This window comes from Canis lupus, chromosome X (assembly GCF_048164855.1).
Source record: "Canis lupus baileyi chromosome X, mCanLup2.hap1, whole genome shotgun sequence".
NCBI classification, from domain to species: Eukaryota; Metazoa; Chordata; class Mammalia; order Carnivora; family Canidae; genus Canis; species Canis lupus.
In genome coordinates this window covers 123,255,862-123,400,040 of record NC_132876.1, presented here as the reverse complement: position 1 = coordinate 123,400,040, position 144,179 = coordinate 123,255,862, and the positions used below count along the sequence as shown (strand labels likewise).

Genomic DNA, 144,179 nt, shown 5'->3' with positions numbered 1-144,179 from the left:
GCATTATCTACGACAGCCAAGATACGGAAGCAGCCCAAGTAGCCATCAACTGATGAATGGATAAAGTTATGTGGTGTAGATACGTAAAAATGGAATATTATTCACACATAAGAAAGGAATGCAATCTTGCCTTTTGCAACAATGTGGATGGAGCTAGAAGGTATGATGCTAAGTGAAATAAGTCCATCAGAGAAAGACAGATGCCATATGATTTCAGTCCTATGAGGAATTTATGAAACAAAACAAATGAACAAAGAAAAAAATAAGAGCCAAATGAAAAACAGACTCTTAACTCTAGAGACCACAGTACAGTGATGGTCACCAGAGGGGACGTAGGTGGGGGGGTGGGGACATAGGTGATGGGGATGAAGGTGTGCACCTGCTGTGATGAGCATCAGGGTGATGTTTGGAAGGGGTGAATTACTCTACAGTACACCTGAAACTAATATTGCATCTCTATGCTAAGTAGCTGGAATTTAAAAATAAATAAATGAAGAGGAAATAAAGTAGGGGCAAAAGAAAGAAAGAAGGTGAAGGTGTATAACTACAAAGCGACATCACTGAACCATGAGAAGGAAAGACGTCCTTCCATTTGCCCCAACATGGATGGACCTTGAGAGCATTATGCTTAGTGAGAGATCTCAGAGAAACACAAACACTGTATGATCTCGCTTTTATGTGGACTCTAAGCAAAACTCAACTTGTAAAAACACAGTAACTACCATGGGCTGAGGATAGATGTTGGCTGAAGGGTACAAATTTGCAACTAGTAGATAAGTCAGTCTTGGAGATCCTGGAGATCTGATGCATAGGATCATGATTACGGACAATTTTAGAGTCTCAGAAGCACACCTGCTAAGACACTACATCCTAATTCTTCCCTCCATAAGCAACAAATGAGCATTCTGCGACGTGATAGAGGTCCTGGCTCAGGCGAGGAGGCCGAGCATACATGATATACACGTATCATCGAATCAACACGTTTCACACTTGAACAATGTTGTCTGTCATTGACATTGCAATTTATTTTTTTGAAGCAGGAGTTGGCAATGAGAGCTTTGTCACCCCAGCCAGGTGGCCCGCCTGGAATTTTAGGAAGCTGAGGTGTGGTGCATGCTGGGCAGCAGGTTCCTTCTTAGAGAAATGTCATTGTAAAGTATGACGGTTCATGGCAGGTCCCTCCAAGCCAGGCAGGTCCCCAACACGTTCCAGAAGAGACTTGGAACTTCTTACCAAGACCCCTTCTGTCTGTCTCATCGGGAACAGCTTGGGGTCTGTCATTGGTTCCAACTCATGGGACTGTCCAGCAATGTCTCTCCACTTTGCACTGCCTTTGACTGACCTCAGGTCCTTATCTCATCATACCTGACCTCAGGTTGGTATCTCATCATACCCAACCTTAGGTTGGTTCTCCAAATCCTAGACCAAATCCTAGAAATGGTCCATTTTAGTGACTTACCAAAAACATGTTCATAGGGGCCCTCAGGGAAGCCAGAGCTGTGGGCTGGGCTGCGTGCTGACTCACCTGCTCGTCCGCCTTTCCATCCATCCATCCATCCATCCATCCATCCATCCATCCATCCATCCATCAATCCATCCATCCTATCTACCTAACTATCCATCCATCCATGCATGTACCATCCATCCATCAATCCATCCATCCTATCTACCTAACTATCCATCCATCCATGCAAGGATAGAATGCATCTATCCATCCTATCATCTATCTATCTATCTATCTATCTATCTATCTATCTATCATCTATCCATCCATCCTATCTATCCATACATCCATCCACCCATCTATTCTTATCTATTCATCCATCTATTCTCTATCTATCCATCTACTCTTTATCTATCATGTATCCATCCATTCACTCAACCATCTATCTATGCATCCATCCACCTATTCTTTTATCTGTGTATCTGTCTATCCATCCATCCTATCAATCTATCTCTTATCTATGTATCTATGTACTCATTCTATCAATCTATCATCTATCTATATATCTCTGTCCATCATCCTGTCAATCTGTGTATCTCTTATCTATCATCTATCTATCCATTCATTCATGCATGTATTATCTATGTATCTATGTATTATCTATGTATTATCTATGTATCTATCATCTAGCTAACTGATATATATCACCTACCTATGTATCTATATCTGTGTATCTAGCAACTACTTATTCTAACTAATCTCATTCATATTTTGTATTACGATCTATCTATTCTTATCTGCTTATTATTATATATTAATAGATACATAGATGATAGATAAGTAGATAGATATTTGCAAATACAGAGTATTTAAGGTGAAACACTTTTGGGGGATAAAGTGGGTACCTTGGTAAATACAGAAATTGCTGTTTCAGGAATTAGCATTCTGTGATGGGCCTGATTCCTTTCGTATTGGCTCTTCACATCGAAGCGCACGTAGGGGTCATCTGTGGGGACAGCCTGCCTTGCACCCTCCACCCGCCTCTTTCTCCAACAGCCCAGAGCCCCTATCTGAGCCTTGGCCAGCTCCTGAGGTTCATTACGTCCACTGTGAATTCTGGTCAGTTGTCTATCCCATGCACACACATGCACAACCATGGGCACCCAGAGGTTCTCCTCACCCTGTTTCTCCCTATCCCTGACCCATGCTGAAACCAGGACCAAGTGATACACATAACTCAGTAACTGAATGGATGACTCAGTTTCCCTTACGGCTGCCATGGATGGATTTTTAACTTCGGAGACCCAATAGACAATAGGAGGAGAGTTTGTTTCCAGCTCCAGAAGGCAGCTGAAAGGACATGGTGAAAGGTGACCTACTCCTGAAATCCCCTTTTGCATATTGTGCAATAAAACTGACATCCTGGAGAGTAACTGTGGCCAGACTTTCTCCCATTGTGGTTCCAATGCATCTGGTTCTATTTCAGGGCAAAGGAAGTTAAATGGACTTCAATCTGATGCTGCGTGGCACACATCTGCGGACACCCAGGCGCCCCTGGAGAGTTTTTCCGGTATTTGCAGGTGGTGGGGGGACATGCTGTGTCTCCCATCCAGCAGCTCCCCACGCTGACGCATGTAGAAAGAACTGCAGGTAAACTCTCCTGTGTTCTCCTTAATGTGTTCACTTCTGACCTTCTTACTGAAAGCAACGTGACTAAATGTTCCTGAAAAATCATCACCATGTTTAAATTGTATACATCTTGCAAGTACCTCCCTACACCAAGATGCAGAAGGTCAACATTATCGATGGACTATTTAGCTGTTTTTGAAATGTTTTAATGAGGTTAAATATGATAATAGGATTGGTAGGAAAATCAATGTATCACGTAAAATTGAATCTTACATACATTGACCAAAAAAAAAAAGAAAAAAAAATGCGGGGGGCATTTTCTGCAATGCCAGAGAGTTGAAATCTGATTTTCTCCTAAAAAGAAAGAGGGTTGAGAAATTTTTTTTCCAAGTTTAGAAACCATTCAAACTTCATGAATTTGCTGTTTTGATCATAATTTAAATCTTTTCCAGATTTCCACCCTTAGGGGAAAAAAATATGGCTTCATGTTTTTAGCACAGAAAGATCAAAATAGTATATTAAATACTCTCAGAAGACTTATTGTACATATAAAAAATATTCACTGAGTTAATATAAAATAAATCAGAAACAGATAGGCTGATTCTCCTTTAGATTACACAAGTATTGAAGCATTAAGAAGATGAGGGATAAAAACTAAATCATTGAATAAAATACCAATTACCCAAACAGAAACATTTAAAGATCTCAATTACAGTTCAGAGTTGCTACTAATACTCCCAACTCGACTCAAAATGTTCTGTGCAAATAAATGACATCATGTCTGCACACAAGGTGGAGCCTTGACCCTGTAGGTTTTCAGGGCTTTGTTGGAAATTCCAGCAAAGGGGTAATGGTTGAATGGAATGGGTTATGGATGAGGCAGTAAAGACACTTACTGCCTCCAAGTCAACTGACCGGCAAACAAAATCCTGTCTGAAACAAGTAAATTGTTCCACTGTGTCCAACTTTGCCTATTCTGGGGGAATTTCCCTCAGAAGCCCAAGCTGACCGTGGCCCATGACCACAATGTAAGCCATGTAGGAAGAATATACTCCTCCAGGAGAGCACTGCAGCTAAAACCAGCGACCACCTGGTTTTACAGACTCCCCATTACAGCATGTCCCTTCTAGCCCCGCAGACAACCACGAACTTCTCCACCATGTTACAATTCATTATAAAATATACGTGAAAGCTTCTACATCTCCATGAAATAAGCTGTTTGCTCTTTAAGGACCCATGTCACTTATCTATTGCTGCATAACAAACAACCCCAATACTTGGTAGCTAGGAACGATCGCCATCTTGTCTGCTCACATTTCTGTGGGTCAGCGATTTAGCCTGGGCCCCACTGGGTGGTCCTTTTGCTGTCTAGTCTAGAGTTTGTCATGTGGCAGCAAGCAGTCACCTGGCAGCTTAACCAAAAGGATGGATGGATGAGCTCAGCTGGGGCCCACTCACATGTATGGCTAGTGGTGCTGCTGTCTCATGGTTGCTCATCTCAAAAGCTATGTTGGCTTCTTCACGTGGGGGTCTCAGCATTCTAGGTTAATGGCCGGGACCACCCGGTAGCCGTGGGAGTAAACTGGCTTCAGACCATCCAGTGTCATGCAAACCAACCCGACGATGGCAGCTGCGTGTGTAACCCCACACAAGACCAATGGAAGGACTTTCCAATGGATCCCGGCCCAAGTAGCTGATTCATAGAATTATTAGCAGGGACACTTGAGTGGCTCAGTTGGTTAAGCATCTGGCCCCTGATTTCAGCTCAGGTCCTGGAATCGAGCCCCGTGCTGGGCTCGGCACTCAGGGTGGAGTCTCTCCCTTGTCCCCCTGGCCCTTGCTTAGTAGTGCATTCTCTCTCTAAAATATACAAATATTTTTTTAAAAAAAATCATGAGCAAATACTATGTTTGTCATAGTGAAGCATCAAACGTAAAGTTGACTTGACATGTGGCAGAAAGTTACTGGCCCAGAGAGTGTTGCTGGGGGAGGCCGTTCCTATAACAAGAGCTAAAAACATCCTGTATTGGCTTGGAAAGTGAGTGGCGAACAGAGTTTGGAAAAATCATGCTGAAATGGCTCCTGGAAGCCAGACAAAGAGATGATCGCCTATGGTACGTGGTGAAGAAAGAGCACCAACAGCAGCTGGCAGTAACTTCGGAGATATAGATGTGCCTCAAAAATCTTAGATTTGGAGAAGGTCGGGCTTTTCAACCTGAGCACTCTTGACATCTGGGGTCAGAAAATTCTCTGTGTCCAGGGGCTGTTACGTGCACTAGAGGATTTTTACCTGCATTCCTGGCTTCTGCCCAAGAGACTCAATCCGGTGGCCATGAGTATAGAACGTGGCGCCTCTATGTGAGTGAGCTGGTGCTGTGTGGATTTAAGTAACTGACCCACCATCACCCATACAGTAAGCTGTAGGGCTGCTGTAGCCAATGACTCTCAATTGCAGAGGTTAGGAGTCCGGGAAAGATCTCCCTGTACTAACATCCAGGTGTGTGCAGGACTGCGTACGTCCTGAAGGCTCCACTATAGAATCCATTCCCAATCCAATCCTTGGCTCACGGCCCTCCTTCCATCGTCAAAGCTAGCAATGGTGGATTAAGTCTTTCTCAGACAGAGTTAGTATGATCTGCCCTTGATGTTGAAAGATCCCTGTGTTCATGTGGACCCACCTGGATAACCTAGGCTCCTCTCCCGATGTGAAAGGTCAGCACATTAACAACCTTCATTCCATCTGCAACTTTAATCCCTTCCCCCCTGCCCCGACCCTGTAAGCAAAAATATTCACAGGTCCTGGAAATTGGGATGTGGGCACCTTTGTTGGGGAAACCATCGTTCTACCTACGATAAAAGCGAAGGGGTGGAATAAATACCAGGGACACAAGAACAGGAGAGCAACAGAGTGCTGTCTTATCAGAAAGGTGGAAGTTTCTTAAAAACAAAAAACAAGGGAGACTCTTAGCCCTGCCTGGGAAGCTCTGTGGGGAGTCACACTGAAGTCACAGTGGAACCTTTGGTTTTTCCATTAAAATTTGGGCAGCTCTAATCATGCCAACCTTATTAATTTGGGTGGTTCAGTGGTTGAGCATCTGCCTTCGGCTCAGGGTGTGATCCCAGGGTCCTGGGATTGTGTCCCACGTCGGGCTCCCTGCAGGGAGCCTGCTTCTCCCTCTACCTGTGTCTCTGCCTCTCTCTCTGTGTCTCTCATGAATAAATAAATAAAATCTTTAAAAAAAAACATAGATTTATAATTGTCATAAATATAAAGGCACGTGGTTCACCATGAGGAGTTAGGTTTTCTCCAGACACTCATTCTAGTCTAGATTTTAGTGTATCTTCTGTAGATCTTCTTCTTGACTCTCATGTGCATCATGCCACAAACAGGGAGAAAGATCTCATCATGAAATCTAACAAAACAAACAAACAAACCAAAAAAAAACACCTCCCACATGGCCCTTGAAAGAGAAAAGAGAAGGAATATCTTGTATTTTGTTGACAGAAACAGGGATTTCTCTCCCAGAGGCTAGAGGTGAGGCTGCCCCACAAAGAGCCTCCATGCAGTAGGGTAGGATCCAGTGGCTGCCACACGCAATATTCCCTGTCTGGGCTCATGTGTTGGGGGTGGTGTGCATATGTTTAATGAGTTAGGTCATCTCTGTCTATAGTTGGACCCATTTTGTGGGCTATAAACAGGCTCCCCATAAGCTTCCACCATGTGAAAGTTCATTTCTGCAGTGGAAGCAAATTTTAAAAATGGAAGTGCAAGGAATGGATGCATCTGGGCACCACGTGTCTAGAAGAATGTTCTTCGATACGGGTTATGTTGTACATGGCTCCAGTCAGTGTCGCTTGTAGGGCTGTCTGTACTGTTACCCCCGTGCACATAGTGCTTTGGAGTCTATGGAGAAAGAGGCAGAAGGGACTGCTCCAAGTGGTAGGTGATATGTAGGACACAGCATGGCAGCTAAAGAGAGGGTTTCCTGGGAAGAGAACCCAAGAAATGCTTATGGAGGAGCATCCAACAATGCCTGGCGTTGAAAATTGGGTTTAATTTGTCCACAAGGACAAAAGGAGAAGCAACAGTATGCATGATGGATTCACGGTGTGAACCAAGCAAGGCATGAGGCAGGTGCACAGAAAAACATTTAATTTGGGTGCTGCAGAGGGTAGGTTACTAGAACAATAATTCGGTAATGATAATTATAATTCCTGTAGGAAGGGACCCATTTGCAAGGCCTTTGTCCACTAAGGCTAAGAGGCATGTGCCCAATTTTGTTGAAAAATGATGGCCACTGAAGCGTTATCAGCTGAACCCGTGATGTGACCACGTGAACTTCCAAAAAATTAACCCCTTTCCAATGTTTCTGGCACCCTTGTTTTTACATATTAATTCTACACTGGATGTTTACGTGTAGTAGGTGGGTTTTTGCTTTGTCTTGTGTTTTGACCTCTGCTGGATCTCTTCTGGATGCATGAGACACCGTGTGAAGGAGGCATGCGGTGGCCACACATCCGGGTCTATGCGGACAGTGTTGTGGGTAAGCGTCATCCTTATGACACTGTGAAGTTCCCCCAAGCATTTTACGACCGATGCCTATATTCCTAGACAGAATTAGGGGAAAGTTTCACCTTTTGCTGAGCTTTTTCTTGGTTCTATTTGTGGCTCTCGAAAGTTATGCAAATGTACTCAATTCTATCATTTTAGGGCAAACCAGACTGCAAAGCCACAACTGGAGCCCACGTGATGTCAACTGCAAGTGGCTAGTCCAGCCCCTGCAGGAGGTCTGCCCATATGATCGCACAACTGCTTTCCAGATTGGTGTGTTCGTGAGTCAATGCATGCATAGCTAGAAATGGGGGCCACTTGTCCTGTGTGAGATGCATGTTGCACACCCCAGGATGTGGAGAATCAGCAGCGCGTGTTCTCTGTGAGCTGAGGGGATGTGTCCCCGCACAGCTGTGCTGCGGTTCTGATCGCCATGTCATGAGTCTCGTGGGCCAGCACCTCAAGCAGTGGAGCAGGAGGGTTTAGCACACATCCTCCAGCACAACTGGGCTCTCATGGAAATGCTAATGGAAGGCAACACTACTTGCAACAAATCTCCCCTTTCCAACAATATAAGGCCCTGTTTGGGTCAACCGTCCCTTTGGAAATCCTTGCCCCCCTTCTGTGTGGGTAGACCAGATAGACCAGCCCCAAAGGCATGCTCTACAGATCACAGGTGTAAAAACTCCATAAGTATCGGCTTTTTAAAAAATACATTTTTAATACTTAAAATCTTTAACGATTAAAAGTTTTCCCCCAAATAAATAAATAAATAAATAATAAATAAATATCTTCCCCCAAATGTTGCCTTCTCAAAAGAATGCAGACATGCACTGCTATTGCAAAGTCACTGAGGTCTTCCTTCTCTGAAGCAAGGATTATCGATACCGAGTTTGTAGGACCCCAACTACACACGGACACTAGGACCATTTTAGGGATCCTTACTCCATGTCCACAAGGTATCTAGCCATCTGCACTGCTCCCTGCAGAGGAGAGCCCACAGGTCCTGGGGCGCTGGATGCATTGTCAGGTCCTGTGGCATCGTGGGGAGACTCCAGCGGGCTGGAGGCCCTCATGGTGTGGCCGGTGGGGGAACAGATGTTGTGACTCAAGCCACCCCCGGGACACAAACCACACAGAGAAAAGTGGGGGAAAGACTTGAAATTAGCGTCAGATACTGGGTCTACTTCCATATGGCCTTCGTCCTTCCCCGAGACGCGTTTACAATGAAGTCAGCATGATGGCTTTTCCTGGACGAACCACACCTAAGATTGCACAGTGATGACCATCGTCCAGCGACTTGCAAGACACAGCTGTTTGCGGTTAGGGAGGCACCACATTGACACACCCGGAATCCTCTTCCAAGCGCTCCATTCTTGCAGTGGATTTTCCCAGGGTTAGGGGCCAGTCTTTATTTTAACACCCCAGCCCATAAAGGTCACTGAATTTGACATCCAAACTTACATTTATATTGGAGCAATTTGGAGAAGGAAGAAAAGGAAAGAAAAAAAAAAAAAAAGAACATTCTTCCAAAACAAAACAAAAAAAAATTGTTTTTGGTTTTCTTCTTTCCTTAGCAAACTGTCGTTGCCGAAGTGATTTTACTTCTTGTTTTCGTTAGCGTCAGCAACTTTTACCCAGAAGGATCTCATCAAAAACATGCCGTATTTCTCTCTTGAGTAAGAGGGGAATCCTCTCTCGAGGATAAAGGGGAATATTCTGTTTCTTTTCTCTGTTGTTTACGATTATTGAGGAAAGTTGTGTTTTCTAAGTTGCATATGCAGAGGAAAATCATCTTTGCCTCTCATCACACCTTGAACACAGGGTGGGATTAATGCAAGGACAGAAAGCAACGTCGTGTATGATATACACACGAGGGGACATTTGTAAAGAAATACGAATCAAGTTCTCGTTAAATTGGACATGTGAGATGGGGTCAAGTGCACAGATGCTCCAAGAATTGCACTGAGCAGAATGCAAGAACTTTACCAAAATGCTGAGGAATCTATAGCATGGGGAGCTTTGCAGAGAAAGCTCACATGAAGGGGTCACCACAAAGGTGGACACAAGGACTGAGCACGGTCCCGTGAGCACTCACAAAGCTGCAGGCTGCCAGTGTGGGGCCCACTTTCTACACAAAGGCAACTCCGGCCCATGAAGCTTCCTTTCCAACCACATCTGCAAACAAGGGACAAAGTGCCTGTCCACAGAGGGACTTCTGAGGGAGGAGAAGAGATGGCTCTTTCTGAAGCGCGTCTACTGCAAAAACATGACAAATACTCTGAAATCGGGACCGTGTGCACAGACACAAACAGCCAGGCCGATGAAGGGATTGGTTCTCAGGACACAGCCAAGCTCCTATCACAACCTGCAAAACATCAACTCCGAGAAGCAGAAGGCAAGCTCGGCGGGGTCAAATTTCAGAGGAAACGGCGAGGGTCCAAGAAAATGGTGTGTGGTGGTGGTTTTGTTCTCATAGATAGAACAGACCCGGCTGAGCTGTAGAAGAAGATTCATGGCATCCAAGAAGACAAGCCTATCCAACCAAAAGAAATCCCAGAAGGAAAAGTCGGGGAACAACTTTGGGAGTTGACACCAAAGACCTGAGTCAACGGTTCAAAGAGGCCCACTGAATTTAAAGAAATCGCAGGTATTCCAGTAATCCCGAACCTTAATTCAAACGACTAACGTAACCACAACGAAAAAGCCATAGACAAAACATACATAGAACTATAAAATAATTAAAACAAATAAAATTTTAAAATAGTAAGCGATCCCTCAGGTGTGAGCGTGTCTCACTAAACCTTGGGGTATGAATGTTAAGACCTGGAGTTGTGTGCTAAGTCACATAGGATAGGTTCCGAAAGAGAGTTTGCGGGCTCCAATGCTGGCTGGAGGCTGCCATTTTATAATCTATATTGCATATTATATTATGACTTTTAATATACTAATAATGGAATATAAAATAATAATATAGCATTGTAATGCATAATTGCAATTTTTAAAAATATTTTCTTTATTTATCCATGAGAGACACCCAGAGAGGCAGAGACACAGGCACAGGGAGAAGCAGGTTCCCTGTGGGGAGCCCAATGTGGGACTCAATCCCAAGACCCCAGGATCACACCCTGAGCCAAAGGTGGATGCTCAACCACTGAGCCACCCAGATGTCCTAACTAAATTTCTATAATCCAAAATTTGTTGGTAAACTCGAAGCTAAATGCTCTGGAGGCCACATATACACCCTGGAAAGTCCTCTGTCGCACGTAATGACTGGATCGTAATCTCCAGTCCAACCATCTGCGTCCTCAAATTTGGCAGATGCTCAGCCCCTTCCCCCAAGCGCATCCCTCACCTTGCCTTCGTTCTTCTGTTTCCTCCATGCCCTGGGTTTTCTCTCCCCCCTTGGCTTCTTCCATCAGGATCTCCCTCTACCTCCTGAGCTGGTAAGCCCAGGGCCAGCAGAGCGAGCAGCAAGGGGAACAAAGATAAATGTAGGATTTGTACCCCAGTGTCTACGTCAGAAAACACACAAGGAAGGTGCTAACACGTCCTGTAGAATCAAACCTAAGGGTTTGTACCATGAGTCCGATGTCCGGTGTTGGCTGTCTCCTCATCTTCCCGTGCTCTCCTCAAAGCATGACAGCCAGAGCGCACACAGATCTCATGCAGGAGGCATGATGAGGAACAACAGGAGTGATGATATGCGGGCTCTGCCCACTGGTAATATGAAGCAGAAATGGCGGTGGGGTAGCGTCCCAAGGGAAAGGAATCTGGACAAGACACAACTCAGAGCATGTAACCACCATTGTCGCCAACCTGCACCTCCAGAAATTCTCAGAAACACAGAGAAGAGCACCAAGAACCAAGGTCTTTCTATTTTGGTTTCCAATGGAAGGACGACGTCTGATGTGTGGGGAGCTCAGAGCACCTGCATGAGGCTTCCCAAGACCCCATCTGATGGGCTCCCTTCCTGGGCTCTGCAGAGGACTTCCAGGTGACACCACGTGTCGTATAAGCCACTCACGGACCCTACTCTCCTCTTCAACCACCTCCTCTCACACATCAGAAGCCATCCTCAACAAGAGTGACTGTGGCCCCCTCTTCCAGAGGACGGGGTGTGTGTGTGGGGGGCAACACCTACAGATGTTTTTTTGAATGGCACAACGGGGAATCCTACTGGCATCTGTTGAGTGGACACCAGGCACGCTGACCAACACCCCACAGTGCTCAGAACGCCGTCCCATAAAGAGGGGTCCAGTCCCCAACAGTTGTGCCAAAATGGGGAAATCCTAAATGAAATCCATCATGGCGTCTCAACTTCCAACATCTCTTTGGTTCTTCCATGTTTCCCCATTCCTGTGGGTTTTCCTGCCCAAATTCCAGTTATTCATATATATTTGTTGCTGATATTCTTTCTTAGACCTGTGTACCAAGAGGTGACTTGATTGTGGGTTTTACAGCCACCACCTCACGTGGCAAGATCTCCCTTGTTAACATCTATCTTCATTTTCACCCACATCCTCACTCTCGGCACAGCAACCCACATCCCCCGACCCCACCCTGTGCAATCTGTCTCACAGCTGCCCTTAACTATCCCTGTGGCTTGTAAAGTACGCCGCATTGCATTGCCCTGCAAGTATGTGTTTTTCATTTGTATAAATAGCACTGTGCTATAAATCGCATGCTGTTTCTGAAACACTCAACAAAATTTTTTAAGACCTAATCATGTTGCCGAATTTCCGACTATTCTGCTGTACATCTCCAGGCGGCATGCGTTTACCATATTTTATGAACTTTGCGTGCTGATGGCTACTTTAAGCCACCCTTGATTTCTTAAAGGCAAGAGTAATACGCTAGATGTGTCACTTAGGTCCTTCTGTAGGAATTTCTCCGGGATATACACCTAATAACGGATATTGCTGGGTCATGAGATATCTGCTTCCTTAGCAAAAATCCAAAGTCTGGAACGCTCTTCACAATGGCAATCCCAATCCTGATCACCATCAGGGCAGGAAAGCTCCCATTTTCTCACACTCTGGAGACAACCAGGTGTGTTCTTGTTTTACGTAGTTTACAATCCCAAAGCATACAAAAATGCCTCTTGCTGTTGCTTTAATTTGCAATTCCCTGATCATGGATAGTCATTTGTTAACAGGGTTTACTTTTTTGTTTTGCATTCCCTATTCTTGTACGGTACTCATTTCCAGATGTTTTTGTGATTCATTTGCAAGAGTCCTGCAGAGGAGAATTCCTTTTTTTTTTTTAATTTCAATTTCATAAATAATTTTTTCCATCCTTTCAATGATTCATTAAACTTGTCCATGATGCCCTTGACACAAAGCCTTTGTTTCAATGGAGTAAAATTCCTATTATGATTTTTGCTTTCAGGATGAAAGACATCTTTGTCCACTCCAAGGCCAAAAGGACATTCTCCTTTATTTCATTTTACTTTACTTGACCATCAATATGTAAGAATTTAATCTACGTAGAGGTCATTTTGATGCACTGAGAAGGCATCAGTTTTGCCTAGTTTTGCCTTCCTTCATATAATGAACCAGTTTCTCAAACACTGTCTTTCTAGCAATTTTCCCTTTTCCCTATTAATGCACAAAGTCCTACTTCTCAAGCATTAAAGGGACATAATGAGAAGGTGCTAATTTGGGGGAATTCCCCTGTGTCCCATTTTTCTTGGGCCACCCCAATACCAGTGCCTACATGTTCTTGCTGCTTTGGCATAGAGGGACACCATACTTGTGGGACAAATCCCCACTCTGTGTTTTCCCCACGATGGACTTGGCTTGTCTCAGGTGTGTTTTTCCATGTCCTTAAACTAGTTTAACCATGGCTCAAATGTCGGTATCTTCCTTGGTAGCATATTTGGATTATATGTTGATTTGGGAAAGAATGTTCTTTATGGCAGGTTGGGGGTGCCCCAGAAGGACAGCATGAGAAATAAGCCATGTGTGGGTACATTGTTATGGTGAGTGGTCCCAGGGAGATGAAGAACAGAAGGAGAAAAGGAAAGGAGGAAACACCAGCATCAGGATACATTACAGGTTTGCCCATCACCATGATGGGGGCCCTTTGGGGTGGGACATCCTGCAGAATGTAATGGTTTCCACCATGGATTGTACACTTTCTGCCAAATCCAGGTATTTCCTCCTTTTAAACCCTTCCTTTAGTCTCACCCTATCCCACCCTGGTCCCTTTCTTAGATAATGGTCTGGATGTAGCACACACCACTGAATAGATGAATAGAGAGTTCGGGTAGTTTTAGTTCCCTTTCCCTACAAATCTCCCCTACATCACCAAGTACTGCACGCAACCACATTAAACATGACTTTTTAGCTTTTTAATTTTTATTTATTTTTAAAAAGATTTTATTCATTTATTCATGAGAGATACAGAGAGAGAGAGAAGCAGACACACAGGCAGAGGGAGAAGCATGCAGGGAGCCTGACGTGGGACTCGATCCCGAGTCTCCAGGATCACACCCTGAACCAAAGGCAGGTGCTAAACCGCTGAGCCATCCTGGGGTCCCCTTTTTAGCTTTTTAAATCACTCTGAAATCCTACATCTCCCTCAATACATGAACTTAGGGCATGTTATCTCCCCTACACTATTCCAAAAACAGCACAAAGATGTAATCTTACTACTACCGTCCCCCTCCAACTAAAGAGGTTCTGAGTAGCTTGTTTTATAAGCATGGCCTTGGCCACAATGGCATCAGCTAAGACCCGAAAAGGAACAGACAGAAAAAGAAAAGCCAGAGCAGAAGGTGACATCCACTGAATTAGGGTGGGTAACCCCTCCCACGTCTACACTCACATGTCTTCCTCAGTAGGATTCACTGATTCCACCTCTTCTCTCTTATGTATACACCTGTTGCCAACACACAGCTGTGTCTCTAGCACCCGAAACCATCTGGGCACCTTTTAATGTTCCTGTCATCTCCCTCTTTCCTTCCTTCCTCTCGTCTTTCCTTCCTCCATGACCCCACATTGATGAGCCTTCTGATACCTCAGTTGTTTTACAGCTCAAGGCCCCACCTGCCAGTAAAATATTGTACATGAATACTCCAAAACTCAGTGTCCTCTGGCCCAGAAATAGCATAAATCTAAGGTAACCCAAAGAAGGATTTGTACCATCATCACTGGTCCAAACGTGTTTCTTGTTAATGAAAACCATGTCTGTGTGTTGGAGCCATGCAAACCAGAGGTCTCCGTGGTGATCGTAAGAAGGGACACAGTGTGGCTTGTCTTTTCTCTTTCCTAGAATCTCAATAAAAACTCAGTTGTCCTCAATACTCTGCAGATGCACACGTTGTTATTTGTCGCGACCACTTCATCTGCAACGCACGTTTCGCACACACTTCCTGCCTCGTGTGCTATTTCTGCCAGCGCCGGTGCATGCCCACGGAGTCTGCAGAAACTATGCTGGGTGTTTGTCTCAAGCAAAAACAACTTCACTGAAAGCAGGTACGCCTTTCTCACCTGGGCTACGCTCGGGTTAAATCTAGACTTCTGCCTTCCAGGTCATTGTTTTACCAAAACAAAATGTCACAGCCACTGGAAAGCCATTGAATTTATTAATTCAAAATGCTTTCCTTTGCTCAGAGAAATAAAGCCCCACCTGTATAAATAGGAGATGGCCAGGAAAGAACTGTTTACATATTGTCGTAAAGCCTTAAAAATGGTAGGAAGTGACTGTCGTGTTCATTTTTTCAACACAAATTCATATTTAAATCCACAGCAGTGGCAGGATGAGTGCGAGCACTTAAACTGATAGGGGTATAATGAAACATTTACTAAATTGCACAGAATATAGTGTCTGGTAGTTACTCTACTCAGTGCCAGAATCATTAAGGGTCCCAAGTGGGCAAGCACGATATGCTTGCAGGGAATGACCAGCTCTTGCAGAAATATAAGTCCAATATATCTTTTTACTCCAACATTAAGAGCTTTGCCAAATCTGGGATAAAAGCCAACCCAAAGAGTTTCGCATTGTTAGCAAAAGAACTATTAGGAAAAAAAAAAAAAAAAGAACTATTAGGGCATCCTGGGTAGCTTGACGTATGGTGTCATTTTTCGGGCGTTTTTATAGTGCAGCTTGTTTTCCTGCCAATCCCTTTTCTTTAATGAATGACTCTTAAGTCTCGTATTTGTTAAGATTTGTTTTCTTTAAGTCAATCTTATTTAGGCTTCTTTCTGAGTAAAAGCATATGGGGATCACAGGATAACTGTCCATCTGTCGCAAACAATTTGCAACAATGTCCTTTGTGGATGGCTGCTGGTTTAGCGCACAAGAATACGGGGAGCCCACGAGTACCAGTATGTCCCAAATTTTTTTTTTTTAATTTATTTATGATAGTCATACAGAGAGAGAGAGAGAGAGAGGCAGAGACACAGGCAGAGGGAGAAGCAGGCTCCATGCACCGGGAGCCTGACGTGGGATTCGATCCCGGGTCTCCAGGATCACGCCCTGGGCCAAAGGCAGGCGCCAAACCGCTGCGCCACCCAGGGATCCCTGTCCCAAATTTTATATGAGACATACTTACCCTTTCCACTAATACATTAACCAGTTAATTTAGAATTTGGGGAGAATGATGAATGATTTTTATGTATAAGTAAAAGTTTGGGGGAAAAAAGTAATTTTTACAATATAAGTATGTTCCATGTAAATTTGGGATATACTTCTACTTAAAAATCATCCACTATTTTCAAGTAAAAGTAAATAAATTTTTAAGAACGAGTAACTTTTAAAGTAGAAGTATGTCCCACGTTTCCATTCAAATGTGGGACAACTACTTTAATATTATTCACGATTTACCCAAATTTAAATTTAAGTTGGGACACACTGGTACTTAAGAAGTTAATCATTATTTAACCAAAATTCAAATAGAACAGTATGTCTAGAAAAGTATGTCTCAAAATTCAAATAGAACAGAGCCCCCTATATTTCATCTGGCAAAGTTACATTTATGAAAGCTGAAAGTACTGCTTTTTTGTTGTTGTTGTTTAAGAAGCAGATGATACTATAGAAATACCAGTGTGGTGTTGGGAGACGTATGTATACTTGAACATTGTTCTTCTGAAGCTACATTTGGAATTCAGACATTACGTTGTCTTAACTCTACGTCACTCCCCATCAGGGACATTCTGCTCCAGAGGGAGGATTAGAAGTCCATGCCAGTCACCAAAAGTGTGACCATCTCATTGTGCAATATGACATTCAGCCACTGAAATTCTCTAGGATAAAGCTCACGAAGAGAAAGAGGATAAAAAAAAAATCCCCTAAGGTGGCAAACGGCTGATCTCATGTGTTTGCACTTAGGTCAAGCCCTACACTCCTGATACCTCCTTTCCTAACCCCTCCCTGCTTTGTATTGCCCTGGAAACTTCTTCCCAAGCCTGTCTCAGGCAAGAGCGGGCTCAGGGCACCATTGTGTTCCATCACTAAAAGATAAAACTAATTGAAAACTCACAGACTAGACCTTAAAAACAAACCCGGTCCTATCCCCACCTATTTAAATTGTGGAAAGTGGCTATTGGTTCTCTACAATTGGATAAGGGGGCTCATCTGGTTCCCAGCACCATCATGGAGCTCGAGACATTTTCGGAGAGGGTGATTCTGTAAGAGTTGCACACACGCATTTTTTGAAAAAACAGGAAGCAGGGTACAGAAGCTTCGTGTCTCCTATATTATTCAACAATCTGTTGTTTTTCATTGAATAAAGTTCTAGAAAGTTTGGCCTCCCGATGAGCGTCCAAAGCTCATGTGTTCTGCAGAGGCAATGAGCCCTGTTGGACTCTGGGCATTGTGGAGGCTCTGGACGCTGGGAGAAATTCTGGATTCTCGCTTGTTTGGCAGACCTGAGCTAGAAACAAATTCAGTCTGGAAAACATGCCCAACAATACCCCTACCTGAGTGGTTCCCATGGGATGATATAAGAGAGAAGGATGTGGAGGCCAACTGGTTCCCAGTGAGCCTGGTCGGCACCACTGCCCATTCAGAGCAGATATATGTGAGGAACCAACGTGGCCAGAGGTCAGCTTGACACAAGCCAGGCACAAATAAGAGTTATATCCATTGTTTCCCAATGTCCTTGGATCCAAACAGACATTAAATTACTTTTCAGCAGATTTCTATGGTGGGTCAAGGAAATGGAATAAGATACGTCTACTCGGTTCTCAACAGAAATGGTGGAAATTGCTTTTGGCATTAGAAGGGCCAGCTTTTTGGAACTCTAACCAATGATAAATAGCAGATTCTTGAATAATGTAGGCAACACAAGGCTTATTAACTCTATGTGTGTATGTGTGACTTGCTAAGAATATAATCGTTAATGGGAAAAAAATGTGGTTTCTGCCTTTATGGGCCTCCAAAGCATTGGAAAGCTACCACTAAAGAGGCATTCTAGGCGACTATAGGATCTACCGTTGATGTTGAGACTATTTATTTACATCCTGTTGTGCTAGCACAGTTCAGGTCTCTGTGCGTCACCTTCCATCTTTACTGTTTCCCATCCATTTGTGACCGCTGAACAGAGAAGAGGACTGCACGGACGGGCACGTTTGACCTCATCAAAGATGACACATCAAAGACGCTGTCGGGGACTGTCCAGAACGAGGCTCAGCCCATTCTGTGAGTGGCTCAATACTACCCGGTTGAAGTTGTGCAAATGGTCTCCGAGCTGTGAAGCGGCTCAGCAGTACTTGGCTCACAAATAAAGCTGAAAATACGGACCCATTTTCTAACGCTAGATGGAACACTGATATTTGTGCAAATCAGGGAATATTAACTCAGAGTTGAATGTGGTTTTTTACCCTTGAACACAGCTGTTGGCCTTCGTTGAAGGAGGTATACAACAGAGAATAGCCTGAAGCCCCAACACGTGTGGATTTTTATCTCCAATCCCTGTTGCATGGCCCAAATACTACAAAAATAAGAACACATTGTTTAAGCAATGTGTGAAGACTTGCCATGGGACTGAAATAGATTTTTAATTTTTTTTCTATTTTTAAAAAAATTTTAAGTAGGCTCCATGTCCAACATGGGGCTTGACTTCACAACCCTGAGACCCTGAGATCAAGACTCGTATGTTCTACTGACTGAGCCAGCAGGGGCATCCTGACCTAAAACATATTTTAGAAACAAATAATGCTTTCAACTTCTGGCACCTTTCTGCAATAAATTAAAACACATGAGTTTGTCAGATGCCATAGGCACCACCCTATAACCCCAAAATAGATTCTGAAATAATCTGGCTGGAGGCGTTTATGAAATAATGAGCAGACTTTAGATCTGATAGCCATCTTTAAAAAAAAAAAAAAAGAAAAGAAACCATGAAAACATATGCAAATAACGACTATTCTTCCTCTAATGAGCCAAAATTAAAAAGTACATGGCTCCCGATAACCTGTAATTACCTGGTGGGTAGAAAGAAAAAATGTTGCCAAACAGACACTCAGAATGCATAATTATGTGGATGGAATGTTGGCATAACTGTAATTTTCCAATTATTCGAACTTAAGGGGACTCCTCTACCTGCTTCTGAGAAGTGTAATGAATTGTTTCCCGGCGGTTTCCTTTGGCGTGTCATCGCAATGCCTTACACACGGCTGCACGTGCCCCGTGGGGGACACCACGGCTGTTGGGACTGGGTGTTCGATTTAAGTCTTCAATCATGGGGCTCGTGAACAGCACATGAACTGCTACATTTATAGAGGGAGCCCACATGACCACAGCGAGGGATGTGTAGAGCGCAAGATGTCACCTCCGGAAACGCCCCAGACGCACGGGTCTGCCCAGGTGGCCACTCACACCACAGACGGTGGCCGTATTGAACTTGGCTTTGTTGTCAAAGTCCAAACAATGAAGCGTTAACAGAGAATTCCCTCCACTGCCACCTGGTCTGAATGTAGACTTCCCAACCCTTTCTATGGCTCTGAGTCCCACAGATGCATGCTGAAAAATGCAGGTGTGTCCTTTTTAAAACACCCCACAAGCAGAGACACTGTATCCAGAATTTGGCAAGTCGCTTTTTCACATGTCCACGTCATAGAAATCTTCCACTGACCCAAAAGAGTGGTCTTTCCATGTTGTGTCTTCTTTTTTATTTTAACCACGACAGCTTATTCTGCATATTGGACGCACTGTGGTTTAGTTTCAAACACTGCCCTAATTTGGTGGTTATTTCTGAAGCCACCGTATCCTTGTTTTCATTAGTTTCTTAGTACTTGCCATAGAGAACAGTAAAACAAACCAAAGGATCTGATAATCCCGCCACAGAGAAATTTCTGTTGCCCTTTTGTTTCAAGAAGTGTTGTGTGCCCACGGCAAGAAAACTCAAGCGTTTGGATGTAACCTCTTCATCATACTTGTTTTGCAAATAGAAGTTGGTAAGAAAAGATAACCAATAGGAGTAGCAGACAACATAAATAAAGATTTCACACACTTAAAAGCAACATGTAAAAGTAACATATAAGAGATGGTCATCTTGGTTCATTTAAAAATGCCACAAATTAAAAAAAAAAGCCACAAATTAAGGTGAAATAATTTCTGCCTCCAAAATTGGCCCCCCAAACCCCCAATTTTTTTAAGTATGCTATTCTATCAATGATCTGCGGAAAACCCTTAAAAAAAAAAAAAAGATCAGTTGAGTGGAAAGAAAAGGAATATTTTCTGAATATTTTCTGAGGAAGAGCAGAGGCCTTGTCAATGCTTCCCTGTCCCTCCAGGGGACACTAAACCCATCCAGGACCCCTGCTCCTTCTAGCACTTTTACATCCAGTGGTGGCTTGTTCCTACTCTTGAAAACGAGACTGTGCAGTCTTGCAGGATTGTTGGAGCCAAACTGTTGCCAACCTGCAATCAATCATGGCAGAGATGAGTATTTACACTACAGAAATGGGTAAAAGCTGCAAATCTGGGCATTATTTCCCCCCCTAGGGAAACTGGCTGACCAGCACATGGCTACCATAGACCTTCTACACTGATCTAGCCCTGCAAAGGAGTTTCAAGCGGACGTTGAGAATGTTGTGTCTGCAAGGCACAAAGTGGTTTTCACAGTGCGATCAGGATGCTGGTGGTGGTGTGTGGACATGCCCAAAAATCAATGTGGAGTGGAAATCTGGAATACCTCTAGGGAAATAAATTCTTTTTTTTTAAAGATTTTATTTATTCATTCATGAGAGACACAGACAGAGAGAGGCAGAGACATAGGCAGAGGGAGAAGCAGCTCCCTGCGGGGAGCCTGATCCCAGGATTCCAAGGTCACAACCTGAGCCGAAGGCAGATGCTCAACCCCTGAGCCACCCAGGCGTCCTGAGAAAAAAATTCTCAGCTACCAGGAGGTTCTGAAAGTAAGCTAGGAGACCCAATAGCATAAACATAAATTGAGGAGACACATGCCTTCCACCATCAGCTTCTGCTTAGACAGAACGCCGAGGGGTAAATCTGGAAATAGGAACATTTGCAATGCGGAAACTCTGCCCACTGCAACCGCCCTGTTGTTCAGAACAATTGCCAAGGACAATAACATTCTCCACAAAATGTGCTAATTTACTTTCTGTCTTTTTTTTTTTTTTAAGATTTCATTTATTTATTTCAGAGAGAAAAAGTGCACACACCGAGGGAAAGGGAGAAGCAGACTCCCTGCTGAGCAGGGACCTCGACTCCATGCTCCATCTCAGGACTCTGAGATCATGACCTGAGCCGAAGGCAGACATTTAACAGCTCAGGCACCACCCAGGCGCCCCTCTACTAATTTACTTTCAAATACTATAGTAACATGGGCAAAGGCACCTCCCAATGCTACACACAGACTGCACTCAAGATATAAAGCGGCTGGCAATAAAAAATGAAATTAATAAAAGTTTTATTTGGCATTCTTAACCAAAAATAACAAGCAAGCCCCCTGGTAGGGGATCATTGGCCAAGTTCAGAAGTGGAAGGAATGGTGAAGAGTGATTTATAATGACTTCTTTATAACATTGGCTCCACAACGGGACTCCACTTGAGAGCGTGTATTTCAAGAAACGAGAAGCTAACTACAGGGTTGACAGACTCACAGAAGCAAATGGAGTCTGGAGTCAGACTTGGGTACAGTGGGAAGCTGGAATGTGGAAAACAGCGAGTCTTCTATAAACAGGGAAAAAAACAGACTCAGGAAAAAGCAGGGAAAAGAAAAAAAAGAGAGAGAGCCAAAGCAAAGGTCCTGTGGCAGGAGTTGCTGTAGGATGTTCTAAATGAGTAAAGAGGCTGGGGAATTTGGATCTGAGTGACCAGAGAAGACAAACAGGGAGTCTGACTTGCTGGAGAGCAGATCACGGACAGCTTTCCACATGTTGTGAGGATATTGTCTTTTGCTTGGAGTGCAATGGGGAGCCATTCCAGGGTCTTGAGCAGAAAGACATGCACGGAAAGTTGCCATCACTAATGAGTAAATGGGAGTGCAGGGCAGCTAACTCACCTGCCCCCTTGGCTCCAAGGACATTCAAACCTGGACTCAAACCCACGTCTCTGACTAATAAGTCTCAGGTTCATCCAACCACCCAGCCTGACTCCTGCTTCTGATTCCCCACACTGGTCTCGTAAATATTTTCAGTTTTGCAAGAGATCTAACGTTGGTGATATTTAGCAGGAAGTCCAAGGTGGAATCAGAGGTAGGAAATAGCATCCACCGAAAACCACCTTTTGCGTGCCCACTGCGAAATGGAGATTCCACGTGAGGATCTTCCACACGGCTTTTCGTCCTACTTAGTTCCTTGCCCGGGGCACTTTCTATCTCATTGCACAAACGTGTTTGCAATTTTTCTACCTGGTGTCTCTAGTTCCATCCAACTGGAAGGCTGCACGGGTCAAGCTCACACGCTCGGACTGGTGCGTCAACACGACACGTCCTAGCTTTCAAAGTGTGAGGATTCAGACTCTTGCTCTGGCATCAAGATCAATCTTGTTGTAAACGTGGAAGGGAAGCAACTTTCTCTCTGCTTTGCTTTGTTAGCAACCCTCAAATGCTCCCCAATATCAAATATTCTCAAGATTGTGGTTTTCCAAAAACTCCAGTCAAGAAATGGGCAGAAGACACGAACAGACATTTATCTAAAGGAAGACCTACATGTGGCCGACAGATACACGAAAAAATGCTCCACATCACTTATCATCAGGAAAACACAAATCAAAACCACAATGAGATTATGATGCGTTGTTTGCAAAGAAGTCATTTTTATTTTCTTTGCAATACTTCCTCTTTAATAGTCACCTTGGTTGCAAAAATGTGCGCATTTCCTCGTGTTGGAAGCAAGTAAAGCAGAAGCAGAGCAGGGTTCTTGATGTAACTGAGCCCCAAAACGAAACCCAAGAGCCAACTGTGTGTAGCGAGGGGTTGACCTTAACAACGGACTTATTGGAAGCTCTGGAGGTAAAACCAGTGAAAGGTGAGAGTAAAATCAGGAAACTTTAGGGTTTCTTTAGGGAAATCCCAGGGTTTCTCTGTGAGATCCACAGCCTCTGTCATTAGCCAAGAGTATTTTTTAATAGGAAGTCTGAGCAAAAACAATAGAAAAGTCTTACCTATGGTTCCATATAGTTTAAGACAATTGTAGAGTCTACCTGGCAATGATCAAAATAGATATTGATAAAGTCTTGTGAATTTATACGTGGCTAAGTAGGTTTTATTTCTGTGCTATGCTTAAGATGGAGGTGCGCGGTCTAGAACTATACTATTATTCCTTAATAGTACATTATTTACAATATTAATTAAATATTATGCTACATATATAATACTGAAAACTGTTTTTAAATAATTATTTTTTTAAGATTTTATTTATTTATTCATAGACACAGAGAGAGAGGCAGAGACACAGGCAGAGAGAAGCAGGCTCCATGCAAGGAGCCCAATGTGGGACACAATCCCGGGTCTCCAGGATCACACCCCAGGCTAAAGGCAGTGCTAAACTGCTGAGCCACCTGGGCTGCCCTAAAGAGTTTTTTTAAAAGATTTATGTATTCATTTTAGAGAAGGAGGGAGGAGCAGAGGGAGAGAAAGAATCTCAAACAGACTCCGTGCTGAGTCTGAAGCCTGACACGAGACTCAATCTCATGACCCTGAGACCATGCCCTGAGCTGAAATCAAGACTGGGACACTCAACCCACTGAACCCCCCAGGAGCCCCTTAAAGAATGTTCTTAAGGTCAAGTTTCAGTGAAGACCAATGGATAGAAAAGAAGAATCACCAAATGAGATCAAAGAAGGAAAATAAAAGTACGGGCTTCAGATACAGTTGGATGGATAGTATTTTAGGGTCTTCACCACTGACCAGGATGGGCTGGATTCTTAAGCCACAAAATCCAAACCTCTGCTTTGAAATAGTTAAGAGAAACACATGGAAAGCTGTCAGTACCTCTTTCTCCTTGGAAAAAAGAACACACCAGGGTATCAAGAACTCTAAGCCCCTTTGCAGATCCTCAACAAGGATTAGGGTAGGTTTGTGCAGGGGCTTGCTGCCCCCATCTACAGCCGCCAAAAGCTGACAAAGATATTCCACCGTTAGGAAGGGAAATCTGTCCAACTGGATTCCCAAAGCAGACTGTAAAACGTAATGGCAATATCCAACGACCATGGCAATTTTGACCCAAAGTTGTAAAAAAAAAAAAAAAAAAAGGAGAGAAAGAGAAAAATTTAAAAAGCTGGACCAACTTTCTGTCAAAGTCCAAATTTACAGAGATTAGGAATAAGAGTTTCAGAAAAGAAAATATTACATAATAACGGATCATTAATAACTGCCCTGTAAGATGCTCATATATTGGCCAGAAGGCTGGAGTGTGCCATATGGGATAATGGGAATGAAAAATAAAATGGATTCCAGTTTTTGATTCAGAGATGTCATGGGAAAGGTTTCTTCTCCGCCCCGGTTGGCTTTCAATCCCTCCTTAATCACCAATACTAAACTCCAATTTAACATGGAAAAGTAGAGATTCAGAGCAGGAAACTATGGTTCGCGTAGGAAACTATTTTTCTAACTCTAAGCAAGATGCAAGAGTGGGTCATACATTCAATTTCGTGGGTTCCCAGTAGTCCTAAAATAATGATTTTAGATAAAACGATTCTCTATTTAGACATGAATAAAGACGTATTTGAGAACACTATTTCTACAGGATTAGTATCAGAAGTTAGAAGTGTCTTGCTTGCTCACCTTTGGCTTCAGGTGTGTTTGTGTGTGTGTGGGTTCTGGATAGTTCTGCCCAATACACCACAGTGAGGGTTTGAAAATCATGGCTCAGAGGATCTCGTGATAAGCCCCAATGATGTTTAAGATTGTATTCTGTGGCTACGAGTTAAAAACAAAAAGATTAAAAAAAAACTGAAAAGATAAGAAACAAGTGTTGGCAAGGACGTGGAGAAAAAGGAGCCCTCGTGCACTGTTGGTGGGAATGCAAAGTGGTATAGCCGCTCCAGCATGGAGGTTCCTCAAAAAGTTAAAAATACAATTACCATATAATTCAGTGATTCCACTACTGGCTATTTACCCCAAGAAAACAAAGCACAAATGCAAAAAAATATATATATACCTGTATGTTTATGGCAGCATTTACGTACAAGAGTCAGGATACAGAAACAACCCGAGCGTCCATCCATAGATGAATGGATAAAGAAGAGGTGGTGTCTGTATACAACGGAGCATTACTCAGCCATCAGGAAGGAGGAGATCTTGCCATCTGAGAGAACGTGGACGGACCTAGAAGTCCATTTCACGTATGTTAAGGGAAATAAGTCCGACACAGAAAAATACTGCGACTGCACTCATATGTGGAATTTAAACAGGTAAATAATGAAACAACCCCAAAAATGCAGAAAGAGGCCCATGAAAGCAGAGAACTCACTGGTGGTTGCCAGAGAGGAAGGTAGGAGATGGATAAAATGGGAGAAAGGGAGTGGAAGAAACAGGTGTGCAGCTACGGAGTAGGTCACGGGGATAAAAGGTACAGCCCGGGGAATATAGTCAAAGGTATTGCAATAGCGTTGCACGGGGAACGGATGGTACTTACACATGTGGCGAGCACCATAGCGTTAATGTACAGGCAAGTCGAAGCGCTACTTTGTACACCAGAACGTAATATAACATCGTGTGTCAACTATCCTCAAATACATTAAAAAAAAAAAAAAAAGATTAGATCCTGAAAGCAGCACAGATTTCCCAAATTCGATCTGCAGAGGCGGCTCCCCTTTGGAACGGGGATGGTGTACAGTTGGGTTGGAGAGACAAAGGAACCCAAAAGAAAAGAAAACGCATCTAACCATCTGTCGACGGTGACATGGGTATTTCCAGGGCATTATGACGCATCCCTCGTCGTGCCAAATTTGCCGCCCATCCTGGCCTTTCAGACATCTGGGCCATTATTCATCCTCAGCAGAAGTCGACACAGTGCAGAATAACCCCAAGAACTCCGTTTTCTGCAGGGCAGGTGACCTTTGTCCACTTCGCACTTACTGGAGTGACCTCGCGTCTTCATCTTGGCCTTTTGCGGCGCACCCCCCCAACCCCTTTTCCCAGGCCCTGATTTTAAGCAGCCTGCACACAGATTCTGATTCATTATGAAGAATTGTTTTCCAGCCAGTGGCTTTCTGAGACATTGCTCCCCAGGGTGCCGTAAGGGCTGACTTTGCACCGGGCTCGGAGCCAGATGCTTATAACGAGATACGAAAGCCCGAGTCTTTTCTCCATTATGTCCTTGAGAACTAAGATCGTTTCGGGTGAAATTCAAGACCCGGGCGGGCAGGTCCCCGTGTTGGCCAATTTTTGGCTGGAGGACACACAGAGAGATGGGGAGTTGTTGCTCGTTGGGCATGAAGTCCGGGTTCTGCGAGATGATTATGTTTCAGAGATGTGCCGTCCCCAACCGGGCCTGTAGTTAGCTACCCCGGAAAGTGCGCTGAACATTCTGTTGACAGCAGATTTCCTATCATGTGTTCTTTACCATAATAATAATAATAATAAAAATAATAATAAAAGTTCATCTCAGCTTATAACCTCAGAGGGTTTATAAGACAGTTTCTTGCATGCACTTCTGGAAGGCGATTTGCCTGTTAAAACAGACGCTCAGATCGGCGGACCCAGTAGGGCTTAAGTAGATCATAGTTTTCTGCCTAAAGCAAAAGCAAAGCGTCAAACTTCAAATTCTCCCAAGAATAGTCACTGTAGGTCTACAGTGTTCAACTTTTGTGCAACGTTTTCATCAGAAGGAACACAGAGAATCTGGTTCTTTGGTTTCTTCAATGAGGGTCTTATTCACTTTTTATGGAAACGTCACATGGTTCCTCGGAGTGAGCAGGAACCAGATGGAGCTTAAAGCTGGGCCGGGCGATGGATTCACAGGGAGGCCTCCAAGGAAGAACTGAGTCTTTCGCGGGCTCACTTCTACGATCTCTAAAGTGGACAGACACCAGCCTTTGCAGGGTTTGTAAGTGCTGGAGGGACGGCTGGATCATGTGACAGCCCCATCTTTAGTTCTTTGAGGAGCCTCCATACTGTTTTTCCAGAGCGGCTGCGCCAGAGTGCATTCCCGCCAACCGTGCCCGAGGGTTCCGATTTCTTCCCATCCGCGCCAACACCTGCTGTCCTCTCTCGTCTCTTTGATGGCAGCCATTCTATCAAGGGTGACGGGACGTCTCACTGTGGTTTCAGTTTGCATTTCAACGAGACACCTGACCTCCTGTTCACAACAGCCACGATATGCCAAAAATGAGCGGATAAAGATTGGTTACATACATACAAATGTCTACCTTAACATTTTGGGGACAAGGTTGAGATTTTTTTAAACAAAAATGCAAAAGGATGGTGGCTTCCAAGGAAGTAAGAGACCTGCATGAACAGAATATGTGCTTTGAAAAAAAAAAAAAAAAGGAAAAACCCTATGAGAGCATCTAAAAAGGGCAAGGACTTACTCCCCAGATAATTTCTCTCCGTCCTTCAAGAACCCTCTGGTTTTCCCCCCAAAATACATGCACGTACACACTACACCGTCTCCCAAACCACAATGTCACCACAAAAGCACCTAGTCTAGAAATTCTGGAGCATTCCTTGCTCACAAGGTTTGGAATCAGACCCCATAGTTGTTCCTGAAAGATTCCCTCTTCCAAGGGATTTCCATGAGGAGGGGAGGACAAGCTCCATCAGCAGGTGAACAGGCTCCTGTGTGACCATCTGTTTGTTGAGATGTTCTGCTACGTGGCTGCAGCAAGTGCAGTCACCATTACCACTGATTCCGGGTTGACCTGAGTGACGAAGGCAGGACGTTTTTGGCAAGCAGCAGGTGGTTTGCAGAGCCAGGTGTCAAGCTAGGTGAGTAAAAAGAACGTGCAAACACCTTATTTATTGATAATGATAATGGCAGCACATTTTTAACTTGCTGCAAAGGCGATATGCCAGGTCACCCTTGGGCACTAGATGAGAATCTGGCCAAGGATGGCCTGAGCAACAAATTCAGCTCCTGAACTGTGTTTTTTTTTTTTTTTTAAGATTTATTTATTTATTTATTTATTTATTTATTTATTTATTTATTTATGATAGACATAGAGAGAGAGAGAGGCAGAGACACAGGAGGAGGGAGAAGCAGGCTCCATGCCGGGAGCCCGACATGGGACTCGATCCCAGGATTCCAGGATCAAGCCCTGGACCAAAGGCAGGGGCCAAACCGCTGAGCCACCCAGAGATCCCTGTTTTTGTTTTAATAAAACTTTATTGGAACACAGCACGTTCATTTACAGATTGTCTAGGGAAGCTTTTGTGCTGAGACCTGGTGTGTCCTGCAACATTGAAAAAAATGACACAATAATAACACATTGTGTATCATATACTTGAAACTTGCTTAGAAGAAAGAATTTGAAAGTTCTCAGCACAGGGCACCTGGGCGGCTCTGTGGTTGAACATCTGCCTTGGCTCAGGTCCCGGGACCGAGTCTCACGTCAGGTTCCCCGCAGGGAGCCTGCTTCTCCCTCTGCTTATGTCTTTCATGAATAAATAAAAAACATCCTAAAAATAAAAAAAAACAAATTCTCATCAGAAGCAAAAATATGTTTACGACTCTATGTGGTGATAGATTCTGACTACGTTTATGGTGGTGATCGTTTTGCAATATACAGAGATATCCAATCATTATTGTACGTCCAAAACTAATATATCATGTCAATTATACCAATAGTAAACTAGAAGTTAAATTTAAAAAGAGACACTGCTGACTCTTGAACTAGATGAACCCAGAAAAGCTTGCCTTATAACCAAAGAAGCAGACCAGAGTCAAGTGTCTTAAAAGATACAAAGTTTTTATTAAACAAACCTGGAATGAATAGTATTATTACATAAATTAGGCAGCAGTAAAATTTTCCTAGGGTATATATATATACAAATCACAGTGATTTTCATTGTGCAAGAATTGAAAGAATTAGCAAGACTTTTTTTTTTTTTTTTTTTTTTTTCCACATGAGAAGCTGGGATGACCCCACAGGGCTCCCAGTGCTGGCTCGCCGGGGCGCACCGCACCTGCAAAGGCACTCCATCTCGCATCTGCGGCATCCCACGGCCACCCGGGGGCCCCCGACACGTGCACGGGTGACCCGGCCAGGCTGCCCGTAGCACAGCGCAAGGAAGAAGGAAGCTACGACCGCTCTGCAGAGCTGAAAAACCATCTCAGAGGACGAGACGCCCTGAGTGTCAGAAGGCTTGAAATCCCATCTGCTAACACACACACACACACACACACGCATAATGACTTTTCCTTTAAGTTAACAGTCGTGTCCACCAGGGAAGAGCCAACGAAAGCGTCACAGAATGCGTTACAACAGGACAATTGACAGGAAACCATTACAGCACGTTTGCCTTTGACTGTGTAGGACCTTCCCTTGGATGCAAGCCCATGGGGTCTGCAAAGCAAACTTGACAGGGAAACGTGATGCTTGGTGATATCACCCCTCCTGCACTCCACCCCCATCAAGACACACGTGCACACACGCACACACACATCAAACTACCCAAATACATTATTGACACAACCGTTCATGTGCTTGTCTTCTCGGTTTTGGTAAGTGGACATCGTCCACTGACGGTGAAGCAAAGACAAGGCCTTCTCATCTCCGTAAGAAACGGGGACACGCGGCACAATACCCAGGACCCGCCCAACGCCGATAAAACCCATACTCTCGGTGGATGGACCTCCGGGAAAAAGAACTCAGGCATCATCACGTTCTAAATCTGCACCGCGGGAGCCGTCAGGGGCTTCTGAGAATGCACATCATTTGAGGATGTCAAATCAATTGGTTAGGGGAACAACAACAAAAAATCCAACCAAGTATTTTTCCTGCACTACAGTAACCAAGAAATGTCAGAACAAGAATGTCGATGTTGTCGTGGGATGGGACACAGACTGAAGCACTCCCCGGGGCGGGCAACCCTCAGTGCTTAGCGAGTGGGGGCTCTGGGGCCTTCAGTTTATGGCGTGGAGCCATAGTTTCACAGTTAAATTGGTCCAAGATCTAGAGGCAGCGTAGGTCATACACAGAAATGGCAAACGCATCCCACACATCCCATGTTCCCGCGACGGCCCAGCGGTACCAGCGATCCTGTCGTTGGTGACCAGGGAATGAGGCCTTGAGTGTAGAGCACAGAATGAAACAGAACGCTGTACCAGGTGCTCACGGACAGATGGGTGAGGGGGTGGTGGGAAGAGGATGTGAGCCGGGCACATCCATCGATCTCATTGCCGGGCTTTCTTGCGACGCATCGACAGGTCAACAGCAGAAATCGCGATGCGCGCATTGGCCCAGCAGATACGTTTCTGCCCGGCAGGACCCTCACGTGTGTTCTGCAAGAGCTGGAAGTCGCCCAACGCAAATGGAGGATATGCTGTACGGCCGGTGGTGATTTAATTTCCTTCTTAGCTCTGCAGACCGTGTGTCCAACCGGGTTAGTGACAATCCCCTTGGAAAAACAACACCCGCCCCAACACGCTTCTTCGCAAGACATGCGTTTCCTGAGGAATTTCTTTTTAATGGTACGTGTATTTGAGAAAAATATTGCCAACTCATAAAATTGCATAGAACAAAAGGAGTCTGTAGCTTTTCCCCGATGCGAATTTTGCCAATGTTTCCATGACGTTTCTTCTCGTGACTTCTGCGCACGGATGTTTGACCAGATACCTGAAAATTGAAGTGTCCCCACCCGAATAAAGTATTTCTCAATTATATATGGTGAGGGTCCCATGTGTTTGGGACTCATTTTGATTGAATCAGTCTTTGCATTACATCACTCTGTGTAATTTAACAGTCCGGCCACGGGCAGTTAACACACGGCATGTGCCACTTTGAATATTGAAATGGCAAAGACTGAGTTTAACACCATCTGGTATTCTTGGAATCCCCTTTAATTTTTAATTTGTTTTGCATGGCGGATGGCTGATGACAATGTTTTTAAAGAACTGTGTGATCTGTGCATTCCAATGTTGGCGTTTTGTGTGTCTGTGTGTGTGCGTATCTGTCCAAAATTAAGGCAATGTATTTCATGCTTCCTTGAGGCTATTTTCATATCCTATATTAAATCCGGGACGGTGAGAATTAAACCTGAAAATATGCGTATGGGTCAATGTGTATCTATGTACAACGTTTTACCGTGTTCAAAAAGGTGTTTCATTTATTTTAATTTTTTGAAGCACGGGGCTCCAAGATAATAATAATTTACTTTTACAAGTCAGAGGACACGAGATCTTTGCTTTCCCTCATGGGTTTGTATCTCAGTGCATAGGTCACTTTGCTGACTTAGCCTTGAAAGAGCCAATGATCAGTTAAGAAACTTCATGGTGAACGTATAGCCGGTTCTGGCACCCGACTTAATGCAAACAGCATGGGCATTGCTCAGTACAGGCTAAAAAACACTGTTCTGTTGGAACATCCAGACAGCACGCCTTGTGAAAATAATTTTTCTTTGAATTATACATTATAAAGAGTTTATTTTACTAAATCTTGTCGTCACTCTGATCTTATTGGATTTGGATTTGAAGAGCAGCTCACGCATGAGAAAGGAGGAGATACCGAGTGGCTTCGATTTCAGGGTCTTGTAAAGCTTGGATGACTGCGTGTGTTCATCACCTCATCTTCCGGCACACAGAGCCCCGGCCTTCCAACTTGAGAGCAGTATCTGCTCAAAGCTGCTAAACGACTGGATGGCCATCGACATTTTGCTGCTTAAACCCACGTGTGACTCTCCCCCACGGCGGCTCTCTGCTTCCGTAGATGTGCTTGCAGAAGAGAGGTAGGAAAGCTCACACGGAAAGAAAAGGCCTTCCCAGGCCCAGCATTGGAAAACAACGTGTATGATGGTGAAGAATCCACGAGGTGACTCAAGAACGTGGGAGCTGGAGACACCTTGAGAGGGTCCACAGTCTTTCGTCTTCCTGCATCCAAGTGCACCAACATATCTCCCAGGGCATGCACATGCTGACTTTTCTGGACCCAGCATGGGAGAAGAAAGGGTATGCAAGGGGTCTTGGAGGTCTGTGTGGGTGTCCCTCTGCAGTTGTTGAAGGGCCTGGTGCCTACTAGAAAGTCATCGTTGACACCTACTACCAGGCACGTCACAGGTGTGAGCAGCTCTGTTTGTCCAGCTGAGTCACGGTGAGCAGAGGATGGGCAACCGCTTGAGATTCACACAGCAAAGTTCAGAATGAGGAAGAGAAGCACAAGACAGAAGCCAATGGATCATGGAAAGCACGGACCTCTAGTCCACGTGCCGTTTTCTGGGAAGACGCACATCTAGCAACACGCTCCCTGGAGCCCAGTCCACAACTACCTTTCATTAAGTCAATCCCAAGGGGAAAACACAGTGCAGGGTGCTCGTCGTGGTGTCTTCACGATCAGGTCCAGAGAGGAAAACATAGAATCCCAGCCCTGAGAAGTCTCTACAGGGCCGCCCTACCTATGATAAGACCAGAGTGTGCAAACTAGTCAAACGCTCTCAAACTGAACATTTATGGGGACAGGAACAAGAGAGGCTAATTTTAACGACGCTGAGAGCTTACATCCTATAGCTCATTGGTGTCTTACTTTTTCCCACAGTGAAAGTTAGAAGAAAACCTTGGCATGAAGGTCATCCATGCCACTGAGGCAACATGGAAAGTCCTTTGTTAGCTTCTGCATTTTGTTTAAGCTAGAACTCAACTGGATTTTAAGAGGAAGCCACCCGTCCCCTACCCTCACAACGGAATATGAAATTTCTGGATATAATGCAGGAAATTTCTGAACCGCGTTCAATTCCTTGAAGAACGTTAATGGCTATTGGCTATTCTAAGACTCAAATTCGAATTGATAGGTCCTCCTCTTCCCCTTTTGGCTTCAAGACCTAAAGTCACTAGACATGAAGTACGAAAGACATGGGATGTGGACCACCCCACGATGTTTTCTCCACAAACTACAAAACGCACAGAAGATGATAAAAAATACAACACGTCCTATCTGTTGCAGCTATTGTCGCCAAGAAACACAGATCTGGAAAGGGCAATTTGGAAAATAATCACAGGCTCTGCTGAGTATGAAGATTTACATCACGGCACAATTCCTGTGCACCAGTCATATGGTCTTTTTACACCCGCACACACACACGCACACGCACGCACACGCCACCTGTGGTTATAACTGAACGCGCTCCATTTAAACTTATAAAGTTAAGTCTATGAGGAAAACCAAGATATCACAGTAGGTTCATCACACTAAGAGATAAGATAAAATCTACAACGAAACAATTTTCCAAAATGTCCTACTGTGCAGTAGATTTCCAGTTGCTTAAAGATGCTTAATTTCCAGTTGCTTAAATAATGCCAGGTCCATGACTTTGTACGGATCTCCAGTCTCTTTATATACATCCTGACGTACAGAATTCGGAAATGTCTTTATCCCACGGACATGACCCTTCTTCAGGACTCGTGTGCAGCTCTTTGTCCCCGGCAGGCTTCAAGCCATCCTGTGTGCCACATGAAATAAGAGAAAGGACTTTGTTAGTTTTCAGAATGACAGGGTACGTTTTGTCATAATCATACTCATAACTCAAAAACGACTCAATAAAACACACACACAAGAAGAAACTTTCCATTGAAATTCTTGCAAAGACCCACAAGCAGGAATTCCAAGGGAAGGGAGATGCTTAATAAAATAATTAAGCTGTGGGGCGCCTGGGTGGTGCACCGGGTTTAGCATCCGACTCTTGATTTCAGATCTCGGGATCGTTAGATTGAGCCCTACCTACATCGGGCTCCACGGTCAGTGAGGGGTGTCCTTGAGAGTCTTTCTCCTTCTCCCTCTGCCCTTCTCTCTCTAAATAAGTAAATAAATCTCTAATAAAAAAATTAAGCAGTATTTTAACGGTGGGTCTCAAATGTGATATGATGGCATCATGCATACGACTATCCCATGCTCATCTATGCTAAGAGAAGACATTAGATGGATTGCACAAGCAAAACCAGGTTCTGCTCGATGTGCTTTGCTGCAGACCCTTCCAGCTCGACAGAAAACATTCCATTATGAAGCCAAATAAAAGCCAAAGTGTGAGGTCTTTCCATGCCAGGTGTGCTAACAGCGTGCTCCAAGGGCTGAAGAGATGTGAGAATTCACTTTCCAAAGACAAGTGTCTTTCCCTCCTCGGCTCTGGAGGGCAGTGATGAAGCTGCACTTGTGTCTCATCACTGGGAGACATTTTTTGCTTCATGAAGGAATACCTTCCTGCACGGGCGGTTGCGCCTGGGCACTTGGTGCTGAAAACTCAGGGCTCTGTGTGTCGTCCCTCGACCCCACCACCGTGTACAAAACGCTGAGAACACATGAAAATGTTAACATGTCCAGCTGCTCGAGGATGAGACTGGGATCCAATGTTGTGGAATAAACAGATCAGGGAAATGATTTCTTGATTTCCCAAGGTTCGCCAAGGAGGTCATCGCAGTGTCCCCACTACTGGCCCAAGTACGTCCACAATGATTCCAGGTGCAAAAAAGAAAATGCCGTTTGTGCATCCGTTCCCAAGGACATGCCCCACCTGGAGAAGTTATTCCTATGTGCAGAAATGAGCTTTATGAAAGGTAGCTGGACCAGCTGGGGGCATGATTCTCAACCGTGAATAGAAAACTATCCACTGAATACATGACAAAACCCATCGGACAGCAGCTCTGTGTTTCCCTAAGTCAACTAAACAGTGTGTCGTTTACAAAAAGGCCCCAGCCTCTGGCTATCAATGATGAGTCTTCCACCAGAAAGCAATCCACGTCTTCCAATCATTGGAAGATGCCTGAATAAAAGTAATTCATAAAATATTATGGGCAAATCACTCAAAATTGAAGCAAGCGAACAGAACACACACACACAAAAAAACAAAACCAAACTTAGAAACATCTTTTGTCTTTAAAACTCATGAACTGGACTTCACTAGCTTTGCAGAAATTGGAAAAGCTAAAAAGAGTCTTCATTTTAAGAGCACCTCAGGAGAACGATGATTATGTGTTGAAAAGACTAAAACCCATCGAGCAGATGTGTTCCTTTCTCATCCACACAGCCATCTCTTTCTCTTATTAATTTTTTTCTACTATGTTTTAACTTTTAGGCAGATTTCCTCTCAGTATTGGCGTGGCAATACCAGCCCAGAGCGGGGTTCTGGTGGCACCATGCCTGCCTCCCCGCCAGGGTTCTATAGTGCTATCGTCTGCACACGGTATTGACCAATTATTCCTCCCACTCCTCATAAGTGCTGTTGGGGAGATAAACACAGGAAAAAGCAAGAAAAGTCACGGGTAGACATATCATCGGCAATATGCTCACGAGAAGGAAAACCTGATTTAGGTGGTATATGTAACCAAGCTCCTCATGGAATGGGAGTAACTGAAAGATCTTTACTACCCACATTGAAAAATCCTTCAAAGCCATAGGTAGATGCCAGACACATAGAGTCATAGACTTTCAAAGGTTCAAAGAAATGAGAGACTCAAAAATCCATTGTTTTCAATGTCAAATCGAGCTTAGAAAATTCCATAGAATTTAATAATTAAATTAATTAAATTAATAATTAAATAATAAATTAAATAATTAAAATAATAATTAAATTAATTAATTTAATAATTAAATTAATTTAATTAATTCCATAGAATTAGAACGTGTTCCTGGGCAGCATGAGGCCGGAGGCAATGCTGTCTTGGCCGCACTGCCCACCGTGAGTAACACACTCCGGAGGGTTGAGGCTGCCGCCAAGAAGGCCTCCATCTTGCTCTGCCCCACTGCTCCTGTCCCAGTGGATGAGGAATGCACCACTCGGCCAACGCAACATCCCCTTGACATGGGGACACTCAACCTCCCTGATGCGTAATTATTTTTTTTAAATATTTTATTTATTTATGACAGATACAGAGAGAGAGAGAGAGAGGCAGAGACACAGGTAGAGGGAGAAGCAGGCTCCATGCACCGGGAGCCCAATGTGGGATTCGATCCCGGGTCTCCAGGATCACGCCCTGGGCCAAAGGCAGGCGCCAAACTGCTGCGCCACCCAGGGATCCCGATGTGTAATTATTGAAACAAAAGATATACCTTCCAGATGTGGGTCCTGCCCTCAGAAATTCTTGAAGACTTCCAAGTCTTTTGGAGACACTGGAGGGGCCGTGTTCCAGTCATTCTCGGGGTATGCTTCAAAGTTGGAGGTATCACCCTCGCCGCACAGCTTGGGCACGATGGGGGGCTGCGGGACCAGGGCAAGACACAAAGGCACAGTTAGGAAGCAATGTCGCTTCCAACGTTGCACACCTGGGTGGGACGTGCATCCCTTCATGTCTATGCCTTTACATAAAAGTGGAAATGATGGGGCGGGGGGCACAAAAAAACAAAGCTGAATTCCCTTGGTTTATGAACGCGGAAAGCTTCGAATCAGAGACACTGCAAATAAAGTGTCCGTCAACGGTGCAGGATGAGGAATGAAGGAACGAAGGATGGTGGCCAACACTTGCTTTTTTTTTTAGACTTGAGACCCACCCAGATGACCTGTGAATGCAGATTCCCAGGCCTTCCCAGGTCTGAGTGATTCTGATGTAGCTAGTCCAGCGGCCAGGGTTTGGAAAATCCCAGAAACATGTCAAGAACAACGGGTGCCAGTTTTAGTATCACTGACACCAAGCCTCAATCCTGTATCAGTAATACTAGGTCACCGGCATTGACAAAGAGGTTGGCCAAAGTTTTCCAAAGAGGGCCAGTCAGGAAATATTTTTGATTTTGCAGGCTGTCGAATTTCTGTGGAGACTACTCAGCTCTGCCTCGGTGGGGGGGGAAGCAGCCTCAGACGACATGTAAATGAATGGAGGTGGCCACGTGCTAATAAAACTTTATTTATAAAAATTAGCAAGAGGCTTTGGGAGGAAATAGAACAAGTGAGTAATTCTTGGTAATGCAGACCTCCTGATATAGATTTGGTTTTTAAACAATGAAAATGTATTATTTATTCAATTAAAAAAATAAATCATTTAATACAAAAAAAATATTTAAAAGTTAAAAGCAGCTTATTGAGACATTAGTGGTCCAGGCTGAACCCAAGATTCTGGGCTAGGGGCCCAGAAAGGCATTAGCATTTCTCAAGTCTTCCCACTGACTCTAAAAAGTGCAAGGTTGAGAATGTCACTATTGACGACTCCTGTCAAAAATAAATTTCAGTTCCGGGTCGCCTGGGTGACTTGGTCAAGCGGCCGACTCCTGATTTGGGCTCAGGTCACTATCTCAGGGTCATGAGTTCGAGGTTCAAAGCACGTCCCTTGATTGGCTCCACATTCACTGAGGAGTCGGCTCGGGATTCTCCCTCTGTCTGCCTCTCACCCCACTCATGCGCACATACTCTTCCTCTAAAATAAATAAATAAACACATCTTTTAAAATATATTTATATTTACATAGTCCGTTCAAAGAACGGTGATCTAGAAAGCATTCTCCATCTAATCCACCACCATCACTGCACGATATCCGTAACTGCTGGGTGAACACCTAATCTTTGTTATGCCATCTATCATTCCCCATTAGAAGTTGGTGGGATGGGACTTTTCCCGGTCATACTTCCAGCGAGGGACAGAGCCAAGACTAAAAAAGAAAAATCTGATGGAAAAATCTTAACTGGTTACCTCTAGATGTTTCTGTAGCACTAAGATTTCCTCTAAAAAGGGATCTTGGCTTATTGACGATTTGAGATGATCAGTTGTATTCCCCAAATTAATTATGTACCAGCCATAAATAAATGAGTCACAGAGTCAGGCTCTGCCCCTCGCTGAAGACAGGTAAAGGATGCTGAGTCACCCGTCGCCCGCGAACGTATGTTGTACCTTCAGTTTCCTTTGTGGGACCGCCTCCCAATCCACAGTTCGGAACCACCGGTGTCGCTTCACGTCATCTGCTCCATTCTTCAAAAGAAACAGGCATCATCAGGAGACAGAATTTTCACGGGACAGCAAAGAAAATATTCCAGGTAATCTCTACCTTGCTTAGTATAGCACCAAAAAAAAAAAAGAAGAAGAAGAAAAAGAAAAAAGAAAAAAGGGCTATGTTTTGATTAATTAATTATCCCTAGGCCGTGAGCTAGGGGGAGATGTATAAGTGAAGGAAATGAAGCTGTTTGTGTTCAGTTTGCTTTCATTCATAGTAGAAACAAATCTGGTCATTACTACCGTGAACTGCACATAAGGGTAAGACTACGGCTCAGGCTCTTGAGATAAAACGGGACAGACACATGGTCATTTCTGCATCTGCCAACTATCTTCATGTGGACCGTTTTCTTTGATATTTAGAGTTCTCATCATATAGACACGGAAACCGAGGTTCACTAAATGATATAATTGGCTCAGGGCTGCGAAGCTAGTCAGTCACATGAGTAGGACTCAAATCCACGATGTGCAACTTTAGAGATCGTAACAGCTACCCAGCAGTACCTTCCAGTTACTTTATCAGTGTATTCGCGTCACAGTGACGATGTGTTAGGGTCTGTCTGCTTCATTCTCAAGTGTGACGCCAACCGCCAACTTGCAGGGGGCATCATGGTCTCTGAAAACCCTTCCCAAGTGTTCAGCCTCCGACTCTACCCTTCTTCCCCGTTTTTATGGCCCTTGCAGTGACTTTTTTAATCGATTAAATGTTGGGAGTTTTTAAGATAGAAACACATGAATTCTGTGACACAGGAAGAAGCCAATGGATCTGAATGTAACATTAAGTTTGCGAAATATCTCCTGGAACCTGTGAAGAACTTATTTGGAAATAGGGTGTTTGCAAATGTAAGTGAAGGGTCTGCGATGAGCTTGTCCTGGACGAGGGCGGCCCTACATCCAACGACAGGGGTCCTTGTAAGACGCAGAAGAGGAGCCGCAGACATGGAGGAGTCACATGAGGATGGAGGCAGAGATGGGAAGGATGTGGCCACCAGCCCAGGGACGCCTGGGGCCCCAGACGCTGGAAGAGGCAGGCGGGACCCGCCCTGGAGCCCCTGCCCTGGACCTCAGGGGTCCTGCCCAACTTGGATCTCAGACTCTGGTCCTTTGTTATAGCAGCTACAAAACACGCATATGAGCTATCACACCGTTTATGCAACCATCCTTAAATATATTCCCGTCCACATGAGAAGTCTGTGAAAATCATACATGACGTACACATTCTCAAATGATTCATTCACACACAAACGTGCACACCCATGTTTACGGCACTATTCACAACAACCCAAGTGTCCATCAACAGATGGATGGGTAAGCACGACGGGCACCACCCATGGAGTAGGACACTGCCATGAAAAGGAACGAAGCTCTGACACCTGCTACCACGTGGACGGACCCTGAAAACGTGATGCTCAGTATGAGGAGCCACACATAAAACGTTTCCTTAAAAAAAATAAATAAATAAATAAAAAAGTTGCCTTATGGTGTAATTCATTTACGTGAAAGCCCAGAAGAGGAATTCCACAGAGACAGAAAGTAGATTAGCGGTTGCTCAGGGCAGGAGGGACGGAAGGATCGGGTAACAATACCTAAGGCTATGGGATTTCTTTTTGACATGAAGGAAATGTTGTTTAACATGGACTGTGGGGATGCTTGCACAACTCTGCAAACGTATTAAAGCCGTTGGACTGCACCCTTTCAATGGGGAGGGTTGTACGGTATGTGGTTTATTTGTAGGTCAATAATGTGATTTGAAAAATCGAAATAAATAAGCAAAATACTGACGTCTTTCAGATCATCGGTGAGTTGTGTAATCGTTTGGAGAGAAGAGGGGATGACCAGTTGGATAGACCCAGTTGGATTTCGCCTACCCAGACCCCCAGATTGGAAATTTGGCCCATAATTAAACTCGATCACCGTGACTTTGTTTCTATAAATAGGAATGTATGGTGCCAGGTAATGAGTGTGTCTAGCGGGCGATACACATGGAAACTAACACTGACCTTCATGTTTCCGAGGCGCCTGGTTCTGTCAACAACAAGCAATTTCCTAATGAGGTCTCTGTTTGGAGGAAGGAGACAAGAAGAAGACGCGTCTTGATAAGGACCCAAGCAAACACAGCATGTCAACAGCAATAAAATCCGCCCAGCACGTTATGCATTTGGAGAGAGGATCGATTTTTCACTTTGCCTCAGCATTTTCCAGCAATGGTTTCTTCACCAATACTGGTGTCTAAATAATTTACACAAAGCTGGGCTGGCTACACAGAGGGACAGAGCGAAGGGGGAAAGGTGCATTAAATCTTTGGGCAGAAAATGAGCCTTTCAATAGAACACGCGGGAAAATGATGTGCCCGCCCCGAGCATGGCGACATTTCACTTAAAATATACCTATGAGGCTGTCCCCAAAGGGAAGACATCTGCTTTTTTTTTTTTTTTTTTAATTTTTATTTATTTATGATAGTCACACAGAGAGAGAGAGGCACAGAGACACAGGCAGAGGGAGAAGCAGGCTCCATGCACCGGGAGCCCGACGTGGGATTCGATCCCGGGTCTCCAGGATCGCGCCCTGGGCCAAAGGCAGGCGCCAAACCGCTGCGCCACCCAGGGATCCCTTTTCTTTTTTTTTTAATTATTTATTTATGATAGTCACAGAGAGAGAGAGAGAGAGAGAGGCAGAGACATAGGCAGAGGGAGAAGCAGGCTCCATGCAGGGAGCCCGATGTGGGATTCGATCCCGGGTCTCCAGGATCGCGCCCTGGGCCAAAGGCAGGCGCCAAACCGCTGCGCCACCCAGGGATCCCAGACATCTGCTTTTAACAAAGTAAATGGCCATGCTTTGCCCTAAAGGTCTACTTATTTATGGGATCCTGGCTGTTCGCTACTTGCTCTCCCACAGCATACAAACTTCTGTGAGTCCCCTGAACTCTGCGGTTCCACTCAATTCTTCCTCCTAAATAGCAGGCCGTGTCGGAATACAGGCCAATTAGGATCAGGCCAGGCCTATTAGGATTTGACGTTTAAGATGAGCGTCAAGACTTTCAGAAGACAGGCTACTTGTAAGAATAAAAGGTAAGGAAATAAAAAGTGTGTGTGTGTGTGTGTGTGTGTGTGTTTGTGCATTTGCACATAATCTACTGGATACATTATGTATCATAATATCTAGACACTTCAAATAGAAACTGAAATCCCTCAGACCAATTGAAAGACCCATGGCCCAGCCTCAAAAAGACCCATGACACGACTTCTCATAATTCAGATATACCATGTGCCCCGGGGTCAGGTGCACATGCCCAGACTCACCCCACGGCACAGGCATGGGCTGTGAAGGCAGGAAGGCTGAGATCCCAAGGCCCGTGGTGATAGATGCGAAGGTCCAGGGTCCCAAGACCCTTGGGTGCCTCATGTCTAGACTGTGAATCACCAAGCAGCACTCTCCTCAAACAATCCCAAATTAATGCATTTTTTTCCTCCTTCTCTTTCCCTACTATTTGCACTCCTGCTGGCCATGTCAGGGCATACACTTAAAGCTGTCCATACTGGGGTTGTAAATAAATGAAGTTTTACTTAAAATATAAAATCACAGTCTTACAAGACGTTATGGTTCTGAAAACAAAGGTAATGGGACGAAAGGGGCCGTCCCATATGGCAAAGCCACGTAGGAACTCTGGAAGTGTGTGAACTCTGGGCGTGCCTGGAATCCTGGGATGGGCTCCGTGTCCGCTGGCGATCCCCCGGTTCGCGGAGCCTGAAATTCTACATCGTGTTCACCGCCCTGCCTGGCTTGTCTCCGGCCGCTCCGAGACACGGAGAAACACTGGTTAGGTATTTGTTCTACCGCGATGGCAACAAGCCCTAAAGCTTTTCTGTCCTTTCAACTGTTTAGTGTTGAATAATTTTGTGTTATAAATAATCTCAGAGTCAATGGAAAGAGACATGTGCCTGGGCAGGAAGGTGACACAGTCAGACGCCAAGCTCGTGTGAGCCAACAACAGGGGCCGGTGAGAAACGGAGTCACAGTTCTACCGTCGTGGCGCCCAACGGCAACGGTCTGGATATGCGAGACTCATCAGGGTCCTGCTTCTCAGCCAACTCATGGAGACCTCCCGATTGTGTGAAGCAGTCAAGTTTTCTCAACCGCCATCTGTAGTCAGCAATGCACCCAAGGATCCCAGCTCACGTTACCCGGAGCAAGCGCAGCAACAGCAACATCTAAGCCACACGTGTGTACTGTGGCCTGGATCCCACCAGGGTGCGTCCATACCAAGGGAGCAGAGGTCTACGCCCCCCTACCTGCCCCAAGATTAATCCAGAATTTCAGGGCTCAATGGTAACCGCCAGCTGGCAGATCCGCCAATGGAAATAGGTAGATTTTAATCCAAGCAAACCACTGGGAAATTGTTGGCATATACACGAGTAAATGTTTAAAAAGTCCACATGACATCATGTCACTCAACTCTAATTGGATTTGGACCCCAGGGGGAGAAATGCTCTATAATATTTTTCACTTCTTTCTAGAGAAAATAAGCTTTGGACTGCTTCATGTCCCTTTGCACCTCGCCGTCTTGCCATTCACCGGACAAGTGCCCTCCCTTCCGGATGCTTCTTTTTTTTTTTTTTTTTTTTTTTTCGGATGCTTCTTTTTAAATGGAATCTCCTTCCCTTGCTTGTCTTCTAAAACTTGCCTAGTGTGTCAAACAACACAATTTTGGCCCAAGCAACCCCGAGAGACACTGCCTTCTCCTTGGACGGTGAGCCTCTGGGTGGAGCAAAACGGCCTCTGCCACAAGGAAAAGCAACCAGATGCAGCCAGTGGTCCCAGCAGCTGACCCAGTGTCATGAAATAAGTTTTCTCTGGACTCGCCTCCTACAGGTGGCTTTAAAACATAGCAAAGGGGGCACCTGGGTGGCTCAGTGGTTGAGCATCTGCGTTTGGCTCAGATCGTGATCCTGAGGTCTTGGGATCGAGTCCCGCATCAGGCTCCCCACAGGGATCCTGCTTCTCCCTCTGCCTGTGTCTCTGCCTCTCTGTGTCTCTCTTGAATAAGCTATTTAAAAAAAAAAATAAGTAAATAAAAATAAAAAATAGCAAAAAGAGAGAAAAGTTTCGTTGTTGAGTGAACAAAATGACCCCACTTGGGATCAGCAGGGCTTGATACACCCAGCACGTCACCTGGGAAATGCACTGAAAGAACGAGAAACCATGGAGCAAAAAAAAAAAAAAAATGTCTACCAGGTGACCAGATGGACGAAGATAACTAGACCGCCAAAAGCATTCTTAAATTTTGAAAACTTTAGGTTTTCTCCCCACTGTTACCACAAATGTAATGAACTGCATACCCTACGCTAACATTGAAACCATCGAGAAGTTCTCATAGCAGGTGTTCATCAGTCCCCATGTCAGCATGAAAAAGGAATTTAAGAATGAAAATAATTTAAGACGGAGGAAAAAGATAGACCTGCTAAAGCCATCAACCCTCCTGCCAAATGCAAAACTAGCGAGAGGGGGCGGGGAGGAGGGGATGTAGAGCGGGACGGACCCTTTTCATCAAATAGCCAAACGGCTCTCTTACTAAATATGATTAACAGATGCCTCGATTGGCTAATTGTAAATGTCATTTCTCTCAAAAGGCATAAAATCTGGCCAAGAGTCACGAAAACGTTAAGTCTCATTACCGTAGAATAACGACAACCTCTTCCCTTTCTGTGGAAAGATGATGGCCCAAAAGACGAGAGGCACAGCGCGGTCAGAAGGTGATCTACCGTCCCGCTCGGCGGACGCCTGCCCTGTGATGTCTGGTCTGTGATTTTAAAAATAAACACCCCCCCCCCTCCGCCCCGGGTGAGGAGGGAAATGGTTTACTTACTTCACACTGAAATCCAAATGTCTGGGGAAATCTATTTTGCCTGCAAGAATTTTTTGGTAAATGCCAAATGGGTTGTCATCAAAAAACGGAGGAAACCTGTAAGAAAAATAAATATCTATTTTTAGTGGAGAGTAAGCATGGAAAAATCTCTGCCTCGCAGCGAGTACTATTTCCGCTCCAAGCGGGCAAGGCATTCAAAACCTCACCCCCTTCAGACCACGAATAAAGTTCTTTATATTCTTTTTTTTTTTTTTTTTTTACATTCTTTATATTCTTCATCCGTACGGCAGAATGGAGTACCTAGCAGGTGCTTAGGAAATGTGAGCAGATCAAACGGAAGAGGACGGGTAACACTGTGCCCTATTTTTCGTTTATTTTTTGGTTCAAGTAGACTACACCTCTATAGCCGCCAGCCTCTGAATCTCCATTCACATAGGTCGCATTAGGGAGCTGGGTGAGGGCAAGGCTGCTTCCTAAATTCTACCTTTTAGGCCACAAAGATCCAGCAAACTGCAGCTGGCACCCTGGTTTCGTAAATAAAGCTTTATTGGCAACGCGGCTGTGCTCATTCACTTACGTATCGTCGTCTACGGCAGAGTTATCATAAATAAAGATCGCAGTCCTGGCACAGAAACCAACAGACGTACCTTCTCTACTATCTTGAAACACAAGAAAAAAAATCTGAAATACACTGAATAAGAAATATACTCAAAACTGCAAAGAGCAAAAAAAAAAAAAAAAAAGAAAAAGAAAAGAAAAGAAAGAAGAAGAAGAAGAAGAAGAAAATATAGAAGTAAATCAATAAATATATGCCAGGGACCTACCTATGTGCCCTGAGGCACACATTGTACTTTTGATATTTGCTTGGAGTGATGAGGGCAAAGAATCGCAACTCAAAAGGAATGCTTTGGAAGTAGAACTGAAATAAGCCCTGGAAATAGGTTATAAAATGGAGTTTTCGTGGGGCACCTGGGTGGCTTAGTCGGTTAAGTGTCCGACTCTCGGTATTAGCTCAGGTCACGATCTCAGGGTCGTGAGATCTCGCCCCAAGTCGGGCTCCACGCTCAGCACAGTCTGCTCGATATTCTCTCTCTCTTCTTGTGCTCTAATCATATAAAATCTTTAAAAAAACCCCAAAACATAGAGTTTTCATATGACATCTTGATGGAAGATGGCAACTTTCAATAGGCAAAAAAAAAAAAAAAAAAAAAATTCCGGTTGATTTCAAATCAATTTCCAAATAAATAAATAAATAAACAAATAACGAGAATATGGGGAGTGCAATGGTGGTCTTCAAAAAGATATATCTATGTTCTCACCCTGACAGTCTATGAACATCAGCCTCTTTGGAGAAAGAGTCTTTGCAGACGTAACTAAGTGAAAGATCCTGGGATGAGCTCATCCTGGAATAGGACGGCCCTACAGCCAACGATAGGGGTGCTTGTAAGAGACCAAAGAGGAGATGCAGACGCAGAGGAGGAGCCACATGAGGACGGAGGCGGAGACGGAGGGATGCGGCCACCAGCCCTGGGGACGCCTGGGGCCCTAGACGCTGGAAGAGGAGCTCAGATGTCTGGTCTCCAGAGCTGGGACAGGATGGATTCCTATTGTGAGCCACCGTGTTTTTAGCCATTTGTCCTGCCAGCTACTGGTATATGCAGTCTACACACACCGTACAAAGAAGTAAATGTGAAGTACGCCATGTGTGATAAAGGCGCGCCACAACCTTCTTCTCGCGTGACATTTCAGCTCCTCAGGGACACACTTGGGTGTGAGCACAGGCTCGGTGCTGAGAAGGCCGCAGCCGGATCTCTGAGCCACTGCATATTCGGGTTCCGTAACTACAACTTACTTTGGCCACTGGTGCTTGTAGAGCTACGAGCTACCGCGTCCTGAGAACCTGCCCAGGCCAGGCTGGAGAGGGAAGGTCTCTATGGACACAGAGACTCATCCGGTCCTCGCTGACCAGCTACACCTTCACGTTCATAGCTCCCGAGTCAACCGTCCCTGGTGGACCAGACGCCCTTTCCAACAATGGCTGGGGGAGTCGGGACTCCTTTCTCGGGTAGCGGCTCCGTCTGAGGACGCCCGGCTGTGTGATCTCACTGGGGAAATGGGCACGTTCACAAACGGCACGTTAAACACCAGGAGGGAGTGTGTCATCCATCCCTACCAACATTTACGGACAATTATTAAACAAAGTGTTCTCAGGAAGCAGGCGTTACAGGACTGTATCATGGGGAAGGTATGTGAGCGGTAGTTTAACGAGCGGAAAAAAATGTAATAAATGAGCAGTACCAAACCTTGCCCGAAGGAAGGAACGGAGGGAACGGGGATCTGAGAACGAGCCCTGCCGCAGGCCTGTGGAAAGCACCCTGAGAAATCCTCCAATCTGTCTGGGGTCCAACACGATACTTCCAGTTCTTAATTAAGCTCTGAGTGCGTGTTACGTAAGGAACCTAAAGTTGTCTATGTGCCAGCGGCGCTCCGAAGGGCCATCTTCTCACTAGCATGAAGGAAGGTCAAGAGTTTCCTCTTCCAGCTTCATGCCAGTTTTGCTGCTTTTCCCATCATCTCCCCGTGATGGCTTTCACATATCCGCTCTACCCACCTACACCTTCCAGTAGAACGGAATGGTCCAGAAAGAGGCGCCGCGGTCGCGGTAACGTCATGCTCCTGAGCACTGTCCTGGACAACCACAGAAAGGACTGGCCCTGGAAGGCGGGCACTTTGGACGCGGGTTTGAGGAAAAGAAGAAAGAGTTCTTGGACAGAAAACAGAACGGAGAGGTGGCACCAGTTCTGGGTACTTGACTTCTTCCTCAGAGAACCCCTTCCCTGGTACGTGCGCACAAAACGTGCAATGTGTCCTTCAGAAACAGTGGCCAGGACAAAGAGCCAGGCCGTGCAAGGGTTGGGGGCAGAGCAGAGAGTAAGAAAGAGTCCCAGGGGCACCTGTTGCAAGCGTGACGGCCGTGATGCTCCCTCTCACGGGAATCCTGGGGCTCCACAAGTCTCTTTCAGGAGCTTCGTGAGAGCTTTCCTTCTGACTACAGGTCTGAATGTGGATGCATTTATTTTTTATACACCTCCAGCAACCGCGGTCTGGTTGGTGTGTGTACAGGACACCTCCAGCTGCTGCCAGGGAAACGTCCCAAGGGCAGGAGGGGAAGCAGCTGGAGGGGACATCAAGGAAATTCAGAAGTGGTCCAGGGGGCCGCGGAGTGTGCCAGGAATGGAGAGGGAGTCAAGGAACTCCCAGGAAGGATCGACTAGGCTTGTGGGACGTGCACGCTCTCGAGTCTCTCAAGAAATCCCTCCAGGAAGCCTGGACCCCCTCCTACTGGAAACGTCAAAAATGGAAATACGTTCCAGTGAACACACGGGGCTCTGCCTCGTAAGAAATGCAAAGGTCAGGTCATGGTGTTTTGGTTGCGAGTGAGTTTTAACAATTCATCATCAATTATTCTAGAAACAGAGCCTCATGATATATTAGATACTATTTATCTTAAATGCTATTGCTAGAAGAAATGTGCTAAAATTCTAGTAGAATATTAGAAATATCCTATTTCCTAATGTTCTATACAGCCTATTCTAATATTTGAATGGATTATATCCTAAAAATATTCTAATCATTTTAATAATTGCTTTTACAAAGTAATCCTAACGTATTTACTCCATCCTAATATTATACTCTAATTTAATTAGATTTTATTCTATTTTAATTCCAATATTTTGTTATATTCTATCAATATTATTTTTCAAACTTGTATTTAGTAATAATATCTCACATTATTCTATATGTAGAATATATTTACTAGAACGTACCCCAGTAATACCGAGAAAACAGGGCAGCCCGGGTGGCTCAGCGGTTTAGCGCCGCCTTCAGCCCAGGGCGTGATCCTGGAGACCTGGGATCGAGTCCCACATCGAGCTCCCTGCATGGAGTGTGCTTCTCCCTCTGCCTGGGTCTCTGCCTGTCTCTCTCTGTGTCTCTCATGAATAAAAAAAAAACAAAAAAACAAACAAACAAACAAAAAAAAACGAGAAAACAAAGCCAGGGAACCTCAGCTACGAAGCCCTGGCCGCCAGGGTTGATTTACCGTTAATCAATGCTGACCTCTAGTGGTCAATAACATTAAGGAAGGGAAATGTGCTGCTGGGCATGCGAGGGGACTCGCCTGAATGCGGGCACATAAATATTCACAACTGTGGTATCTTCTCCATAGATGGACAATGCCTGATTCATTTTAACCTTCCGCTCTCCTTGGGATTTCACGGGCTGGGGTGTCTACTGAAAAATCTGGTTCCGTGTGATTTGCCAGTCACTCTGGGTTAAGAGTAATGGAAAATACAAGAGAACAGATAGATGATGGATGAATGGACAGATGGATGGATATCTGGATAAATACTTAGGCAGACAGAATAGATACATGATAGATAGATGGGGGAGTGGGTGGATGGGTGGATAAGTAGACATAGGGATAGATGGATGGATGCATGGATGGATGGATGGATGATGGACAGATGGATCAATAAATATACAGATAGGTGCACAGAATAGATATGATAGATGGGAGAGTGGGTGGGTGGATAGATAGATGGTGGATAAGTAGATATAGGGATAGATGGATGGATGGATGGATGGATGGATGGATGGATGGACAGGTGGATGGATAAATATATAGACAGACATGTAGACAGGATATATGACACATGGGTGACTGGGTAGATGGATGGATAGACGGATGGATGGATAGATGGTGGATGGGTAGATAAGTACATAGATATAGGGATAGGTGGATGGATGGGTAGATAGAAAGGATGGATGGATGGATGGATGGATAGACAAGTAGAGACAAGAGAGACACATGATGGATGCCTGGATGGATGGATGGGCAGATGGATCAACAAATATACAGACAGATCAACAAATATACAGACAGAATAGATATGATAGATGGGAGAGTGGGTTGATGGATGGATAGATAGATGGTGATTAAGTAGATATAGGGATAGATGGATGGATGGATGGACAGGTGGATGGATAAATATATAGACAGACATGTAGACAGAATAGATACATGATATAGATGGGTGAGTGAGTGGGTAGATGGATGGATAGAAGGATGGATAGATGGTGGATGGGTAGATAAGTGGATAGATGGATGGATGGATGGACAGAAAGGATGGATGGATGGATGGACAAGTAGAGAGAATAAATAGACACAATGGATGCGTGGAGGGAGGGAGGGATGGATGGGCAGATAGGTAGGTAGGTAGGTGATGGATGGATGGATAGAAGGATCGATGGATGGACAAATGGATGGACAAGGAGAAAGGCAGATGGATGGACAGATATGATAGATACAGAGAGGTGATAAGAGACGACAGACACATAGATGAGAGCTAACATGATAGATGCACGGGTAGAGAGTTAATAAATAAATAGACAGAAAAATAAATACACATTTTCACGACACTCCATTCTGGCCACACTCTCAGTGCAGAAATAGGTCTGTTTCCATCATTATTTCCAACTGAAAGGCAAGATTTCTGGGCAAACCCTCTGCTCTTGCCCTGCAGGGAATCAGGTGTGGAAGAGAATGTGGCTTCGGGTGCAACTGGGGATAAACTCGGAGCGTCTACCAAGCTCGGCAGCGGGAAAGAAGTGAGCTGAAGGAGATCACACAGGAGGAGGACAGGAGGACAGGAGGAGGCAGCGGGCGTCCCTCGCACGCAGGTGCCTGTGGGCTGCCCCGTCCGAGAAGGGCGTTCCTGCCACAGGGCCAGGAGGAGTCCCCACGTCCACGTCCTCTACGCGGGGGAGGCTTGGGAGAGGAACTTCCCGCGTGTGCGGTGCCTACACCTGGAGTGTTTGATCCCGGTGCCACGGGAACACGCGGTTCTAGGAGCACGGGACGGAGGCCCACGCTGATCCTCCACGGGGGCCCTACTCACCCCGAGTGCATCTCAAATATCAGGATGCCGAGCGCCCACCAGTCGACGGCCCTCCCGTGGCCTTTGCTCTGGATGACTTCGGGGGCCAGGTACTCGGGCGTTCCACAGAGGGTCCACGTCCTGGGGACAGAGAAGGGCGTGCACACACGTTAGCGGTGCTTGGCGAGCGCACGGCCCGGGAGCGCTGAACATGATGACGACATCGGTGACCACACGGCGCCCACCCGCTCCCGTGGACACACGTGGAGGGCATGTGCCCTTACAAACACCCGTTAGCCCCAACAACCGAAGGCACGTCCTTGCCCTCACGGCCGCCCGCCGTTGCTGCTGCTCACCACTGTTGCTCCAACGCAAAAACGCCGCATGACCCGCTTTCCTATGAAACGACATGGAAAGTCACGCAAGCGTCCACCCACAGGACCCCTCCACGCGCAAGGCAGGCCCGTCCTCCGGAGCAAAGGCGAAAAAGCTACTGCCAGCTGTCCTGCCCACCTGCTCCTGCAAAGCGTGGGCGTTTGCTGCGATACTGCGGGTTCCTGGTCATTTTAATCTCACCGGTGGCTCCTAGAATCCGTATGTGAAGGGACATAGTTGGTGTTTCAAGGGGGCAGGGGGCTTTTGGAGGGTTGTCTCTGCAGAGGAGCGGAGACTTGCCCAAAAGGTAGCTTGTAGCCTAGAAGACAGCAGGCTGCAAGTAGGGGATGCTGAGCGCCCCCCAAACCGGACCCAGCTTGGATGGTGGAGCTTCTCGTGGTCGGCTGTGCCGGGTTTTACTCTGGTCACCCCTTCCCTGTGCTCGCTCTCACATCTTTTCCCCAACAGGTGAAAATGCCCTGCCTTTCCTCTTGTCCTCGTAAGGGAATTCTCCTTATACCGAAAAAGAGGCACCACGTTTAATCAAAATTCACAGATGTGTCACGTTTCTGCTGAGATCTCCAAATTTTATGCTCTATGGAAAAACGCAAGACCGAGTGTCTTCATTTTCTCCTGGTGTACATGCCTCAGCATGGAGGGGTTTGCTATGAAAACTCATTTGTATAAAATATTAAAAAAAAAAAAAAGGTACAGAGTTGGGGCACCTGAGTGGTTCACCGGTTGAGCGTCTCCCTTTGGCTCAGGTCATGACCCTGACATCCTGGGACCGAGTCCCACATCGGGCTCCCCTGCATGGAGCCTGCTTCTCCCTCTGCCTGTGTCTCTACCTCTCTGTGTCTCTCATGAATAATTAAGTAAAATCTTAAAAAAAAAAAAAAAAAAGTACACACTTCCAGGTAGAGATGACTAAGTCCTGAGATGGAATAAGACTATTTCACGTTTGAAGTCTACCGAGGGGACAGACCTTTTGTGTCCTCACCGTCCGAAAAGAATGGGAGCCAGGTGAGACGATGGGATGTGTCCCTTCACTTGGGAGTGGTCATCCCACCATGACCTGTAGTAAATCACACTATATACCTTCTATACGATTCTTATTTGTCGATCATACCTCATTATGGGTGCGGTAAAAAAAAAAAAACACATACGGACACGGACACGCACGGAGGGAAGACCCGTGGGGGCACAGGGATGGTGTCTACACTCTGGGAACCGCATGAGGTGACCTGAAGCCAGGCCGGAGGCTCAGGGCAGACCCTTCTCTTGGGAGCCTTTGTGGGACCAGAGCCCTGCAAGCACCTCATTCCGGAGCTCTGGCTTCGAGAATCGCGGGAGAGTACCGTTGCCCGAAGCTCCTTGGTCAGGGTGCTGCTGCGGGACCCTGGGAAGGGCATGGACAGCGCACGCCACCACGCACATGCCTCCCCCTCCCCTTGGAGCACCTGTGGGCTCGGCCGCACACGTTCTGTATGGAACGTGAGCGAACCGACAGCGGGGAATGTGGAAATACAACCCTGGAGGCCAAGAGGACGGCCAGACAGACCCCCACGCCGGCCTCTTTAGTGACTGCCCAGGCCCTGGCCCGCTGACACTCTAAGGACACAGGACGCCGGGTCTCTAAGGTGGGCAGCGGCGGCTCACAGAGAGGCTGCTACGGGGCTTCCGTGAGCGCCAAGTTGGGACCCTCCTTGTGGCTTTGCTCCCTGGTTACCAGGAAAGAAACGGTCAAACGTGGAGACCACCCCACACCCGTCGGGACGGCCGTTAAAAACCCAGGAGCGTCGGCGAGGATGTGGAGGGCAGGGATCCCTCGGGCACTGCAAGCGGATGAGGCAAGGAAACCAAGACAGGGGGGTGAGGAGCTACTGGCACACCCACGGTCAGACCAGCGTGACTCACAATGGCCAAGAGGCAGGTGCCACCCAAGTGCCCATCAGCGGGTGAATGGATAAAGGAAACGCAGTCCCTTCACACAATGGACCATGATTCAGCCTGAAAAAGGCAAAAACCCCATAACACCTGCTACCATATGGGTGAACCTCGAGGACACGATGCTGAGTGACTGAAGCCAGACCCAGGAAGACAAACACTGTATGATGTCACATGTATGGAGCCCCCAGAGCAGCGAAAGGCAGAGACAGAGGGCAGGTGGCAGCGCCAGGGGCTGGGGAGGCCACTGAACAGGGACAGAGCGTCGCTTGGGGAGGATGCCGAGTTCTGCAGGTGGATGGTGCGTCTAGTGAACCGTGTGCCTGAAAACGGTGAAGACGGTCAATTTTATACCAAGTACCTTTTGCAACAATCTTTATAAAAAGTGCAGAGACCGAGGAGACCGGGCGCAGAGGGGTGTCCTCCAAGGAAGAGAGATGCAAGAAGCGTCTGATAAGGTGGCGGGAAGGCAAGCGGGATCTCAGCAGGGGCTGGGCAGAGGCTGGGTTTGGAAAGGGCCTGGGAAATTGTGACCAGAGAGAGACAGCTGCGTGCGGTTGGGGCTCTCCCGCCAGGGAGTGTCACGTGCGGTTCTCCACTTGGCACCAGACACCCTGGGCACACCTGCAGGCCACCTGCGCCCATCTTGCCAACTGAGGGGGGCCCTTCATGCGGGAGTCCCCGGCCGGTGGCGCGCCCAGGGTTGCCTGAAGCTGGCTGGAAATCGAGTTCCCAGCTCCTATTAGAAGCAGGTGGAGGTGGCCGCGGGTCACCGTAGGCATCAGGTACATCAGGTCTCCACTTGCGTTTGGAAAGGTGAGTCTTTCAAGCCCCGTCCTCGGGTCAGGGGCACAGGCGGAAGGCTGTTACGACGTTCCAGTTCCTAAGCTGCGTCGGGTAGCCCGATGCGTCTTCCTTCCTGCAAACGGCCCCCAGTGCTGCGTGGACGTGCAGCGAGGTGTGGGTGGCTACAGGGCTTCGGGCTGCGGCAGACACGGGAAGATGAGACGACCAGCCCCGGGCGTTACGCAGAGCCCGCGGCGCAGCCTGTGAATTATCCATGCTGCCGGTCTTATCTCCTCCTGCTCACTCAGCTCACGAGAGCAGGCCAGGTGACACCAGTCTGCTCACTGCTACCAGCACCACCGTGACGGGGTAGGAGACCGCATGAACCACAGAGGGACGGGACTCTGCAAGGGACCGATGTCCACATGCTCGTGTGTTCTGAACCTCCCATTGCCTCCTGGGGCGTCTGTCCAGCGGTGAACTGTGTTCCTCCAAAAGTCCTAAACCCCAGAGCCTAAGAATGTGATCTCATTCGGAAACAGGGTCTCACAGATGTAATTAAGATGACGTCATATTGGGTCAAGATGCTAACCCAGTAACTGGTGTCCCTGTAAGGAGACAGGGGACAGAGACCTCTCTCCACACTGCGAGGCCATCCAAAGATCAGCAGGAATCCTCATCCAGGACCCAAGCTGCCCGGCACGTAGACCTTGGACTTCCAGCCCCCAGACCTGTGACAAATCAACTGCCTATAAGGTTGTCAATCCTCTCAGATTAGAACCCCAGGCTCCTGACCTCATTGAACCTCAATTACCTCTCAAAAGCACTATCTCCAAATACGGTCACCTTGGGAGGGTTGAAGCTTCAACACAGGAATTTTGGAGGGACGTAATTCAGCCCATAGCAGTGGTGATGGTGGTGATGATGGTGATGCTGGTAATGGTGATGCTGGCGATGACAGTGCTGATGGTGGTGATGGTGGTGATGGTGATGATGGTGATCATGATGGTGATGGCGGTGGTGACGGTAATGGTGAGGATGGTGAGGATGGTGATGATGGTGATTATGCTCGTTAGGTTGGTGATGGTGGTGCTGATGGTTGATAGTGATGATGGAGAGGATAAAGTCGGAAGCACCTTATGTCTACTCAATGCTTACTATGTGCCAGGAACTCTTCTAAGGATGTACTTCCCAATGAGCAGATCCACCCATTCTTACAATACTACAGAGTGGGAACAATTCTCACTTCACTGATGGCTCCTCTCTTCACTCCTAATCCCTCCTCTAAGGGACTTCCATTAATAGAGGCTGAGGGCGAAAATGAAGGTGTGGGGTCGACGAACACTGTTGCAAAGCACAAGCAGACAGGCTGCGTTGAGGACAGCATGGCGAAATGGCCCTGGCTACTTCTATTCTACTTCTGACTCCACAATTTGAGTACATCAGGTACCTGGTATATGTGAATTCAACTGGGTCTGGCTCCTTTCAGTCATGGTAATTGCTCTCAAGGTTCAGTGATGCTGTGGTTTTCTTATTTTTTGCAGCTGAACAACCATCCACGGTATGACTATACCTTCTGGTCAGTTTTAACCAGCTCACACAGCACATGGTCTTAGTTCAGGGGTCAGTAAACTTTCTGTGGAAATGGCCAGGTGGAGAATATATTGAAAAGATAATATAATTTCATTGTGTAGAAAGTAAATTGGTATTAAGAGGTATGCACTGGGGCAGCCCGGGGCCTCAGCAGTTTAGTGCCGCCTTCAGTCCAGGGCATGATCCTGGAGACCTGGGATCTAGTCCCACACCCCACATCGGGCTCCCTGCATGGAGCCTGCTTCTCCCTCTGCCTGTGTCTCTGCCTCTTTCTCTCTCTCTCTCTCATGAATAAATAAATAAAATTTTTTAAAAAAGAGGTATGCACTGCTGTCCACAACAGCCAAAGTATGGAAAGAGCCCAGATGCCCACTGATAGACAAATGGATAAAGAAGATGCGGTCTATATATGCAATGCAATATTACTCAGCCATCGAAAAGAATGAAATCTTGCCATTTGCAATGACATGGATGCAACAGAAGGTGTTCTGCTAAGTGAAATACATCAGTCAGGAAAGACAAATACCATATGATTCCACTCAGATGTGGAATTTGAGAAAGAAAACAGATGAACGTAGGGGAAGGGAAAATAAACTAGGGTGAAACCAGAGAAGGAGGCAAACCATGAGGGTCTCTTAGCTCTAGGGAACAAACTGAGGGTCGCTGGAGGGGAGGGGAGTGGAGGGATGGGGTGCCTGGGTGATGGGCAAGAAGGAGGGCACATGATGTGATGAGCGCTGCCGGTTATACGCAACTGCTGAATCACTAAATTCTACCCCTGAAACTAAAAATATACTGTATGTTCATTAAATTGAATTGAGTTTTTTTTTAAAGGTATGCATTGCCAAGCACCACACTCTTGGTCTACGTACTCCTAAGACCCTCACTTATTTATTTATTTATTTATTTATCCCCTCACTTATTTTATAAATAAAGTTTTATTGGCACACTGCCGCAATTCATTCATTTACATATTGTCTCTGGACATCTGGTCTCTGCTGCAGACACAGGACTCTGCTCCTGTAGCATGAGAGCTGCTGTAGACAAGACGTAAACAAACTATGCGAACATTTTCTAATAAAACTTTATTTATAAAACCACAAGCGGTGGGCCAGATCTCAAGGGCCTCTGTTTGCTGAGTCCTGGTATAGAGAAAAGAACTAGAGAGAGGGATGGATTTCAAAGCCAGGCTTTCATCTAACACTCAAGCTTTTATAGTTTCAGTTTTCATTTCCCTGAAACAGAGGCCCTCACCAGTTTCACAGTTTAAGCTGAGCTTCACCTCTGGCGGGTTTTCTAACAGGTTAACACATTGCAACCCACACCTCAGGCCAGATCATTTCAACTCCAGGGTCACGTACCCAGATCAGCTGCGTGCAGCACAGCAAGCACTTGCTGCTGCGAATCAGTGCAATAGGTAGGTGAGAGCTTTAGGGTAAGCAAAGAGGTACAAGAATAATTCACAAAAGATACGTAAGAACTCATGGTCTTAAATACAACTAGTAAGGTCTGGAGTCATTGTTTGCTCTTCTGTTGAAAATAAAAATGTGTATTTTTAATTCTGTCCCCCCCGCAGAATTCTCTTAGAAGCAATGAAACCCCCACAGCAAAGGGTATCCCTGGGGTGGGGGGAGTTTTTAAATTACTATTTCCCACCAAAAGGGTCCAGAGTTCCTTAAAGAAGTGGCTGACAGCAGGGTAGAGAGGAGACGTGAACAGGGATCCGGGGGACTTTTCTCTAGTCAATGAAAGCAAGGACATTCTCCAAGCCAGTGAGATTCTGGCAAAACGGTACAGAGGGCAGCTTGAAGGGGCCATTGTTGCTTATTTAATTATTTATTTATTTTTAAGATTTTATTTATTTATTCACGAGAGACACAGAGAGAGAGGCGGAGACACAGGCAGAGGGAGCAGCAGGCTCCATGCAGGGAGCCTGATGCGGGACTCGATCCCAGAATACACCCTGAACCAAAGGCAGATGCTCAACCGCTGAGCCACCCTGGTGCCCCTGTTGCTTTTTTAATTGAGACAAAATTCACAGAACACAAAATCTGCCATTTTACTTTTTAATTTTTTTTAAGTTTATCTCTTTTTTAAAGTAATCTCTATATCCAACAAGAGGCTCAAACTCATGACCCTGAGTTCAAGGGCTGCACTCTTCCAGCTGAGCCAGGCAGGCACCCCGAAATTTCCCATTTTAAAGCAAAGAATAATTCATAAAAATAAATAAATAAATAAATAAATAAATAAATAAATAAATAAAGCAAGCAAAGATAAGCTTTACAGGGAAGAAAAAGACATTTTTCAGACATGGGGGAAATCTGAATATTCACTGGGTCTTCAATGATCTTAAAAAATTTTTCCTTTTATTCTGTAAGATGTGATAATGGCACAGATGTTATTTTATTTTTAAATCATTATTTGTTAGAGAGAGCGTGGTATGCACTTGCTTTAAAAATAATACAAGGGAAAAAAAATAAATAAAAATAAAAATAAAAATAATACAAGGGAAAAAAATAAAAATAATACAAGGAACAAAAATGTGGGAGAGGCAAAAAGTCAAGTGAGGTGACAAAGCTTTGATGCCTACTGAATCTGGGCTTTAAGGTAAATTCTTCTCTCTGCTTTTGTGGCTGTTTGGGAATATTAAGTAACAATTGCAAAAAATTGGCTACAATGTTATTTATCCCTAGCAAGAGGCTAGGCACGAAAATCCAAAGGACAGTATTCAATGTTACATTTAAATTTTAAAAACTGAAATAGAATAACTAAATGAAATGTATTGGTATTTTTGTTTTAATCATTTTAGAAAATGAAAAATAATAATCCTAGGGGCACCCGGGTGGCTCAGTTGGTTAAGCGTCTGCCTTCGGCTCAATTCATGATCTCAGGGTCCTAGAATCAAGTGCCCCATCGGGATCCCTGCTCAGAAGGGAGTCTGCTTCTTTCTCTGCCCCTCCCCTGTTCATGCCTGTCCTCTCTCTCCAAAATACATAAAATCTTAAAAAAAAAAAAAAAGGATCCTAGCATGTCCCTTATTCTGTTACACAGTCTACCTGCATAACAGAATGTGTGTGTGCCAGTCACTTTCATACAATGAAAGGAAATATCACTGTAATTACACAAGAGTTCCGTAAGATTACGTTAGAAGAGGAAAAATCCATCCATTATTGAGAACCGAGGGAAAGCATGAAAACTGCAGTCACCGTGAGCCAGCGAGCATACAATTCGATTCGTACGTTAGGAAGAATTTCGCAGCACCTCACTGTAAGCCACGCCGTAAAAAAAAAAAAAAAAAAAAAAAAAAAAATAGAAGAAACATGCTTTCCTGAATTACATGTTCCAAAACATTATTGGGGATGAAACTCTGTTTGGTTCCATGTCTTTTGGTGATCCCTGGGGACATTTCTTTCCATATTTGAGCAAAAGTCAGGTCAGCTGTCTGAATACTGAACCGGAAGACAGACCATGAGCACCACATCACCAGAGCTGGCCCAGAAGGGAAATACCTCATCCAGCAAACCAACAAACACACGTAGAAAAAAATAAAGGGGGAGAAAGGATTTTGCAATCTAAGCCCATGACTAAAAACATAAACATCTTTGAAAAAGCAACGTATCAAAAAATAAAATGAAATGAAAAAAATTTTTAGAAGCAACATACCATGATGGTAATGAGGCCTTTTTTTCCAAAATTCCACATCGTATGTTAATTGCTTGATGTAGAAAGTCACCAACATGCATTTAATCTGCTGCGTTAACGGCAGAAGAACATGGCTACCCAAACTTAAAATCAAGTGAATTTGTGGAATATTTGATGTGTAGTTGGCTTGAATCAGACTTCCAAATAAAATGACTTAGAAGGGACGCCTGAGTGGCTCAGTGGTTGAGCATCTGCCTTCGACTCAGGGCATGATTCTGGGTCCTGGGATCGAGTCCCACATCGGGCTTCCTGCATGGAGCCTGCTTCTCCCTCTGCCTGTGTCTCTGCCTCTCTCTCTCTGTGTCTCTCATGAATAAATAAATAAAATCCTTTTTATAAATAAATAAATAGACAAAAAAAAAAAAGAAAAGTAAATGTACCATATACCACATGCTGTCAATAGGGGGCAGCCTCCATGTTATAAACCAATTATTCTGTGTTAATAGGGTCTTCATAGGTCTATGTGAAAGTACTTCATTTTTATGTGCTTTATTCTTAGATATGACATAGAATTATATAAGGGAAAATCAGATTGAATTTAACTGCATCACAAAGTGTTCCTGGGATGGCCCCTTTCTTAATAACTGTCAGAGAAGAATCCTTTACTGCAAAACTGCATCCTCCGCACAATCAAGTTTCTCATAAATGCAGATGTTTCCATAATACAAGGAATAGAATTATCATGTGAGCCAATCCCACATTATCAAGAAATGGAACAACACAAGTGTATTGTCTTTCTCTTTTAAGTTCTTATTTTTAAGTAATCTCTATACCCAGCGTGGGGCTCAAACTCACGACCCTGAGACCAAGACCAAAGCTGAGATCAAGAGTTAGATGCTTAGGGATGCCTGGGTGGCTCAGCAGCAGAGGGTCTGCCTTTGGCTCAGGGTGTGACCCCACGGTCCTGGGATCGAGTCCCACATCAGGTTCCCCATAGGGAGCCTGCTTCTCCCTCTGCCTGTGTCTGTGCCTTTCTCTCTGTGTCTCTCATGAACAAATAAATAAAATCTTTTAAAAAAAATCTAGAATTATATTCAAAAGCGAATCTTTAGACACCAAGAGAAGCAGGACTTCTGGCTTATATGAATGGGATTGAAAATATTATGGTTTCCCTGTATTCTCTATGTAAGGGCTGCATTGTTCCTAATGGAGGGAATATGCTCCTTGTAAACCGCGGCCCTGAAAGACCCACGAACATCAACACACACCAGCTGTGCAAGCACACCAGCCTCACGGAAGCTGGATGCTGTATTTTTATACATTATATATCGCATAATTGCACATATTGGCTGTAAATGTTTTCCCAGGGAAATGAGGCACTCTCGACCATCGGGCGGAGTACGCTAAAAAGGCGTTTTACGCCCAACTCCATTAGGATTTCATTTTATAGGGCTGCTCTTGATGAGATCGATGCCGGTGCAAAGGAGGCTGAGAATGTTTGTTCCGGTGAGTGGGCCATTAGAGACCTAAGGACAGAACTCAGCTGACCCATAAATACTCGGCACAGCGGATATCCCATGCCTTCATTTCCACTGAAAAACACTGGAACTGATTATCTACTTGCTCAGCCAGAGGACTTTCTCCTTGTTTGGTTACTGTCAGAAATAAAAACCAAGATACAAAGTCATTTTCAAAAGACCCCAAGGTGACCTTGTGCATCATCCCTTCTTGTCAAAGATGATGAACTGATCATATGCACCTCCACCCCCTCCCAAAAGGCAAAATGAATGACAGAAAGGAAGCTCTCAAAAGCTTAAAGCATGGGGCGCCCAGGGGTTCTGTCGATGAAGCATTTGCCTTGAGCTCAGGTCATGACCTCAGGGTCCTGGGATCAAGTCTCGCATCGGGCTCCCTGCTTCTCCCTCTCCTCCTGCAACTGCGTCCTGCTTGTGCTCTCTAACTCTTGTTCTTTCTCTTAAATAAATAAAATCTTTAAAAAAAAAAAAAGTATAATGCATGAGGATTCATAGGGGACAAGCAAAATTTTGGAAGCTGCCCCAGGAGTTGGATCCAAAAAACAGAACAGTCTGACCTGCGTATTATAAGTGGTTTTCAGCTAAGAGAGGAAATGAGCTGAGGGGAAGAGGAGAGAGCTTCTTGATGCACAATATACACACACGTATAATCCTGATAAAAAAAGAGTAAGTAACGGGAGATATACCACCGCACACCTGTTGGCGGCTAGTAATGAAAAGGCAAGACGTAAGAGGTGTTGGCGAGGATGTGCAGAAAGGGGAGCCCTCGTGCGCGGCTGGTGGGAATGCACGCTGGTGCAGCCGCTCTGGAGAAAAGTGTAGAGGTTCCTCAAAAGAGTTAAAAATAGAGCTACCCTACAACCCAGCAACTCCACATCTGGGTATTTATGGAAAGAAAACGAAGACGCTACCTTAAATACATACTTGCCTCCCCATATTCCCACCCGGGTGTCCACTGACAGATGAACGGATAGAGAATGTGGTCTCTACGTGCAATGGGCTATCTCGTTCGTCCTTGAAAGAGCAGATCGCGCCATCTGTGACAACCTGGATGGACCTTGAGGCCATTATGTCAAGGAAGAGAAGTCGGGCACGGAAAGTCAAACAGGGCACGACCCCACTTCCACATGGAATCCCCAAACAACCCAACTGGCGGGAACAGGGGGCCGAAGGGTGGCTGCCGGACACGGCGGCAGCGGGGGGCGGGAGGCAGTGACCACTTACTTGTCTACCAATTTCTTGGCGAAGCCGAAGTCGGTGAGCTTGATGTGACCCTCCCTGTCCAGCAGAATGTTCTCGGGCTTCAAGTCCCTGTAGACAATTTCCTTGGAGTGCAGGTACTCAATGGCACAGATGATCTCCGCCGAGTAGAAGAGCCCCGTGCTGCTGGAGAAGCGGCCGCGGTTGCGCAGGTAGCTGAAGAGCTCGCCGCCCGGCACGAACTCCATCAGCATGTAGAGGAAGCGCTCGTCGTGGCACGTCCAGAACCTGCGGGACAGCAGCGCGGGGGGTGGGGAGAGCTGAGCCGGGGAGCCACACCAACGGGCGTCAGCTAGACACAGGGCACAGCGTGGGTAAGGGGGGCATGACGGGTGTCGCGTACACAGACGGGAAGATGCTCATTCGGAGGAACGGGTGCCAAATACACAGATGGGCGGATGTTAAAACCTGCGAGACATAGATGTGAACAGATGGGCTGTGACGTGTATAGACACACGTTCAGGGGCAGCTGGGTTTCTAGGTAGAGGGACAGCTGGGTGGCTCAGTGGTTGAGCATCTGCCTTCAGCTCAGGTCATGATCCCAGAGTCCTGGGATCGAGTCCCACATCGGGCTCCCTGCTCAGCGGGGAGTCTGCTTCTGCCTCCACCCCTCAACCCCTCTTGGGTTCTCTCTCACACATATAAATAGTAAATAAATAAATAAATAAATAATTATAAAAAAAAGAAAAAATAAATAAATAAAATTTAAAAATAAAAAAATAAAAAGATTTGCGTCTAGGCACACGTTACGGTTCAGGTGGATGTTAACATGCGTGTAGATACCCGTCAGGGTGTAGGTATCCTGGAAAATGCACCAAGGTCTCAGAACGGACAAAAGTAAATACCATGTTTTCATAACACGTTGGCCAAGAGGATGAATTGGGTCCCCCAAGATCGTATGTGGAAGCCCGAACCCCCAGGATTTCACAATGGGATTATATTAGGAGAAAAGGTGTTTGAAAAAAGGGATTAAGGTACAATGAGGTCAGTAGGGTGGGTTCTGATCACATAGGAGTGGGGTCCTTATAGGAAGAGGAGATGAAGACACAAACTCGCACAGAGGGACGATCACGTGAGGACACGGGGAGAACATGGGGTCTCCATGCCAGAAGGCCTCAGGGGGAACCAGCCTCGGCCCTGCCTGGATCTCAGGCTCCCGACCTCCAGGACTATGGGGCATGTGTGTTGTTTAAGGCCCCTGATGTGGGATTTGTCTTGGCAGCCAAAGCAAACTCATACACACTGGACACATCTTTAGGGGATCACACCCAGTTCGGCCACCCAGCACTGTAATGAAGACAAAAAACGTACAGTAGGTGAACACCATGCCTCCCAAACACCTGCCGGGAAAAGGTGGCCAGTAAAAATGTCCAACGTAAGATTTCTAAGCAGTGATGGATAGGAGACTTCCCGAGAGAGTCAGAAGAAGCGCATCCTCCTTACGAAGGCGTTCCCGAGCTCTGTTACTGGAAGGAGAGGTGGTGATGGGGAAGGCAGGGGGTGGAGGGGGGGACAAAAGACGCCAGGTCCCGTCTGTATTGGAGAAGTCTTGGCTGAAGGAAATGAAACAAACCCGTAGGGGGATCGGCAGTGATGGAGGAAGAATGTTTTCTCGTCGAGGAGACGTGGGGAGAAGAGAAACGAGCTTTGGAAGCACGGGCTGCGTTTCTGAGAAGATGTAGGAAGCACAAGTTCGCACTTGGTACCATCCCGGCTATGAGACGAGCCCCCGTGAAAGCCACCCCACAGGATGGGGGGTGCCCAGGTCGATGTTAACCACGGCCACACTATGCTGTCAACGCCGCAAGGCTTCTGGGATCAGGACAGTCTGGTGCCTCCCTGCAGAGCTGACTCCCCATGAGCTGCGTCCATCCGGGCTTCACCAGAAGTACACTTACGCCCCAGAGAACCGTCCATCCATCCTTGCAGGAGGATGCTCAGGGCACCTGCTGTACCAGAGGGTCTCACCTGCTGGGATGGGCCATCCCAATAAAGTAAAATAAAGACAAAGCACTGGGGGACACAGTTTGCCATGACATGAAGACTAACTCAAGGGGAAATCATAAAGGGATAATATGCAGAGGTCAGGACACTGTGACACGGGACGCGAGAGAGGACAAAAAATCCCAATCGCAGAAAAGAAAAACTCGGCTATGTCCAAGGAAAGCATTTTAAGAAAGAATGCTTAGTTTGTCCATCACCGTGTTTACGGGCTGGCAAAACCCGGGTTGTACGCACAAAAGCAGTGGAAACGTGCAGAGCCTTTGCGGTGAGCATGCCATTCGGGAAGGCACGTACCCGCACGAGGGCTTTGCACAAATGCCGTGCTCTCTCCCAGCTGCTACGAGCAAGGCAACCCCGGGGCTCGTAGGAGGCCCCTGTTTTCACTTACTGAAAGCTCTGATTTCTGTGTCTTGCTTCCCCTTCTCGTCTCTTGTAGCTCAGAAGGCTCAAGACTGGCAGTACTGAGGCATGAACGGATACAGGAAGCAGGAACAGTGTTTTGGGGTTTTTCGTTGCTATGGTCATTTCCTGGAGAAATCTTTTACGGTTACATGACTCACTAGCTAGCTATACTCTTTCTATCACTTAAAGCCCAGAGGAGGGTTTTCTTTCAGCCACATGCTCCATTTCTCGATTAATATGGCAGGAACATTCCTTCCCGTGACGCCTCCATATAAATGCTGAGTATTTCAAATGCATATGGCGGCCACACTCTGCTTTCATGGGGGAGCGTGGACTCCAACAACGACGTCAGCACTCTGGTGGGGTAGTATCGCCTAAGGTCCAAATAACACCAGAGTGCTGAGCTTTTACAATGAACCTCTCTATGTAGTAAGCTGGTGATGTTCTGGATTTCTCTGGAATGGGATGAGTAGCATATTTAGGTGGAACTCACCAGAAAACGTGTTCCAGAATGTTGTCGGGGCAGCCCTGAGCCCTTGTAAAGTCCCCAAATGGTCAAAGTTTTCCAAGTCAGAGCATTACCATTTTCCACTACTTTGTTGAACTCCTTTGAAAAGACAGGAAAATATGCAAAACCCTATGTCCCTACCACTCAAATGCATTAAGGCCGTGCATGCACTCACGCAACACACGCACACACCAATTAGTATGCACCCATTCTTTACATATATTCTATACCCACTCCTATTGCTCCACAGCCTGGGTAATAATCTACACGGATCCCTTCTCAGCTCTTGAGAACAATGCATCCGCCATGTCCCAAAGCAACCTAATTTCACCCTCCAAAGGCGTCGGAGATAATTCACAATGGGGGAGATTAGAACAGGGCCCATCCAGAGTCCAAGGTAAGAAAGGAAAGAGAACTTTCAGCATCCAGCCAAGTGGAATGTGTCAATCCCCAAGACAGTACGGCTGGAGATCAGGAGATGCAGGCTGATCTCAGAGTCTACCACCTGGGTGCCAGATGAGTTGTAATTTCGTCCGTGGAGAGGCTGGGATATAGATAAGCACATAAAAGTTAGGATTTAAAGTTCATCATCCTGCTGCCAATTCCAACACGTGTTGTTCTTTTTCCCCCAAGCCACCAAGTCGTTCTGTGACACCAGCTGGGTGTCCTACGATTTAACTCAGTTCTGACACTGTATACACCTGGAGACAACAGGCGATCCCACAGGGTAAGGGTTAAGCCCTACAACACGCCCCTCAATGCATGCACTTCAGATGCCCATCACAAGTCCAGGTCCTGTGCTTCTGATAGAGCTGCTATAAGGCAGAGGTTCCAAAGACTCCTCCTTGGGTTCCATTAAGCTGGCGGAGGGCCTCACAGAGCTCAGGGCAACATGTTACTCAGGGGATCGCCGGGTTATCATAGAGACATAACTCAGGAACAGCCGGATGGAAGAGATGCAGGAGAAGCTTCCGAGCCTGCTCCAGGTCTACCACTCTTCCCAAATCTCCCCAAATTCACCATCCTGGAAGCTCCCCTATTCTGTCCTTCTGTGGTATCATGGAGGCTTCATCACGTAGGCAAGGATGATTAAATCACTGGCCACAGGATTAACTCAGCCTCCAGCCCCTCTGCCCTCCCTGCCGGCCGGCTGCCTATCTACTGTGGGGCCAAGAATTCCAATCTCCCAATTACAGGATTGGTTCCCTTGGCAACCAGCCGGGCCCCAGGGTGTTGTCCAAAGTCACCTCTTTCACATAACAAAAGCCACCTTTGTCTCTCTTATCACTGAGGAAATTCCAAGGGTTTTAGGAGCTCAGTGCCAGGGATGAAGAGCAAACATGCATTTCTTACAAATCACAACATCACGGTGGCAAATGTCACACACACAAACGGCTGAGTGGGGAGAACTAGACCGGTACTTATTTGTTACACGTTTGTTGCACGGATCTCTCAATAAAATCAAACAAAGCATCAACCACAACCCTAAAATAGACTCTCTCTATCAAGCAGGCTGTCAATTCTACGGACACACACATCACATGCATGTGCATGGGTCATCAGCACCCTTGAGAAACAGTGGTTTTCAAATAAAGGGGCTGCACAAGGAATCAAAAACAGAGACTATAGGGCAGCCCGGGTGGCTCAGCGGTTTAGCGCCTGCCTTCCGCCCAGGGCATGATCCTGGAGTCCCAGCATTGAGTCCCACATCAGGCTCCCTGCATGGGGCCTGCTTCTCCCTCTGCCTGTGTCTCTGCCTCTCTCTCTCTCCCTCTTCCCTCTGTGTGTGTTTGGGGGGGGGGGGGGGTTCTCATGAATAAATAAAAATAAAATCTTAAAAAAAAAAAAAAGAGAGAGACTATGAAGAAAAAAACAAATTCCTGCGGGTCCCTGGTTCCTCGGCCTTTCTTCAAGCTAAATAAATATCCTAAGGGGAAAAAAAATTCCATGGGCACAAATTTACATTAATAAGACTTCTTACATGGAAAGAATGTGAAACGTGTTGCGTGTTATTAATAAAAGCCAAAATATTCAAAGAGGTGCTGAGACGTTACTATTCTGAAAACATCTGAGGCACTAAGTCATTACTTGGGGCTTGTGGGCGGAGCAGAGGAGTCTAGGCGACCACAGATGAAATAAAATCTGAGTTAAGAAAATGAGAAACAAAGGACTAAAGGCATCAGTCAGTGCGCTAATTAATTCATTCCCATTCATTGCAGGACTCTGCCCCTGGCGCTGAGTCTATAAAAAACAAAACTGCAAGGGGGCAAGAGAAGGAAGCAGGTTTGTCATGAGTGGTATGAGAGAAGGAGGCATTTCTGGATCTCAAGTCCAGTACATATTAGAGTCTTGCTTGCGCACCAGGGATCAGAAACTAAGGAAACACACTCTATCCACCTCCACACTCACTTGCACTTTGCTTCATTTATGGATAAATTTTGACCAAGGATCCCCTGTGTGCCAGGTACACAGCCCTGTAAAGGGCAGCTCTTGTGCTGACCAGTCCTGAGCCCTGTGGCCTAAGGAGGAAACACAGAATGGCAGTGGGGAGTCAAGAAAGGTGGAGGGAAGGCCCTGCAGACAGGATGCACCTGTGGTCAAAGCAGGCTGGACGTGGGACACTTAAGAAGGTGGGAAATAGAGGCACCAGGCAAACACTGAGATGTGGCAAAGAGCCTGCACTCTATACCACACACAAAGGACACCCCTCCATGGGATCACACTGCAGACACTGGCACAGGCCAGGGCTCATGTCAGAAGGAAGCTCCAGCCTGGTATCCAGAGTGGACACTGAGAAGAAAGCGGAGCATGTGGATGAGCTGCAGTAGCTTCTGTGAAGATGCCACTGAACTGGACAGATCTGGAGATGTGGAGCAGAACTGGAGAGGGCAGGGCCCCGGGCTGGAGTGAACACAGGAGCAAAGAAAAGCAGATGAAAAATGGTGCCCGGTTGCTGGGGATTTACCCCAAATATACAGATGCAATGAAACGCCAGGACACCTGCACCCCGATATTTAGAGCAGCAATGTCCACAATAGCCAAACTGTGGAAGGAGCCTCAGTGTCCATCAAAAGAAGAATGGATAAAGAAGATGTGGTCTCTAGATACAGTGGGATATGACTCGGCCATTAGAAATGACAAATACCCACCATTTGCTTCAACGTGGATGGAACTGGAGGGTATTATGCTGAGGGAAATAAGTCAATCGGAGAAGGACAAACAGTGTATGTTCTCATTCATTTAGGAAATATAAATAATAGTGAAAGGGAATAGAAGGGAAAGGAAAAGAAATGTGTGGGAAATATCAGAAAGGGAGACAGAACATAAAGACTCCTAACTCTGGGAAACGAACTAGGGGTGGTGGAAGGGGAGGAGGGCGGGGGGTGGGGGTGAATGGGTGATGGGCACTGAGGGGGGCACTTGACGGGATGAGCACTGGGTATTATTCTATACATTGGCAAATTGAACACCAATAAAAAATAAATTAAAAAAAAAAAAAGAAAAAGAAAAATGGTGCCCGGGGGGCTGGAAGGACCATCTGGGGAAGTCGAAAGGAAGAAATGATTGGGGATAGGAAGCCAGGAGGAAGGTCAAGAATTCTTGTTTGGACAGAAGGACTGTGAACTGCCTGGGAGGCATCTGAACAGGACAGACCAGGAGTGGGCCTCAAACATCCAGCTCAAGGGGGCAACAGGGGTGAAGCAAGCAGCATGGCTTAGCTGGAGTCGCCAAGTCCAAAACTGGAAGCAAGGTGGTCGTGGTGATGAGAGCAGGATTTCTGGAGCACACGCACACCCGTGCACACACTTGCTCCAACACCAACATCCCAAATATGTCCTCTCAAAAACCCCCACAAGGGATCCCAGTGAAGGTGGGATGGAAACAGAGGGAAGGTATAAAATAAAGAGCAGGTGCATACACACTTTAAGGACACAACAATCCATCTCAGACTGTGCATGGGATGACCTGGTCACGAGGGAGGGTGGGAAGAAGATAGGAGAGTCCTGCGTGAAGCAAGCTGAACAAGGAAAGGAAAAGCAACAAGAGAAAATCTTAAATCCCACCACCAACGGGAGGGAGATAGAATTCGAGACTGAAAATGCACTCGAGCAGTTAGAGCGGGGACTGGAACAGATACTTGCACACCACGTGGTCCTCATCGCGTTAGTATGAGAGCCCGGATGTGGAAGCAATCCAAGTGTCTGGGGGTGGACGGATGGTTGGATGGATGGATGGATGGATGGATGGATGGATGGATGGATGGAAAAATGCATGAGTGCATGGGGAGATGGATAGATAAGTGGATGGATAAGTGGGTGGATGGATGGATGGATGGATGGAAAAATGCATGAGTGCATGTGGAGATGGATAGATAAGTGGATGGATAAGTGGGTGGATGGATGGATGGATGGATGATGATGGAGGAATGGATGGATGGGTAGGTGGATGGATGATGATGATGATGATGGAAGAATGGATGAATCAGTGGATGGATGTATAGGTGGGTGGATGGATGGATGGATGGATGATGATGGAGGAATGGATGGATGGGTGGATGGATGGATGGATGGATGGATGGATGGGTGGATGGATGGATGGATGGATGGATAAATAACTGGATGCACTGATGGATGCATGGGTGGCTAGACAGCATGTGGCCCATGCATAGAATGGAATACAAGTCAGCCTTGAAAAGGATGTTCTGCACCTGCTTCAATGTGAATGGACCCTGGGGACATGGGGCTGAGTGACGTGAGCCAGACACAGAAGGACAGATGCTAACTGATTCCACGTATATGGGGTCCGTACACGAATCACGTGCATAGAGTCAGAGATGGTGGGGTCAAGGGCTGTGGTGATGGGAATGGGGAGTTACAGCTTCATGGGGTCTAGAACTTCAGTTTGGGATGATGGAAAGCGCTGGACATAACGGCGGGGACGGCTGCACAACAGCGTGAATGTGTCGATGCCACTGAGCTGCCCACTTACAAACGGGTGAGACGGCCAACTGTATGTTTGGGATGAGAGGAGAAAATTAAACTTTTTAAGTGCATTCAAGAGTACGTGTGAACCTACGAAGAGCAAAAAAAGAAACAGGCCGTAGTTTACGGTGACAAGGAACACACGGGACGTTCCGACTCTGGGCCCCCCTGGTCCCTGACCTCAGCGCAGAGTAATGGTTTCTGCTGTTAACACCGAGCACTGTCTCTCCCTTTGCAATGTCTGCGGCGGGGCTCGTCCTCGAAGGTGTTAATTGACTGGAAACGCAAGCTCGCTCATTTAAGGAGTCTCCTAATTTCTCCTGGGGCTACGGTAAGGGTGCGCCTCTGCCCTAAACCATGAACGCGAGAGACCGCCTGCGTGTGTCACCCTATCCGTTCTTGCTCACCTCTTTGTGCAACCTGAGGCTCTGGAACGTTCCTTCTCCTTTTCGACCTGGCTCCGTGGCAACCAGCCCTGCCCCAAGGCACCCTTGGCAACAGGGGAACAGCTCCACCAATGACATGAGCACGGGCAAAGGGACAGGGACAGCAGACCCAAGGTGGTGGACATGGACACCTATCGTAGCCTAAAGCACAGGCCTGGCTCTGCGCGCATGCAGTGGGTCACCCCGGGCAGGGGCCTGCTGTGGGGTCCGCAGCTGATCATCACTGATGGAGTAATCGAGATCTCGGCTTAGAGGCTGGGCCCAGAAAGGGCGAGCAGGATCGCATGCACGGCCACCTAGAGGTGCATGGAAGGGGCCCAAAAGACATCACCCAGGGAGGGAAGACAGAGGAGCCACCCGGAGAACAGACAAGATCAAACTCCCCAGTCCCGTGAAGGTGCAAACATTCGGGGATCCACATGGACTCGCACGACAACACATTTGCTGAGGGCTGGAGTCAGGAGCAGGGGTTTCTGGCCATGATGTTTGCCCGGGCTCTGGACTCCGTGGCTGCAGGCAACACGTCCTGCTTCGTTACGCAGCCCGGGTGACCTGCACCCTGTTACCTGTTCTCCCAATGCCCTATGAGGGAATGCTCTGCTCTTCTGCTCAAGCTCTGTTGTGCTTTTGCCCCTTGTGACACTTAGTTTGATGGATCAACTGCTCTACGTCCTGGTGCCCGGACATGGGGTCTAACAGGAGTCTCGACGTTGCTGGGAAGGTATAGATATTTGGATGATTGACATCTACTGTCAATCGGCTTTAGGAGAAGCACATGATCTTCCATAATGTGGGTGGACCTCGTCTAGTCGGTTGAGAGCCGTAGGGGAAAAAAATGTAGGCAACTGGGGGGCTGAGTCGGTGAAGCATCTGCCTTCGGCTCAAGTCCTGATGTCAGGGTCCTGGGATCGAGCCCCACATCGGGCTCCCTGCTCTGCAGGAAGTATTCTCTCTCTCTCTCTCTCTCTCAAAAATTAATAAAATGTCAAACAACAAGTATCCATCTACACATCATTTATCTATGTACCAGTGTCTCATCTATCTACCCACCCTGTGTGCTTTCCTTTGGTCCATCCATCCATCCATCCATCCATCCATCCATGCATCCATCCATCCATCCATGCATCCATCCATGCATCCATCTACCCATCCATCCATCCATCCACCCATCCATCCATCCATGCATCCATCCATCCATCCATGCATCCATCCATCTATCCATGCATCCATCCATCCATCTACCCATCCATCCATCCATCCATCCATCCATCCATTCATCCATCCATCCACCCACCCATCCATCCATCCACTGTACCCACTATGGATGTATCTATGCAGCTTCCATCAAACCTATGTATTGCTACCTATCGTCTACCTATTGCTCAAGCGCAGAGGTCTGCCACTGAGGACCCTTTCACCCCCTATGACGTTATTTCGTCAAGGTCCAAATATAAACATTTTTGGTTGTCCCCACCGGAGATAGCCTGCTAGTGGCAGTGAGTGGGAGGAGCATGCGGAGGCCATAAACTTTCCTACATGACGCAGAGCTGTCCCACCAGAGAGGATGATGCCAGGGTGCAGAACCCGTGTCCTGAGGTCAAACAGCTCTGGGACACCAACAATTCCTGTACACCCAAAGGGCAAGGAGCAGGCATGGAGAGGCTGGTGTTTGGGCACACCCCAAGCCTGTGTCCCAGGGAAGTCTTGGCTTTGCATCCCAGACAATTACTCAGCTCTTCTAAAATTATCTCCACGGGCTGAGCTGGCCTTCGGAACGGCTCCATCCCCGAAAAGAACATGTTCTCCAATGTGCATTTAATGAGAGCCCTGGCATCTTCTCAAAAATACAACGGCACCGGTTCGCATACTGAACTTAGGATAATACCACCACTGGCGAACTTGCCAAGTCACTCAGCAGCAGCTTCTACCTCCAAATAATCGTTGTTCAGCTCAATACCTGGGATCATCAGCGTTCCTCGTGGCCTCAGGAAATGCCAGCAAGACCCCATCTTTCCAGAGAGTTGGGTGAGGTGACCCCGGTGCACAGCTGGGGGATTAAATGCACTCCTCACAGATGGTCTTTTCCCACAAAAAATGTGCCCTTCATCATGTGGCCCTAAACACCCTGTGGCCCCCATCCAGATACAATGTGGTCTCCATCCTATGTTCACAGAACTTCCAAGACTGATTCCACTTGCTTTTATACACAGTGTTTGGGCCCATCTGATCACTTAAGTGAGGATGCACAGAAAAAAACAACTGCTCGAGGTACATTATACTAAGGTCCACGTGCTCTGGGGGATCTACACTTACCAAGTCACTGAGTAGGTGTAACAGCTGAATTATATCCCCCAAAATTCACGTGTTGAAGCCCTAACCCCAGGACCTCAGAATGGGACTGTGTTTGGAGGTGGGGTCTTTAGAGAGGGGACAAAGGTATAATGAGGTCAGTAGGGTGGGCCCTGATCCCGTAGGACTGAGGTCCTTAGAAGAAGAGGGGATGAGGACACAGACACGCACAGAGGGATGACCACGTGAGGACACGGGGAGAACACGGCGTCTAGTATGTGATATAACTTGGGTCCCTATCGGAAAACGAGGGACAGCAAACTACAGAACGTTGGCTTGAGACCCCCCTGCCTTTGGAAGGAACCTGAGATGTGTGATGACCCTTTGGCCGTATCATAAGGGAGTCCACGTCTCCCGGGGACAACTTTGACTTAACATCCTAGCGAGCTAAGGCTCACTTTGGCAGCACATCTACTAAAAACCCTAGCGTGTGAAAGTCCACGTCCGGGACTGCTATCTTGCTTCATCCGAGAGGCATGACTAGAAGCTCTCCTTAGTTCCAGAGGGAAATCTACGTGCAGATTTTTCTTTTTCTGACCGTTGTTCTACCTCGGACCGAATGAGAGAATCACCCGGTGCGTGAGCAGCTCTGAGTCCCCGAATCACTGGCTACTTTTGTGTCCATGACTTGAACCATGAGATGCTACTGACCCCCGCCCTATCAGCACAAAATCACCCACAGCTCCATGAAAGGAAAATAAAACCAAAAATTTTTTTTTAAAAAAAATCAACCGATGGGGATCCCTGGGTGGCTCAGCGGTTTAGCACCACCTTCAGCCCAGGGTGTGATCCTGGAGACACAGGATGGAGTCCCACATCAGGCTCCCTGCATGGAGCCTGCTTCTCCATCTGCCTGTGTCTCTGCCTCTCTCTCTCTCTGGGTCTCTCATGAAATAATAAATAAATAAAATCTTTAAAAAAAATAAAAATAAGTCAGCTGATTCCTTTCTCCCCCTCGTTGCACACACAACAGGTCCCTACTCTGGGTAAGACACCATTTGGAGGAGTCGAGATGCACAGGAAATGTTCCAGAGCCGTGACGGGGTGCTCCTGTCTCTACAGGTGCATCAGAGAAGGGCTGGGGTTGGCCAGGTGTGAGGGGACCCGGAGGGGACACAGAGGAAGGAGGCATTGCAGGAGGGGTGGCCTGTGACAGGTGAGGAAGGGACAACAAGAAGAAACGAGAACAAGATGGCGGAGGGGAGACATGGACACAGGTTGGGAGGCCGCCACATCCAAGAAGGGGTAAGAGAGGCATCTCCGTGCATCCCGTGTCTGGCACCTGGGGGCAGACCAGTCTTAGCATCCCCCAGCAAGAGCATGGGCAGGCAGGGATGTCTTCGTTTGGTGCAGGGCACCCCCAACTGGAGATACGCAGCTGTCCCCTGGAACCCCAAGGAGCATCCTGCATGAATGAGGTTGAGCAGAGACGGTGGCCCTGATGGGGATGAGGGGAATAGAGTGTCCGGCTGGGCCGTGCATGCCCCTTTGCATGTCCTGCTTGCCCAGGGCCCCAAGGTCTGCGCTGGTCCCAACAGCACCAGTTTCTCCAGAGCCCGGGCCAGCCTGAGTTTCCACCGTGAGCTCATTCCACCCCACCTGGGCTCTCAGAGACGGAATGACCAAACGACCAAGACTCGGCCATGTGGGGAAGGACTCACAGCTTGACCAGGAACGGATGGCTGACTTCCTTGAGCACCGACTTCTCATTGTGGACATGCTGCTCCTGCTTCAGGCGGATGACGTCGGGGATGCTCATCACCTTCAAGGCGAAGAAGTGCTTGGCCGCCTTATCCTTGACCAGCTGCACCCGTCCGAATGTTCCGGTGCCTGGAGTGGGGGAGACAGCACAAGACTTACCCAACGCCACGCGTCTGCTCCAGCAGCTCCCGACCCCAGCAGGCGGCGGGTGACAATATTTTCAAGAAGCTCTGTTCTGGAAGTTTCAGGCGAGGGCTGGTGTGATGCAGACGTCAACAAAGACAACCACCTGCCTCTGCAATGTCCTTCAACTGGAGGGGAAGCTGGCCACCGATTCTACAAATGGGTCGTCATGGAGAGCACAAGGAAGGGATGGAAAAGGGCGGGAAAGACTCTTTCCCATGCTCACCAAAAAGGCTCTGTAACACGCGAACCCCTGCTAAAAGCACTGGGTCTTTATTTTAAAATGTGCTACGGAATGGAATCTGGGGTATATACCAACACGATCTGGGAACATAGACCTACGCGGGTAGGAGGGGAAAAGGTGGAGGCTGAGACCACAGTGAAATTTAAAAATTGCAACCATAACACACGTGCAAGGAAATCAAACTATCTTTTGTACCCCGCTGGGACGTTTCCAACCCAAATGCATCCTCTTCCTCCACCGCCGGGCTTTCCTACTCCTCTGAGCCTCAGTGTGGAGGGCACGATGCCTGCTGTCCACCCCTCACCCAGGTTGGCAGCCACTGAATGCAAATAGGAGAGCAAAGAGCCCAAGGAATTTTATCTGTGGCCAGAGAAGACGTAAAGTACAGGGACACCGAAATGGAAATCTGTACACGTGAGCCTCAAGTCCCTGGTGCCCAAGGAGCTTATAAAGGGCACCCGGGCTTTCCGTCACCATGTAGGCAGCTGCACAGGAAGGGGTCTTCCCAGGGATGAAAGCACGCAAAATGCTCAACACCTGGAGCCCTCTGGTTGGAAAGCCGGCAATGAACATCCTAGGAGGGAGAAAGGACTCCAGAAGAGCTGGAGAAGGAGAAGGGCCCTGGGATCCCCCAACACAAGCCCACGGCCACGGATGTCCTTTCCTTCTTATGCAGCGTTTGGACCTGGGTACAGTAACGTGAGACACAGCACCATGTCACAGCCAGGCCAAAACACCTTGTTTTAGGGATTTCTATAAATGAGGATTGCCGAGCTGTGAAATAAATCTCCTCACCTCCGGGGGTGGGGTGGAGGGCGGGAAGGAGGACACCAGGAGTCCACCTTGGCTTTGAAGTGGATTGTGGATCTTTTACCGTAGGAGAGGCAGAGAGGGAGCCGCGAAAACCCAGAAAACTCAGTGTCGTGCATGGAGGAGCGAGTGACGAGGGACGGTAGGCACAGTCACAAAGGGGATTCTCAGTAGAAGGTCATTCGGAAGCACACAAAGAATCGTAAGGGGGTAAGGCAGTGGGGTGTTGGTATGGAATCCAGTCAAAACTAGGAGGCGTGGTGGGGGCAGCGGGGAGACCGTAAAGAGGGTGAACGGGCCAAGCTTCGGGGTCCCCATGCAGACATTGATGTTTCCGCTAGGTGGTGTACACAGCAGGGACCCCGACATCCGTTGCCAGGTTCGGCTTATATTTGATCAAACACATGCCTCGTCGGGCTTCTACTGTTATCTCCCCAGCAGGACAGGTGGAGGGGAGCACACCACAGAAGTCCTGCCACGCCGTCACATCCTCACGAGGGAAAGAAGGCCTTGTGCCTGGCTCGCTCTTCTTGATATCTTGCTCCACTGCCCCCCGAGAAGGAGCCCCTTTGTCACTGGACTGCATTCACTAGATCATACTCTGACTTTCGGCCCTCATGTTTGACCTGCAATGGGATGTTCCTGAGCCTACGTGAAAGACAACCCCAACTACGACTCCGGTTTTTCCACGTGTCTGTCTGCAACGCCTTCCAAGCTCTCTCGGAGTAGTGTCAGCTGTACGGACACAGAAATCCAAATGGGTCACTTATGTCCGGCAGCCAAAACCTGAGCTACCCGGGGCGGACGTGGGCAGGCCCTGGATGCCACAATCAGATTGGGGGCCCACACAGGTCAACAGTCTTGTTCAAGGCAGACAGAAGCAGCACACTGCAATTTTCAGCTCGGACCACATAAATGCACAGAACCCAAGACAACGTTAGCGGTGTTGGTCATAAGTCATCAAGGTGGTGGACGGAATATGGGCAAAACGAACACAGATCTCTCCACTTGGTGTTGGGCAGCTCGCCAATACACACTCCCAGCTCTCAATAACTCCCTCCAGAAAGTAGAAATCTCCCTTTTTTTTTTTTTTTTTTTTTTTTTTTTTACTATTGTTGCAGGTGAGGATAGCCATCGGGCCCTCCTCTGCCCAATAAGACACACAACGGATTACTAGTCAGCCATAAAAAAGGAAACATAAGGTTTCCACCATTTGCAATAATATGGATGGGCCTTGAGGTCATTATGCTGAGTGAAATAAGTCAGACAAAGGCAAAGAGAGTATGATCTCACTTGTATGTGGACTCTGAAAAGGGGGAAAAAAAAAAAAACTCAGAAAAAGTTCAGATTTCTGGTTACCAGAGACAGGGCATGAGATTAGAACAAATGGATGAAAAATAAATAAATAAATAAATAAATAAATAAATAAATAAATAAATACATAAATAAATAAATACATAAATAAATAAAATTTTTAAAAAATTAAAAAAAAAAGAACAAATGGATGAAGATGGTCAAAAGGTACAAAATTCCAGTTGTAAGATAATTAAGTCCTGGGGCTGGGCTACCATACAACGTGATCACCACAGTTAATGGCTTTATGACATATTTCAAAGTTGCTGAAAGAGTGAATCCTACAAGTTCTCATTACAAGAAAAGGATGTCAACTACACTGCGGTAATAATTTCAAAATACATGTATTTGTCAAGTCATTACATTGTTCACCTTACACTTAACACAATGCTGTCAACAGTATCTCAGTACAACTGAAAAAAAAAAAAAAATTGGGGCAGCCCCGGTGGCTCAGCGGTTTAGTGCCGCCTTCAGCCCAGAGCATGATCCTGGAGACCCGGGATCGAGTCCCACGTTGGGCTCCCTGCATGGAGCCTGCTTCTCCCTCTGCCTGTGTCTCTGCCTCTCTCTCTATGTCTCTCTGAGTCTCTCATGAATAAATGAAGAAAATCTTTAAAAAAAATAATAAACTAAAAAAAAAAAAAATCTTGACCCCCCCCACAGGGTTTAAATAAAATGACACATACAAAGCACATCACACAGCATCTCAGTCAAGGTGATGAATGAATTTTCCATCAGTGTAAAATGAAAGTCAGCCTCACAAATGTTCTGTGTGGTGGTGGTTACGTAATGCTATGCGTTTGTGAATAAGGCATCAACGCGAACGCCTAGAATGGATGCATTTTGTTGTGTGTAAACTAGATCTCCAGGACATTAACCGCCACTCCCCCAAATTAGGCTGAGATAGATTTTCTTAAGTAGGCTCCATTAAATAGATTCTCTGCTCCCCATGTGTAATATCATGGATTGGAAGTCCACTTGGCAAATTAGGTCACAAAAGAGGACACGTGGCATTGGAATGACCACCTAGAACCAGAAAGGCCCAGGGTGCACAAAGCTCTCCTCCTTAGAGAACCGCGGGGAAAAGGTTACTGTAAGTGCAGCCGCGACAAAAACGCTCCAGTCAACACACCAACTTCCAAAGTATCGGAGACCGCCATTTTTATTTTCTTTTTTTTTTTTTTTTTATATGTTGAAACTGAACGGTAACTTGCGGCAACAAGTTCTGCAGATCAAGTATCTTTTACATCCGTTTGTGATTAATCCCTGGGCACGCGTTAGTTGGTTAAATGTGCAGGTGGATGAATTCATGGATAAGCCAACGACCAAGTCCACATAATGGAAGTAGCAGCAGAACGTCTGTGGCCTACACCAATGGACGTCCTTTGGTAAATGTGGGCAAAGTTAGAGAAAACCACGGAGATGGAGAAGCAGGAGTGAGGACAAGATTAAATCCCAGGGTGGCTCCTCAGTCCCGTGTTCCCCGTGGCATAAGCACTTTGGGCCCTAAGTACGTCAGATGTCACAGGGAATGCCATAGAGAGCATTTAAAGCACCTCCATATATTTGTAAAACAAACTATATAAAGTACCTCCACCATGATCCAAGTAAGGTCCACACAGCTGTTTACAGGATCACAGAGAAGCCAGTTCCTGGTTTCATGGATGTCCTTTGATTATGGAAGGTATGATCCCTGGGGGGAGGGCACATGGGGACCCTCCTGTCTATTTTACGTCTTCTGACTCCTAAATTATTAACAGTCACACTAGCTCATGTAAAAATTTCAGAAAAATCATCTCTATCTTACACCCTAGTGGACTATCCTATGTTACCATCTTCAAGAAGCGGTATTACAGGGAGCATGGGTGGCGCAGTTGTTGAGTATCCAACTCTTGGTTTCGGCTCAGATCACGATCTCAGGACGGTGAGGTCATGCCCCACATCGGGCTCTGTGCTTAGTGCACAGTCCGCACTCTGCTTGGGATTCTCTCTCTCCCCCTCTGCCCCTCCCCTTAATCATGCACACTCTCTCTCTGCAAAAAAAATTTTTAAATCTTAAAAAAAAAAAAAAGTAGATGAAAAAGTGTATCGCCTAAGTCCACCGATGTAGGATTTGACCACAGCTATTTGGCCAACGGCATCTGTAAGAAGGTCTCTCTGGCTCCAAAGGCATCTGTTCCATCTGATGACTTGGAGGTCCAGTGACTGTGAAAGGTGATTGGAGCAGGTCACCTGCCTCCCTTTCTCTTACCTGAGCCTACCTACAGTTTGCCACCATTAAAAAATAAAGCAAAAAAGAAAATAGGAGAGACGGGATCCCAAGCCAGTTGCTATGACTCTTTCCCTCCTGGATAGTTTCCTCCAGGTTACTTTAATTTTCGTTACCTTTTATTTTAGTTGTTTTATTTTCTTCACGACACATTCAGTCTACTGCTAAATTTAGTTTAATAAATTCACTGTTTTTTTGACAGCAGCAGAAAGAGGTATTTCCTGTAGTTTCCTATAAAAAGACTCCTCATGATGTCCTTACCACTGTCCCTGTAAAGTTTTTTTTTTTGAAGATTTTATTTATTTATTATTCATGAGAGACAGAGAGAGAGAGGCAGAGACACAGGCAGAGGGGAAGTGGGCTCCATGCAGGGAGCCCGATGTGGGACTCGATTCCGGGACCGTGCGATCACGCCCTGAGCTCAAGGGAGATGCTCAACCGCTGAGTCACCCGGGCTGCCCCTTCCTGTTAAGTTTTTAAGCAAATGCCATGACAGGTCCATCCTCGCCGGTGTCCCTGAGCCTGACAAGAGTGCTGCTAAGTGCAAAAATGAAGAAAATAGAACGAAATGAAATTCCGTCCTGCTCACACTGCACACTCCCAGAGACAGAACTGTGCCTCTCGCCAGCCTCCCTTCATGCAGTTTCCCCACAGACGGGCACCCCACGATGCCTTCCGCTCTACACGGACAACTACAAACAGACATACACGAACCACAACACACCACAGGACGAAGAGTGCATTGAAATCTAGCACAGGATCTTAAATACCTCATCCACGACCTCCCCTTTTAAATGTTGTTGAGGAGAACAAAGAAGAATAAGGAAAAGGCAATAATAGATCCCAAGAGGAACTAAAGAACCCCTGGCAGGCCAGCCCACACAGATAAGAGTGAGCCACCTCCAGCTGCAATTATATAAAAGTATTCACAGGTAAACAAATAAGGAGCCGAAGGCATTTCTATTTAAACAAAACAGAGATGTGGCGCCTGGGTGGTTGAGTCTGTTTAACGTCTGACTCTTGATTTCACCTCAGGTCTTGATCTCAGGGTCATGAGTGCAAGCCCTACATTGGGTTCCATGCTGGGCGCAGTGCTTAAAAAAATATAAAGGTTAAAAAGTAAACATAGACAAAGACAGGCAGGGATACTGCGTTTGATCTGTGTCTGTATTCAGTACTTCCACCTCCTCCCCAAAGGCACACCCAAAATATAAAATCCCACTTCATTTATTTGTTTAATCTGGATATAAGAATAGGGCTTTATTCTGTGCCAGGGAATGGACTCTCTGACTGGGTCACAAAAAAAAAAAAAAAAAACAAAAACAAAAAAAAACTGTGTTCCTTGATCCCAGGGCAAGAAGAGTCACAAAAGGAGTTAATGACCGGGGATCCCTGATGACTCAGTAGGTTGAGCTCCTGCCTTCAGCCCAGGGCGTGATCCTGGAGTCCCAGAATCGAGTCCCACATCGGGCTCCCTGCCTGTTTCTCCCTCTCCCTGTGTCTCTGCCTCTCTCGCTCTCTCTGTGTCTCTCATGAATAAATAAATAAAATCTTAAAAAAAAAAAAAGGAGTTAATGACAGATGCACAGTCAGATGATAGCTACTCAGGTCCACAGATAGATGATGGACGGATGGATGGATGCTAGATGGTTGGATAGATAGATGGATAGATGCATAGATGGATGGACAGATGGACAGGTAAATGAATAGATGGACGGATAGATGGAGAGGTGGTTGATGGATAGGTGGGTAGATGGATGGACGGAGAGATGGACAGATAATGAATAGATGGATGGATAGATGGAAAGGTGGATGATGGATAGGTGGGTAGACGGATGGACGGATAGATGGGACAGGTAGATGGATGGATAGATGGAGAGGTGGTTGATGGATAGGTGGGTAGATGGATGGACGGATAGATGGGACAGGTAGATGGATGGATAGATGGAAAAGTGGATGATGGATAGGTGGGTAGATGGATGGACGGATAGATGGGACAGGTAGATGGATGGATAGATGGAAAAGTGGATGATGGATAGGTGGGTAGATGGATGGATGGAGAGATGGACAGATAAATGAATAGATAGATGGAGAGATGGTTGGATAGATGGATGGATGCATAGATGGAGAGATGGATGCATAGACAGATGGATGGACAGATGGAGAGATGAATGGATGATGATGGCTGGATAGATGGATGGATAGATGGATATGATAAATGAGATAGATAATAGATGAATGAATGGAAAGAAAGATAATAGCTGATGGATGGATGGATGGATGGATGGATGGAGACAGACACATAGGCAAACATATAGAGGATAAGCAGATGATTAACATACAGATGGTTGATATAGATACGATGAGATACACGCGATGGATGGATGGGGTGGATGAATGGACAGAAAGACAAGCTAACTGGTAAATAGGTAAATAGATCATAGATGACTGATACATCCATTGGCAGATAACAGATGAGATAAATGAGATGGGTGAGAGATAGGTGGACGGATGTGTAGAAAGATGTTAACTTACAGACAGACAGACACAGAGATACTAACTTACTTGTTAAGCCTATTTCCCAAACAGAAAATAAAACTTCATCAAAACGCATCTGGCAATAACCCGTCATTTCCGACTTTGTGTCCTAACAGCCACAATGGGACAGCAAAACTACTCCCGAGCGTTACGGCACGCCTAGGAAAAGTATCCTGGGACTCAGGGTCTGTTGCTTCCCCGAGAGAAGGGTTCATGTTTCCATCACGTTAACGGCCATCGGAGCAGGGGCAGAGAGCCCAGTCGGCGCAGAGGACGTGCTCTCTGGGTGGGCACAGCCCTTAGACGCTTAACCACATGGAGCCACGGAGAGGATTAAACCCACCCTGGCCTCAGGCCTGACATGCACTCTAGGCTCCACCAATCCTCCAGGGTCTGGACGCCACCTCATCTCACCTGTCATCTGATGAAGGTCACAATTTTGACCCGGGAGCATCCCATGTGCAAAAATAAACCTGTGGAAGACGGAGCCCGTGTCCACCCCACCCTGGAATGGCCTGCACCCAGCACTGCATGCACGTGCGGAATAACAACATCCAAACAACAGCTCTTACAAAATACCAGCTGCCACTGGTGGGAGGGGAAGTGAGAATTGCTCCTGACACGCAAGGACGACACAGCCACGTCTGAGTCAAAGACCCATGTTGTTCGCCATCAACCCCGACCTGCTCCTCTTCCTAAGCTGGGGTGTCTCCTGAATTAGGATGCTTAGTGTGCTCTCGCACGGGCATCCCAGATGCGACGGAAACAGGGCAGGCACGTGCCAGGGGAGGGAGGGAGCGTGCAGGAGGCCTCGTCCCCCTGATATGCACAGGAGACGACAGCCAACAGGTCAGTGGTGGGTGGAAAACCTCCAGGAGCAGAGCTTCCTAGCGGGCCTGCAGCGATGCGGGGAAAGTCGCACGCACGTGGTAGTGCATGCCTTCTTCATGCACAGGGCAGGTGTGGGAAAGGACGCTTCTAAGGAGGCACCCCCAGAAGTGAGCGGAGCCCCCACGCCTGACCCATTGGTGGGTCGGCCACCATGCTCCACCCTGGGTTTCCAGGGAACACGTTCCTTCCTCATCCTTCCACACGGCGTGGCATAGTAAGGTACACAGGGTGACACGGGCGGTCTGTATTGAGGCGTACTGACCACAGACCTTCTTGGGTGACCCACTACGACAGGGTCTGGACTATGCTTCAGATCCAAGACTGCTAAGGATCAGACGTCCGTGTCCATGGACTCAGATGCAGCATTTGTGCATGACAAGGACTTGGAGGCAAATGATACACTCCTAACTCACCAGGTGCTCTAGGTAAGGTGGTCTGAAGGAATTCAGCGGACTCATAACAGGAGGCTCTTGGACTCAGGTGAGTAACCCGGACACCCTGAGAAAGCTGGGGCAAGGGGGGTCCCTTCCCACCAGCACACACCACACGTGCCAGGTGTTGCCAAGCACCCACGTTTACCTGGAACCCCCGGCGGAAAGCTCTCAGGGATCACTTCTCTCCTCCACCCAGCTCATGCATAGACTTTCTATCTCCCAAACTGTCTGGATGGGAGAAATTAGCTCAAAAAGCTTTTAAAGCAAATGAAAAACAGGCGATTCCTAAGGAGGCCAACAGGATGCACTCCGCTGGTCATTAAAACATCCGTCCTCTCTTTATCGTCATAGTTGCTGTTGAAAAGGACGACTCTAGAAAGATCCAGGACGCTACAATGGGTCCTGCGGGGTCACGGGAGAGGACAGATGCGGGACAAAAGGAGATGCATTTCACAGTATGATTTTCATGATTTTTTTAGTGTGTGAACTATGGAAATGTTTCATCTCCATAATAGCAGAGTTTGTATGAAATGGATCCGTTAAGCGAAATGGATGCATTAAGTAATCATTGCAAAATACAGCTGACCCTTGAGAGGGTTAGGGGTGCCGACGCCCCATGCTGTCGAAAATCTGCGTGTGACTTTTCACGCCCCCAAAACATATCTACTAAGAAGCCTACTGTTGACCCGAATCCTTAGTTATAACGATGGGTTCACACATGGCTTATATGTTCTACGTATCACTTACTATATTCTTACCATAAAGTAAGCTACAGGAAAGAAAATGTGATGAATAAAATTGTAGAGAAAACACATTTGCGGTGCCATATTGCATTTTTCGTAAAAAATAATAATAACAAAGACCGTGTATAAGTGACCCCGCGGAGTTCAAACCCGTGTTGTGCAAGAGTCGACTGTAATCACTGCATCACAATGCATGAATTTATCATTGTAAAACTCACTTGTAAAAAAAAAAACAAAAAAAAAAACTCACTTGTTCTCTCTGGCATGTCCCCCTCCTGGTAATATCAGCAAAGATGATAAGCTACAACGTATGAAATAATAAAAGTCTAAAGCATTCAATTCTCCTTCAAATAGCCGAGTTTTAAAGTTATTGTTGGACTCAAGTATAGTCAGATTTCTCTTTTATGGGGAAAAAAGCCTTAAAAAAAAGTGTGCTAATTCCGTGATTTAACATAAAACACGGAACTGGACCCTGGGAATCATATGGCCCCATGAACTACATCTCAATAAGCAAGCGTTACCGACAAAAAGTGTGCTTTGCATAATCTCGTGAAGATTCTTTTTTTTTTTTAATTTTTATTTATTTATGATAGTCACAGAGAGAGAGAGGAAGATTCTTTTTTTAACCTGGAATATTTACTTCAAAGATCAGCTGAAAAGACTGGACCCAGTTCCACTGAGCCCTGGCTGGGAAGGGAGGGTTGTTTTGGGAGTCTGCTCGTCTAGACAGCTCTTTGTTTTTTTTGTTTCGTTTTGTTTTGTTTTTAAACAAGTAACTCCCTCAAAATTGTGCTGAGTCAGGCAATATTCGATTTCACATTATGCTATTTTAAAAGATAAAAATGGAACAGACGTTTTGGAAACACCGCTCTCCTGTTTGCAAATTTTTGACTGAATTATCCTCTCCCCCATCAAAGATACAGAAACGATAACCACGAAGGGAAAAGAAACACAGGAAGTTCCCACCCGCCCCCAGCACTAGCAAATGTCCCACAAGGGAAATGCCTGGAATTCCTGGCTCGGCGTTGGTGTTTCTATAAGCATAAGTATCTGTAGCTCTGGATGTCCCTCGGGTGAGTCTTCATCCAGAACAAAGGTTGGTCTTCACACGTTCCCAATAAAAGCCAGCCAGGATACCAACACAGCCCTAAAAACTGCATCCAGGGAGAGATGGAATGTGTCACGGTAACCCCCGAAACGCCCCCAAAATGAACTGCCCTTTAGGTGAGGGTTTCTCAACCTCTGCAGTGCTGACACGTGAGGCTGGAGGACTCTCTGGGGCAGAGCGTCCTGTGCACTGCAGGGCATTGAGCAGCGTCCCTGGTCTCCACCCTCCACACGCCAGGTTTGGCAACCCCACACCCGATTGTCGCGACCGAAAATATCCCCTGACATTGTTGGATGTTCATGGAGGAGCAGAAACACCAATGGTTGAAAAGCACTGCCGGCTGATTGATAGATGATAGATATACAGATGATTGATGACTGATTGATGATTGAGGATAGATGACGGATGGATGGATGGATGGATGGACACGCAGATGGGAGAGAATCTCTCCCACTAAGGCAGAGTGTCCTCCACTCTGGCACAGCTGGCATCTAGGGTGGTTCTGATGGGGCGTCCTGGGCACCTACCGGCGGGTGCTGAGCACCATCCCTCATCTGCATCCACCAGATGCCCTCATCACGGACCCCACATCTAGCTGTGACAATCAGTAATGCCCAGACATTGCCAAGTGTCCAGAATCAGCCCCCATTAAGAATCACCGCCATCGGGATGCCTGGGTGGCTCAACGGTTGAGCATCTGCCTTCGATTCAGGGCGTGATCCCGGGTCTGGGGATCGAGTCCCACATCGGGCTCCCCACAGGGGAGCCTGCTTCTCCCTCTGCCTGTGTCTCTGCCTCTATGTATCTCTCATTAATACATGAATAAAATATTTTAAAGAATAAAAAGAAGAAGAACCATGACCACATGGAGCATGCACTGCCCAGTAGAACTTTCTGTGGGGCAGGAACCTTTCACATCCTCTGTCCGATGGAGTAGGCTCACATTCATGGGGCAGGGGGAAGAGGGGGTTACTGAGGTTGTAAAATGCAGCTCCTGAGACGGGCTAGTGAGACAATACTATTCCCCTATTCCACGTGGCCAACGGCTACCATATTGGACAGCTTTAAAGTTCCACCAATTCAGCTCACACTCCATTCTTGTATCAAGTGACAACTGCCAAGTTAGAAATATCTAGAAAACTCCATCTTTGACCACAAAGGATTTAGGTAGTCAGGGGGGATGAATACGACCTCAGTCTCTGAATGAAGACCACCTCAGTACAATGAGGCTCGGCATCCTTTCTCCCCCGCTCTCAGTATTTTACCGTGTGTCAGGTGCTCTCCACGACTCCGAAGCCGCAATGAGCAACATAAGGCTGGTTCCTGCGTTCACGGGGTTTAGATACCATCGGACCAGAAAGGCAGACAGCAACCACTAATTATAATAGCTCTAATAACGTTGGTGAGCTCATTTGGGTTTAATGAGCTTATTCAGGTTTGATGACTCGGTGAGAAGAAAAGAATGGAAAGAATGGAACTTGCCTTGGTATAAGGGTCAGAAGAAGACATGTCCTTTAGAAGAAGTCAGGTTTCAAACAGAAAACTAGAAATTGGGGCAGACAGAAGGCTATTTTGGAGGGCGACTGGAAAGAAGGCCAGAGAACCCGGATTTCGGAGGATGGAAGAAAACACTAGAGAGGACAGCAAGAGAAGGAAGGGATTGCGAAACCTTGGAGTGAGCTGTTCCTGCCGAGGGCAGCAGGAAATCACACGATGACACCGGGAAGTACCTGTGTGGCTCTGGGTTCTGCAGGCTTTTGTTTTGTTTCAAGGATGTCCCTGTCATAGGAGAAGCCGGTGGGAGGAACGGCCAGGGTAGAGGGGGTGCCCTGACACAAACCAAGACAGACGCCAGAGCCAAGGGTGACAAGCAGGGCTGACAGGGAGATGCACAGCCAAGAGGATGAGCAGAGAGAGAGCCAGGAGAGGGAGGGTGGGCAAGACCGCAGGGTGGGGGCACGTGTAGGCATCTACACAGACAGCGACGACACCAACACAGACCAGAAACCCTGGCAGGTGTGCGAGGGGTCTGCAGAGTTGTGTTGTTTGGGGAAAGAAGGTCCAACACTTCCATGTGGCACCCTGTGGACGTGTTGAGGATGGAGGGTGGAGTGGGTTGAACTGTGTCCCCACGTCGTGACCCCTAGTCCTGAGAACATGGAATTATTTGGAAACAGGGTCTTTGTAACCAAGGCAAAGATCTCAAGGAGAGGTCATCGTGCATGAGGGTGGCCCTAAATCCAATGGCAGGTGTCCTTGGATGACAATGGGCTTCCTAGATTTCAGGGAGACATGAAACGGGGAGACATGGACCCCCCACTCCCAACAGGCATTGCTTTGGAGACACACCTTCCAACGCTCACTCAAGGGAAAGGTCTAGACCTGAGCTGTGCACTTGGAAGCCAAGAGCCCCACAGTGATAAGTCAAGTCTCAATCATGAACAAGATCACCCTTTGATTTGGGGGAACTTTGTTCTTTAACGATTCACATTTTCAGCTATCTTCTCGAAACCTGTTTCTCTTTCACTGTCACATCCTATTTTTGTGGATGGGAACAGCGGCTTCTCAAACTTCTCTGAAAACAGAACTCAAACTAAGACTTTTTTTTTTTCTTTTTAAGTGTTTCCCGTGTTCCTCTTTTCGCATTAGTCAGTTTCGGGGGTGGGGGTGGGGCTGAGTTATCGGCTTTTCCTGGGATCACACTTCTTGACTTCTCTTGACGCCTCGCACAGTGTAACCCGCTGATAACCATCGGGTGTGTGGCCTCTTCCCGTGTAAGAAGGAGGTGGAGAGCAGAGAGGGTGACTCAGAGGGTTTCTGTGTGTGTGAGTGGGGCCAGGGGCTCTCACAGCGAGAGCCTCAGGACGGCTCCAGGCTGGGCCCCCAGGAGCTGCGTGCTCCCTCCCCACTTGTGTTTACCCAAACTCGGCATTGAACATCTGCGCTCGGATCCCCAGTTCCTCCTCGGCACCTTGATTACAGTCCTGAACACCCTGACCTTTTCTTAGAGTTATTTGTAGACCAAGCTTCTTGGAAATGGAAACTACATCCCCCAAATCAGCCCTGCAGTTCTCTGCACAAGGGACGTGCTAATGACCGCTTTGCGAGCAGCCTAAATCGTGCCTTGGCACAGTGAACCCAGACCCACGTAGCGGTGGGGGCAACCACACTTGCAAGGGAGCAATGCAATTAGTAGGACTCAATTCTGAACAAAGCGACCACTTTGCTTGGGTGGAGTAAGATGAAAAACAAACACCCAAGCTGCGTGCTTGGGGCACAGTGAGGCATTTCATTCTCCGCAGACTCGCTGGGGGCTCAGGCCTCATCACGAACCCGTCGCTGTGGGTGCTCAATAGAGATCCTCCGAGACCGGGTCTCTGGTTTAGGAGAGCAGATCTCAAACTCCCTGATCTCAAGACTTCTTTGGGCCAGACCTTCAGAAACAGATGGAGGAGGGTAACCAATGCCTGTTTGCTTGTGGGCGTCACTCTCTGGAGAGATAGTAACCATATTAGCAAGGAAAACAGAAATGTCTAAAACACGAGAGTGAGCAAGTTCACCCCGCTGATGGTCAGGGGTCATACGGTCACGGCTCAGGGAACCTCCGGAAAGCACCACACGCCCAGGCAAGGGGGAGAGAGAGAAGATGACAAATTCTATTTCATGGTACCATGAACCTAGGCATGACCCCACGGATTCCCCAGAAGGTTCTCCAGGAACCCCGTAGGTCCCCGGGCCCCAGGAGGAGAGCTGCTTTGGTCTCGGTGATGATCGCACTCTGGGAACCCATCTTGCAACCAATAGGCTCTTCCAAGAGGCGTTAATGGAGTATTTTGCACGTGGCACCGTTGTGCAAACATGAAGGGGCTGTATTTGGTAGAAAGGCTTCCATTTGGGGCTCCTAAGGGTTCCCGCTTCCATTTGGGGCTCCTAAGGATTACCACCACGTTTCCTCCAGGACTGAAGGCACCACTGGACAACATGATGAAAATGAGCTTCCCTCCAACCATATCCCCATCCCCAGGGACATCCAGTTCCCATCACACAAGCCTCCTTCCCAAATGACTACAGCGCTCCTGCGTCTTCCCCCAAGAGGCTCCGGGAGGGAAGGGGTCTGGGGACCCCCAAGGAGATATGTGAGAGTATCCCCGTGTCCCTCGATGAGGGTAAGAATCAATCACTCATCTTCACACGATGGAGGTGAGCCAGAGACGTGGCAAGCACGAGGCGTCCCAACATCAACTGAGAAAACGAGGAGAGGGTCCGTGTGCTACATCCCCTGCTGGAGCCACCCAGCCTATTCTCTACCTCAGCCACATCGTCACGCCAGCCCCATGGCAGCAGCTCCATGACAAGCCAGACCCGTCTGAAAGAACCACTACCCGCCGCCCACGTGCAAAGTGAAGTTCAACGCCGGAAAAAAAGAAGGTCAACACCGCTGCTTTCTGCACCACTGAGTGATCCCTTGGCCGAACTGCTAATTTTATAAAAAGCCTGCTTTACATTTTTCTATCGCCGCGTGATGCTCGTTACAGGTCACGAGTCTTTTCTATGCTACGGATTAAGGCGTCTGGAATCCCAACCGTGGTGCGTGAGGCTGTTTCTAGAACAAAGACATTCCAGAGAAACAATCTACAAACCAGCTTTGGGAGCAGATCAGGGGACGAGCTGTTCTGCTCACTCATCAAGAACACTGGGCACCAAAGCTTTCGAATGGGAGGTTGCTTTCCTGTCACACAATGTGGCGGTCAGGCTCAGGTCTCAAAATATGTGCCAAAACCTCAAGAATCATAGTGTTTTCAAGCGCCAGGAGGGCTGCCACCCAATCACAACCCCCCCCCCCCAAAAAAAAGTCCTTTCATTCTATACGGGTGTGTGCACACCTGTGTATGCTTCATTCACTACTGGGTGCACATATCTCACGGGCCCGTGAAGGCAAAAAGGGAAGCACGCCACAGAACAAGGAAGTAGGTTTGCAAATTCCCGAAGGTCGGGAACCCTCACCTGATGATACAGGAGGGGAAGAATCCAGACCACAGGGATGCTTGGGTGGCTCAGCGGTTGAACATCTGCCTTTGGCCCAGGGCATGATCCCAGGGTCCTGCATCCTTGCAGGGAGCCTGCTTCTCCCTCTGCCTGTGTCTCTGCCTCTCTCTGTGTCTCTCATGAATAAATACATAAAATCTTTAAAAAAAAAAAATGCAGAGCGCACAGCCACCTGCAAACTTTCCCACTGATGTTCTGCCGAGAGCATCCCAAGCTCTGCGTGCTTGTCTCTAGTCAACACCTGGACTGCACTCAATCTGTGTTGCAGCATGACTCAACTTTTCCTTTTGAAGGAAGACAAGCCTCCTGGAACCCAGAGCAGTGGTCCCGAAAGGCAGCGCATTCAGGGGCGACGCACTTCTGGAGCGGGTAGCTGCTGCCTTGTGTTCTTCACACTCACTTCCGGGCCTCATTGGGCAAGGAAGAAGCAATCGAGGTGGGGATGGCGCGGAGGATGAGGGGAGCTGGAGCTGCATGAGCACCAGCTGGGACAGACGGAGTGTGAAGCCCACAAGACAGCACCACCACTTACGAGACTCAACAGGCCACAATCTTACAACGGAGCAGATTCTGAACTCCCAACATGAGGCAGGGTGCCACTGGGCTGGCCCGTAGGTGGTGTGAATGCAGGAAAGGATGGTCATTTCCCAGTTTTCCCCAGGTTTCAGTATTGTTTCTTCCCCAGCTCTAGGCCACACTCAACGCGGCAGCCCGGAATCATGCTCAAAATAAGACAATTAAGAAAAAAAAAAAAAAAAAACAGTGAAGAACATAGTATACCTACAGAGGAGCAAGTAACAGAAACCCAAACGGAAGAACACATGTAAAAATCAGAGCCACCAAGGAAGCTGAAAACTCAACAAAAGCCTGTAGAAGGAAAAGTCGGGGAAAGAAATACCAGACAGGCAAGCAGAACAAAGAGCAAAACTGAAAACAGAAATCAATGAAATGGAAAACAGAAAATGGACAGAAGGGAAAGAAAAAAAAAAAATCAAACAAATCAGACACTGGTTGTTTGACAGGATCAACACCACGGATGCTCCCGAATCTGTCATCGAAATAAAATACTGAAGTGTTTCGGGATGGAACAAAGAGAAGCCTTCGTAAGTGGCATCAGCTGATGACCATTATGCCTGAGTATCCAGGGAATAGGCCGTCATTACTGGTTTTATTTATTTTTTAGTCTTTTTTTTTTTGTTTAAGGTTTTATTTATTCATGAGAGAGAGAGAGAGAGGCAGAGACACAGGCAGAGGGAGAAGCAGGCTCCATGCAGGGAGCCCGACATGGGACTCCATCCCGGGACTCCAGGATCACGCCCTGGGCTGCAAGCGGCACTAAACCTCTGAGCCACCCGGACTGCCCACTGGTTTTATTTCTCTATGGGCTCTTATCTTTTTATCTTTTTTATCTTAAGGTGTGATGGTAACGGAATTGATCGCCCAAGAAGAGGGTATTCAAGACAGTTGGCCTTCTTAATGCCCGTGCTGGATTTTTCCGATCTCTGCAGAATGATCTCCTCTGGATTCACCCCCAAGCATTCAGCTGGCTCAGTATCCTTGTAAGGGGCGGCCCCACGACACGCCCACAACGTGAGCACACACAGCCACCCGCGTGCACGCTCCGGGCACAGGCCCAGGCCCGCTCCTGGTGGCCCTCCCCACATTCAGCTCCCGGGGGTGGTGGGGGTGCTCAGGCACTACAAAGAGCTTCTTTCTCCAGAGCCTGAGCTCTTGCCCGGCCACACCCAGCCCCACATCTGCGCAGCCCTTTGTTCTGTGGAGTGGCTCCCAACATAATGATCCAACGAGATGAAATCATCCACCAAATTAATTGTCAACCACTTTAAAAGACCTCTCTGGGGGTTGCCCTGCGAACCTCTTTGATGAGCTGCTTCATCAAACCGACCACCTCAAGACCATGACCATACTGCCTGCTCGTGACACCTGCCCAAGACCAGGAGGCAGAGGGGGTGCGATCACCTGGTGGTGGGACCCAGTGCACGTCAGCAGGGAGGCTGTGGGACGGTTTCCTTCTTCCGTTACCTGCTGGGGAAACCAGTATGGATTTCCAAGGGGGCAACTGGGGCTAATCGAAGCCACCACGGAAGACACTGTAGCCAAGGTTGGTGTCGCTGTCAAATGTGAAACAGCCCAGTGAAGCCGAGTCCGGGATGCGCAGGGTCTATCCTTGGCAGGCTGTCTGCATCCAGAGGGTTGGGGAAGTGCAAAGAGATGTCGGGAAGGTCCCTGGAGGCCCGAGCTGAACTAAGGGGCCTGAAGGATTGCCCAGAGGTGGCCTATAGGAAACTCCCCCATGGGGATATGGAGGATGCAAAGGGCTGGGGGCAGGTCACACACTGGGAATCTGCGCTCAGCCTCCTCAGGGCACGTGGGGAGCAGGAGCAGCTGAGCCACAGGAGGAAGGAATCTGGTCCCTGGAACGCACCACGTCTTCTCCTACTCGACGGTACTGCAAATGCCAACTGGACTCCTATGCGAGTGCCCCGGCGGTGAAGCAAATCCGGTCCAGCCCGCCCGGCATACAATCGGAAGTTCCTCCCCATGAGGAGCTCCCAGAATTACCTGCTTCGAAGGTTTCCTTGTGTCAGTTTTATTATTATTGCACACTCTATCTCGGAAACAAGAGCTGCCAAGTTCACTACACAAAAAAAGTGCCTGTTATCGAGTTAATCTACAAGCTCAAGAGTCCTTGCAAACAGTCCTGTGTCTGTGTTCCTTATCTCGCTCCTCCAGGTGGATACGAGCTCTGCTTCCGGGATGCCATGTGGCAACCCCGACGGAGGGTCACGGCCGCCTGTCTGGCTGTGCATCCGGGGCCGGACGCAAGCCTCCTTCCGGAAGGTAAGGCTGTGTCACCCCAGCTGTGAGCAATCCCATCCCGGGAGCTCCTTGCAACAGGAGACCTGGATCTGCTCACCCAGCACAGCGGACGGGTCGCAGAGACGTGGCGACAAGTCCTCATACAGGGTTCCAGCCCGGCAGGGGAGGGCGCAGGTGTGAGCAGGTCACTTCACTCCCTTAATCCCTTGTCTCCCACATCTCTCTGTGTCGGTCTCTCTCATGCACACACACACTCACACCCAACTTTCAGCCATGCCCATAGCTAATCAGAGCTAGTATCCGTCCTCCAGACGGAAGAGCTTTTTACTGCTAATGCCTTGTCCATTGACGGAAGTCAACGCAGCTGGAGAAGGACACGGGGCACGCAAGCTGGAGCTCCGACCCCACCTCATCCCACCCCCGTCTTAATGCCACTTCTAAAGCGAGGCATGCACAGCACATGACAGAGAGCAGGTGCCATCGACAGAATAACGGACGCCTTCTCCTCAAAGGCGTCAACATCCCAATCCCCAGACCATGTGAGGACGTTAATGTACATGGCAAAGGGGAAATTGAGTTTCCAGGTGCTAATTACAGATGCTAAGTACTTGACTTGAAATAAGGAGATGATCCTTGGTGATGTACATGGGTCCTTCCAAGTGTTAAGAGAGAGCTTGGGGAGAAAAAACCAGAGACATGGCCTCATGAGAAGGATCTGACCCAACTGCTGTCCTAGAAGATGGGTGAAGGCATCCTAAGTCATAGAGAGCCGGCAGCATCTAGAAGATTCAAGGAAAGACTCTCCCTTGGAGCCTCCAAAAGGGAACACAGCCCTCCTAACCCTTCTTATTAACCCATCAACACCCACCTTCATGCTCCTAACCTGCAGAGTCGTGGGGCTTTAAAAATGCGTGTTGTTTTAAGCCACTAAGTGAGGGGTGATGTGTTAGAGCAGCCGTAGGAGACCAAGATGGGGAGAAAGTCCATGAGAGAGATCATAGCAGGAGAACAAGGAAAGGTGACCTCGCAGTGGGCTCCCTCGGGGACCCTGCCCTGCACCCTGATTCCCTAACTCAGGAGCTAGCACAGGTTCAGGACTGGGGTGGGAGGGGAAGATGCTCAGCAGCCTCAAGACACGCACACCCAGTAAAGTTCAGGTCTACGAAACGGAATAAACTCCAAATCTAAGCAAATAACACCACCACCCGTCCCTGAAATGATGAGCCTGCATGATGCCTGGGAACTGATGGTCATGATGCTGATGGTGATGGTGATGGTGATGGTGAGGACGATGAGGGCGATGCCGGCTGTGGCGAGACATGCTTACTTCCTGGTTGATGCACAAAGGACAGCAGACACAAGTGCTCAAGGCTGACGCTCTCCACTCTCCCCAAAGGCCGGAATAAAACACAACACACACCTGCCAAGCGCTATGGAGAAGCACATCCCGGTGAAGGACCACCTCCACCACTGGGGGCGTCTCAGCCTTTCGCTGACCCCTCCTCAAGGACTGTGTGGGGAAATGCAGGGTTGTGGAGCCAGGACCACACGCACCTTGGAACTATGCCTCATTTAGTGAACCCGGAGACCAGAGCAGGGCTTCTGTCCCAATCACTCAAGCCAGGAACCTGAGCCCCAACCCCATGCACCATGTTGGTTCTTAAATGCTCAGAGCCCCGTCCCCCTGGAAGGATAAGAAAGGCGGGTCATGAAACAGGGGTGAGACATAGGGACAGAAAAAAGATCAGAGGACACTTGCCTTGTTTAGTGACTTCTAAATGGGTGTTGGGTTTCGGTTTGGGGTCACAGGAAAGTGTTAGAAGTGGGCGGTGATGATGGTCGCACAACAGTATGAGTTACTTAATGCCACTCAATTGGTTACAATGGTGAATTCTACGTGGTTATCAGTACAATGAAAATATTCTGGGGCAGCCTGGGTGGCTTAGCGGTTTTAGAGCCGCCTTCAGCCCAGCGCGGGATCCTGGAGACCCGGGATTGAGTCTCACATCGGGCTCCCTGCATGGAGCCGGCTTCTCCCTCTGCCTATGTCTCTGCCCCTCTCTCTCTGTCTCTCATGAATAAATAAATAAAATCTTAAAAAAATATTCTTTAAAAAAATCAAATAGCATTAGAGAGTTGGTGGGGCTGTCCCACCACCCAGAATGGTCACCGGAGGTGACTTCCCAAGACACAGAGGGACCAGGATGCACATACACTACGTCACACAGACATCACAGCAGATGGGATGGAGGGTCGCCCTTCTCGGTGGAGCATGAAGGCGATAGATCCACGTGGTGCACCAGGAAAGCCGCCGGCACATGCGGCATCCCAGAACCAGGAGCTGCACTCACCATGGCTCCCATGTGCAGGGGCTATGCCTTTTCGAGGGATAAAGAATACCCCCGTCCCACGCACAGTTTGGTGAAAGGTGCTACTTGAGTGAACGAAGAACCTTGAGAGCAGTTGCACTCTGCTGGGCACCACTTAAATGCGAGTCCTGACACCTGCAGGTGACGGTTACAAATGAGCGGAGAGAAAGAAAGGGTGGTTGGTGGGTGGTGATGCACAGGAGGAAGGCAGGTGGAGGTGTTGCCAGGATGAGCAGAGGTGGTCCTTACACTAGTACCATAGTCTTCTGTCCTTGGTCATAAAAGGATCCTGCTTTCGGCCCTCCAAGCTGGTCAGCCAAATACACCTGGGGTGACCCTACTGGGTCTTGGCACTACTGGGTCTTGGCAGCTCCCAGGGCATGGAGGTAGCATCCATGCATTCAAAGTCTCACAGGTGTAACGGGCTGAACTGCGTCCCTCCCTCACAGAAAATAACGTTGACGTCCCGATCTCCAGGACCTCCAGACTGTATCTGGAGATGGATTCCTTAAGGTAAAGTGGTGAAGGTAAAACGAGGTCACTGGGGTGTGGCCTGATCCCACAGGACCGGTGTCCTCCCACGGAGAGGAGATTAAGACCCAGTCATGCACAGAGGGAAGACCGTGGGACGACACAGGGAGAAGATGGTGTCTCCACACCAAGCAGAGAGGCGTCAGGAGGAACCAGCCCTGGCCACGCCTGGATCTTGAACTTCCAGCCTCCAGGAGTGGGAGACAATAAATGTCTACTGTTGAAGCCGCCTCATCTCTGGTACTTTGTTTCTCCGAGCAAACCCACAGAACAGGCTACACCCAGTGTAGCCTCATCCATTCCATGACATACTGGTCATAAAAAAGAATGAAGTCCTGACACATACTTACCCTACGGATGAAACTCAAAACACCATCCCGGACGAAGAAACCAGTTGAAAAAAAGGCCCTGTACTGTAGGATCCCACTTATAGGAAATGTCCAGAAGGGGCAAATCCATAGAGAGAGAGTATAGATGGGTGGTTGCCAAGGGCAAAGGGAAAGGGGAGCAGCGGGTGATTGCTTAACGGGTCCAGGGCATTCTTTGGGGGCTGATGCAAGTGTTGGATAGAAGGGATGGTCGCATATGGTGGATGTGCTAAATGCCCCTGAACGGTTCACCGTAAAACAAATTTTACGGGGGCACCTGGGTGGCTCAGCGGTTGAGCTTCTGCCTTCAGCTGAAGCCATGACTTTGGGGTCCTGGGATGGAGTCCCACATCGGGGTCCCCATAGGGGAGCCTGCTTCTCCCTCTGCCTGTGTCTCTGCCTCTCTCTCTCTGTGTGTCTCACGAATAAATAAATAAAAATCTTTTTTAAAAAAATCAAATAATGATTTTATATTACGTGAATTTCAATGAAAAAGTGTCACGGGCGTCAGAAGTGATGGTGACGGTAGAAAGAATGCCAAAGATAGTAGATAAGCGGTAGGATGTGGGTGGGGGTGTTGAAGGGAAGGTGCTGATGAAGGGTGTGGTGGTGGTGGTGGTGGTGAGCTGGGGTTGGTGAGCCAGATGGGAGGAACCGGAAGGATGTGGAACAGGGAGTAGTGATGAAGGTGGTGACGAGGATCATGATGATGGGATTCGTGACTATGGCCATGGTGGTCATGGCGGCCATGATGATGATGCCGGTGCTGGTGATGAAGACGGTAGAAAGTGGTAAGACATGGGCAAGTGCTGAACAGAAGGCCGTGACAAAGGTGGTGATGACGACGATGATGATGGGGTTGGCGATGGTGGTGATGGTGGTCACGGTCATCACGGTGACGGTGGTGATAATGATGATGGTGACCGTGATGACGATGATGGTTAAGATGGTCAAGATGGTAGAGGAGGTCAAGTGTGAGCAAGTGAGAGGGCGAGGCATTGATAAAGCTGATGGTGTGATCTTCTCTCCCAAACGTGACCCCATCCAGAGCCTTCCTTGTGCCGCCCAATGGTAGAGTCAGCGTCCCGTTGATGCAACCCGCAAACCTTGGGGTCGCCCATGACTGTTGTCTAAGTCTCTGTTATAGACGCAACGTGTGTGTGTGTCCCCTCAACACTCAAGCCTTGAAGGCCCACATCCCAGTGACTGTCTATGGACATGACCCTCTCAGGACGTAATAAAGGTGAAATGAGGTCATGGGGGAGGCGCCCTCATCTAACAGACCACTTACAAGTGTCCTCGCAAGAAGAGGCACCAGGGAACGCACCATCTGTCCTCCGTACGCTTGCACCCAGCTGAGGACACACCACAGGCCCTGCAGGGCAGCTCTTGCGCCTTCGTTTCTCCGCTTGCTCCGCCCTACGCCAGCCACGGCGACCTTCCCAGAGCTTCCAGAACAGGTCCAGTGGGCTCCGAGGTTGCCGTGTGGCTCACGTTCCACAGCAGCAGCAGCACCGGAACCTTATGAGGCATCCAGAGTCTCCGCACCACCACCCTCTCCAGGTAGGAGAGTCGGAACGTCTCCAGGGTGGGGGCTGGCCGTGCGTGTTCCCACCAGCCCTCTAGGGGATGCTGAGGCTGCTCAGGGTTGACAACCAGCCACTCTGCCCAGGGTGTCCCCACGGCTCGCCCTCTCCTCATCAACCTTGGGCCCTATCAGCATGCCCCTAAACGCCCTCTGCTCCGACCCCCACCAGGCTGCTCCATTCTCCCCCAGACTTCCGACGGCCTTGGAACCAACCAGCAACTGGACATGTCATACGCGGTACCCACCGTCCCATAAGGGGACGTCAACTGGAGAAGCAGAGCCCTCGTGCGCAGTACCCTAGAGCGTCCTGCGGCCAGAGAGCAACGTGGCGGGCAGTGGTTGCTCAGCGATGTGCAGCGTGAGCAGGGACAACCGCCGACCGACTGCCCGGGGCCCAGGGGTCTCCCAACGTGGGCGACTTAACAGCTTTCCGGGGGCCAAATGGGGACACGCCAAGCGGCCTGCATACAGGAGAGGAAAGAACAGATGGAGGCATGACACACATACACACGACGTCCCCGGGGCCCCGCGCTCCTGGGGGAAGGCAGGACACCTGCCCAAAGACGTGCAGCTGCAGAACAGCCCCACAGACGTGTCTGCCCCACATGGGGCGCCTCATTCCAGGGCAAGAGGCAGGAGCACCGTGGGGGAGGAGGAGGACACAAGGCAGCGGAGGGCCGGGCCGCCCACAGGGTGCACACAGCGCGGACACGGATGGCAGCAGACGCCAGACAGCGTGGCCAGCTCCCCCGTGGGTGGGCATCCTTGCAAAATCAGGGACACGCCTCTACTGTGCCTGGCACCCGGGTGGCTCCGTGCATTAGGCGTCTGCCTCTGGCTCAGGTCGTGACCCCAGGGTCTGCAATCGAGCCCCATGCGGGCTCTCCCGCTCCCTCTGCCCGTCGCTCCCCCTGCTTGTGCTCCCTCTTGCTCTCCCTCCCTGTCAACTAAAGACGTTCAGAAAGGAAGAATGAACACCACACATCAAGGCTCAAAGGGTTAAAAGAAGAAAAAAAGAACCGAAAAGGCGAGTCTTCAAATGGCGTGGAGGGTTGTGACACCGTGGTCGCTTGAAGAACCTCGGGGGAAATACAAAGGGAACCAGCCCCACGGTGTCACTCCCAGAGCAAAGGTGGTTTTCAGGGAATTGGTAACACATTAATCTCTCCGAGAGAACACGGTGGTTAGAAGCGTCGTCGGCGCCCCCAGCCACCAACGCTGCTGGCACGCAGGACACGTCTGTGGCACACGTCGCCCCTGCCCGTTTCCTCCAAGGACAAAAGCGGCCTCCCAGGTTGTCCCCAGCCGTGGAGGAACTGCCCCAGGATGCAGACTGGGGAGCACCCTCACGGCACACTGTCCTCACCCGCGTGGGTGACCCAAGGGAGGGCAAGGCGGGTGGCCCTGGGCAGACACGGGGACAAAGGAGGAGTTCCGGAGCGGGACGTCACACCCGCACGTGCCCCTGGACTGGATGTCTACACCCACACCCCACCCCACCCCCTGGGTTTCATATGATGAAGCGTCTGCTCCTGTATAACGGGGTTGACATTTGCACGTGGGGCTCTGGGACGTCAGTAGGATGAGGTCATGAGAATGGGGTGCCCTGCGATGAAATGGGTCCCCGTGTGACCCCGGCATGTCCTACGTCCCTGCCCGCCTCAGGAGCACACAGCAGGACGGCGGCCCCCTACCAACCAGGGAGAGCGCTCATCAGAACCCATCCCTGCTGGCGTCCTGACCCCACACCCTGGACCCCAGAGCTGTGAAACTCTTGTGTACGAGCCACCCCGTCCGCGGCGCTGTGTCACGGCAGCCCAACGTCGAGCCTGATTCAACATGGCGGCCCTTGGTCCATCCTGGATTTGCCAAAGAGAGCGCCAAGGTGACGCAGACCCGGGCTGCAGGCCTCGCCCGGCTGCTCCCTGTGCAGGAAGCGGATGGGTGCGAGGGAGCAGAAGCACAGGCAGCAGAAGAGCAAGTTGGGGCTGTGTCCCATCCTCGAGCGGGAGGCCACGGATGCCCGTGAACCCTTGGCCCTCCTGGGTTAACCCCAGCTGCGTGCTCTCTGTAGGATCAGGTCGCCCGCAGTAGGGCTGCCACCCCGTGGGGGCTTCAAACGATGCCCTCCCGCTTCTGGAGACCAGATGTCCGAGATGCAGGTGGGCTGGTCCCACCGGACATAGGTTCAGGCAGAGACTCGCTCCCTCCGGAGGCTCCGGGGAGGGTCCCTCCTGCCTCTTCCGGCGTCCGGGGCTGCAGGCATCCCTGAGCTGGTGCCCACGTCCCTCCCGCCTCTGCCTCCATCCTTACCCCTGTCCTTGGGTTGAAGCTCATCCTATGCAATGGACTTGACCTCAACCCTTAACTAATTGCCTCTCCAAAGAGTCTATTTCCAAATCGGGTCCCATCTGCAGTTCTGAGAGGGAGGACATGAGTTGGGGTGGGAGGGACTCTACCCCCAGGACACTGGCGGACGTGTGCATGTGTTGGCTCATCACGGGCTCCCGCCTCTTGCCTATTTTTTATTCCCGCTTTGCCCCCATCTGGTCTTCCCCATGCCCTTTTTTCTCCAACCCCTTGAGCAAGGAAATGTGGGCTCTGCATCTCCTCATTTTTCCCTTCCCATTGGACCCTCACGCCCTTGGAGATGGCCAGAGAGAAGGAAGCAGCCCTCGTGGGGATGCAGCACACAGAACCGGTAACCCCGTGAAGACACGAAGCACATTCCGGGTCACCGAGGGCTGCGGATGGGGGATGCGGGGTGACCGCTCGTGGGGACGGGGCCTCCTCTGGGCCACGACGAGGACGTTTTGGAAGTCGATGGAGGCGGTGGTCGCACAACTTTCTGAAGGAACGACTTGCAGCTGGAGGGCCTCACTGAAAAGCCGTTTGCTTCCTTGGACATGAATTTTCTAAAAAATGAACAATGTGCAGGACGTCTGCACTCGGGAATACGCTTTTTTTCCCCCAAATTCCATCCGATTTCTGAAGCTCCTGGAAGGCTGTCGAACAGAAACCACTGCTCCCGTGCGTTTGCAGGTTCCGAGCCCGTGAAGGGCGGACCGGATCGAAGGGTGATCTCAAGTTCCTGTGCATTGGGAAGGAACCACTTGCTTCCATTGCTTATGTCTACACGGCGCAGAGCGCCGTTCATTTATGGGCACAGCCCGAGGACAGTGAGTCCGATTCCACTCCTTCTGGAGGCGGATATTTGAGGATAAATAAGAGCCCGGGTCAGATGGAGTGAAATCGGGCCGATTTGGGGGGATGAGGACCTCAGCAGAAAATCCCGTAGGTACGGAGGAAACTGCAAATACTAAGTATTTCAGAAGGAACCGTCTATATGACCAGTTACTGGTTAAGAAAGGGCTCCTCGATCCTGAGGAAATACGACCGCGTGATGCACGACGGTCGATACCTGACTGGTGTCAAGCATAGGCCACTAGCCTGAGCGGACGGACGTCGTTCTGTCCTCGATGAGGGGGCGTCCGCCGCCAGATCAATGCACACGGTGACGCTGCACAGCAGGGCGCCCAGGCACACACGCACAAGCTCCAAGCACGGGGTGGCCCAAATCGGGGAGCAATGGACGCGGCCTGTGCGGCGTCAGGAGGACGACTGTGCAGACGGGGAAGCAGGTCACCACGGAGGCACGCGAGGCATGGATTCCGGGATCCCTAACGCACCCATAATGATTTCAGAACATATTATTAGGACCTTTAACAGCGTCTTGTCGGTCATTAGCAGACGGACCCAAGCGCCGCCCCAGGAACCCGAAACGCAGAGAAGCGGGTTGCGAACCAGCTCCTGCGGCTCCCAGCCCACGGCTCCCGAGCCAGGAAATGATCCTTAACCAAGACGCGCCGCCCCGAAGTCGCTTCCCTGCTCTGAGAGGGGCCTTCACCTGTCGTCGCAGCCAGGCCGGCCGGGATTCCTTCCCCATCCACGAACGCCCTGGTGCAGGGGGGCCACCGAGACCACCCGACCCCGCTCCCCGCCTAGGACCTGGGCCTCCCGGTCCCCGTGGAGTCGCCAGGCACCGTGCAGCCGGGTCAGCAGGCCCGAGCCTGCGTGTGCACCTGCTGCGTCCCACCTGCACAACCGCATCGGCCTTGGGGCGGGCGCCAGCGGGACTCGGCAGTCCTGCCCAGCGTCCAGGTGGAAGTGTGGGGTGAAAGGCACAGGAGCGCACGCATGGGTGACGAACGGACAAGTGTCGCAAGCGCACGCACGCAGGTGAAATGGAAATGCACACGTGTGAGCAGCGTGGTCTTGGAGCCGGCCATGTCCTGCTGCCTCAGATCCTTCAGGAAAAAAGCATCCGGACCCCCGGGAGCAAGGGGGGGGACCCCGTGGGTCAGACACGGGGCAGGAACGGCTCGGGAGACGGATTAGTCTCCCGGGCTAACTGCTTGTGGTAAACTTGGATCAGTATTGAAGAAAAGGCTGGGATAAAATACGGCGGAAAAGGTCACCAGAGGGGTGCCTGGGTGGCTCCGTGGGTGAGCATCTTGGGGTCTCGGGATCGAGTCCTGCATCGGGCTCCCTGCATGGAGCCTGCTTCTCCCTCTGCCTGTGTCTCTGCCTCTCTCTCTCTCTCTCTCTGTGTCTCTCATGAATAAATAAATAAAATACTAAAAAAAAAGAAAATATCGTCAGAGCTGCAGAGCCGTGCACACACACACGTGCACGCACATGCACCTGGGTCTATGTCCCTCTCTCTCTCACACACACACACACACCTGCAACCTGCAGGTCCAAGCAGGTGAACCTGCGCGCTCCGGCCCTCCCTTCACACCCTGGAAGCCCACAGGAAGTTCTCCTTGCACAAGCAGCATCCTCTTCATCAAGGGAGAGGAATGACACGTGGAAGGAAGGACTCGCCCTCCCCCGCGGGCCCCTCTCGGCTCCCAGGGGCGGCGACATTCTATTTTTAAGGACAAGATGACTGACTGGCTGGCCTGCCCGTGCCCCCCGGGGCAGCGCCCACAGGGGGGCCCCACGTGACTGCAGAACCAGAATAGGTGGCGGCGCCTCCCACCTGCCTGCCCCCACCGCTCTGGCCACCTGGCCCCCCGCCCCGGCACCTACGACAATACACCCGACGATACACCCGTGTGTGTGCCCAAGACAAATACAATCGGCGGTGCTGCGTGCCAAGGGACGGCGGGTCCTGCACCAACTTTCCATTGTTCGCTGCTGGTGTTTCCACCTCGTCCTGGGGCCACCGCTCGGGCTGGGTTTGTGTCCCACCCTGCCGTCCTGTGGAGCAAAGCCAGCTTTTCAGGGAGCCCCGCGTAGGGGGGGGGGGTTGTAGGCAGACAGACACAGAGACAGGGACACAGCAGGAGGAGGAGGGTGACAGGGAAACAGAAACAGAGAAGCCCACAGAGGCACAGAGGTGCCCCCGCCCCTCGTCTTCCCCAGTGAGGTCTCCTGCAGACCCGCCCCCAGCCAGCTGCACCCCTGCAGGCACACCCCCCTGAAAAAGAGAAGTGTCCCTGTGCACTGGGGGTTGGTTACCGGGCCGCCCGGCTGCGCCTGGGGTCTGAGTAAACCCTAGGCCGTGACCGTGAGCCCGGCTTCCTGCTGCCCTGCCCAGCTTCCTCCTTTGCAAAAGAGGGGGCCGGGGGACCGGGAAAGCCCCCTCTCCCCAGGGACAGCCCTGCCCTGCCCTGCCCCTCCGGGCTGTGCAGCGGGTCCCCTTCCCCATGTGTGTTTCTGGCCCCAAAATCCCGACCGTCCCGAAACGGGTTGGCAACAAAGAGCTGCTGAGAAGCCACCGCAGGTTGTGCCCACATTCGGAACTGAGCGCCCACCTGGGGTGCGGCTTTGGGGGGATTCAGGGTGGAGGGTGCAGGCAGGGGGCAGGGGGGGCCGGACACTATGATCGCAGATGTCCCAGCGTGAGCAGCTTCGAAAGCGGAGGACAAAAGGAAAGCAGTGTGTGATTTTTTTTAAAAAATGCCAACTTTCAGACGCCCGGGAGGAGCAGCCCGCAGGGTGTTGGGAGATGGGTGCTGTATGGGGAACGCTGCCCCCCCGCCCCCGTCCGTGCGCCCCCCCAGGGGACGCCCCGGGACACCTGCCTCGCCAAGCGCGGGGTGAGGTCTGCAGTGTCCGGGAGCGCACGGGGAGGGTGGGCAGGAGGAGCAGGGCAGGTGCCTCTAGGGGCCCCCAGGGCGGGCAGGGCGGGTCCCCAGTACGAGGTGGTCCCCCACCCCCTGGAAGTTGGAGCGCGTCTGGGGCGCACAGAGAGCACAGACAGGGCGGGGGGCGCAGGGCATTTGCACCCCAGGAGACTCCAGGGGCGACGGGCGTTGGGGAGGGTGTCGGGGGCTGGGGAGGGGGGTGAGCGTGCGCGCAGCGGAGTCCCCAAGGTGCGGGGGCGCAGCCCGGCCCTTGGGGGTCCCCCGGAGCGGCCGGGCCCCGCGCGGGCAGGCGGCCCTTTGTCTGCCGCTGCGCCCCTGCGGCCCGCGCCCCGCGCGCCCCACTCACCCACGGTGGCCAGCGTGTCGAAGTCCTGCAGGCGGTAGGCGGGCGGCTCCGGCGAGGGCGCCTCGGGGCTCGGGCAGGGCAAGGGCGCGCCGTCGGGGGCCTCGGCTGCGCGCTCCGGGGGCGCGGGGCCCGGCGCGGCCGCCTTGGCCAGCCCGGGCGCCTCCATGGGGGCGCGCTCCAGCCCGGGGGGCGCGCGGGGCCGGGCTTCCCGGGACGCAGCCTCGGAGGGCGGCGCGGCGGCGGCGGCATCAGCGGCGCCCACCCATGCGCGCCCCCCGCGGCCCGGCGCGACTGTCGGAGCGGCGGGGACAATGGCGGGGCGCGGGGCGGCGCTCGGTGCAGCCGCTGCAGCCGGTGGGAGTCGCCCGCGGCCTCGGGGGGCGGGCCCGGGGGCGCGCTGGGCGGGGGCAGGGGCGGGCGCGGGGGCGCGGCCCGGGCAGGCTGGGGCGTTCATCCCCCGGCCGCCGCCGCTGCGTGCGCGCTGCTGGGGGGCCGGGCGGACGCGGCCGGGGCGGGGCCGTGCGCTCTCCCGCCCGCCGACCCGGGAGTCGCCGGCCCCCACACACACACCCGCGCGCTCCGCCCCCGGATCCCGGAGGGCGGCGTGGAGGAGGCGGCCGCGCCCCCCCCGCGCGCTCCAGGGGCGCCCCGCGGAGGGAGGGGGTCCCCGCCCAGCCAGGCTGGACTCCGCGCTCTCAGCGCCCCCGCCCTGGAGGCCGGGAGGCGGGGCGCGCTGGCCACCAGGAGGGCGTGGCTGCAACTAAAGTCAAGTCCAAAAAAAAAAAAAAAAAAAGAAAGAAAGAAAGAAAAACATCCAGTGAACCGGGAGCGAAATGCGCACGGGCCCGGCAGCCGGGTGTAGCCAACAAAACCCCGGGCGGGGTCACCTTCCTGGTCTCTGCGGTGCGCGCGCAGGGGGCACGATGATGCCAACATGCCATTTGGGGAGGGGCGCACGGGCACCCCTCCCGCTGGATCCCTGAGGCTTCCCAAACACCCCTGATCCAGGGCGACCCCTCCAGCGTGCTGCGCACCTTGCTCGGAGTCCACGAGTTTCCCCAAACGCTCATGCTTCCAACCAAAGACAAGCAGACGCAGGTTTAAGATGCAGGACCACGGCCCCCTCCCCGAAACGCAGCGCGCGCAGCTCGGTGGGCCACCGTTTTCCGACACACACACCCAGTTTGGATGAGAAACTCAGGACGCCCCAGATGCATTCGAATTCCAGCCACTCCCGCCGTGTAAGCACGCCCCAGCCCGTGTCGGTCGGGTGTACTCACACCAGAGATGACCAATGCGTATCTGACATTGGAATGTAACTGGACGTCCCGAGTGTTATCGGGCCACCCTGTCCCCAGGCATCCGGTGGACATGCAGGCTGCAAAGGGTTGGCCGTTCCCAGCTGCTGGCCCGGGGACCACACTTTGAGCTGCTGGAGGACACATGGCCTCCCACGTCGCCTCCCTCCTCCTTCAGAGGCGGCTCAGGGACTCAGCCCTTGGAGAGGGTGTCCTGCCCCTGAGTCCTGGGGTTGGCGAGGGAGCGGCCTGCCCAGGAGGCTACACCACCTCAAAATCACAGCTGAAGTGTGTAATTGCAGACAGCAGGCGTGTGTGCCTGACTCGACCAACGGGGCGGGGGCCACAGGAACCGGGAAGGGGGCTCTGGGTGCTGTCCTGGGGCCTCTGGGCTGTCAGCTTGGGCCCACGCGCCTGTGCTCACGGTGGGTGGCATGTTCCCGGGCATTAGGCCTGCAGTCTTTGCTTGTTGCCAAATCCTGAGCTGGAATGCAAAAAATGCATGCCCTGAGCAGGCCCCGTGCTCCGCCGCGCTGGAACAAGGAGGCGCTCTGGCCACCAGGCCCTGTGTGGCCCTGTCCTGCTGAGCCACGTTGGAAGGGGGACGACCCAGGATGGTCCCCCCCCCCCCCCGCCCCGGGGTATGTCCACGGCTCCCTTACCACCTGATGCGACTAGGTAACTCTCGCTGTTGGTCAAGCCGAGGTCAAGTAGGGACGTGCTTCCCCCTTGCCATTGCACCCAGGCAGAGAAGGGTTACAGAGAAAGTCAGCATTAAACTCCGGGTTGCAGAGCTGACGGGACTGACGCCTTCCTCCCCCACCCCTGAGACTGACCACATACCTACAGGTGTCGCAACCTGGCCGTACAAAGCAGCTTTCATCTGGAAGGATCATAAACATTCCTCAGGAACCACAGCCTATGACTCGGAAGACAGAACTGAAGAGTCCGTGTCAGGCAGGCGTTATAGGGGCATTGCCGCCGTCAGGCCGTGGCATCACGGGTGGCGCGGCGGGCACGATGCACTGAGCTCTGCGATGCGGAAAGAAGAGGGTCTGCGTCGCCCCAGAGGGAACCATGAGGTCAGCACCGTGACCGGTGCAGGTGTCGATGGAGGCAAGAGACACACAAGTTGTGGTCCGAGAAGGTCCGCGGGAATGGATGTGCCTGGTTCAGCTGGAAGGCGAGTGGGTGTACTTGTATATATGCAGGCGTACGAGTGTGTGCGTATGTTGTACGAACAAATACATCCACACACACATACGTATGTACAAGCGTATATGCAAATATATATACAAAACATTGTATATCCAAAAATATAACATATATGCTATATATTATATATACAAAATCTATATACACATACATGTATCTATGTGTGTACATGTGAGTGTATAGATGCTGAGTTAAAACTGAAAAGTATACTGTTACCTGTGCAAGCTTTACAATTGATACATATTTTATATAATATATATGTTATATTGTAATATATTCCAGTATATTCTAATACATTTTATTTTATAATTGATACATATTTTATATAATACATGTGTTATATTGTAATATATTCCGGAATATATATTTTAATACATTTTATTTTACAATTGATACATATTTTATATAATATATATGTTATATTGTAATATATTCCAGAATATATATTCTAATACATTTTATTCTGTATATTCTAAAAGACATGTTCACCTGCCTTCACAGACTTTACAACTTACACATAATTAAAGTATTAGATAAATATAGTCTATATTATACTATAACATTCTGTAATATATTCTAACATTTTATTATATATATTTTAATAAGTTTTATTATAAATCCTAATATATATTCTAAAAGACATGTTCAGCTGCCTTTAGACTTTATAGCTACATATATAATGTGAGATATATATTATATACTATATTGTGACATTCTTTAATACATATCAATATATTTTAATATATTTTTCATGAATTCTAACATATATATTCTAAAAGACATGTTCAACTGCCTTTAGACTACACTTTACAAATATATTAGATATGTATTATATATTATATTATAACATTCTGTAATATATTCTGATATGTTTTCTTATAAATTTTAATGTATATTCTCAGACATGTTCACCCGCCTTCACAGACTCTACAACTTATGTATAATTAAAATATTAGATAAAAATAGTCTATATTATACTATAACATTGTGTGATATATTCTAACATTATATATATTTTAATAAGTTTTATTATAAATCCTAATATATATATTCCTAAAGACATGTTCACCTACCTTCAAAGACTTTACAACTTATGTATAATTAAAATTTTAGATAAACATAGTCTATATATTATACTATAACATTTTGTAATATATTCTAACATACATATTTTAATGTTTTATTTTAAATCCTAATATATATATTCTAAAAGACATGTTCAGCTGCCTTTAGACTTTACACCTACATATACAATGTGAGATATATATTATATACTATATTGTAACATTCTTTAATACATATTAATATATTTTAATCTATTTTTCATGAATTCTAACATATATATTCTAAAAGACATGTTCAGCTGCCTTTAGACTACACTTTACACACATATTGGATACATATTATATATTACATTCTATAGTATATTCTAATATTTTTTCTTATAAATTTTAATGTATATTCCAAAAGACAGGTTCAGCTGCCTTCAGACTTACAATTCATGTATATAAATATTAGACATCTATATTATATTCTAACATTCTGTAATGCGTATTCTAACATATTTAATTATCAATTCTGACATATAGTTCATGTATATAACATTAGACATCTTTATTATTTCTAACACTCTGTAGTGTGTATTCTAATATATTTAATTATAAATTCTGACATAAAGATTGTAAAAGAAAAATCCGTGTCAGGCAGGCGTTAGAGGGGCATTACCACCTTCAGGCCACGGTGAGCTGCCTTTACAGACATTACAATTTATAAGGATATATTTGCATATGAAAAATGAACATATATATATTTTTAAAATTTTATTTATTTGAGAGCGAGAGCACATGAGCAGCTGGTGGGCAGAAGCAGAGGGAGAAGCGGGTCCTCCGCGGAGGCTGGGTCCCAAGACCCTGGGATCGTGACCTGAGCTGCAGGCAGGTGCTTTGCCAACAGAACCACGCAGGTGCCTCTACCTACCGCGCGCTGAATACTTGCCCCAGTACTGCCTCGCGGGCAGATAAACCCGTTCTTGGGAATGCGCGTGGTGGCTTCCCATACATCCATACGTTGGAAGAGGCCTGCCCAGGGCTTCTGGAAACACATCCTTCCAATGACGGACTTGGCCCAGGAGGCCGTGCTTCCTCACTGGATGCCCGAGGACCTGTCCACTTAGGATTTGGTCTCTGGGGGCAGGCGGGACATTCTCTGGGGTGTTCGGCTGCCCGACGAGGGCTTCCGATTTCACGGCTTCCATCTCCCCGGATCCACCTAACACCCTGCCCGCCTGTGCGCTAGGAACCGAATGGGGCGGCGTCCTGTGGTCCATGTATTGTTCCCGGTGCCTCGGATGCGCGGTGCAAGGCCCGTTATCGGGGCTCGGGGGCCTTGCTGCAGAGCCCATGAACGCCGTCTTACCAAGGGCTGCCCCCGAGGCTGAGCAGCGCGCTCCGTTCCTGGCTGAGCAGCCGTGGCCTTCGCTTTCCTCCCGGTCACGGCCGGGGCACGTGGGGTGGGAATTCCCGGTAACCTTGCTGGTGGGCCACGCTGGCCCACCGGGCTGGGCACCCGGGCCTCCGAGTCGTCAGAGGCGACGAAATGTATTTTATAATTATATGTGCAGCCACCGGCCTCCAGGGCTCGCTCGGTGGGAGTGGGGCTGAGTCACCGCCGTGCACAGCCTGCGGGCACCCGGGGACCATGTGTTGGCACCTGGCTCTGCACAGGCATTTCATGCGCGTGGAACCCGTCTTCCAAACGCCTCCGACCTCCCTGGTTTCAGCAATGCCCTGACCCAACCCATGTGTTCCAACCAGGTGAGGCCGACCTCGAAATGCCCCGTCTGGTGACGGAGAGCAAGTTTTCACCATGGAGACACCACACACGCAGCTGGCTCCCTGGGTGGGGACGTCGCGAGTTCCAAATGTGCTCACGGCAATTAAGTCATCCCGGGGTAGAAACATGAGTAGTCAAATAATTGCAGATTTAAGTAACATCAGTGAGTCATCAATCCGTAAAATCAAGCAAACCTCCTAGGCTCTCTCTCTCTCTCTCTCTCTCCAAATTAGAGTTTGAAAATCTGAACACATCACAAGGCAGACGGACGTGCTTGTTCGTGCGTGGAGCCCTGACTGCTAAAAATAAGGCTTCAAAACGTGCCTATTTACTCTGAGGCTTTTCTTGAGTGATTTCAAAGGAAACCATATAGGAAGCAATGCCCGGGCCAGGCCAGCCTGTAATTAGACTTTGCTGAGTTTACGCTTCACCCAGAATATGTGTTGAGAGCTGTTGGTCCTCAGATGCTGGAGAGGTTTATGGAAAATCTAAGCGGTGACGCTGCATGCTCACAGCCGCAGCATGCTTTGCAAAATGCAAACAGACGCCCTGACCTTATCACTTGGGTCAGATAAGCTTTTCCACTTCTTTTTTGCTCCTGGGCTAGTTAGTCTCTGAAGCTTTTAAGTAACTCAAGACTCTGACACAGTAACATGAGAGAAATTGTCTCAAATAGAGTTGTGTGTGTCTCCAGCCAGAGTAAATAATACACTGGTATCAAACGGTTATCTGGTTTGGATTAAATGCTACTTAGATGCTCACCTTGTAGTACCTTTGAAAATACCAGGAAGCCATCACAGGAAAAAAAAAAAAAAAAAAGCGAAAAAAAAAAAAAAAAAAGAAAGAAAATGAAAATAAATTCCAGGAAGAGTAGGCGTAAAGGGGAGATAAAAATCAAAAACGGTAAAACTCGGAGAAAATCCCAGGGCTAGGTTTTCAAATAAAAACGTGTGGTTGGAGAAGGATGTTGTAAGCTTGTCAGAAATAGAACCACGGGGGTAAAGAGATGAATAGATCCGACTACCCAAAAATTTAAGAAAGTCATGGAAATATCAAGGAAATTAAAATGCATTGAACAGGAACTGTGCAGGGCGCATAAAACAAACTGCTATCTGGTCGGAGGGCATTAATGCACAATTAATACTCAAAAAAGGGCATAACTGTGGGTCATTCACACAGGTAGAAACAAATATTGTTAATAAGTAGGAAGCAAAGAAATGTATCAAACACCAAAGTGGCAGGTGTCTCTCTCTTTTTTTTTTTTTTTTAATCCAGCTAATTTTACAAAGAAGAGCTACTCCACGCAGACAAGATAATTCTTACACACTTTTCCCTGTAACGTGCATTCGAGAGAGGCCTTACGGGGCTAGACAGGGTCAGATGTTTCGAGTGTTTCCTTTTATACCTGTGAGTTTATTTTTCAAAGCTAAATTTTGGAGAACTTTGACAGCTCTGCGATCAAGGTTAGCTAATGATCGTGGGCTGAATAGTGTCCCCCGAAATTCGTGGGTCGAAGCCCTCACCCCCAGGATTTGAGGGTGGGGCTGTGTTTGGAGGTGGGGTCTTTAAAGGGGGGATTAGGGGGAAATGAGGGCTGTGGGGTGGACTCTGATCCCACAGGAAGGAGGCACGGGTGCCAACGAGGACCCAGCCAGACCATCTATCTGGTTGGAGGAGCCCAAGGAGGGGACACGTTCAGGCCCACTAACCGGGATCTCACCATCCACAGGCATTCTGGGTTGAATTGTGTCTCCAAATTTGTATAAAGGAGTCATCAGCTCCCAGGACCTCAGAATGGAACTATATCTTGGTATAGGGGCTGGAAAGAGGGGATATAAGATAAAATGAAGTCAGTAGGGTAGGCCCTGATCCTATAGGACTGGGGTCCTTGTAAGAAGAGAGGTGAGGGGCACTGTGGGTGGCTCAGAGGTTTAGTGCCTCCTGCAGCCCAGGGTGTGATCCTGGAGACCCGGGATCGAGTCTCACATCAGGCTTCCTGCATGGAGCCTGCTTCTCCCTCTGCCTGTGTCTCTGCCTCTCTCTGTCTCTGTGTCTCTCATGAATAAATAAATAAAATCTTAAAAAAAAAAAAAAAGAGGAGGTGAGGACAAATTCAAATGTTATCACACACTCTGATCTTTGTTATCTAACAAAACGACCTGTAAAAAAAAAAAAGAATAAAATAAGGTAGGACAATGTCAAAAAGGTTGTGCGTGGATTATGAAAGTCTTTTATTTTTATTTTGCATTTCACATATTTTCTGGTAAGGAGGAAGCAGACCTCAGAGCACAAGAACTGATTATTTCCAAAGGAGATGCAAGTGGAGAGGCGTGGAAACCAGTGTTTGTGAACCGACCGATCGGCTTGAGAGTGGTGTCAGGTCCTGCGGGGAAGCCGTGGTTGTAATTTCATCTTCGTTTCCAGGATGCAGGAATGAGAACGTGTGCGGAGGCTTATCTACCAGCCAGATAGTTTCACTTAGTCACGAGTCCTTATCGGGGCGAGACTCGTAAGGAGGAAACGAGAGGAGTCGTGAGGGATGTGAGGGAGTCAGGGCCACCGAAGGACTCAGGCCTTGACCTTGGTGGAAAAAACCTTGGCTACTCCTGACCCAGGAGAACCAGCACGAGAGCCAGGATTCCAAATCCTCAGAAAAGGAGACTCGTCCCTCACATGGGAACTAGGTTTTCCTGGGATAAAGCCAGGATGTTAAAAATAGTTTCGTGGCGCAGCAGATAAGATCTCGAGGGGTGCGTTTCTCCGGAGGCCAGAGCGCACCTGCCGTCTCCATGCGGTGGAGAGAGCACGGCCTACCTGGTGAGTGTCATGCGTGCACCCGCATGGCCATTTAAAGTCCCTAAAAAGGGGTATTCCTTCTTCACGCCTTCATGGGCAATTAAATTCTGCGTGTGTCAAGACGCGGGTGTAAAAATAAAGTCACAAAGTGTTTCACGAAAACGCAGACTATAAAAGTCTAATCATTTGAAAGGTATAATAATAAGTGCATTTATAAGATATATCTAGTTTATGCTCTCCATAATTTATTAAAAATATGCATCATATATTGTATGTATTATTATATATTTTATAGATTATAGATTAGTATAAAATATTATAAGACTCTGCTGCAATGAACCGTATATATTTGTATTTTATATTGCAATATATATATTTTGTATATACATTTAGAAAACTCTCATTTCTAAGGAACTACAGGAAAGGCATATTTGTGATTGTGTTGTCTAGGAACAACAGATACATGTTTTTATATACGCATAAATGTATGTATAAAATGTATATATTGCAATATAAAATATATGTATACATAGTAGACGAATGTGTAGAAACATATGTATAAACCTAAGTGTTTGAACATATATACAAATACCTACAAGCCTAAATATGTATAAATCCACGTGTACACATGCTTGTCTCTATTACCTTGTGTGTGTATATAGATATTTCTGTGTGCGTTCATAATCATTTAAAGTACACATAATTTAAAAGTACGTAAGCTAATTTTTTAAAATTTATTTATTTATTCATGAGAGACACACAGAGAGAGGCAGAGACACAGGCAGAGGGAGAAGCAGGCTTCTGCGGGGACCCCGATGTGGGACTTGATCCCGGCGACCCCTCGCGGGAAGGTTCTTGGAGAAGACGGTTCATTGCAGCAGAGTTTCAAATAGCAAAAGCTGGCAGCAAGCTGAATCCACCAAGCAGGGTGCCGGCGGAGATCCCACCACGTGCCAGGTGCTCCCAACGTGGACATTTGGATGAACCAGGAGTAAGGAGACCGAGATCCTCCCATCTCCTAGGGCTCAGATCCCACTGGTGAGCACTGGACAGTGAACATTAAGAGTCAGTAAGAGAATGTCATGTCCTGGCTGCTAGAGCAGAAATAGCAAAGCGGGAGTGTCACGGGGAGGAGAACGTTTGGAACACAATAATTAACCAGTTTTTGCTACATACATATAATTACAGGTATATAAGTATATGCTCGTATTTTATATCACATAATATGTATGTGTGTGCAGAGGTGTGGCATTATTTACATAGAGATGTGAGTGCGTGTGTGCACATCTAGTAGGTCTTACAAATGGGGTGGGATTTGAAGGAGGAGTTGAAAGAGGGACGGGGTTGTGAGTTCCAGCCCCACGTTGGGTGTAGACATTACTGATTACTTAAAAATAAAATCTTGGGATCCCTGGGTGGCGCAGCGGTTTGGTGCCTGCCTTTGGCCCGGGGCGCGATCCTGGAGACCCGGGATCGAATCCCACATCGGGCTCCTGGTGCATGGAGCCTGCTTCTCCCTCTGCCTGTGTCTCTGCCTCTCTCTCTCTCTCTGTAACTATCATAAATAAATAAAAAAAAAAATTAAAAAAAAAATAAATAAATAAAAATAAAATCTTGAGGGATCCCTGGGTGGCTCAGTGGTTTGGCACCTGCCTTTGGCCCAGGACGTGATCCTGGAGTCCCAGATCGAGTCCCACGTCAGGCTCCCTGCGTGGAGCCTGCTTCTCCCTCTGCCTATGTCTATGCCTCTCTCTCTCTGTGTGTGTGTCTCTCATGAATAAATAAAATCTTAAAGAAAAAGAAATAAAATAAAATAAAATCTTGAAAAAAATTCAGAATGCCCAGTGAAATGTGGATTTCAGATAGACAATGTATATGTATATTATATATAACATATCTGTGATATATAATACATTATATATTAACCATATTATATTGTAATATATTACATAATGTATATTACATAATGTAATATATTCCATTAATGCATGATTAATTAATATATATTTATAATATATTGCACTTTGTATTATATGTTTTATATATTATAGATTAGTATGAAATATGTGTGCATATTTTAGGCTTAATGCCAAGTGAATTTCAATTTCAGATGAACAACACATAATTGTTTTAATATAACTATGTCTCATTCTGTATTGGGGATGTACTCACACTCAACACCCAGCTGAATTTGAATTTCAAATAAACAATGAATAATTCTTTCATTCTACATGTCTCTCATGCAGTATTTGGGACATACTCAGACTAGGCACCCAGTTGAATTTGAATTCGAATGTAGGGCCCATGCGACCTTTGGGATATAACTATGCTGAATCTCGAGATGGATTTTGAATTTCAGATCGACAACAAATCATTACTTATTATAAATACGTCCTGTTTAATATTTGGGATACATTTATGCTATAATCAACTAGTTGAATCTGAATTTCAAATAGATAATGGGCAGTGGGTGACCCTGTAGGATGCCATCACGGTGGGCAGGTGAGTTTTGCAAACCCCAGGGGTTGTGCACCTGCACGTGGAACCCTGATGGACACTGTGGATTTTGGGTGCTAATGTACTGATATTGGTTCAGTAATGGGAAGGCATGGACCACAGCCACAGTGGATATCGGTAATAGGGGAAACGGGGTGCAGAGACAGGTGGACGTGGGAACCGTCTGTGCATGGTGTTCTGTGCTTCTGAAACCCGAAACTCCTCCAGGCAATGACGTCTATTTATTTTACACAATAAAAAATAAATTGAGGCACGTCCTTCCAAGAGACTATGGCATAGCCATAGAAGTTATATATAAACGAAGGTGATCTGTACATCTGTATTTGTGGGAAAAATCTCAGAGTAATACTGATAAGGAATGCCTTGCCTCAGATGATGTACTTGAGCGATGCAAAAGCATATGGTATTCTCAGGGTTCAGGTATGTTCTTCATGGACCATCCAGAAGGGATCCTGAAACACAGGGCTGTGCAGTGAGGAGGGTAAACCAATTTGAGAGGGGGGAGGGATCACATTACCTCACCTGTGCTCAGTTCGGCTTTCTTTCTTTTTTTTTTAACAAGATTTAAGAAAAAAAAAAAATCATGAGAGACACAGAGAGAGAGGCCGAGGGAGAAGCAGGGTCCATGCAGGCAGCCTGACACGGGACTCGATCCCAGGACTCCAGGATCATGCCCTGAGCTGAAGGTAGGCGCTAAACCACTGAGCCACCCGGGCCACCCTCAGTTCGGCTTTCTGAACAGGAGATGTTCTTTATATCAGTTGTTAAAATACGTTAATTGAAACAATAAAATACAACAGAACACGGTACGATAAAATAAAACAAAACTAAACTATGCTAAAACGAAATGAAACCAAGCACAACAGAAACTAAACTAAAAAGCAAATAAAACAAAATAAAAACAAAACAAAAATGAAGCAGAACAGAATAAAATAAAATAAAACGAAACAAAACAAAATAAAATAATGAAATAAGACAACCTAAAGTAGGGCAGATGAATTGTCTTGGCTGCCTGGAGCAGCAAGGTCATGTGTCGGGGTACCCCGCCTGGGGCCAACTCCAAGACGCGTCAAGGCCCTACAAGACGTGGGGCCTCCCGGGAGGAGGCGGGGAGAGGAAAAGCGGCTCAGAGGGCGCCCCAGCCTGGCCGCTGGCGCTGTCACCTGTTTCCCCGAGAGGCCTTCGGTGCCCAGCAGGGCCGACGGCAACCCCAGCCCCGAAATTCGGTGCAAATCCCATGCAGACACACAGCCAGGACTTGTTCCCTCTGCTCCTATAGTTCGATCCGCATTTGCGGAGCTGACAGAGGCCAAACAAGCAAAGGGAACCCGACATCCGAAAATGAAGCACCTGTGGAAAACTACATATGCCCACATGTGATGGATGGAAAGGTCTCCCCGCCCCAATTTTTTATGGCTTCTTGGGTATAATTAGACCAACCCACGCGGGGCTAAAGATTATGGGTAATGACCATGTCATGCCACTAATTACTGTTTATTTATTATTGAATTTATAAGAACAGTTCTGGTTGTGGGACGATGCCTTGAGATGTGTAAGGAAGAGGAAGAAGAAACCGCGCTGCTGATGTATTCCTGGGGAACGTTCTCGGCTGGTTCTAAAGATAATGCCCAGCGTCGCTCTTGAGCAAGAGTGTGAAGGACGCAACACTTTGTTTCCACCAGGTTGGATCTGGGGCTGAGGTCGGGGACAGGAAGTTCACCTGGTACAGCCTTTGACTTGTGGAGGTTTTGTTGGTTCATGCTTGAGCCATAGGATAAGAACTGTGTCCTGGAACATGTCAGGTGCTCGTTGGGAAATAGGCTCTGCGGTGGCACCTTTCACACGCTTGTTTCGGGGTGGGGGTGGGGGGCATGGAGCACTGGAAAGCGGAGTCTCGGTTGATTTGACGCACTCTGACTCTTCCCCCGAATGCGTTCCATCGGTGAGTACAAGTGACATGTGCTCAAGGCAAGGAAGAACCTTGGCCCACCTCCCGGACTTCTCAAAGCCACGGACACCCGGATTTTGCCAACCGATGGCCAACCCCACCCCCATCACTTCCTGCCTTGGATAGCAGACAAACCCCTATGCGTGTTGCAACTGAACTTGCTTTGAAAAGAAGGCGTGGCTTGAGGTTTAGGGATTTGGGAGGTATTTCCTTGTTTTTAGGCATTAAAAACACACTTTTAAAGAAAACACGTTTGTTTACTCAGAAATTCATTAACAGTTGTTTAGGGACTTGCTATAGTATTTCTCACATAGGATAGGTAGTAGATGAGCTTATGATCCATGTGTATTTAATGCGTCGTGCTGAATATTTACTCTCCAGTCGTTAGGCCCAAGGTCCCTCAAACTTGACACTACTGACATTTGGGGATAGATAGTTCTTTGCCATAGGGGGTGTCCTGTGCGTTGTAGGGTTTTGAGCAGCATCCCTGGTGTCCACACAGCAGATGCCAGAAGCATCTCCCTACTCCCAGTTGTGATGACCAAAAATGTCTCCCGGCATTACCGGATGGACTGTGGACATGAAAGGGCACGTTCCCTGGTTGAGAACCACTGTCTTAGCACAATTTGTGAATTATATTCAATACAGATCATACACATAATTTATATGAGTGAGTGAGTATATATGTGTGTTTGGATACATGATAGATATCATGAATGGATAGATAGATATGATGGATGGATGGATGGATGGATGGATGGATGAAAAGGTACATATGATGGATGGATAGATATGATGGATGGATGGATGGAAGAATGCAAAGGTATATATGATGGATGGATAGATGAATGATGGATGATGGATGGATGGGTGGATGGGTGGATGATGGATGATGGATGGATGGGTGGATGGATGGATGATGGATGGATGATGGATGGATAGAAAGATAGATATGATGGATGGAAGGATGGATGGATGGATGGATGGATGGAAAGGTATATATGATGGATGGATGATGGATGATGGATGATGGATGGATGAAAAGGTATATATGATGGATGGATAGATATGATGGATGGATGGATGGATGGATGGATGGATAGATGGATGATGGATGATGGATGGATGGATATAATGGATAGATGGATGGTTAGATAGATGGATAGATAGGCATGATGGATGGATAGATGAATGGATGGATAGAATGATATGATAGATGGAAAGATAGACATGATACATGGATAGATAGATATGATGGGTGGATGGATGGATGGATAGATGTGGTGGATAGATATTATGGATGGAGAGATGCATAGATATGATATATAGATAGATATGATGGATGGATATATGGAAGGATGTGATGGATAGATAGATAGATAGATATGATGAGTAGATGGGTATGGACGTCATTGAGAGGGAAAGTCAACTTCATCCCATGGAATTCTGGTCTTGTCTATAGAGCGAGACTCCACTAGGATCATGTGTCCAGTGCCTGCCTCTTGGGTGTTGAGATGGTTTGTATCTGCATCCTTGGTGGCTACTCACAGGATTGCTTATCTCAGTGTGGCACAGGTGGAAACATCTATTCATTCTTGTTCATCTGCCTTTTATTGACCTAGAGGTCTTTCCAACACAGGGACATGAAACAAATTGAAAGAGTGTCGCCAAATCCTATGAATAAAGCCACATTGCTGTTTATATTCATTTAATATTTTGTTTAAACGTCTTTTTTTTTTTTTTTTTTAAAGGAAGAAGCACCATCTGGGTGGCCCAGTCAGTTAAGAGTCTGCCTTCGACTCAGGTCATGATCTTGGGGCCCTAGGGTGGAGACCCTGCATCTGTGTGGCTGCAGGCTCAGCGGGGAGCTTGCGTGTCCCTTGGCCCCTGCCTCTCCCTCCTACTCTCGCTTTCTCTAGCCGTCTCTCAAATAAATAAATAAAATAAAATAAAATAAAATAAAAAGAAATAAAAGGAAGAAACAGAAGGCTTTCAAGTTCCGCATTGGATAATGGTTATTATGTTGATCATTGCAATAAAGCACTTTTCGGTTATAAAACAATGTATAATTGAAGTCTGCGCCATTTAAGCGGACCTCTATTAAGACGTGGGTGAGTGAGGTGGGTGGTGTGGTCGCTGTGGAATTAACCACTAAAATTAAGACTCCCTCCTTGACTGAAGAAGATCGAATTGAGACATACTGCCATTTTAACCCCGAGTTGAGGCTTTATCCTCTCAATGTTTCTGAGATTATTGTGATTCCAGTCATTCTGCCATTTCTTCGATATTCTTAAAACACGCTCCCATTTTTGTTAACATGAAGAAACATTAATCGTCCCATGGAGGCTGTGTTCCAGGTAACGTGGACACCACCAGATGATGCGGATGCGGCGTTCCAGCCCAGCCCTCCAGTTAACTATTGATTAAACAGAACCAATATTAACGGCTCTCCCTAAAAACGCAATTATTGGAAAAATGATTGCATTTTTAAAAGCTGGGTGGCCAGATTAAGAGAGTCCTTCCCATTCTGAACTTGCATAGAATGATATTCATGAACTAATGGACTTTTATGAAAATGTTCTCCACGTGCTGAAATGATATCTTTTCCTTGAAAGTGTATTTGGTCTCTTCAGTAAAACTGTCTGGAACTAATATTTCATTTCTGGGAACCTTCAAAGCTCATTCAAATTATTTAATAGGCATGAGACTATTTAGGGAAACATTCTGTGATTTCACGAGGAGGCATGACTGTTTTTACATAGAGCAATACATCTGTGAGCTCTGCTCAGACGCACTTACCATATTACAGAAACATATTTCCCAACCCAAATGCATTTCCCAAAGTGCGGCTTGGATGTTTGAGCGGCGTAAAATGTTTCCGACAAATCAGGCGACCGAGAAAGGAAACGTGGAAGCTGTGCACGCTTACGCATGGGACGTCTCAAGTATTTCTGTGCGTTCCGTTTGGAAGGCGTCTCCCGGGTGCCCTGTTGTGTCTGTCTTCTGGCAACCCGTAGGGGAAATTGCACAAATGTTTTATCTCTGGGCGCAAAGATCTGAGGCACGGCGCTTACTGCAGGTGGCTCATTTCCCCTGATTTGGTGCGTGTGAAATCGCTGCTGGCCTCAGCGCTAAGAACCCTGCGGTGGACGAGCCTGCTGCGGGGTGTCCTGTGCACCCTACCAGGCCAAGCCAAGTCTCTGGTCTTCACCCACTGGGCGCCAGAAAGACCCCTCCTCTATAGCTATGACCCCCCCCACCCCGCCCTGCCCCGATATCTCCAGACACTACCAGTATCCCTGGGAGCAGAGCGGCCCCGGGGCTGTGGATCACCGCTCTGGAGAGGTGAGGATCCCATACAAAGTATCTGGAAACCATCAACCGGGATCGTAGCCGGGCTACCCAGGCGCTCCAGGGCAGGTTTCCGAGCTTCCGGCTGGGCTCCTGTCTCCTGCATGGGTCTCCAGGCCGCGGATATTGGGGGCGTGCTTCTGCAAAGAAGAAAACCCCAAGACCCCAATGAGCGCTTGGGCCGAGTCACCCAACTGGGGCTCTCGTGCCTCAGCAGCCCGCGGGCTCCCTGTGTCCCAGGTATTAAGGCTTAACTGGTCACTGGGGAGAGAATGCTGTGATCCACAGCGCTGAGAGCATCTGTCCCGGGGCCCTCTGCACCCCCTGCACCCGAGGAACATGAGGGGGTGCACCTCAAATGCCCCCGCCTTCCCCCTACGGGAAGGTGACCTTGCCCAACACATTTATTCCTTATTTTGCTAACATGCCGGGGCCCCACTGCCCATCTTCCCAAGCGTTCTATGTGGTCCAACCTCTTGGGCCTCCCTCCGCTCTCCGGGTGGGACGCCGCCTCTTGGGGGAGCAGCACATCATCAAGGCAGCGTTGGCTCAGCTGGGTGTGTGTCCTTGAACACGTGGCCTGGGGCGCCCAGTGGGGGCAAAGAAGGGCCGCCGAGGCGGACAGCCGCACCCACAACCCCATTAGTGCTTCACCATGGCCGGGACCGTGTTCACACCCAGCATCACGGAGCTGCTGGCCGTGCTACACCTGTCGCTCTAAGTCTGGTGCCGTGGCCTACGTGTGCGGGCTGGGGGCTTCCCGGGCCACCGGCGCTCGGACAGCAGCTGAGCGTCCACCGGGCACCTTGGGCGTGCAGATGGGCTCAGAGCCCGCAGCAGAACGGGTTCGGTCCTGCGTCTTGAGGCAGCACGCGGGATCGGGGGCTCCCATGACCCCCTCTCGGGGTTCCATCCGTTGTGCCGAGTGACTCAGGGAAACTCGTTCACCCCGTGAGATTACCTACAAGGGAACAAAGGATATTAGGATAACCAATCAAGTGCTGGATGAAGAGACTCGCAGAGTGAGGTCTCCAACAAAGAGCTTCTGTCGTCCGGGACCTTGGGGTCGGGCACAGAGGCAGGGGACAGTGTCCCATTGTCTTGGAAGTTCTCAAAACCTGTCCTTTTGGGGTTTTATGGAGGCTTCAATGTGGAGGTACAATTGCTGAAATCGTTGGCCACTGGGGAATGGGCTCAACCTGCACCCCTCCCCTGCCCCATGCAATGGAAACTTCCATCCCTTTAATCTTGGGGTTGGTTTCCCGGCAACTAGCCCGCCCTTAGGGGCATTCCACAAGTCCCCTTATTGACATGACAAAAGACACCTTCCTATCTCCTCATTTACAAATTCCTAGGGTTTCAGGAGATCTGTGCCAGATGCAGTGGTTGGGGCGGGGAGGGGTGTGGGGACCCAAAGGCCTCTGTTTCTCGAGAGTCCCCACATCACACCACACGAACGGAGTCAAGGATCGGGAGCCACGACCCAGCCTCCGCTTGTCACCTGGCAGCGCTCCCTATTTACTGATCAAACACGAGTAAGAACCAGCAAAGACCAAGCTCCAAAGTCCGGGAACTGAGGGCACGACTTGGGGAAACGCAGTCACGTGGGAAACGCCAGGGAAGGCGCGTTTCTGCCCTACAGTGCTTTGTCCCAGGCTATTTTTAAGTGTCCCTACAGCTTTCCTGGTAAAGTGCTTTACGGAGATGTATTTCACGGACCTGTTCAAGGTGACTAAGGGACTGGTGTTTAGCACCTTCACAGATGTGAGGAACCATCCGTGCAGCCCAATCGGGATATTTTTTTTTATCGCCCCAAAAAGAAACCCCACGTCCCCGAGCCCCCAGGCCCCACTCCGAAGCCCCACCAGCCCTAAGCAGCCATTAGTCTGCGCCCTGTTTTCATCGACTTTCCTGTTCCGCGCTTTCGGACGACGAGACATCTGTCGTACGTGGTATTTGGCGACTTGCTGTGTCTCCCCGAGCGTCATGGTTTCGAGGCTCGTACGTGTTTGTAGCAGGTGTCACAATGCGGTTCCTCTTTGCGGCTGAGGACTATTCCATTGTATGCACGGGCCACGCGGTGCCTGTCCATCCACCCGCGGAGGACGCTGCGGTGGTTTCCACCTTTTGACGCGTGGGAATCATCCGCGAGGAGCACGGGTGGACAGGTGTGTGCGTGAACCCGTCTTTCCATTTCCGTTGGGTTGACACCTGGGAGTAGAAGCGATCGCAGTGTGATAGGTTAGCAATCTTTCCTACGACGCTCTGGGAGGCTTCCTATGACCTTTTGCCCCTTGCAGAATTGGAAGAAGAAAGGGTCAAGAAGTGATGCCGATAAAATCTATCTCGGTGGCAACGAGGCACTGCTGGCTGTGAGCTCCCGCGTCCTAGGGACAGGACTAATTCCTCTTGTCTGGGGGGACGTGGTGCTCTGGGGGGCATCTTAATAGAGTGCCTGCTTCCTTCCGTTGTGCGCCTGCCAGTGTGTCGAGGGAGGAAGCAGGAAAAGGCAGGGGTCGCGTTTGTGGAGACTGAGAAAGGGAGTCTGGGCATCCGGGAAGGGCAGGGGGTGCAGAAGGTGGTCCTAGGTGTGAGTTCTAGATGCGGGTCGCAGAGGTGACTTACCCATGTGGTTCCAGGTGTGTATTCCAGGTGTGAGTTCTAGGTGTGAGTTGCAGGTGTGAGTTCTAGGTGTGGGTCACGGAGGTGACTTACCCATGTGGTTCCAGGTGCGTATTCCAGGCGCGGGTTACAGGTGTGGGTCACAGGTATGAGTTATGCATGCGGTTCCAGGTGTGTATTCCAGGTGTGAGTTCTAGGTGTGAGTTGCAGGTGTGAGTTCTAGGTGTGGGTTGCAGGTGTGGTTTGATGTGTGGGTGGCAGATCTGACTTACCATGTGGTTCCAGGTGCGAGTTGCAGCTGTGGGTCACAGGTGTGAGTTATGCATGTGGTTCCAGGTGTGCATTCCAGGTGTGAGTTCTAGGCGTGGGTCGCAGGTATGAGCTATTTTTGTGGTTCCAGGTCTGTGTTACAGGTGTGAGTTCTAGGTGTGGGTTGCAGGTGTGGTTTGATGTGTGGGTGGCAGATCTGACTTACCATGTGGTTCCAGGTGCGAGTTACAGCTGTGGGTCACAGGTATGAGTTATGCATGTGGTTCCAGGTGTGCATTCCAGGTGTGAGTTCTAGGCGTGGGTCGCAGGTATGAGCTATTTTTGTGGTTCCAGGTCTGTGTTACAGGTGTGAGTTCTAGGTGTGGGTTGCAGGTGTGGTTTGATGTGTGGGTGGCAGATCTGACTTACCATGTGGTTCCAGGTGCGAGTTGCAGCTGTGGGTCACAGGTGTGAGTTATGCATGTGGTTCCAGGTATGTATTCCAGGTGTGAGTCCTAGGTGTGGGTTGCAGGTGTGAGTTCTAGGTGTGGGTTGCAGGTGTGGTTTGATGTGTGGGTGGCAGATCTGACTTACACATGTGGTTCCAGGTGTGCATTCCAGGTGCGAGTTACAGGTGTGGGTCACAGGTATGAGTTATGCATGTGGTTCCAGCTGTGCATTCCAGGTGTGAGTTCTAGGTGTGGGTCGCAGGTATGAGCTATTTTTGTGGTTCCAGGTGTGCATTCCAGGTGCGAGTTACAGGTGTGGGTCACAGGTATGAGTTATGCATGTGGCTCCAAGTGTGCATTCCAGGTATGAGTTCTAGGTGTGGGTCGCAGGTGTGGTTTGATGTGTGGGTGGCAGATCTGACTTACACATGTGGTTCCAGGTGTGCATTCCAGGTGCGAGTTACAGGTGTGGGTCACAGGTATGAGTTATGCATGTGGTTCCAGCTGTGCATTCCAGGTGTGAGTTCTAGGTGTGGGTCGCAGGTATGAGCTATTTTTGTGGTTCCAGGTGTGCATTGCAGGTGCAAGTAACAGGTGTGGGTCACAGGTATGAGTTATGCATGTATTTCCAGGTGTGTATTCCAGGTATGAGCTCCAGGTGTGCATTCCAAGTGTGAGTTGTAGGTGTGGGCTGCAGGTGTGGGTTGACATGTGGGTCGCAGGTGTGAGTTACACGTGTGTCTCCAGGTGTGTGCGTTACAGGTGTGCTTCCAGATGTGAGCGCCATGCCATGGGGCAAAGGCACCACCTCACCAACGGCAACTCAGATATCAAGAAGCGGTCCGTTGGGGCAGACTTCCCAGCCGCGTGGCTTCCGTTCCTGCATCCACAAGTCCGCCGCCGCGTGTCCACCTTTGCTGGTGATTCTGGCCCAGACCGGGTGCGTGTGCATCCAGGACGCTGCTCGGTGGACCCGGTGTGGGCTCCATCCCGCTCCCCGTCCTTTCCCGAGGTTCAGAAGGAGCCATGCGCTCCGAAGTCACAGCCGCAGGGATCCACGCCGACAGCGAAGGGGCGCGGGGTGCACGGGGGGAAAAGGCAAGTGTTGAGGAACAGCCCCGTGCACCAGGCCCCGAGCCCCTGCAGGGAATGCGGTGCCTCCATGGGCTCCACGGCCCGCGAACCAGGGATGGCGGTTCTCACCTTACTGGCCAGCCGGGAGTGGGTGCTCGGGTCACCTGTCGCCCCGAGAGCCGCTGACAGGTCTGGGTCGTGTCTTTCCGGTCTCCAAACAACACTAAACGGGTTATCACTCTGCATCCCTGCAAACGAGCAGTTTGATTTAAGGTCAAACTTAAATTCATTTGGAAGCAATGTTTGTTTCTTGTCCACAAAGGAGCCGCTCCCTGAACCCATCGGACCCGAGCAAGAGGCATGGGTGGCCCGTCCTTCTGGTGATATGCCTGCCTCGGTGCAGTGACCCGGGTGTCTCCAGTTCTGGGTCATGCACTCATGCTCCTGCCTTGAAGTCAGGCCCCCCCGGGCGGGGCAGGCTCAGGTTCTACTCTGCGTCCCTCCCTCCCGGGACTTCCCAACCGTTCCTGCTGCAGGCAAACACCTGGGAGCTTGTTAAAAATAGCCGCACCCCAGGCTAATTCAAATTCCGATTAAGTGGGGTGAGGGCCAGGCTGCCCTGTTTATTTAACGAGCTCCCCGGGTGATTCTGAGGCACAGGGACGCGTTAGAAGCCGCCAAATCAGGCCATCTGCTGTGCTGTTGTGGGTTTCGGTTTTGGGAATACTTCACCATGAAAGGAGCTTCTGGAATAATGGTGTGCCCTTGGGTCACCGACGTCTTGTGTACTCAAACGACAGCGGTTCCTCTGTCGAGGGTACGTTATAGGCTGAATTGGGCGCCCACCCCCCACCCCCCGCCCGAATTTTCTCTGTTGAAGTCCCAGCCTGCAGTAACGCAGAAGGTTGAGACCTTATTTGGAAATAGGGTCATTGCAGATGAAATACGTTAGGATGAGGTCATCTGGGCCTCCCCTCATGCAACGGGACTGGTGGTCTTATAAAAAGAAGGGCATCGGATTGAGGGATCCACAGGGATCCCTCTTCACAAGAGCAGCCCATGTGAAGATGAAGGAGGAGACGCCCGGCCGGGGAGGGGGATGCATGTGCAAGCCGAGGTGCGCCGAAGGTGCTCTGCAAACCAGCAGCAGGTCACCCGCCGGCCGGCGGCATCTGGGGCCCCAGGCGTCCCTCCCGCGTCTGCCTCCGTCCTCACGGGGCTCCTCCCCTGCATCTGTGTCCCGTCCTCCGTGGCTTCCAAGGACGCCTGTCGTTGGATGTAGGGCCCCCTGGTCCAGGAAGCTCATGTCAAGATCCTTCCCTTATTTGCATCTGCAAACACTCTGCTTCCAAATAAGTTTGTATTTCCAGGTTCCCGGTGGACGCACGCTTTGAGGTGCACCCACTCAACCTCCACCGCGGGGCCACCACCGCAGGCTTCTGCAGGCCGCACCCCAGCTCTTGCACGTTTCTGCCAACGAGGCCGCACACGCTCCCCCGCAGCGCGTCTCCAGGAAAACGCGCGGCCGCTGCCTCAAGCTGACCCATGTCCAACCCTACGTCCTTGACAATTTGGCGACTTTACCTGCACCCGAGCCAACATGCAAAAGGCTCACACGAGACTCTTCCCTCTGCCGAGTGTTTGTCCCTGCCCGTGGTTTGCAGGGACGGGCTCTAGGGACCGGCAACGACCTTCCTTGACTTTGAAAGGCCTCTGCGCTTGGGAGGAGCGCTGCCGCCCACCGCGGGGGGAGGCTTTATTTAGTATCTACATTTTCCGGAGAATCGTGTCACCCCGCCAAGCAATTACACGGTTGTAATACAGATTTCAACGGTTGCTATAATTATGCCAACGGTCTGATCCAAGTGCATAATAAAAGTGCCATTACCAGTCTAATGACTATATAATCAGAGTTTTTTGCAGATAAAAGGGAGCCCATTCTTTGCCGGGGAAGGGAATTTGTGGTGTTTCCCCTGCACCAGCACCGGCATTACAGTGTTGTTTGAATGGCTTGTTGCGGGGGTGGAAGAGGGGTTTCCGTTTGTTTGGGTTGGGTTCTGGCTTTTGGCTTAGGGTCCTGTGCGCTGCTGTATCGACGGGCAGAGCGGAGTGTGGACGGGAAGCTGAGCTCCGGTGCAGGTGCGTCCCCGCTACGACCGGCCTGAGTAGGACGGGCCCTGCAGGGTCCTGTAGGACGTGGCCTGTTTCCGCTGCCCGGCTCAGTACCTAATGCAGTGTTGACAAAGACCTAAAGTGGGGGCAAGCAGTACATAAATGCACGGCGAGCAACAAGCCAATGCGTCCACGAGAGCTGGGACGGGTAGAGGATGCAGGCCCGGCCCTGGAGGCTGTCTCGCCCTCCCTCCTGGAGGCCGGCCCCACAGGTATGGGTGCTCAGGCCGCAGGAGCCTCCCTGGGCTCCGGCAACCCGGGGGATGCACAAGAACTTCCCAAGGAGCCGGCGCCCTGTGTCTGTCACATCCTGGCTACGAGCTGCCCCACCCGCCCCCTTCGAAGCAAGCACGGCCCCTGCACTCTGGCCAATTCCCACTTGGAGTGTCTCCCCGCTTGGGTCCTGATGGTGCAAGAAGAGTCTCTTGGGTCACTTGGCTGAGGGGCGACAGACACTCTGAGTGTGTGGCTGAAGGCCCCACGGCCTCCTGCCCGCTTCCTCGTGCCCGCGAGGGGCTCGGTTGGGGTATTGCCTCCCTGCTACCGCCTCCCTTGCACGGATGTTTCCCCGAAAGCGTCACACAGGGCCCTTCTTGCCAAACGCGCCTGTAGACAAGGTATGAGAATAGCGTGGCCTCCACGCGGGACAAGCGGTTATCTCTTATCCCCGACGTGCCTCGTGTTGACCGAGACGATCGCGCTTCCCAGGGAACATCTTCAAGGCCCACCTTCGGCCGCCGGGTGCGCACGTCACCTGTGTGCAGGAGCCACATGAGACACAAGGAAGCAACAGAGCCAGAACCAAAATAAAATTAAAAATTAGTGACACTTATTGAATAAAATTAATTGATTTTATGATTTTTAAATTTTATTTATTCATGAGAGACACAGAGAGAGAGAGAGAGGGGCAGAGACACAGGCAGAGGGAGAAGCAGCCTGATGTAGGACTCGATCCCAGGACCCCGGGATGATATTATTTGCAAATGGTATTTCCTATATATATATATATAGAAATGAAAACAACTTTGAGATAAAACAGAATTATTAAGAGTTAACTGTCCTTTCTATATGGACTATAATAAAGTCCATTTCCTTTTAATATAGCAGCACAAGAATATTTAATATAATATAATTATATATAATATTATATATCACAATATGTAATCTAATATATAATATATAATATATGATATATCACAATATGTAATCTAATAGTATTGTATTATTGTAACATGATATATTACAACATTAATATATAATATGTAACTATAATATATCAGAATATACATAATATAATAATATATAATATGTAACTATAATATATAGTACATTACAGTGTATTATATAATATATAACATAACATATTGTATATTAAAATATACAATATAGTTATTGCAATATATATGACTATAATAGATTGTATCACAATATTTAATATAAAATTAGATCATCTATAACTATAATATATTGCTCTATAGAATATATAATATGTAATTAAAATATTATTTTATATATTACACATATTATTATATAATTAATTGATATAATAAAAATATGCAATTTATAATAACAATAATGGGATTACTCTACCAAAAGAAATGCCAGAACAAATGAAAAAAAACCACAAAGCTCTTCATTTAATGTCCTGCTGACAGGCGTCACTAAAGAATACCATTCAAGAAAATTTACATATTCAAAGTTTGGAAAATTCAGTAGCATGAAGATGCATGAGGGACACTGAGGGACACTCTCTGTGTCATTTTAACCACAGTTTTTTAGAAACATTTTTTGCAAAGCTTGACAACCTGCCTTTAAAATTTATATGCAGGGGCACCTGGGTGGCTCAGTCAGTAGGGCATGGAACTCTTGATCTCAGGGTCCTGAGTTTGAGCCCCGCGTTGGGTGTAGACTTGACTTTAAAAATAAAAAATTAAAAAATAAAATAAAATAAAATAAAAAATAAAAATAAAAAATTGGGGATCCCTGGGTGGCACAGCAGTTTGGCACCTGCCTTTGGCCCAGGGCGCAATCCTGGAGACCCGGGATTGAATCCCACGTCGGGCTCCCTGCATGGAGCCTGCTTCTCCCTCTGCCTCTGTCTCTGCCTCTCTCTCTCTGTGTGACTATCATAAATAATAAATAAATAAATAAATTAATTAATTAATTAATATAAATAGATTATTTATTAAAAAACAAAATAAAAATAAAAAATCTTTAAAATACAAAAAAATTTTAATTTATATGCAAATAGGCAATGCAGCTGATGTAAGTTTGAGGAAGTAAAATCAGGTGGAGACTATTCCTGCCAATATCAGGTTTCCTGCCAAGAAGGAGGATGACTATAGAGTAGCATGGGAGCTGGGATTGAAGACGGGAGGCATTTGGTGTGTGACTGGTCCAAGCCAAAGTAATGATCTGTTCAATATGGTGCTCGGACAATGGGTTATCCAGAGGGAGCAAAACCCAGCTTTAAAGTTCTAAGCTATCCAAGTTAAGCAGTTAGTTATGGAAAACTAAACTTAAGCCCTTTTATTTATTAAAAAATATTTTTAAAAAATATTTCATTCATTTATTTGAGAAGGAGAGAGAGAGCACACAGAAGGAGAGAGGCAGAGGGAGAAGTAGACTATCCGAGGAGCAGGGAGCCTGATGGGGTGCTCGACCCCAGGACCCTGAGATCGTGCCCTGAGCCAAAGGCAGACGCTTAACTGACTGAGTCACCCAACTGCCCCCAAACTTAAACCCTTTTAGGAGAATACGTGAGCATCACAGTAATGACATTGCGTGAACGCCAGATCTCTTCACCCCAGAGACAACCCAAGCAGAAACCACCGAGCAGAGACTGATGCAGTTGACTCCATGAAAACCAAGAAATTGCGTCAAGACTCCAGTAAAAGAATGGGACCATGCGGCATAGGCTGGGAGACTGCATTTGCTACAAAGGATCCACAGAAGGTTAGTGTCCACGGTACATAAAGAACAACTCCCTCGGGGCCCAACTTGAAAAGACCACACAGTTGTAGAAAAATGTGTGAGAGCCTCCAGGGGCATTTCAAAGAAGAGGAAATCGAACTCACCATGAAACAAGTCGGAGTGGCTCAGTGAGTGGTAGTCAGGGGACGAGAAATTAAAACCACATTTGCCATCAAAGCGTAGCAGAGCTGGGCACGCACGTGGGGGAGGGTGGTAACTCTCAGACTCCTGTAGACGTGGACGTTGGTGAAGCTACTTGGGGAAACCATGTGGCGCTACTTAGGAAAGATGAACCATTCTGCTGGCGACTTCCCCTAAAAAAGCCTTACAAGGGAGCCCTACACCAAAAAAAACCCTCACAGCATTGATGTCCATAGTGGCAAAGGATGGAAAACCATCCAAATGGTCATCGAGAGGGGGGGAAAAAGGTTGTTTAAGTAAAGCACGTGATATCCAGACATTGGAGTAACGGTAAAGACAGGTCGTGAAATTAAGAACAAATGAAGACCGAAAAAAATGGAATTAATGCAATAGGGCTAAGTCCTTCAACAATGTGATTGTCACAGTGTTGGAGATCGTCACGTGGCCGGAGAGAACACGCAGCCTGAGGACACTTATTGAAAGGTAAAAAGCATCCGCACAGTATGGCCTGTAGATTCAAGACGAGGCCCACGTGAGGAAACCGTACGTAAAACCGATTAATGATGAACGTGAATTCAGGATCTATCATCCTTGAGGGGTTGGGAAGGACCCACAAGAAGCTTAGGACGTACGGGGTGTGTGCTTTGCTTTCTCCCTGTTGGCTATTTCTTAGAAATACGGTCCACTCCGTGTTGCATGGAAGGAAAAGGATCCCATGCACGTGACTGCCTTATACCACGTGGCGAGCGTTTGGCCAGCGACTCCGCACATCAGGGCCGTGCAGCAGGAGCCCGGCCAGGACTGAGCACGGGGCAGGCCAGGTGCAGACACGTATCCGTGGAGAAAGAACTTCAGACAAATGGTGATTCACGGCAGAAGAGGTCGAGAGGCGACTTTCTCTCTCTCTCTCTCTCTGTCATGATCTAAGTAACACGTCCCACATGCGACCGGACATCCGTCAAGGGTGTTGAGTTTGATCTTTCTCTAGGCAACGTGTCAACTCGACTTCATGTCACACCCGTAAAGCTCCCCTAAAAACATCTCGGCTTTGTGAATGTGAAAACAATTCGTTGCTTGTTTGGCGAGTGCACGTTTGCAGTAGTTCTGTGGTTTAATGAGATAAACTAAATTTCAGCGACTATCCCAAATGGGGCGAGTTCTGTAGTCTTGGGGGAACATGGGTCCCGAACATTAAAGCCCGGAGAGAGCGCTTCCAATAGGATAAGACTTTAAAGAGATCATCGGTCGACTGCCTCAGTTCTTCCTACTTCTTTGTATGTACTCAGGGTTGAAAATTGACTTTATGGAGTAAAAATAATAATAATAAAAAAAGTGAATTCATTTTTCCCTCTTCCCTTCCCCCGATCTGGTTCCCTTTCTCAATGTTAAAAGCAAAACACCAAAAAATGCACATTTCTGTTCAATCCTCCGGAATCCTAACTCAGAGGTGATCTATCTCTGCCTTTCTTCTCTGTGTGTGTGGGTTTTTTTTTCTTTTTCTTTTCTTTTCTTTTCTTTCTTTTTTTTTTTTTTTTGGAACAGTAACTACCACATCCTGTTGACATGGCCTTTATCAGATCTTTCAAATTTGAACCTTTCTCTCCTTATCTTTGCCTCTGTGTCCCGGGTAGGATGGCAAGGGGGGGCGCCCCTGTGCTCGCTCCCCATCCCCCTCCCCTGGGTTTCTCCTTAGACTGTAACATGCCCTGAGCGTCGCTTGCATGGGCATTGCTGAGATAACAGGAACATGGTCACGTGACCACCGGCAGGCGCATCTGCTTCCCTCCATGGAAACATGCACCTGGGGCCTCCGGCTCTTGGTCCTGGTAGAAGGAGGCACGCGCTCCACCATCTTCACCAGCTGCCCCTTGATGGTAAAAACGTTGACCTGTGGTGTAGACACAGCTGGCGCTTGCGCTCATGGAGCTCACCACCTACACTGAGGACGGACAGGGGTGGGTGTGCAGTTCTATCCCGCTGCACTAAGTACTGCTCCCAGGTAGGAACAGGGTCCCAGCACTCCCTTCAGGGAGCACTCAAGGGCTCCATCAGATGCAGAATGGGCCGGATGGCACCTGCCTGGTACCATGAGGGCTCCATCAGCTGCAGAATGAGCCAGATGGCACCTGCCAGGTACCGTGAGGACTCCATCAGATGCAGGGGGGCTGGATGGCACCTGCCTGGTACTGTGAGGGCTCCATCAGCTGCAGAATGGGCCGGATGGCACCTGCCAGGTACCATGAGGGTTCCCATCAGATGCAGAATGGGCTGGATGGCACCTGCTTGGTACCGTGAGGACTCCATCAGATGCGGAGGGGGCTGGATGGCACCTGCTGGGTACCGTGAGGGTTCCATCAGACTCAGAATGGGCTGGATGGCACCTGCCAGGTACTGTGAGGGTTCCCATCAGATGCAGAATGGGCTGGATGGCACCTGCTTGGTACCATGAGGACTCCATCAGATGCAGGGGGGCTGGATGGCACCTGCCTGGTACCGTGAGGGCTCCATCAGCTGCAGAATGGGCCGGATGGCACCTGCCAGGTACTGTGAGGGTTCCCATCAGATGCAGAATGGGCTGGATGGCACCTGCTTGGTACCGTGAGGACTCCATCAGATGCAGGGGGGCTGGATGGCACCTGCCTGGTACCGTGAGGGCTCCATCAGCTGCAGAATGGGCCGGATGGCACCTGCCTGGTACCGTGAGGACTCCATCAGATGCGGAGGGAGCCAGATGGCCCCTGCTCGGGGTGGCATCCATCCCATCTGTGTCCCCAGGAGGAATGAACACGGTGACATTTCAAATACCGCAAAAAGCTCTAAGAAACGATGGTAATCTTTCACTTCTTTTGCAATATCACCACTTTTCATTTTTTTCTCTTTTTCGGTGTCTACTCCTCGTCTCCCCAGATTCTTTGTAGGCACTTCAGAGAGGATATTAAACACTCACACACACACACACACACATACACACACACACACACACGTGTAGGATCCACGCCCAGTGTAGAGCGACTTGAGCTGGAGGCAAACATTGAACCGACTGAGCCCCGCAGGTGCCGCAACACTGTTTCTATGGCAAATTTCAAAACGTCAGCATGGGATGGATTGTGTCCTTCCGGGGCGGTGGGGTGGGAGCCTGTGCTTGAGCTGCCTGGGGTGGGAGCCACCTGGACATCTCTTCACCACCTGTGCCAGGGAGCACCTAACTTCCGGTCTGTCCCTCGGGATGGGCCCCATGAGTCTACCTTCAAATCCTTTGATTCTGGAACATTTTCTCAGACTATCCCATCCATCATTCCCATCCTGTGCTTTCTTTCTCTCTCTCTGTCTCTCTCTCTCTTTTTTTCTTTTTTTCCGAATCTCCTATTTTTCAGATGTCAGTCCAACTAGATGTATCTTCTTTCCCATTTTCTGTCTTTTTGTGTTACTTCTTTCTTTTTATTCCTGGTTGAGTTGTGTATTTGTCATTCTTTCTCATCGAGACATGGTGTTAATGCCTAGTTTTTGCCTTGCCTTGTATATTCTGAGAGCTCTTCCTTGCACTCCAATTTTTTTTTTATACTGTCCGATTCGTATTTCTTAGCAAATGGCTGGTCTTAATTCTCTGAGAATTATATGTTTTATTTGAAGCTTCTTCTATTGCTGCTTTGTGTCTTGAACGCCTGGCGATTCCTGGCTATTGATTCTTGGGCCAGAGCCTCCCTGCGTGTGCAAGGATGGTCACCTGTGGACATGAGTACTTGGTGACAACTGACACACCTGACCATTTCTGGGGGAGGGTTTCATATTTTCCCATCTCTGGAACTTTCCTCTTAGGTCCTCATGGAGGAACTCATAACAGAAATGTTTTCTGGATGCCCAGTAGGAGTAGTGGATGGAACATTTCAACATACAACATGCAAACTTTCTTTCTCTTTTTTTTTTTATTAGGGGAAATTCATGACATAAAATTAACCATTGTAAACTGAGCAATTCAGGGGGGAATTTAGTACAAATTAGTACAGTTAGTGTTGGGCAGCTACCCTCTCTGTGGCTCCAGAAAATTTCTATTGCTCAAAAAAACTGGGGATTTAAACTCATTTAAATAATTGCTCCCTGTTCCCCTGATTCTGCTAACGGCTAATTACTTTCTCACTCTATGAATTTTCTGGATGTTTCTTTTTATTTTTTTAAAGATTTATTTATTTATTTTTGAGAGAGAGAGAGAGAGAGAGATTGAGAACAGGAGCAGGGAGAGGGACACAGGGAAAGAACACTCCCCACTGAGCATGGAGCTGATTTGAGGCTCCATCTCAGGACCCTGAGTTCATGACCTGAGCTGAAATCAAGAATAGGACATTTAACTGAGTGGGCACCCCAGGACCCCCTCTGGATGCTTCATATAAATGGATTCATGCTCTCTGCTCTCGTGTGTCTGGCTCCTCTCATGGAGCGTTGTGTTTTCAAGGTCCGTTCATGGGGTAGCAGGTGTCAGAGCTTTGTTCCTCTTCATGGCGGGCTCATATTCCATCCATGGATGGACCACATTGTGTTTATCCTTTCATCCACTGATGGACACTTGGGTTGCTTCTACTTCAAGCCCGTTGGGTATAAGGCTGCCCTAAATATGGGTGCATCTGTACTTGAGTCCCCGTTTTCCATGCTTTGGGGGTATCAACCCAGGAGTGGTGGGCTTCCGTCCCTTGTCCTTATCTCCAGCAGAGTATCTCACCTTTGCCCTCAGCTCTTCCTGGTGTCCATGAATATGTCCTTGCCCATTTGTCCTTGATTCCAAAGAACACATTCTATGGAGTTTGCCGAAGTTGGAAAGACGTGTTCGCCTGGCTGCAAGGAGCGTGGTAGGGTTTTCATGCAAATCTCCTGCTTTCCTTCCAGGCTCTGTCTGCAATTTATGCGATTTCCCAGAGTCCTGGAGCTTGCTTCTTGTTGGCTTCTAGGTTTTAGAATATGGAGGGAGACCAATGAAGGGAGAGAGAGAATAAATGACTGTATTAACCCAATCATATTTAACAGCAACTGTCAATTATTCTGTTTATAAACCTTTATTTCCCACCACTTCCCGTAGTGGAAATGGTCAAGGCTAGTGCAAGGTTATGCGCACCCGAGCATCGGCAAGCCCAGTGCCTGACATCAGCAATCAGAGCGTTTTCCTTAGGGGGATGGGCATCATCCATCCAATGTCAGACTTAATTTGCGTCCAGAAGTCCTAATACTGCTCCTACTCCTCCAGAGGCGCCACGGAGAAAAGAAGAGGAAGGAAACCCAGGTTGCCTGCATGTGTGAGGGAAGAGGAGATAGATGACTTCACAGGAGACTGTCTTAAAATATTGCAAAGGATGAGAATACCCAAGGGTCTGCAACTCCAGAAGAGGGAAGGGCACTTGAGCATGAAGGATACAGAGAAGCCCTAGGATAACAGGCAGCAAGAGTCAAAGGCTCATGCAGAGGGTGGAGAAACAAAAACGGAATTGCACTTAGGCACAGAGGCTCTGGAAATCCCAAATCGACAGGAAATGCTGTCAGCACTTTGAGGGGAAATACCCGGGACTACCATCAGCTCAACAATGCTAGCGGGGGGCTCAAGGCTGGCGGTCTCTTGGATACAGAATGCCTGCCTCAGGGCAGTACGTCCCATGCATTATTGCTCAGAATGTACTGGAAAAAACAGTCTAAGAAAACACAGAGGAAACATAGGGGAGATGCTGTAGTCGGGAAGCAGAGTAGCCACCATGGGAGAGAGAGGTTGGAGGGTTTTCAGGGGAATTCTCAGAATGGCAAAACTAACGCCCCATGCTCAGTGACTGGGGGATTTCATGCAATGCATATAGCTGTATGATATAATAAATTACACAACATAATATAAAATTGTGTATTACAGGACTTATTAATATATTCCCATTTTCCAGCCAGAGGAAGTGAGTCACGGAGAGACTGTCATGTGTTGGAGCTCTCACAAGGGGCTGCCAGGACCCAGACCCATGCTGTTTGGGGATGGAAGTTCCCCCAAAGGACAGCTGTGGGGACATCTTAAAAAACATAAATCCACATGGACCAGGGGTCAGAAGGTCTCGGGAAGCTGTGTTCAAAACACCCCATAGAGGTCCTGATGCGTTTGTGTGTTTAGAAGGGGTTAGCAGTACTATAGTAAGTCGGGAATGATGGTAAGAGAGGCAAGCAGAAAAAAAAAAAAAAAGGCAATGACTAACAATACTGATTAAAAGCAAAAGTGCTGGGGCACCAGGCTGGCTTAGTGGGTGGAGAATGTGAGTCTTGACTTGGGAGTCGTGAGTTTGAGCTCCACCCTGGGCATGGAGCCTACTTAAAAAAATAAAATAAAATAAAAACAGAAGCACTAAAAGCATAAAAAAAAAATTATAGGGCGTTAGCAAAGACTGCGATGTAGTTATATCAGGAAGGTGGATTCTAAGTGTGTACGTGCATGTGTGTGTGTGTCTTACACACATGCTAGATAAAATAGCATTCGGGTAAGAAATCAAAAACCATCATCTACCAAACAGGAAGCGAATAGACCCCAGCTACACCTAACAAAAAAGAAGAGATCTCTGAGCCAATATGTTATTTCAGAACATAAGACAAAGACCAGAAAAAGCTAAAAAAAAAAAAAAAACAGAATGTTAACATAGAAGAAGAGAAGACATCCACTGGGGTCCTCTTTAATTTTTTGGACTTTATACAGATTTTAGGGTCACCTGGGTGGCTCAATGGTTGAGTGTTTGCCGTCGGCTCAGGGTGTGATCCCGGGATCCTGGGATCAAGTCCCCCATCGGGGTCCCTTCTCTGTGGGGAGCCTGCTTCTTCCTCTGCCTATGTCTCTGCCTCTCTCTGCATGTCTCTCATGAATAAATGAATAAAATCTAAAAAAAAGAAAGAAGATCCTAAGGAGACATCCAGGAATGCTGATGTCTCTGTGACGGGGGTTCCAGGAGAACAGGATCATGCGCTGGGGAAAGTGTACTTAGTCCCTAACTTTGACTCCTCAATAGGTGATGATTTTCCTTCCTCCCTCCCTCCCTTCCTCCCTCCCTCCCTCCCTCCCTCCCTCCCTTCCTTCCTTCCTTCCTTCCTTCCTTCCTTCCTTCCTTCCTTCCTTCCTTCCTTCCTTCAACAGCAAAGTCAAATAGAAAGCCTAGGAGTCTCACTATCACCAAGACTGGATCCTATGGGGGGAAAATTGTCCCGACTCTATGCAAATACATAGTAACTGACTTATGTTTTCCCCCATCTTGTCGCCAAACACAGTGAGTTGTTTCTGGCATGCTCATGCGTGATGGGTGTGGTTTTCATGCTGATTCATACCTGGCCTGCTTTCCGTGCTCAATGATTTTAAGTGTTTCACTTCTTCTCAAGGACAAATCTGCTAAGATCATGAAGAGAAGCCATGTGGTTTTAGGCCCCGCCTTTGAGCTAAAATGCCCTGGGGACATTTGAGGGGAAGTTTCCTGGAGACACTAAGAAAATAGTGAGATGTCTGTCCTGTCCATTTTTAATACTTTTTGGGGTTTTTTTTAAAGATTTTATTTATTTATTCATGGGACACACACACACAGAGAGAGAGAGAGAAAGAGAGAGAGAGAGAGAGAGAGGCAGAGACACAGGCAGAGGGAGAAGCAGGCTCCATGAAGGGAGCCCGACGTGGGACTGGATCCCGGGTCTCCAAGATCACGCCCTGGGCTGAAGGCAGCACTAAACCGCTGAGCCACCCGGGCTGTCCCATTTTTAATATAAGGGGTGTATGTGTGTGAGAGAATGAAATGCTTCAAGGTAATGAGCAAGGGAATGAGACAGTCTTGGGAATGTTGTCACGGGTCTCTGCTCGGATATGTTGAGGGCGGTGAGATGTATAGATGAGTCATCCAGGCTTAGAAATTCACCTTCCTCGGGTTGGGTGATTGGTTCAATGTCAATGGAATGGCTCTAAAAGATGTTTCTCTGTTCAAGGAATCATGGTCCAGTGATTGTACAGTCCCCACGTGGTGTTCATCCTGGAAGACCAGGTTGTAATAAATAGTAGTAATAAGAATATAATGATGATGATGATGATGATGATGATGATGGCAGGTGGTGCTTACAGAGTGCATCCTGGGCACATCCCAGGCCCCAGCCTCTAAGCACATACACCTGCAGGACGTGGCCACCTGTTTCTGACCACAGCAGAACAACTTGGAACATAGGAGTCCAGCCCATGGAGACCCTCCCTCAGTATTTCCTGTGTGTGTGTGTGTGTGTGTGTGTGTGTGTGTGTGTTTCCCTAAAGACATGACCTGTGCCACTTTTGGAGACAAACATTGCCTTCTTTAGATTGTGGCCAAAGCTGTCTGGGCATGTGCCCCTAAGAGACAGATCTACAGGGAACCTTAGCAGGTTCAGTGCTGTTAAGCAGAGACTTGATGGAAATTATGGAAAAAGCCTGTGCAACAGTGACCCTGAATTCCTAGGGCTGGTCATTTATGGTATGGATGAAACTGCTTCACTTTCTAGGCCTTTCTTGGCTAGTTTCCTGCACTTTGGTCTGGGCTTTTTTGTTTGTTACTTAGAAGTGAGGGTCAATGGAAATAGTTTAAATCAAATGGGTTCGTTTTGTAATCGTTCTGGCAAATGCTAAGGAATAGAGGTGCAAATAAAGGAATGGAGCGGGGCTTTCAGATTTCCCATGCACCGTATTTCTATAAGTTGTCATTGTTTTATGCGCACACACATGCTCACACAAATGTAACGTTCTACCTATCCATCCATCCTTCCACCATCTATCCATCCTACATTCATCCACCCATTCATCTATCCATTTATCCATCCATCCACCCATCCATCATTTATCCATCCATCAACCCATCCACCTACCTATCCATCCATCCATCCATCCATCCATCCATCCACTCACCTATCCATCTATCTTTCTATCTATCCATCATCCATTCATCCATCCATATCCATCCATCCATCCATCCATCCATCCGTTTATCAATCCAACCATCCATCAACCCATGCACCTACTCATGCATTATCCATCCATCCATCCATCCTCTGTGCTGCATATATATGTGTATTTGGAAGACAAAATTAAGTTTAATATTTCTTTCCTTCTGCTCCTTCACCACTGATTCTGAAAATCCGCCCTGCTTTCCCCAACTCCTGACCCCAAAGATGCATACCCAGCCTCTCATGCGACGGGAAAGAGCATCAAGATTTCCATTTAAGGAGATGTTCTCTTCTTCAAGGCAGATGTGGTCAGAAACATTGTTTATTGTTTATTATTATTTTTTATTGAATGTTTAGATTTTCATCAGACTTTCAGGGTTAGGAAAACTGGCCTTGGAATCCAACCAGTCTGGGGTTAGGTTCTCATCATGTCTGTGTAAGAAACCCTGATTGTTGTGAAACTGGCGCAAGATCCTTTACGTAAAAAGCTTATCACAACGTTTGGCATTTAGTGGGTCACCAATGATAAGCACTATAAAAAAGGACAGTAATTAACAGTAGATTTTCTTATGTTCGGTACACTGAAAAGAAATAATAACAAATTTTATATTTGGAACACTGTTTAATAATAGTGAATTTTATGTTTGGTACATTGTATAATAATAATGATGATAGTAAATTTTATATCTGGTACACTGCATAATAGTAATCATGTATTTTACGTATGGTACCTAGGAAATAATAGCAATTTACCAGTCTAAATCTATAAATAAATGTTAATAATAAGCCATTGAGGTGTATTTATGATATGATTTCTGGATTTTTTTGCAGTTCTCTATGTAACGTAATATAAACCAATCCTGTTATGCTGGGTGTTGCAGAATTTGGCATCATTTCTGGTCAGTTGTGGGGAAAACATTGAAAAAAAAAATCTCCCACTGATTTGCAGATGAGCATGAAGAGTGGTGGGAATGTCAGATTATATCAAATGTGATCATCCAAAGTACTCGGTTGCTCAGATCAGCTGTGAGCTCCTTCCTGTTTTTTAAAGAAATGTTTTTAAAGACATTTTTAACAAATGTTAATTAGCATAGGTTATTTACTTTGGGTTTCACAACTGTGGATATTATTGGTTGGTTTTCCCGGTTTCAGGGCTCCTGAATGACACTGAAACCCACATTTCGCTTATGTGTGGTGATAAAGGAGACTGATTAAACGCTATCTAGTCATTTTAGATAAATACCCTTTGTGTGTGTGTGTGTGTGTGTGTGTTTTAAGTATTTTGTCATTCTTGGAGAGGAAAAAAAATTAAAAAAATAAATAATAATTTAAAAAAATAGATTTTTTTTTTTTAACTATAGGAAACACCTTTTAGGAAATTTAAGGATGTTGTGCCCTGAGCACATTTTCTTTTAAAGTTCATGGAGACTTTAATGTAAAAAAATAAATAAATAAATAAAAGTGGATAATATTTAGAAGTACCAGCATTTGCAGAAAATTAATGTATTTGCTAAGAGACACACCCCTCTTAGGATATCTTAGGATATCAGTTCCCTTGGACATTGGCCTCTAACTTTTGAATATCCAATGTGTCTTTGTCTTTGTCTTTACTGTGTCTTGGACTTTACTGAGGCGTGATTGACATATAACGCTCTATTAGTTCTGTGTGTATAGCATGACGATGCGATATTTGTGCATATTGAGAAGTGATAAAAAAAAAAGGGAGAGAAGTGATCACTTTAGTAAACGTAGAGAACATCCATCAGCACCCATGGTGACGATTTTCTCTTTCTTGCGACAATCCAATACGTTCATTTCATCATGAACGGCCCGTGAGGGCAAAAGAAAGGACCTTCCTAACAAATTTCCAGAGAGAGAGGATTATTTTTATTTTTCAAAGCTTTATCTGACTTTTACACATAAGACCCATTATTTTTGGGTGGCGATTTGGGTTTCTAGGAACACCGAGCAGAAAGTATGGAGAGTTTACATATGCCCTGTGTCTTCCTACATATGCCCAGTTCATTCTGTTTCTAAACTCTTGCATCACTGTGGTACATTCATTACAATTGACGAGCTCATACTGCTGCCCCGTTATTAACTAAAGTCCCTCGGTGACTCTAGGGTTCACTCTTTCTCTTGTGTGTGCCATGGATTCCCAAAAAATGAGTCTTTCCATCATCTGCCACCATCACTGTATCCTACAAGAACAGTTCTGATGTCCTTTGCTCCATTTTTTTTTTTTAATCCCTCCTTTGACCCCAGGAGCCGTGGCAATCATGGATCTCTCGTTTTAGCTTTGGTTTTAACACTCTTTTTTTTTTTTAATTTTTTCTTTAAATCTATACAAAAGTGCCCATGAAGCTGAAGCGTGTTCTCGGAATGTTGAGTGGGATGATCTGGTTCCTTAAATCAGTAACATCCGTACACCCTGGGAGGGAGAACAGGAAACACACAGTGTGTGCCGGGGCGTGCGTGCATGCATGCCCCTGCCTTTGTTGGGACAGGACGCTGCCTTCTCGTTGAGGCAGACCTTGGGCTCTTTGCCCAGTGTTGACATTTGTGCCAACGCGGCAGATGGAAATCCTGGCCTTTGCACCAGCCCTGCTGGGCCCAGGTCTGTTGTTGGGGCTGTCACGCCCTCGCGGCATATTGAAATCACACACGACTCCCCCACACTGTCGGGATAAATATGTGGAGGCAAAGTGTGGATGTGCTGGTGTCTCGTACTCCTGCTTTTCAAGCGCACGAGGCAGGGCTTTTTAAAACGCTCTATGCGCACGCGTGTGTTTTAATCGAGGTGAAGTCCACGCAATGCGTGACTCACTGTTTTCACAGGTGCCGCTCAGGGGCATTTAGCACACTCTCTGCAAGATGAGCTACTTGGGAATGGGACAAATATGAGAACTATTTCTATTTATTTTATTGACCAAACAGGAGGAACACAGCCTTGTGGATAGGAAACATACTAATGAACAATGATCCCTGTGTGCCTATGGGATGCGTGCTTGCGAGTGTTGTAAGACTGAGAATAATCACAAAAATGGGACTGCCATGGCTCTGAACTTTGGACCTCACAGAGTCCTCACTTCCTTTTTCTATCAGGCCGACTTGAAATTTCTCATTTTTGCTTGAGGTCCCACCCAGGCCCACACCTTATTTTTCACTATGAAGGATTTTCCTACTTCCATATTTTCTATTTCAGCGAAGATTTTTGGAGGCATGAGCATTAAACGTACATCCCAGCCTGACCCACGTCTGCACCTGCTTTACAAACACAGAACACTGTGGATTTTTGACTGGTAATATGGGGGGTTTTGTGAGATGTTTAATTTGAATTCTATAGGAGAAAGAAAATCTAACAAGAAGACGGAAGGCTACTTGACATTAATTAGGATAATAATGTTTTCTGAACAAAATGCAATCATCTGAACTTCCCAGGGGCAAGCGATGAGGCAGTGTAGGTGTGTGCACATGCCCATATGAAAGTCTGTGTGTGAGCCTCTGTGTGTGTGTGTGTGCATTCCTGTATTGGTGCACGGCATGCATATTGTCATGTACTCACGTACATGCATGTGGTGTGTGTGCCTGCTGTCTGTGTGCAAGTGTGGTGTGTGATGACTGTGTATTTATGTGTGCATCTGTGACGTGCATGTGTGGATTGTGGCGTGTACATGCATATGTGCCATATGCACGTCTATGCACATCTGTTGTATGTGCCATATGCTTGTGTGTGGTGTGCACATATGTATGCAGTATGGGGGATCTATGCGTGTCTGCACATATGTTGGTGTATGCACATGTGTAGTGTGCAGGTACATTGTGTGGTATGCCTGCACAATTGTGTGTGTTGGCGGCTGACCGATGCTGGATGTATAAGGGAATTTAGAGGTCACTTGTCTAATGAGGTTGTTTTAGTCCAATACAAGCCTTGACATAGTCTCTTCAGGAAGAATGCCTGGTCTTTTTGACGTCCCCGTCTCGTCCCTCAGTGACATCTGGGCTCTGATGGGGGGCTTCGATGCCTTCCAGGAGGTGGGGCCGAGGGGTGTGGGTTACCAGGTGCTGTCTGTGGCTGTCCCAAGTCTGCCTGTCGATGTTCCAGGACTTTCAGGGAGCTGCTGGCACTCTCAGCTGATGTCAGTGGCTGGTGAGCAACGTGGTCTGGCCACGGGCAGATGGCACTTCTGGCTCCGATTGTACCAGAGTTGCACCCTCTGGCGAGTCCCTGCAATACCTTCCACCCCATCCTGGTGCAGTCTGTCCTGTCCCGTGACCTGGCTCTGGGGTCATGCTGTTCCCCCAAAGGGGGGCCGCAGCTTTTTTCTGTGGCTTACCCCTCGCCATCTGCACCATGAAGGACCCTAGTAAGACCAAGATGGGGGTCGGGGAAACTGTGCCCTCTCTCTGCTGAGCAAGTCTGACCACTCAAGGGCAGATGGGAGCTGTGAATAAGCCCAGACCCCAACATTTCTCTCTGGGAGCCAAGGAACTGATTGCTGTTTTCAAGGGTGCCCATGATCTGGGAGATTTGTTCCCCTTTGCAGAGAACCAGCCTGTATAGGAGCCAGAGCTGCGTGACCAAAGGACGTCCCACCCTGGAGGAGAAAAAAACAGCAAAGCAGAGAAAGCAAATGAACTCGGATTGAAATCCTGGCTAGTTCAGCTCCTCTGGAAGGCACCATAGCCTCCTCTGCCTCAGTTTCCTTGTCTCTGCAAAGCAAGATGGTTGTGTCACTGTCACAGGGATGGAGGGGCCACACTGAGTGGACTCTCAGGACTCACATATGTGAGCATTTTAATGCACTGATGGCTGATGGTGGGTTGGACGCTGGGCATTGGCCCATAGGAACAGCTCGTGGAAGGTGCCAGAGGCTCCTCTGTTTGAGAGTGAGATCTAGGTGACTTTGTCTCTAGGGGGCACTTGCAAGCATCTGGAGACAGTGCTGGCAGTCACAACTGGTGCAGGTGTGGACACCTGGCATCTGGTGGAGGGAGACCGTGGACACTGCTCAGCATCTGACGGTGGCCAGGACATCCCCACCTCAGACTGTCATCCAGTCTTGAATGTCAGTTCGCGCTGAGGCTGAGAACACCTGACGTGGCATGAGGGGTTCTAGCTATCATATCTACCTATCTCAGCTATCCATCCACTCACTCATCCATCCATCCATCCATTCTATCCTCTATCATCTCTCTATCCATCATGCATTAATTCAATCAATCAATCAATCATCATCATCTACTCATCCAGTCATTCATCCACCCTTCTATTCTATCACCCATCTGTCTATCCATCTGTCATCTATCCATCAATCTAACCATCTATTCTGTGTATGTATCTGTGTATCTATCTACCATCTATGCACCCATCCATCCACCATCCATCCATCTATCCATTCTATGTATCTCTCCACGTATCTATCATCTCTCTCTTTATGTTATTTTACGTAATATATTCTTTTATGAACATTCTTAATGTGTATATATATTTATAAACATAAAAGAAGGTATGCAGAGACACATATATGTAACGATTCCCTCATATGTTTATATGTACTACGTATATACGTATTATAAGTGTATATACGACTCTGAATCAGCAATAACATAATGCGTGTGTGTGTGTGTCCATCTATATGTGGGGACACTCATTCTTTTGTTTGTTTGTTTGTTTTTAGGAAGCTTTACGCCCAACATGGGGCTTGAACTCATGACCCTGATATCAAGAGTTGCGTGCTCTTCCGACTGAACCAGCCAGGCGCCCCTGAAGACTCGTCTTTTGTTTTGTTTTGTTTTGTTTTTTGAAGACTCGCCTTTTGTTTGTATACATGCATTTTCCATGTATGTAAGTTACACACATATATGCAGATTGAAGAATGTGTACAAAGGAATATATATATATTACATACACACACATCCCATATGGATCTCAGTGATCTCAGTATGCGTGTCTGTGTTCATGCCTGGCTGCTGCTTCGAATCCATAGGAAAACAGTCTCCATGTTCTCATTTATGAGCAAGATAACAAGCACACACAAAGACAAAACTCAGTTCTTTATCTGAAGTTTGTTCCTGGTGTGCTGGGCTGTTTCTGTTATACTTCTTTGTATCTAGTGTGCTCCTGGACACTCAGTACTAACTCAAATAATTGCTGGCATGAGAAAATTAATAAATGAAGGTGTCTACTATTTTTTTAAAGAAGGGGATCCCTGAGTGGCGCAGCGGTTTGGCGCCTGCTTTGGCCCAAGGCGCGATCCTGGAGACCCATGATCGAATCCCACGTTGGGCTCCCGGTGCATGGAGCCTGCTTCTCCCTCTGCCTATGTCTCTGCCTCTCTCTCTCTCTCTCTGTGTGT

General features: G+C 47.9%; 1 protein-coding gene and 1 long non-coding RNA gene across 3 annotated transcripts; one reads left to right on the top strand and one right to left on the bottom strand.

Moving 5' to 3' along the window:
• Positions 1-28,935: 28,935 nt before the first annotated feature.
• Positions 28,936-103,427, bottom strand: LOC140628361 (cAMP-dependent protein kinase catalytic subunit PRKX). 2 transcript variants are annotated; one of them, XM_072817692.1, is made up of 9 exons: positions 103,247-103,427; positions 73,390-73,558; positions 61,002-61,265; positions 49,921-50,040; positions 43,961-44,056; positions 40,098-40,155; positions 37,999-38,076; positions 36,234-36,381; positions 28,936-33,633 (listed from the first exon to the last, which is right to left on the bottom strand). In XM_072817692.1, exons 1-8 carry the CDS (start codon positions 103,410-103,412, stop codon positions 36,256-36,258), a joined length of 1,077 nt encoding a protein of 358 aa, XP_072673793.1. In that variant the 5' UTR covers positions 103,413-103,427; the 3' UTR covers positions 28,936-33,633; positions 36,234-36,255. The 2 variants fall into 2 exon arrangements, with proteins under 2 accessions (XP_072673793.1, XP_072673795.1); XM_072817694.1 differs by lacking the exons at positions 73,390-73,558; positions 103,247-103,427 and adding an exon at positions 63,430-63,584.
• Positions 103,428-114,474: 11,047 nt separating this feature from the next.
• On the top strand, positions 114,475-116,102 carry LOC140627587 (uncharacterized). Its single transcript, XR_012026257.1, has 2 exons — positions 114,475-114,590; positions 115,422-116,102. It is a non-coding gene; the product is annotated as an uncharacterized lncRNA (long non-coding RNA).
• The last annotated feature ends 28,077 nt before the right edge of the window (positions 116,103-144,179 follow it).

What these genes read in the sequence shown, in the direction of transcription:
- LOC140628361 (XM_072817692.1), bottom strand. Translation starts at nt 103,412, where the DNA reads ATGGAGGCGCCCGGGCTGGCCAAGGCGGCCGCGCCGGGCCCCGCGCCC. An exon ending in CGACACGCTGGCCACCGTGG is followed by an intron (nt 73,559 to 103,246) that starts GTGAGTGGGGCG and finishes CCCCCACTCCAG; the next exon opens with GCACCGGAACATTCGGACGG. An exon ending in ATATTTGAGATGCACTCGGG is followed by an intron (nt 44,057 to 49,920) that starts GTGAGTAGGGCC and finishes TTTTTCTTACAG; the next exon opens with GTTTCCTCCGTTTTTTGATG.